The sequence below is a fragment of the Oncorhynchus kisutch genome, linkage group LG29 (assembly GCF_002021735.2).
Source record: "Oncorhynchus kisutch isolate 150728-3 linkage group LG29, Okis_V2, whole genome shotgun sequence".
Lineage (NCBI taxonomy): Eukaryota > Metazoa > Chordata > Actinopteri > Salmoniformes > Salmonidae > Oncorhynchus > Oncorhynchus kisutch.
Window position 1 is genome coordinate 12,872,101 of NC_034202.2, and position 144,179 is coordinate 13,016,279.

General features: G+C 42.4%; 4 protein-coding genes, 3 non-coding genes and 1 pseudogene across 10 annotated transcripts; 6 read left to right on the top strand and 2 right to left on the bottom strand.

The window, feature by feature from the left end:
• The first annotated feature begins 19,103 nt into the window (after window positions 1-19,103).
• LOC109874025 (protein phosphatase 1 regulatory subunit 26) lies at window positions 19,104-32,834 on the top strand. Its single transcript, XM_020465762.2, has 5 exons — window positions 19,104-19,296; window positions 22,143-25,888; window positions 29,992-30,112; window positions 30,346-30,398; window positions 30,647-32,834. The coding sequence occupies exons 2-5, from the start codon at window positions 22,173-22,175 to the stop codon at window positions 30,669-30,671; spliced, it is 3,915 nt and encodes a 1,304-aa protein (XP_020321351.1). The 5' UTR covers window positions 19,104-19,296; window positions 22,143-22,172; the 3' UTR covers window positions 30,672-32,834.
• A 1,790-nt stretch (window positions 32,835-34,624) lies between these two features.
• Window positions 34,625-49,617, top strand: LOC109873814 (28S ribosomal protein S2, mitochondrial-like; annotated as a pseudogene).
• LOC116358347 (small nucleolar RNA SNORA17) lies at window positions 45,454-45,585 on the top strand. Its single transcript, XR_004206246.1, has one exon. It is a non-coding gene; the product is annotated as a small nucleolar RNA SNORA17 (small nucleolar RNA).
• On the top strand, window positions 46,834-46,963 carry LOC116358346 (small nucleolar RNA SNORA17). The gene has a single exon (XR_004206245.1). It is a non-coding gene; the product is annotated as a small nucleolar RNA SNORA17 (small nucleolar RNA).
• LOC116358345 (small nucleolar RNA SNORA17) lies at window positions 48,930-49,059 on the top strand. Its single transcript, XR_004206244.1, has one exon. It is a non-coding gene; the product is annotated as a small nucleolar RNA SNORA17 (small nucleolar RNA).
• Window positions 49,618-50,483: 866 nt separating the features above from the next.
• On the bottom strand, window positions 50,484-80,379 carry LOC109874416 (divergent protein kinase domain 1B). 3 transcript variants are annotated; one of them, XM_031808958.1, is made up of 8 exons: window positions 79,292-79,985; window positions 77,972-78,106; window positions 77,820-77,844; window positions 59,482-59,589; window positions 58,211-58,387; window positions 56,259-56,485; window positions 54,266-54,407; window positions 50,484-51,539 (listed from the first exon to the last, which is right to left on the bottom strand). In XM_031808958.1, the coding sequence occupies exons 2-8, from the start codon at window positions 78,019-78,021 to the stop codon at window positions 51,096-51,098; spliced, it is 1,173 nt and encodes a 390-aa protein (XP_031664818.1). In that variant the 5' UTR covers window positions 78,022-78,106; window positions 79,292-79,985; the 3' UTR covers window positions 50,484-51,095. The 3 variants fall into 3 exon arrangements, with proteins under 3 accessions (XP_031664818.1, XP_031664819.1, XP_020321892.1); XM_031808959.1 differs by lacking the exons at window positions 77,820-77,844; window positions 79,292-79,985 and adding an exon at window positions 80,269-80,379; XM_020466303.2 differs by lacking the exon at window positions 77,820-77,844 and having other exon boundaries at window positions 79,292-80,011.
• A 5,714-nt stretch (window positions 80,380-86,093) lies between these two features.
• On the top strand, window positions 86,094-112,491 carry LOC109874404 (1-acyl-sn-glycerol-3-phosphate acyltransferase alpha). The gene is made up of 6 exons (XM_020466286.2): window positions 86,094-86,548; window positions 96,107-96,240; window positions 103,734-103,909; window positions 105,967-106,062; window positions 106,827-106,899; window positions 107,075-112,491. The coding sequence occupies exons 1-6, from the start codon at window positions 86,373-86,375 to the stop codon at window positions 107,239-107,241; spliced, it is 822 nt and encodes a 273-aa protein (XP_020321875.1). The 5' UTR covers window positions 86,094-86,372; the 3' UTR covers window positions 107,242-112,491.
• Window positions 112,492-113,327: 836 nt separating this feature from the next.
• LOC109873839 (epidermal growth factor-like protein 7) lies at window positions 113,328-143,187 on the bottom strand. Of its 2 annotated transcripts, none has more exons than XM_020465567.2 (9): window positions 142,906-143,187; window positions 130,291-130,561; window positions 129,314-129,439; window positions 119,317-119,429; window positions 119,138-119,233; window positions 118,824-119,045; window positions 115,771-115,829; window positions 115,271-115,433; window positions 113,328-115,003 (listed from the first exon to the last, which is right to left on the bottom strand). In XM_020465567.2, exons 2-9 carry the CDS (start codon window positions 130,368-130,370, stop codon window positions 114,984-114,986), a joined length of 879 nt encoding a protein of 292 aa, XP_020321156.1. In that variant the 5' UTR covers window positions 130,371-130,561; window positions 142,906-143,187; the 3' UTR covers window positions 113,328-114,983. The 2 variants fall into 2 exon arrangements, with proteins under 2 accessions (XP_020321156.1, XP_031664620.1); XM_031808760.1 differs by lacking the exon at window positions 142,906-143,187 and adding an exon at window positions 140,482-140,793.
• Window positions 143,188-144,179: the final 992 nt, after the last annotated feature.

Here is a 144,179-nt window from a genome sequence, read left to right on the forward strand (position 1 = left end):
GTCAAGAAGTATGCCTTCTCTGTCATGGTAGTCTTGAATGTACTGGTCTTTACTTTCTTGATCTGTGACCGATGCAGGATAGCCTGAAGCCATCTGCTTGCATCTCAAGAAGGTTTTGATGTACTCTTTAAAAAGTGTGTCTGATTTCCTGGAAAAGTTCCACACTTCAAAGATTTTGGCCACACGATACCCCTTCTCTAAAGCCTTAGAGAATTCTACAGTGACCCATACACCGGTCAGGGCTCTTTCTTGATCTGTGTGATCACAGGGGTTTTCCTGGTTGTGGTTTTCACAGCATGTGCGACAAAGGGGAAAGAAAAGTTTTCCTTTAGGACCCTTGTAAGGCAACACAGGTATAAACAGCCCCCTAGGAGGGTAGACAGTCGCTTTGATTAAACCAAAATAATTTTGGGGTTCGTCAAAGTCGCTGTGAATAATTTCAGGATGCCCTATAGGATAGAATGAGGAACTCATTACATGAGGATATAGGGATGTAAAATCTACATAGCCTATTGTCTCGTCGGGTTGAGCTACATAACGCAATGTCAAAGCATTGGTCCGGCCTCCAAACAAGGCCTGTCGCGGTTCCAGGGGCTCTGGAGGGTCATAATGGGTAAGGAAGGCCTTAACACTAGGATCTGCCTTTTTGAGGGCTGTCCATTCGTGCTCCCACAAAACCACAACTTTTAACCCGTAAGTAGCCTTTAAAGAATTCAGTTTGTCTTGAAACTCTTGGTACATTTCCCCAAAAGTCTTTTGGGTTAGGACACACAAGGTGTGGGGGACAAAGCATAATTTACAACCGTGGAAGAAACAACCGTTGTACTCATACACTGTCTCAACCCCGTCAATCTGTGTGTATCCATCTACATGGTAAGGCCCAAAAGCCTTCTCCCCCCGATTCAAAGCATGTTGGATAAAAATATCTTTATCCTGGGCCAAGTACTCCAACCATTGAATGGAACCACTAGAGTAGGCCTTGAATTGGCGTCGGTAGTTGTCTGGCGATGGGATAGCTATAGATTCAGGAGTTAGATAGTGTGTACGATAGGTTTTCATGCACGCTGATGCAATAGTTGTACAGCTCCAGGGGTCAATGCCCGCATCTTTGATTACCTCTTCTCTGAATCTGAGGCATCCTTCACGAAGTATAACAACGTCATTGTCACAGTATGATTCCATCTCTTTATGGAAATCAAAAGTGCCATGTCTTACGGTCTCGTACCATGTCATGAATCTCTCACGCTCTTTGGGAGACATTTGATCACACCCGTACATTTCGGGGGCTGGATAAGATCCTATATAATGTAGATTCTCCTCAGATGTGAAGAAATGAGGGAAATAGCCTTTGACAGAGTTTTCAAAACCCAAGGCCTCTGGCATTTGAGCCAATCTCATGGGTAAGAAGCTTAAGCTGTCAATGTATCTCTGTTTGAAGGCGGGGTCAACAAAGCATAATATTTTACTCCCTTGAGCTATGACACTGGGTGCCACGCCTTGCTGTATCAAAGGGTTCAGAAGCAGATAGGCGTCATAGGCCCTAGCATTGTGAGCTATAAACGTGAAGTTTCTGTACTGGGCTTTTCTAAAATGTTTTAGAAAGAGTCGGGCACAATCGGGTCCCTCGGCCGACCATTTTTCACCCTTGAAAGTCATGGTTGACACAAAAATAGGCAAATGAACCCCTGATTGCTGAGTTGTCTCAAAATCATAAAACACATATTTCTCTGTATGTTCATCTTCAGCCAAGGGCTGAATGTAACACTCATGTGTTACTTCTTGAACTGCTTCCGCGTCTCTGCTTTTCAAAGGACCTTTACAGATTGGGCAGTGTATAATTCCACAAACATGAGGTTTAGGGCTATCTATTTTAAGGTTGTAATTGCAATGACATTTTGGACATTTCTTGTTAATGTCACAACTGCTTACAGATTTACATGCCTTGGGATGCCATGTTTCAGTTTTGTGTTTTTCGTAACAGTAGGCCGAACGACATGTGCGGTGACAATCCGCACAGGGGGTCAAGTTTAGCGGCTGCATAGGGCAATGTTTATCCAGACATACTGAACAGTTGTAACGGCACGAGTGCCCCCCCATGCGTGTGTAGCCGGTATGACAGGCTGGACAGACATATGGCGCGCCTAAAAAGGCTGTGATGTTAGTTACGGCATAGTAATGCTCATTTTGCACATAAAAGTACATAGTCTTAGGATGTGGTTCGGGTATATTTTGGAACTTGAGGAGAGCGTCATTAGCCCTACTGTGGTACAAAACCACAATCTTGATGTTCAGAAAGTTTTCAAATTTGACTATGTCTGAGAAAGCCACAGCATCCTGTATACCGAGACCCACCGCAGTTTGTAGCTCGAGAGCTTTATGTAACGCGGCTTGATCCGTACATCCGGGGCTGAGTAAGTGGGCCAAACCTATGGCAAAACATAGCTTATTACCTGGATTGTGAACGTTTATGAGATAGGCCCTTTTATTGCTTATGATTTCGGACTGCATTAAACTCTCGAGCTTTCGTCTCTGACCCCCGCCCCCTTGTGGTTGTCGTACTAATTGTACTACAAGTTCGAGGGTCCTATCTGCTAGCACGTTTAAATTTGACTGTACAAGGCGTTCTAGCAGTTTAACAAATTGTTCAAGCTCTGCTTCACCATTCTGTAAAATAAGCGATACCTTGCTCTGTAGACTGTCTCCACAAATTTCCAACTGTAAGAGATCCCTAGGTTCGCTATAATCTCTGATCCTAGCTAACAGTTCATTCAAAGTGTCCATAAGCATTACGTAAAACACAGCATATTCCCGAATCTGACCCCCCCATGCGAAATTGAAAAACTGGCGAACCTCAATATTGTTGAATTTATTTCGACGCAAAACATGTACACTTCGATCAAGACCTCCCCCCTCCAGATTTACTAGGCAATTGTCCAACTGTTCAAAAACATCGTATTGGGTTTCAGACTCTTCGGACATTGGTGTTAAAGGCTGATTTATAGGTGTCTGGGGTGCCGAATTAAACCTAGCGCTCTCGTTCTGTACACTGATCTCAAGACCGCCCCCCTCCAGATTTGCTAGACATTTGTCCAACTGTTCAAAAACATCATATTGACTTTCAGACTCTTCGGACAATGTTGTTAAAGGCTGTCTTAGAGGTGTCTGTGGGGCCGAATTAAACCTAGGGCTCGCGTTAAGCTGGGTAATTAGAGATATGATGGTTTCGGGAATCTGTGTTAACATGTTTTCCTCGGAAGGCCCTGACTCATTCATACGTGTAATAATGTCTATGAGTTCGGAGGGAATCTGGGATAATAGATTTTCATCTATTGTCATTATGTCAATTATCCCCGAATCATTCATATGGTTAACTATATCTTGGAGCTCTGTAGGGATCCTGGCTAAGAGTGTTTCAATTGTCTCACTTTGGTCTATAGGGGGCGCCATCTGTCTAATTAAGGATGTGTGTGTGTGTGTGTGTGTTTACATGTGTGTTTTTTAACGGCGGTATTTGCTTGTTTTAGCCCTAATGTTTTTTAACATACGGGGTAGCTCGCTACGCCAGAATGACACATCCTGATTGTATTGATGCTCGAGTAGAATACACATGCGCCTCTGGAGTAGAGCCTTTCGTGATTTTAAACCCAGGGTAAACGCTTTGAAAAAACGTTCTTGGTCTATTTCAGAATCTGCTGTTTCCCCCACAGAATTGGCCGATTCAAGAAGGTTGGCAGCTTCACAGAACATCAAATCGTCTACCTCAGAAATGTCATTTAAATCTTTGACATCATCAGGTTTCGCTGGTGTCTTTGGAGCCTCCTCGGGGATGCTTGTCTGGGCATCCTCCGATGTTTGTGCGTTGTGTTCATAAGCCGGTGAGGAGTCTGAAATAAAAATAATACATACACAAATAGGTTATTAACCCTAAAATATGTTAAAAATGCCAAATACATTTCAGATATAAGCCTATATATTAACAATACATTAATTAAATACCTCGGCTTTTTTGACGAGGGCTGTTCTGAAGAAGCTCTGAAACCAGGGGCTGTTGTGTTTGTTCAACCTGTATTACAACATCTGCAGGTCCGGTAGATGGGGAGCCTGAAAAAACAAACAAAAAAACAGCATTAGGCCTTGTTTTAACATATTCCGGCATAAAAAAAAATATATAAATATTAAAATAATAATATATATAAATAATAATATATAATTGATTCATACCTAGTCCTTGGAACGACGTCTCGTGAATATCGGCCAAGTAGAATTGTTCGGGTGAAGCGGAACTGTGGATCTGAGCACTAATTATCCTTTGGTGTTTAGAAATATGGGGGACAACGTTGTCCTGGCCAAGGGGAGTTGACCTGCCGTTTAAAGTCTCTGTTCGCTGCTTTTGGGTAAATACATCCTGGGAGTAGGGCAGAATTGTCTCGTAGTCATATGCTTCGCAGAAACCGTTCAGGCTCCATAGGGCATCGTTTAACCTTCTAGGCTTTAGGTCCTCTGTAAACATATAAAATAACTTTTAATATAAGATGCCCACACTTTTTGTTTTTAAGGTATAAATATTTTTATGTATGGAATTCTTGGAGCTTACTTACGTTGACAATTCAGGGCAGGCGTTTGTTTCGGAGCCCCATGGGATGATTCGAGCTCAGTTATACCTCGGAGTATCTGCGTGAATGCTTCAGAATCTATAAAACATTCGACAATATTAAAGCTATAATCACTTTAGCTAATATTGCCTTGTTATACGGTAAGCATACTGATCCTAATGATTGTTTAATATTTCTATAACATCCCACGCTTTTCAAACAATTCCCCACAACAATCAAATCTAATAAAGATTTATTTCAAGAACTCACCTTGCGATAGATCCATTAGACTGTTTTCCCCGATTATCTTTTTTAACGCTTCAGTCCGATAACGATTCTTGGAGTTTCTGGAGGTGCTGTTTGCATCGGAACTAAAACGCTGCTAACATTGCCCATGGTTTCTAGCGCTTTTGTACCCTACGACCTAGAGAAAAACCCCTGAATGATTTTTTTACATAGCATTTGGGGTTTGTCGTTTTTTTTTGGGCTATACCCCCGCCCATGGTATATTTGACACATTTCAAACACATGGTATTGGGTGTGTCTAAACATTAGGATCCTTTTGGAGCTTCTAAAATCTCCGGGGTGCTAGCACCTAGATGCATGGGGGTGTGTTGTTCTCGACATCGCTGGGATGAATGACTTTTTAGCCCACCTAAAAAAAATAGTTTTATGAAAGGCCTTTAAGATTAGGAGTCGTAAGACACAATATTATTGTTGGGGGGTAGGCATCTGTTTTGCAGGCTAGTGTAAACCTTGGTTTCAAACGACCCACCAGGCATGCATGGGTATTTTTTTAACAAACAACCCGCCCCCCTTTTTCTGTTTTTGAAACACACACACACACACACACACACACAGCCACTACAGAAAACTCCCTCACGCACATGCGCGCGCACATGGCTTTTTCCGCAAGATTTTTCTCAGGGACAGACTGCGCTAAGAGTGAACAAACGCGAGAGTTCATAACGTGGTGAGATTCTGATTTTAAAACCATTTATTTCATTCAAAATATTTAGTACATACATTTTATATCGTTACATTCTTAAGGTATTTTACGATGCCTTTCTTACAGATCCTGGGAGCTTATGCAACCAACCGCAATTGTCCGTGTCGAGTTCACCCTCAAAAGGCAAGGCTCTCTTGCTATGTCCATCAACACATGGTAAGTTTTCACTCCAGGGGTAGATCCGCCGTCGGGCCTTTTGGTCTTGACTCTGTCTCAAGGAAAGCCTCGCCCAGCGCTTTAACTGTTCCCCATTTTGGAAGAGAATGTCCAGCTTATTCATAAGTGTTATGAAAATTGGATAATCCACCCATTTAAAACTAAACACAGGAATAAAAAAGTTTACATGTTTGCGGGCTCTGGAAGCTACCGGAGAATTGACAGACTTTGTAGCATTAGCCTTATCATAAAGGTCACAGGCTAAAATTGTCACTTTGTTGTCAGGGCTATAGTCCATTGAAGCAATTCTTAGAGCCTTGAGATCACTGCGGCCGCAGACCTGTTCTTCCAACGCATATCCTGGCACATTTGTAACACTTAGGACCTGTTCAATTTTACAAAGAGCCAGCCTGATGTTTAGCCATTCTCTCATCCCCAGAGCCGGGGGAAAACTCCCAGGTTTTGCAGGATAAAGGGGTTTGGGTCCACGGTCTGTGAATATCTTTACCGTAGAATCCTCCGGGTGGAATATGTAAGACATGTGGCCCTCACTCGTACCCAAAAATCCTTTAAAACATTCTGGAGCTTCACACAGAACTTCTTCAAGGCTTTGGTCACTGGGTTCATGACAAGCCGAGCATAACATCCCTAAAATTGGCATAGGTGTCATTTTTGTTTAATATTCAGGGGGGTTATCATGTACAGTCTTAAACAGGTATTGTTCAGCGGCTTTATAAGGGGCCTTAACCAACCCAAACCGTGAGAAACAGTAACAGGTTGACCTGACACATGGTCACTTACTCAACCCAGGGCATGCACCCTTCTACATGACATAGGGTCATAAATCATTACATAGGGTCATAAATCAGGCTTGGGTCATCAATCATTAACGGCCTGTCAAAGGGACCCTTACTCACCCCATAGCCCCCACCTAACCAGGCTTGTCTATCAGGCTTGGGTCATCAATCATTAACGGCCTGTCAAATGGACCCTTACTCACCCCATAGCCCCCACCTAACCAGGCTTGCCTGACCAGAAGACATGCACACGTCATCACTACATAGGGTTCACATAGAGTTCACATAGGGTCATCAATCAAAATTTTGACCCGTGACATCTACTCTATTCTCTCTGACCAGGATTATATGCACTATATAGGGAATAGGGTGCCATTTAAGACACAGTTTATTTGATGTTCTCTAAGTCCACCTCCTCCCTCCTTTGGACCTGCTTCGAGCCCGAAACACTCTGCTCGAAACTTTAAACCAAATAACCAGTGATAGGCGGTGGTACACGTCACAGTATCATTCTCTGACGTTCCTACAAGACACTGCTAAATACTCTAACTAGTTACCTCCTAGGCTACTCTAGACTACACTAGTAGTCACAAATGCATGTTTTCTAGCCAGTGTTCATCAAAAGAAAAATTATGCAAGTAAGAGGTTCTAAACATAGCTCATTGATTTAGTAGTCTGTTTTCAATACCAAGTAGCCTATATATAGTACACCAAACAAAAACTGTCATTTCAAACTTATATTCACTTTTGAAGACAATCAGTGCTCTAAAACACTGTAATGCAATGCATGGTTCGTTTACTGTCTGTATGGTACCACTTTGTCAAATAGTGAGAACCACAGACGGTGGTTCAAGCCAAGTCAGATGAGGATCTCTTTGTTTTCCTGTAAGAACCTTCCTGTCAGTGCTGTGTGTGGTTCTGCTAACAGACTAGAGTGTGTTATCTTTTAGGTCCAGTGGCCAATTGTGGATGACATAAGCAGTTAGCTCTCAGGCTTTGGCTAAGTGCACCTCTGAAAGCCCTTTTAAATCAGTTTCATAGCATAACTCGTTATGGAAGTCTTCTTGCCCCTCATACACACACACACACAAAGAGAAACACATGCCAGCATGCAAACACACACTCAGAAACACATGCACACACGCAAACACGCACACGCAAACACACACACACTTTACTTCAGGCCCTCCCTCCCGTAGCATGCATATTTTATAGACAACCTTTCACTCTGATCCCAGCTCTGAACCCCATGGGGTTATTCTGGGTAAAAGTCACATCGAATACGCAAACATTTTCTTCTCGACTGCCGAGAACTCAGCAGGATGTGCCATAAACTCCCATCAATGTTAATCCTGCCATTTATACAGCAACCGTCATAAAGGATCGAACAGTTGCTGTGTGTGAAATGCCACACCAACAGAGGGTTGATATTCTCACTGACTTCTGAAATTAAATATTGACTTCGAGATGTCAATCAAGATGGGAATATGAGGAGAGATTGAAAAAAAATTGGTATGATGAGGCTATGAAACTAGTTGGAAAATAACTGATCGATTTCATTTTCAAGGTAGTTTTAGAACTGGAGGCAGGGGAGTTTCGTCATTTAGAAACTTTTCGATTACCCCTGGACTTCCCAAAGCTCATCCAGACATTGGATGCTTTTCTCCCTTGAACAATAAGAGAGGGAGGGATGGGACAAATATAAATGTATTAAAGGAGACAAATGCGATGTGAGGACGTTCAAAACATTACTTTAACTTCCACGTAAAAGTTTACTGTTATGACGTTGTTGACCTATTCTCCAAGTTCTTCATCTTATTGGAGTTCTGAAGTTCAGTCAACAAGAACAAGGCAGTTACAGTGCCTTGCGAAAGTATTCGTTCCCCTTGAACTTTGCGACCTTTTGCCACATTTCAGGCTTCAAACATAACGATATAAAACTGTATTTTTTTGTGAAGAATCATTAACAAGTGGGACACAATCATGAAGTGGAACGACATTTATTGGATATTTCAAACTTTTTTAACAAATCAAAAACTGAAAAATTGGGCGTGCAAAATTATTCAGCCCCCTTAAGTTAATACTTTGTAGCGCCACCTTTTGCTGCGATTACAGCTGTAAGTCGCTTGGGGTATGTCTCTATCAGTTTTGCACATCGAGAGACTGACATTTTTTCCCATTCCTCCTTGCAAAACAGCTCGAGCTCAGTGAGGTTGGATGGAGAGCATTTGTGAACAGCAGTTTTCAGTTCTTTCCACAGATTCTCGATGGTATTCAGGTCTGGACTTTGACTTGGCCATTCTAACACCTGGATATGTTTATTTTTTAACCATTCCATTGTAAATTTTGCTTTATGTTTTGGATCATTGTCTTGTTGGAAGACAAATCTCCATCCCAGTCTCAGGTCTTTTGCAGACTCGATCAGGTTTTCTTCCAGAATGGTCCTGTAATTTGGCTCCATCCATCTTCCCATCAATTTTAACCATCTTCCCTGTCCCTGCTGAAGAAAAGCAGGCCCAAACCATGATGCTGCCATCACCATGTTTGACAGTGGGGATGGTGTGTTCAGGGTGATGAGCTGTGTTGCTTTTACGCCAAACATAACGTTTTGCATTGTTGCCAAAAAGTTCCATTTTGGTTTCATCTGACCAGAGCACCTTCTTCCAAATGTTTGGTGTGTCTCCCAGGTGGCTTGTGGCAAACTTTAAATGACACTTTTATGGATATCTTTAAGAAATGGCTTTCTTCTTGCCACTCTTCCATAAAGGCCAGATTTGTGCAATATACGACTGATTGTTGTCCTATGGACAGAGTCTCCCACCTCAGCTGTAGATCTCTGCAGTTCATCCAGAGTGATCATGGGCCTCTTGGCTGCATCTCTGATCAGTCTTCTCCTTGTATGAGCTGAAAGTTTAGAGAGACGACCAGGTCTTGGTAGATTTGCAGTGTGCTGATACTCCTTCCATTTCAATATTATCGCTTGCACAGTGCTCCTTGGGATGTTTAAAGCTTGGGAAATCTTTTTGTATCCAAATCCGGCTTTAAACTTCTTCACAACAGTATCTCGGACCTGCCTGGTGTGTTCCTTGTTCTTCATGATGCTCTCTGCGCTTTTAACGGACCTCTGAGACTATCACAGTGCAGGTGCATTTATACGGAGACTTGATTACACACAGGTGGATTGTATTTATCATCATTATTCATTTAGGTCAACATTGGATCATTCAGAGATCCTCACTGAACTTCTGGAGAGAGTTTGCTGCACTGAACGTAAAGGGGCTGAATAATTTTGCACGCCCAAATTTTCAGTTTTTGATTTGTTAAAAAAAATTGAAATATCCAATAAATGTCGTTCCACTTCATGATTGTGTCCCACTTGTTGTTGATTCTTCACAAAAAAATACAGTTTTATATCTTTATGTTTGAAGCCTGAAATGTGGCAAAAGGTCGCAAAGTTCAAGGGGGCCGAATACTTTCGCAAGGCACTGTATAATGAAGTCCAACTAGCTTCCCTATTCAAGAACACACACACACACACACAGACAAGGGCTGTCAGAGGCTGAGAGGAGCTACAGACTAGCCTACAGTGGAGATGACTGAAATAGATTGGCTTGTGCTTTGTGTGGAGTGTGAATGAGGTGGATGTGAGCTGCTAGTGCTTCACAAGCTGCAACACACTCACACTGGTGACCCAAAAATAGCCTTACATTATTTTCCAACACCACTCTAGCTTGTTGATATCTCCTCCCCATTTTTTACTTCCTCTTGTTCCTCTTGTCAACTTTCCTTTTCTGCTTTGTTCTTGCCTCTCAATTGCTCTTCATCCCTGTTTCCTCACATTCCCTTCTACTTTCTACTTTCAAGGCCAAGACTTGGATATCCCTAATCCAGATATTTAAAATGAGTCTCAGGTGAAGAGTGAGACAGGGAAGATCACTGTCATGGGTCGTCCAATGTCTTTCTCCTTCCCAGGAACTCTCACCAGGAACCTGGGGAGATGGGGTGAGAGGATTCCTGGTGTTGAAAATACACCAGTGTTTCCCTGTTGTTGTGGAACCGAGGCCTGAGGCTGCCATTGTGAATGTACACTCTTAGAAAAAAAGGTGCTAAGTGAAACCATGCATGGTTCCTAGGTTTGTCCCCATAGAGGATCCCTTTTTGGTGCTGGGTAGATCCCTTTGCAGAGGGTTCCCTCTGGAACCCTCTATGTATGGTTCTTCAAGCTGTGCTTATGGTCGTTGTCCAGTTCGAACGGTGAACCTTCGCCCTAGTTTGTTGTCCTGAGCACTCTGGTGCAGGTTTTCATCAAGGATCGCTCTGCACTTTTTCCATTAATGTTTTCCTCGATCCTGACCAGTCTCCCAGTCCCTGCTCCTGAAAAACATCCCCACAGCATGATGTTGCCACTACAATGCTTCACCATAGGGATCATGCCAGGTCTCCACTAGACGTGATGCTTGGCATTCAGGCCAAAGAGTTCAATCTTGGTTTAATCAGACCAGAGACCGGTGTCCCCAGTGTGACCTTAGTTCCTTTGTTTTGTCTTTTGTTTTAGTATGGTCAGGGCGTGAGTTGGGTGGGTTGTCTATGTTAGTTTTTCTATTTCTGTGTTTGGCCTGATATGGTTCTCAATCAGAGGCAGCTGTCAATCATTGTCCCTGATTGAAAACAATATATAGGTAGCCTGTTTTTCTTTGTGTTTTGTGGGTGGTTATTTTCAGTCTTTGTGTGTCTGCACCAGATATAACTGTTTTGGTTGTCACTTTGTTGTTTTGTATTTTTGAAGTGTTCAGTTGTTTATTAAAAAGATGAACACTAACCACGCCACGCTTTGGTCCTCTCCTTCTTCCACCTCTGAATGCCGTTACATACAGGTAAGACATTTCTGTTTGAAAAGCTAGCCTTAGCTTTCCTAACTGACTGACTATATTGGTTCCTGACTTCCCTGAAAAGTGGCATATTGTGGGGGCTATTCGGTGCTAATGCAGAACGCCACAAGATGTTTTTGTGCTGGTCAAGGGCAGTCAAGTCTGGGGTGAACCAAGGGCTATATCTGTTCTTAGTTCTACATTTTTTAAATGGGGCATGCTTATTTAAAATGGTGAGGAAAGCACATTTGAAGAGCAACCAGGCATCCTCTACTGATGGGATGAGGTCAAAATCCTTCCAGGACACCCGGGCGTTTGACAGTGATGAGGGGTGGTCGTTTGACCGCGGATCCTTTACGCACGCAGGCAATAAGGCAATGATCACCGAGTTGAATGATCCTGGTTGAAGACAGCAGAGGTGTATTTAGAGGGCAAGTTGGTCAGGATGATATCAAAGAGGGTGCCGATGCTTACGGATTTAGGGTTGTACTTGGTAAAATCCTTGATAATTTGTGTGAGATTGAGGGCATCTATCTTAGATTGTAGGACGGCCGGGGTGTTAAGCATGTCCCAGTTTAGGTCACCTAACAGTACGAAGTCTGAAGATGGGGCACAGCTGGGGGCTGAAGGGGGTCTATAACAAATGACAACGGTGAGACTTGTTTCTGGAAAGGTGGATTTTTAACATTAGAAGCTTGAATTGTTTGGGCACAGACCTGGATAGTATGACAGAACTCTGCAGGCTATTGCTGCAGTAGATTGCAACTCCGCCCCTTTGGCAGTTCTATCTTGTCAGAAAATGTTATAGTTAGGGATGGAAATTTCAGGATTTTTGGTGTCCTTCCTAAGCCAGGATTCAGACATGGCTAGGACATTCGGGTTGGCGGAGTGTGCTAAAGCAGTGAATTAAACAAACTTAGGGAGGAGGCTTCTGATGTTAACATGCATGAAACCAAAGCTTTTACGGTTACAGAAGTCAACAAATGAGAGCGCCTGGAGAATGGGAGTGATGCTGGGGGCTGCAGGGCCTGGGCTAACCTCTACATCACCAGAGGAACAGAGGAGAAATAGGATAAGAGTACGGTAAAGGCTTAAAGAACTGGTCGTCTAGTGCGTTCGGAACAAAGAATAAAAGGAGCAGATTTCTGGGCGCGGAAGAATAGATTCAAGGCATAATGTACATACAAGGGTATGGTAGGATGTGAGTACAGTGGAGGTAAGCCTTGGCATTGAGTGACGATGAGAGAGGTTTTGTCTCTAGAGACATATTTAAGCCAGGTGAGGTCACCGCATGTGTGGGGCGTGGAACAAATGGGCTAGCTAAGTCATATTGAGCAGGGCTGGAGGCTCTACAGTGAAATAAGAGAAAAATCACTTTCACACCAAAAAAAATCACACCAAAACAGCAATAGACAAGGCATATTGACATTAGGGAGAGGCATGTGTAGCTGAGTGATCATAGGGTTCAGTGAGTAGCTAGGCGAGCTGGAGGCACGGCGATTCAGACATTTAGCAGGCCGGGGCTAGCAGGCTAGCAGATCGGCCTCAGGGGGACGTCACAACTGAAGAGTCTGTTGAAACCCCCTCGCACGGTTATGTCAGCAGACCAGACGTGATGGATCGGCGGGGCTCCGTGTCGGCAGCAAAGGGTCCAGGCCAATTGGCAAAAGAGGTACTGAAGCCCAGGAAATGTCTGATGGATCTCTTCGGCTAGCCAGTAGATGGGCCTAGGCTAACTGATGCTTGCTTCGGGCCAGAGACGTTAGCCAGGAGTAGCCACTCAGATAGCAGCTAGCTAGCTGCGATGATCTGGAGTAAAGGTTCAGAGCTTGCGGTAGGAATCCGGAGATGTTATAGAGAAAAAGCTATCTGATATGCTCTGGGTTGATATCGCGTTGTGCAGACTGGTAGGAATTGACGGGCTGAGGCTGGCTGGTGTCCGAGTTAACGGTGACGACTGCTAGCTAGTAGCGTGTTAGCTGGCTAGCTTCTGAAAGGGTTTCCGGTTACAAAGTATAAAAAATAGCAGATCCATACCACATTGGGTGAGGCGAGTTGCAGGAGAGTATGTTCAGTCGGTAGATGGAAATTGAGATTAAAAATATATACGAAATATATACGAAGAAAAACAATATATACACGGGACGGGAAAAGACAAACAAAACAGACATCCGACTGCTACGCTATCTTGGAAGATGACAACGTCTTGGATACACTACAAAGTGCATCATGACTTTTTTGGACAAAAACCCATCAACTCAATATTTCCACTGGAGAGTAACATGTTTAGGGGGCATATCTCCCTCTCTTGCTCTCTCTCTCTCTCTCCCTTTTTTTCACTCTCTCCTACTCTCTCCTTCCTTCCCTCCCTCCCTGCCTATCTCTTCCTCCCTCTCCCTCTCTCTGTGTAATATTCTATTAAAATAAGTCAAATGGGGGCCTCAAGGACAGTTGGCCACAACAGACAACCTGCTGTGAGAGAAATTAATTGTATTTTCTCCAACGATCAATATCACACTGTGGGGCAGGGAGAGGAGCCATAAGGAGAGGGCCGTGGGGTGAAACACATACACAGTGGGATGAAGAGACACTTTGTCTCTTATCTGACGTGAAACTGTCCTCACAGCCAGCCAAGGGTCACTTTTGTGTGTGTGTGTGTTTGACCATTTTTTTGCAAACTTTGGGCAAATAAATGGAACTTTGCTAAATCAGCCCTTCTCACATCTGTCTCTGAGTGACCTACAACAAAGTCATCTGTCCACGAGAGAGGAAAATAAATGTATGTTTTCTCGCTCGATGTGCAAACTCATTAATTCACTAATGGCCATCAAGGATTTTCAAGGGCGTCCTTGTCAACAAACAATGACAAGTCCGCAGGAGCAAACATTTTATAACTAATCATTATGTAATTTATACATTTAATGAATAATTAGCTAATTAATGCTGGTGGCATGCTATCCTCAAATATTATTTATGTGGTGTCACACTAACAAGTAATGGAAATTGCAACGATGTGTGTGTTGCATTCTTATAAACACAGCAACTTAACTCCTTAACTAGAGCCCATTCAGAGCAGAGAAAAATGCAAATTTGACTAAATCATCACCATGCTACTCCAGGTGTGTGTAACGGCTGTTGTAAGGAGTGGAGGACCAAGGTGTAGCGTGGTACGTGTTCATCTTTATTATTTGAACTGACCACTGATTACTGACCACAAAAATAACAAAGCGAATGAACAAAAACTGAAACAGGTCTGTCTGGTGCAGAAAGACACAAAACAACTACCCACAAAAACCCTGTGGGGAAAAGCTACCTAAGTATGGTTCTCAATCAGAGACAACGATAGACAGCTGTCCCTGATTGAGAACCATACCCGGCCAAAACAAAGAAATACAAACACATAGAAAAAGAACATAGAATTCCTACCCAAATCACACCCTGAGCAACTCAAAATTAAAGACATAAAAAGCTACGGTCAGGGCGTGAAAGTGTGATTGGAAAACATTGAAATGTGTAGCTTTTTAAAGCATGGTTTAGCACCTTGATTGAAGTGTGTGCTATTGGTATGTAAGCTTATGTGTATTGTCTGAAGTTTATATTATTATTTCTATTTTCATTCAATGATGTTCTTGCTAATTTATGCCTAATGGAATATCCCATGGTGAAATGCATTATGGGCCAAATGCATTACTGAGGCCTGGATTAAGTCCGTGCTATGACTTGTTGCTCTTCATCCTGTTTATAATTTTGTAAATATTGTAAGTAGTAGCCTAGTAGGATGTTTGGTGCCTATTTATTTTTCCACTTTTGTTAATAACCGCCTCGACTAGAGCAAGTTTTTTGTAAAATATGTCTGCCTCTTCACTGCTACATCCAATGTGACGGCCTACCAAACATTGTATTGATGCAGCCTTAAATAACAAATGGGTATTCTAATACTAAGGCTCATCCTCCTGAACATTCATGAGCCTTAGTATTAGAATACCCATTTGTTATTTAAGACTGCATCAATACAATGTTTGGTGGATCTCACAAACACAGTTCGGGAAAATATACAGAAGGGGTAAAGGTTTTTGGGGCGGTAGGAGACTTTGAGAAGTTTTAAATGGAGATACTAACAGTGGAACTCAAGAAACTGCTCGACCTGAATATGAAACATTCCTCATACTGGGCCTAAAGATAGAAAACTGCTCCCAACTCCCTAATCAGGCCCTCTTTTTCCCAAATGTCACCATATTCCCTATGGGCCCTGATCAAAAGTAGTGCGCTATATAAGGAATAGGTTACCATTTGGGACACATACTCACTACTGAGTTCCTGGGAACCAATTGGAATTTGTCGGCATTAAAGCTACAATCTGGGATTCATATTTCAGCCAAATTGCAGCGCCGGCACTTATTTTGGTATTCATCTGAGAGAAGGGGTTTAGGTGGGAAATGTAACCCTTCTCAAATTCAAAGACATCACTCTAGATCCAAGGACTGTGCTAATCGCATGAGTCATGAGGCATATATTTTGTTATAGTATTCAAGAATCAATGGGTTTTGGCTAAGAATTGTAAAGATTCCCAGATCCCAGACTGTAGCTTTAAGATATTTTAAGCTGGTGTGTGAGATAGTGTCTGCCTCACAAATGTCACCCTATTCCTTACAAAGTGCACTACTTGACGAGAGGGCTAAGTAGTGCACTTTGTAGGGAATAGGGTGCCATTTAGGAGACAGAAGTGATTAATTACAGAGAAGAGAGAAAGTGACCGACTCCACTGAGAATCACTGTGATAGAATAATGTTAAGGTTACTACAAGCTCCACTCTGTTGATCTACGTGAATGCTTGCACGTGGGAGGAGTGGGATTTTTGGAGTAGCGAACACCTTTTGGTAACATGATATCCTCGCCGGTCCCATTCCCATTCACAAAGGGGTGATAGCAATGTTTTTTATTTTTGTATTTTCATTCTGTAAACAACAAGGAAGCGTTGCCTTCCTTTGCTAGTAGTATCCAGCCAGTGAGTCATTAATAAAGAGGGAGGAAGGAAGGAGGGAGGAAGGGGATAGAAGGAGAGAGGGGTTGTTCCCATAATCTCTATTTTCTCCTGAAGTATGCACTTGTTCGCTTACCTTCATGGATTTTAAAGTAAATGACTGGTATGACTGGAGATCTTTGTGGGCTATACTCGGCCTTGTCTCAGGATAGTAAGTTGGTGGTTGAAGATATCCCTCTAGTGGTGTGGGGGCTGTGCTTTGGCAAAGTGTGTGGGGTTATATCCTTCCTGTTTGGCCCTGTCTGGGGGTATCATTTGATGGGGCCACAGTGTCTCCTGACCACTCCTGTCTCAGCCTCCAGTATTTATGCTGCAGTAGTTTATGTGTCGGGGGCTAGGGTCAGTTTGTCATATCTGGAGTACTTCTCCTGTCTTATCCGGTGTCCTGTGTGAATTTAAGTATGCTCTCTCTAATTCTCTCTTTCTCTCTTTTTTTCTCTCTGTCGGAGGACCTGAGCCCTAGGACCATGCCTCAGGACTACCTGGCATGATGACTCCTTGCTGTCCCCAGTCCACCTGGCCGTGCTGCTGCTCCAGTTTCAACTGTTCTGCCTGCGGCTATGGAATCCTGACCTGTTCACCGGACGTGCTACCTGTCCCAGACCTATTATTTGACCATGCTGGTCATTTATGAACATTTGAACATCTTGGCCATGTTATGTTATAATCTCCATCCGGCACAGCCAGAAGAGGCCACCCCTCATAGCCTGGTTCCTCTCTAGGTTTCATCCTAGGTTTTGGCCTTTCTAGGGAGTTTTTCCTAGCCAACATGCTTCAACACCTGCATTGCTTGCTGTTTGGGGTTTTAGGCTGGGTTTCTGTACAGCACTTTGAGATATCAGCTGATGTACGAAGGGCTATATAAATACATTTGATTTGATTCTTATGGGAAGTCCCCCAAGTCTAGACCATGCCTACAGCAATCAAATACTTCTAAATGTGTGCAGAGTAGTGAACAAGTGTTCACTTCACAAAGAAGGAGAGATTATTGGGATGCACCCAGAGAGAAAGACAAGCAGACAGACATTAAGAAATAGCGGAAAGAAGCTAAAGGAGACTCAGTAGAAGAATCAGTATTTTGAACATGAGGTGAAACTGCACCTGAGGAAGTGAGCGTGGTGAGAAAATGGAGTAAGAAAAACAGAGGAGATATGAGGAAAGGTGGGAAGAGAGGGAACTGAGAAGAGCTGGAGGAAAGAGAGAGGGGTGAGAAGAGGTTGAGAAAAGAGAGGAAGGGGAGAGGTGAGGAGAGGGGAGGAGAGGGGAGCGGATGAGAAGAAAATAAGATGTTTTATGTTTGCATATAGCACCATCTTGTGGCATTTAAAACAACTGCAGATACAAAATATGTATAGTATAAAAATCTAATCAAATCAAATGTATTTGTCACATACACATGGTTATCAGATGTTAAACGTGAGTCTAGCGAAATGCTTGTGCTTCTAGTTCCGACCATGCAGTAATATCTAACAAGTAATATAACCTAACAATTTCACAACAACTACCTTATACACACAAGTGTAAAGGAATGAATACGAATATGTACATAAAAATATATGAATGAGTAATGCCCGAACGGCATAGGCAAGATGCAGTAGATGGTATAGAGTACAGTGTATACATATGAGATGAGTAATGTAGGGTATGAAAACATTATATAAAGTGGCATTGTTTAAAGTGGCTAGTGATACATTACATCAAGATGGCAAGATGCAGTAGATGGTATAGAGTACAGTATATACATATGAGATGAGTAAGGTAGTATTCATCTACCTACTGTACCTTCAACAACCTAGAGTAAATGCATGGAACATAATAGACATTACATATTTCCATTTTTTTAATGAATTATAAACATTAAGGATTGACCATTACTTTCTATTAGGCTACTATTACTACTTTGAATTGCACTGAATGTATAATTGTATAATGTTTGACCCTGCAGCTTTGTTGGAATAAAAGTGGAATCAATTTATCATACTATTATGATTATTTACTTTTTATCTTGAGGTGTTGTGATGTGCTTTTTACATTGAAGAAGGTGTAATTATTACAAAATATAATTAGCCACAATATTTCTTAAAATGTAAGTACATAGTGCACTCATCCATGGGGCAGAAGGCAGCAGGTAGCAACAATTACAAAAATCTGCAATGTGGGGAATCGTAGGTGGCTCGTTTCAGACCGTTTTATCTTGTTATTGATATCTACCATGTCTTGTTTTGAGGTGTTTTGACTGATGTCAAGTCTATGCTAATATGGCAAAACATTTTTTAGCTAGATAACCAACCACTTTAACGATGTATTTGAGAGTCAACAAGTGCTCATCGTGCCAATTTATTTATGTTTTCAATAAACATTGGGAGACAAAATATAGCATACACGTTGTCAACAACCCAAGCCAACGCCATAAATTTTACACCATAAGTTGTGCATGTTAAACAGCCAACCCCTCTGTGGATATAATTTGTAAAATCATACTATAATTAAATTAGGCCTCCCTGTTTAATGTCTCATATATCTGTCCATATCAATTAAATCTGAATAAAAAATGGTTTGTAGTGTAATATCAGGAGGAGCTGTTACATAAGCTAACATAGTCCTTACGGTCATTGGTCAACTTTGAGAGTTAGGCTATGTTCTTTTACTGTTCCTTTAAAATAAAAAGCTGACCGAGGTGGAGAGGAAGGGGTGCTAGAGACCGTGCACTGTTTGCTTGTGTCAGTTCTGTGTGTGAATACTGCTGAAATCTATAGAATTAGCTAATAGCTACTAGGAAAACCAGCGAAACTGGTGGACATTTAACGCGTACGAGCGATTCAACCATAACCAGGTAAGTTGATGTCCTGATATATCTTGTGCCGACAACGACAGTTCCGTGTGACTACAGAGGTTGTTGAGGAGCACAATACAAAGGTTTTCTTCGCAGAAAAATGCCGGTTGTTTAGAAGAGGCCCGCAAGTATCTTATTTCTCAAGACAACGAATAGGTTCAATGAGGTTTCCCAATCCCGCCTGTTTTATACATTTTTAAATGAATATCGTTGTTAGTGAGAACATATTGTCGAGTAACCCGTGTCCGTTGAGAAGATGACAACGTAAAGTGAAGGTTTGGAAGATCAGTGGCCGGGTAGCGAAGGAACATTGGTTGGTCTGCGGTGTCTCCTAGTGATACACACCGGCCATAAGTGCAGCCTGGGCCGCTAGAGGGATACGGGGACTGCCGGGGGTGGCGTTGCGACAACCGATGTATTGAGGTACGGAGAGAATGCCCTCGACGTACGTGAATGATTTTGTTGGAAAGAAAACCGTCCTATTTATCAGGTATAGCCTTATGCAGACTAAGTTAATGTTGTCACAGGTAAAGTTAAATTTTAACAAATAATTTTTGGATCCAGTGTGAAGTCGTGTTAAATTATGTATGATGATGATGGCCATCACAATTATTGTGATATTTTGACTTTCTACCGTCATACACTGGCTGTACATTGACTCATATATCCCAGTTCTATTCGTGTATCCCATGATATTGGCGTTTTTGTGAAGTGTTATTTAATTAAACAGTAGCCTAGGCTTGGTCTTCTCCGAGCTTGCGGCCCTTCCTCGGCGGTTTACTGCAGCCTTGGAAGTCGGCAACGTTGTTTATCATTCATTGGTAGGCTTCAGACAGTGGGAGATACAGTATCGCGCTACACATTACCGCCCCTCCACCTGCTGCTAGTTTAATACAGTGTATTTGTGCATGCCATAGTCTCTGTAGAATAACCCTAATTGGTTGAGTTAAATTATAAGCAATTCATATTCTGGCAGATTGGGGTGTTTTTTTTTGCCAATTTAGGCCTATGCCCTTACTGCATTGCTGTAGCTCTAAAAATCATTGTAATAATCATGATATTCAATAAAGGAGCATTTCAGCATTAATGTGATGTAGTCCTTTTTATAGGTCCATAGTCAAAATACAATGATAGCCTATAGCTTAAGGTGACTATCTGAACAATATACAGTTGAAGTCGGAAGGTTACACACACGTAGGTTAGAGTCATTAAAACTCGTTTTTCAACCACTCCACAAATGTCTTGTTAACAAACTATAGTTTGGTCGGTTAGGACATCTACTTTGTGCATGACACAAGTCATTTTTCCAACAATTGTTTACAGACAGATTATTCCACTTATTATTCACTATCACAATTCCAGTGGGTCAGAAGTTTACATACACTAAGTTGACTGTGACTTTAAACCGTTTGGAAAATTCCAGAAAATTATGTCATGGCTTTAGAAGCTTCTGATAGGCTAATTCACATAATTTGAGTCAATTGGAGGTGTACCTGTGGTTGTATTTCAAGGTCTACCTTCAAACTCAGTGCCTCTTTGCTTGACATCATGGGCATATCAAAAGAAATCAGCCAATACCTCAGGAAAAAAATTGTAGACCTCCACAAGTCTGGTTCATCCTTGGGAGCAATTTCCAAACGCCTGAAGGTACCACGTTCATCTGCACAAACAATAGTACGCAAGTATAAACACAATGGGACCACGCAGCCGTCATACCGCTCAGGAAGGAGACGCGTTCTGTCTCCTTGAGATGAATGTACTTTGGTGCGACAAGTGCAAATCAATCCCAGAAGAACAGCAAAGGACCTTGTGACGATGCTGGAGGAAACGGGTAGAAAATATCTATATCCACAGTAAAACGAGTCCTATATCGACATAACCTGAAAGGCCTCTCAGCAAGGAAGAAGCCACTGCTCCAAAACTGCCATAAAAAAGCCAGACTACGGTTTGCAACTGCACATCGGGACGAAGTTCATACTTTTTGGAGAAATGTCCTCTGGTCTGATGAAACAAAAATATAACTGTTTGGAGGAAAAATGGGGAGGATTGCAAGTCGGAGAACACCATCCCAACTGTGAAGCAAGGGGTTGGCAGCTTAATGTTGTGGTGGTGCTTTGCTACAGGAGGGACTGGTGCACTTCACAAAATAGATGGCGTCAGGAAAATTATGTGGATATATTGAAGCAACATCTCAAGATATCAGTCAGGAAGTTAAAGCTTGGTCGCAAATGGGTCTTCCAAATGGACAATAACCCCAAGCATACTTCCAAAGTTGTGGCAAAATGGCTTAAGGAAAACAAAGTCAAGATATTGGAGTGGCCTTCACAAAGTCCTGACCTCAATCCCTTAGAACATTTGTGGGCAGATCTGAAAAAGCATGTGTGAGCAAGGAGGCCTACAATCCTGACTCAGTTACACCAGCTCTGTCAGGAGGAATGGGCCAAAATTCACCCACTTCCCACTTATTGTGGGAAGCTTGTGGAAGGCTACCCAAAACGTTTGACCCAAGTTAAACAATGTAAAGGCAATGCTACCAAATACTAATTGAGTGTATGTAAACTTCTGACCAACTGGGACTGTGATGAAAGAAATAAAAGCTGAAATAAATCATTCTCTCTACTATTATTCTGACATTTCACATGCTTAAAATAAAGTGGTGATCCTAACTGACCTAAAGACAGGACATTCTTACTAGGATTAAATGTAAGGAATTGTGAAACTGTGTTTTAAATGTATTTGGCTAAGGTGTATGTAAACTTCTGACCTCAACTGTATATAAAGAATGTTGTATGATATGCATACAAAAGCTGTATTTTGAGCCCCTCTCATTTCTTTCTTTGTTTCAGATGTAAAAATGTGAGTATTGTCAGAGGCAGATGTGCTCCCACCCACCCCAGCACCACACTAGAATGTACTTGATGAATGTGCCTCCAGTTGCGGCTATTCACACAGAATGGAAGTCATCGTGCGGCGGTCCACCCGGAGGCTTTAGCGGTCTGCCCATCTGCTTCAATGACTCTGACAGCGACTTGTCCACCACTGGAACACCCATCCCAGAGAAGGTCCAGATGATCATAGAGAGCCTAAGGAGCACCCATTCTTCACTCGACATGGGCAATGACACGGAGGGGAACCAGGTGCTGTCAGGACAACCAGGACAGGATGTCGGAGCCCGCGGCTCCCAGGGCCAGGGCTTCAAGGCCCGGAGGGGGCTTCCTGTGGTGGTGGGACCCAAATTCAGAGGACCTCTTCCTGCCACTCACATTAATAACTTGCTGGCAGTGCCAGAAGTTTCCTCAAATGTTGATTCGGGGAGCCAGAGTTCTGACAGCGATGACTCTGTGGATAGAGGGATCGAGGAGGCCATACAGGAGTACCTGAAGGAAAAGGACGACCACAAACGCAAGGCCGAGCCAGAGCCATCCACTAATATTCTACTGCCACCCAAGATGCCGCGGAGGGAGCCTCCTCCAACCGTTCCAGAACCTCCCAAACCACAATCTGACAGCAATAAGGTTTTAACTGCCAGCAACCAGGTCCCGAAAAGTGTCAAAACAGAAACGCAGGACACCACACCCCCAGCCATGAAAAAACGTGTAAAAAGTAAGACACCCACCTGCAAAGAGAATCCCTTTAAGAAATTGGGCACAACAAGCAAAGCAGCGGTGGTCCAAAAACTGTCCTCTTTCGAACGGAAGAGAGGCCCCTCTATTTCGAACCCTCTTTCTGGCAAACTGAAGTGTCCCTTGGTGAAAGCAGTGGAGGAACACTTGTCTGACAGTGACAGCAGTAGTGATGACGGTATAGAGGAGGCTATTCAACGCTACCAGCAGGAGAGGAAAAGAGAGAGACATGAAGGAGGAGGCAGACAGTCCTCCAAGCCCCTTCTTCTCCTCAAAGAGGAGTCCGACTCCAGCAGCAGCGATGACGGAATTGAGGAGGCTATCCGCCACTACCAGCTGGAGAAGCAGAAAGAGAAAAAGAGTGTCCCCAAACTCTCTCTATCTCTACCCCCTAAACATAAGCAAGTCAGTAAAGCAGCCACTTCCCTGTACTGTCCAGAGAGCATCAGCTCTCCAGCAGGGGCCATGAAAAAACACAAACTGTCTAAAAATAAAAAAAATAAACCTGAGACTAGGGATGTAAAATCCTATCTACCCTCCCAAACTCCAGGTTCCTCACTCTCTCTTATCAAGACGAGATTAGCAGCTAGCTGTCCCCAGGGGAACGGCCTCCTCCTGTTGACTCATGTGGAGCCCTTGCGAGAGAGGGAGCAGGAGCAGCACACCACCCCAGGCCCAGCCACCCTGAAGGTGAACACCATCACTACCACCACAGCTGAGCTGATGTGTGCTGAAGCCATTCTGGACATCTCTAAAGCTGTCATTAAAATTCCAGAGGCCTTTAACCCTAACGCAGCGGACCTTATCAATATCAACAGCAGTTCCACAGAATCCACCACTTCCCTCCTCATCTCCACAAACTGTCCTGATGATGATAATAATAAAAGTGATGATGAGAGCTCCGTTGACAGTGAGGAGGGGATCGAACAGGAAATCCGGAAGTTTCTCGAGCAGAAGGCCCAAATGCACAAACTGTTGCCTGGTTCAGCTGTTGGTACTACAAGTCAGGGTGGAACTAACACTACGACTGAACCAGAGAAAAACACCAAACTGAGTCTGGCCCAGAAGAAAACACTGAGGCTGTCTTTGACACAGAGAAGAAAGCGCAAAGAGGAAGGCGGCAGCAGGAACGGTTCCAAGGAGGAACGAGAGACTGATCTCGGAATGAAAGAAGAGGCCGTCACGAAACCCTTGACTGAGCATGACAGAGGGTCAGGCTCATCCTTGTTGTCCCTGAAGAAAGCCCCACTGAAATCAGTGAAGGGCTCAGAGAGGAGGAGGGAACAGAGTGGAGAGAAGAGTAGCTCACTGGACAGTGACGAAGACCTGGACACTGCAATAAAAGATTTGCTCAAGACCAAGAAGAAGTTGAAAAAGAAGACTAGAGATATGAAGTTGAAGTCAAGGAAGGGCCTCAAGGATGATGAGTATTTGTCTAGAAAAACAGCATCACCGCTAAAGAAGCTCAGAACGGAGTCTGAGCCCAAGACCAGCAGTCTTTTGAAAACGACCCTTAAAGTCACTACTACTACTACAGCCCAAAGTGGCAATGACAACAGAGAGAAGTGCAAAGTGAGTAAGAATGTGTCAAAGCATCCACAGAGCAATAAGAAGAAAGAGCCCCTTAACCAGGCATATGAGACAGACCGGTCTGAAGGGACAAAATGTGTAGAATGCTTGTCGGGAGTTAATGACCCAGGGGTGTTTCAGATAAAGGAAGATAGTAGTTCAGTGGACAGCGATGACAGCATTGAACAGGAGATCAGAAAGTTCCTGGCGGAAAAGGCTAAAGTTTCTACTACCGCAGGGAACACGGGAGATGGAAAGGAGATTGGGAACGGCAAGGGCAAAACTACAATCCCTCTCACAGAGAAAAGCACCAAGATGGAAAATCAGCTGGCTGATATTCCAAGAATGGATGTTACCCAATTCCCTGACCCGTCTCGTCAGAGCAGTTCTGAGCAGAGAGGAGTTCTGGACAGAGGAGTCTTTCCCAACACACCCCCAGGAAACCCCACCTCCATCCTAGGAACAGCCAGGGGACCGTGCCTCCTTTCAGCCCTCACCCCCAGCTCCTATCCTACAGCCCTGGAGCCTGCTGATGGCGCTGGGGCTGCCAGAGCTGACAAGAGGAGTTCGGGTTCAGGAAGCGGTAATGCCCACCAGTATGCCAGCTCAGAGATGGCAAGGGGTCACAGCCACAGGTCATTTCCAAGCCCCAGCACCCACTTGCCCAGGACTGACTCAGAGCAGTGGCTTAAGAGCCAAGCGTTCCCCCCCACTGAGACAAAAGAGAAGATCCATAACCGGAACCCATTCCAGTACAGCTCACCTAGTTTTGGTGAGAAGACAGCCACCACGCATGCGTATCAGTGTGGCGTACCAGCCAGTATCTATCAACATAGAAGGAGAGCTGAGCCTGCACCTGCATTGGACACACCTGTCTCCACCTGTCCTGATGTTGTACGGATTGGGAGGATCATCAAATCACCACTGGTTCCTTTCCACTGCCCCTCATCCTCAGAGACCGCCGTCGTCTTCAGCTCTCCGTTCCCAAGCCTAACCAGGAGACCTGTGGAGACTGGGCCGTCTGGGAGGTACTTCCTCCAGGGTCATGGGTCAGGGCCGGGCAGCCGCTGGGGTCAACCTCCAACCCTGACCCCAGGGCCATCGGAGAGCAGCGTGGTACACGTGGCCAAGAACCAGACCACGTTTGTCGAACTGTCTGAGAACAAGACCAATCATGTACAAGTCAGGAGCAGGGAGTTGACAGTGATTGAGGGAAAGAAGGAAAGGAGAAGTGACTTGCCAGCAGGAGAGAAGGAAAAAGAAAGGGAGGGCAGAAAGCCAGAGGAGAAAGGAGGAGAGCAGATAGAAAGACAAGGAGAGGAGGAGTGTGTAGATGAGACCGATGTCAGCGAGTCAGACGAGAGGACGAGCCCAGAGAAGAAGCAGGGCTTTCCTACTTTGTAAGTTCAGGCTTTTTCCTTGTAACTTCACATAGTAGCATCACATAGCCTTTTTTTGTTTTTTTGTTTACCTATTGCGTGTGCCCTCCTTCCTAGTGGAAATCATGTGCATTTGTTCATTTGACGGTTCCAAGGGATAGTTTGTTTGTTGATACACAAAATGAGCATAGTGCAAAGCTTATTTTTATATGTTTGTACATTTTATACATCTATTTAAAATACTATAACACAATGTCATCAAGGATTTAAGACAAACCTACCTTTTCTTTTTTTTTTTTCATTTGTTCTGTGAGATTCCATTTTCTGTTACGTTCTTATCATTCAAGCTCTTAAAAGCAATATCAATCACCACCCTGAAACAACGAGCCCCGTGCATGAAGGCTCAAACCACCAATGCACAGCTGTGTGTGTCTGGTCACTTAATACAGGAACTGGTTATTTTTGTGTCCCTTGACATTTAAAAAAAACTTTCAAACCCTATCAAATATATAAACCTAACCACTAAAATACTACACTAGTACTATAAAATGTTAGGTCAAGTACAGAATTATAAAGACAATTTTAACAGGGAGCAGTGAGGTAGAAGTGTTTTGTAGCTCCATGGATGAATGGCTTAAGGGACTCCTTTTTATAATGCAAATACTTCATACTCTGCATTCAACTAGCCTAATATTCCCGTGTGTGTCTGTGTTCCCTTTCCCTCTTTGTAATGTTTTAATAGACTAAAACCTTCCCTGTGCATTCTAACAGTCTTCCCCATTTTAATGACACAAATGCACGGAAACAAAAAGTATCATTCTCATAACAAGCCCTTACCATAAGCTACGTTTCTGTTCTGAAGGATCCTGTCAGCAGCGGTTAAATTAGCAAAAGCGACTAACACCCGTTCAGATGCGGTTTTTACACCTGCCTTTTGTATGTTTGCTCTGTTTTGTGTCTGAAAATATATTGTGGCCTATCATGAAGAGATTGTCCTCTTTACAATCATAGGCACATTGCCCATATCAATGGTTCATCTCCCGCTCACAAGCTGTCAACAGCACACACAAACTCATCGGGCTCTTCGGATTTCTCCACTTGCCATTTGGTGTGCTTTCTTTCTTTTCTTTCTTTTCTTTCTTTGTTTGCTTGTTTTATGTTCCAGTAGTTTTCTTGAATTTTCATATGTGAAAAGAATGTTATTTATTTTTGTTTATGGGGAAAAAAGGAGGAAAAAATACTTACTGAACATGCTGTGCATTGCCAGTTTTCATAAATATTTTGCAAAAATGGAACTTTCACCGGTTTTCCCTGTCAGAGGAAGGATACTTTGACTGTATCTTTAAAGTGCAACTGTATAATAAAGAGTGAATTTCAACAACAGTGGTGCCTCTATCTGATTTAACAATTCAAGATTGATATGGTCAATATGAGTGTGTGCGTGCGCATGTAATTGTGAACCAATGAGAAAATGTCAAAAGACAATCATGTTTTTTTAAATATAGTTTAAAATTAAAATGTAGCCTCAACAATATAAGAATCATAACTTGATTATTGCTCAACCGAGATGGACCATGCATACATCACAGAAGAGCTCTTCAAGATGTACCTACCAGCTGTTACTCCTCAGGACACTTGCCCCTCAAGGAATGTGGATTGCTGTTAAACAGCCATATCTACAGTGCCTGCAGAAATTATTCATACCCTGTGACTTATTCCACATGTTGTGTTACAGCCTGAATTCAAACACAAAATACCCCATAATGGTTTTAGACATTTTTGCAAATTTATTGAAATATCACTTAAGTATTCACACCCCTGAGTCAATACTTTGTCGAAGCACCTTTGGCAGCGATTACAGCTGTGAGTCTTCCTGGGTAAAGGCATCCGCATGCTTCCCAGCCAAAACAGTTCGAAAGAGTTCATGCATATATTATGATGACATTTTGTGACTTTTTTTTGTTTTGGTGAGTTTTTTTGGGGGGGCTGTTCAAGCCCACCATTTTTTGGGTGGAGGCAAGACAAAGTTTGGAGCTGAAGTCTACGGTCCTGCACCAAACATTTTAGATGTACAATTGCGCAACTAAAATCTCCTGGGCAAAAACGTTGAAAGTAATGACAGATTTCTTGAGTTATCTTAGATTAATACATACTATTTTGAGGAAGTGTGTACTGTTTACCGCTTCTCAAAATCGACAAACAGTACTATTGCCACTTTTTTCTCATTATACAAGCAAAGGTCTTTAAAGGGAGTATGCGAGCAGACTCGTTCCGTTCGGCTAGGCACCACCCGAACTGAAGCATGCTGACGTCTAAGAGCTTTCCACACCAGGATTGTGCAATATTTGCCCATTATTCTTTTCAAAATTCTTCAACCTCAGTCAAATTGGTGGTTGATCATTACTAGACAACCATTTGCAGGTCTTGCCATAGATTGTCAAGCAGATTAAAGTCAAAACTTCTTGGTAAGCAACTTGAGTGTAGATTTGGCCTTGTGTTTTAGGTTATTGTCCTGCTGAAAGGGGAATTCATCTCCCAGTGTCTGGTGGAAAGCAGACTCAAGCAGGTTTTCCTCTGGGATTTTGCCTGTTCTTAGCTCCATTCTGTTTTGTTTTTTTGTATCCTGAAAAACTCCACAGTCCTTAACAATTGCAAGCATACCCATAACATGATACAGCCACTAGTATGTTTGAAAATATGGAGTGGTAATCAGTAATGTGTTGTATTGGATTTGCCCCAAACAACATTTTATATTCAGGACAAAAAGTTAATTGCTTTGCCCCATTTGTTTCTGTATTAATTTAGTGCCTTGTTGCAAACAGGATGCATGTTTTGGAATATTTTTAATCGGTACAGGCTTCCTTCTTTTCAATCTATCAATTAGGTTAGTATTGTGGAGTAACTACAATGTTGTTGATCCGTCCTCAGTTTTTCCAATCACAGCCATTAAACGCCATAACTTTTTTAAAGTCACCATTGACCTCATGGTGAAATCCTTGAGTAGTTTCCTTCCACTCCGGCAACTGAGTTAGGAAGGACACTTGTAATGACTGGGTGTTTTGATATACCATTCAAAGTGTAATTAATAACTTCACCATGCTCGAAGGGATATATTCAATGTCTGCTTTATTTACCCAGCTACCAATAGGTGCCCTTCTTTGCGAGGCATAGGAAAAGCTTGCTGGTGTTTGTGATTGAATCTGTGTTTGAAATTCACTGCTTGACTGAGGGACCTTACAGATCATTTTATGTGTGGGGTACAGAGATGAGGTAGTAACTCAAAAATCATGTTAAACACTATTATTGCACACAGAGTGAGTCCATGCATCTTATTATGTGACTTGTTAAGCACATTTTTACTCCTGAACTTATTTAGGCTTGCGATATCAAAGGGGTTGAATACCTATTGACCCAAGACATTTCACCTTTTTAATTTTAGTTACTGTGTAGACATTAAAACATAATTCCACTTTGACATTATGGGGCATTGTGTGTAGGCCAGTGACAGACAATATCAATGTAAACCATTTTAAATAAGGGCTGTAACACAACCAAATTTGGAAAAAGTCAAGGGGTTGCGTATACTTTCTGAAGGCACTGTATGTAACCCTTGCTATATTGTCCATGTACATGACTCATTTAGCTAATGTTAAAGGCCTCAGTCTCCTCCTACTTCTCCTTTCATTATCGTATCAAATCAAAGTTACTCAGCGGTGATTAGTACAGCAGTACCTTGGGCCCAGAAACATTTTTATCAGACAGACCGATTGGAAGACATGATTGAGAAACTCCAAGGTCTCTGCTTGATCTCTTATCATTTCCCTCTGGCAAACCGCATGCAATTCTGTTCTGCGGCCTGACTATTTCGATTTCTCTAATGTTGAGATTGAGAATATGATCATACTTTTCTTAACGTGTAGTGCATAAGCAGTCACTGTTTTAAGGAGTATGGAAATTAGGCTGTGTTCGATTATTCTTGAGCAGATTGTCTGATCTCCAAATTATAATGAGTAGTCATTGAAAATGTAGTAGGGTGATGTGTAGGTCAGTCAGTCTGCTGTTGCCGGCTGCAATGTAGCCAGTCTTAAACATGCACTGATGCTACTTCCCCTACCTTGCCCCAGGTCTCTATCCAGCGCCATTGACCCTGGTGTCAACCTCAGCCCTTACATAGCACTGAACACAGAGGAGAGGAGCAAGAGGAGAGGATTGACGTATAAAGCAGTCGCTGTAAAGCAGCCAAAGGTACAGTGACATACAGGAACAGTTAAGCCTGTTGCACACTGCCCATACAATGCCAAACAAACACCAACAGAAACTGAGTTGGCTAGGTGTGTCTATGTGTTGGGTATTGCATGGGCATTGTGCAAGGGGCTTTAGTGTGTGTTCTGATTTATCTGGAATAGGTTTGTGATGCATTGGGGTTTGTTGGCTTGGTTTGTTGACAATGGAATCTTTCGGTTGCTTTTTTTCATTAGACCAAGATTAAAAAACCCGTCAAGAGAGTGCTCCAATTTCTACCACTATCCAGGTACATTTTGTCAGTCTCATCTTATCATATTTACCATAGTTGATAACACAATAGTACAATAAGGAGATAAATAAAGGAGTAGGAAATTACATGATTAGAATCTAAGGGGTTCCTTGAGTCCAATCTAATTTTATTTGTCACCTGCTTCGTTAACAACAGGTAGACTAACAGTGAAATGATTAATTATGGGCATTTCCCAACAATGCAGAGATAAAATTAGTGTAATGATAAAGGATTCTGCTTTGCAGGAAAAATGAATCAACTTGGAAGTGAAGCACATCTTCAAGAATTATTATCAAATATTGAAATGTTGAACTGTTATTGTTGGTTGAATTGTTTGATTGGGAAGTATGTTAGTTGTGTTGAAATTGCACTTCAGCTCTTTGTTTGTTTGTTCAACAATATTTGTATTATTCATATTTGTTTCGTATTTGCATAGTAGGCTATTTTGATTAGGCCATTGATCTTCAATATTTGAGAGTTGTTGAATGTTTTAAATGTCAATAAATGTTCTTCTACATCATGTTCATATTAATGTTGACATATAATTTCTTGACACTTTTGGTAAAAACAAGGTTATGAAATCAACAGATCCAGAAAATCTGGCTAGAATTTGACAAGAAAGAGGAATGTACAGGTAACTGTCAAAGTAAAGGAAACACTTGAGTAAATGAGAGCCACCAAGTATATTGAATGCAGGTGCTTTGACACAGGGGTGGTTCCTGAGTTAATTAAGCATATTAATATACATCATGCCTAGGGTCATGTATAAAAATGCATGGCTAGAACAAGAGATCTCAATGACTTTGAACAAGGGGTCTCAAAGGAGCATAGGGGGTTTAAAGTACGTGTATTTTACTATACTGCTGAGTACCAGAAGTCCCCACAATTGTACACCAAGGAAGATCCCGACAAGTGAGGACATTTTGCAGGGCCTCACAAGCAAAACAGCTACTTTAGGCTTAGGGTTTGGGGTTAAGGTTAGGGGAAATCATTTTTAATGGGAATCAATTGTTGGTCCTCAAAGTATAGTAAAACAAATGTATGTCAGTCACCAGATCTCAACCCAATTGGACACTTACGGGAGGTTCTGGAGCAGCACCTGAGACAGCATTTTCCACCACCATCAACAAAATATCAAGTGGATGGGATTTCTTGTGGATGAATGGTGTCGCATCCCCAGTGGTGTATATTCATGGATGTCAAGGAAAGCCAGGCTTCCCCAAATATTAGACTAATTAACAAAATATATACAGTACCAGTCAAAAGTTTGGGCACAACTCTTTATTTGTAATATTTTCTACATTGTAGAATAATAGTGTAGAGCAAAGGAAACTGCGCCCCTCTGTCTCTGTGTGTGTAGCCCATTTATCTGATGCTGTCTGGACTAAAAAAGTATGACATGTTGCCGCCGTAGCATTTCATTGATTGAACAAGCGTTTGGCCTCCGATTGATAAAATAGTTTATATAAAATAATTAGCCAATCAGCTTTCAGCTGAGCTCAACTGTGGGTTGTCCTGCTGCAGCATCCCCCCTCCCCCCAAGGGAGGCCAGTATGGATTTGGCTTCACAACAATCAAATCTCATCTGTCAAAAACGTGTCTGTTTCTGGTCTGCTTGTGTTGATGTCCTGCAGTAGCTAGCTTGCTAAATCAACCCTTTTCTAAGCCATCGATGGAGATGTGGATTTGGACTTGTGGTTTTGAGGTTTTGACTTAATTATCTGTACAGGAAAATAATTATGATGGCGATTCTGATCTAACCATGGATTAATATTGGCTTGAGACGATTGAAGTTCAATATGTAGCATAGATGTAGACTCACATAACTAGCTAGTTAACATAGCTGATTAATTATTGCCCATGCGAAGAAGTTAGGCTAGCAAGCATTTTAGCTTCGTAGCCTATGACAACAAAAACTAAAAGTGTACTGTATGACAGAGACCGTTTTGCCAACATGAAAGAGGAGGATGGCATTGGCGTTCAACTAGTCTAGAAGTAGAGTGAGTCGGCTTCCTATTTCGCAACAAAGCATCCCTCACTCATGCTGCCAAACATACCCTCGTAAAACTGACCATCCTACCGATCCTTGACTTCGGCGATTGTCATCTATAAAATAGCCTCCAACACTCTACTCAACAAATTGGATGCAGACTATCACAGTGCCATCCGTTTTGTCACCAAAGCCCCATATATCACCCATCACTGCGACCTGTACGCTATCGTTGGCTGGCCATCGCTTCATACTCGTCACCAAACCCAATGGCTCCAGGTCATCTACAAGTCTGTATGTTTGTTTATTCCATGTGTAACTCTGTGTTGTTGTATGTGTCGAACTGCTGTGCTTTATCTTGGCCAGGTCGCAGTTGTAAATGAGAACTTTTTCTCAACTAGCCTACCTGGTTAAATAAAGGTGAAATAAAAAATAAAATAAAAGTCAACTTGTTTTTGTTTTTTATTACTTGAGCACGAAACAAATCATTACCGTGGACAGCCACATGATATTTAGCAACAATAATTGGACTAAATCGTTTTTGGTATCTTTAAGTTTGTTTTCACGTTATTAAACTAATGATATATAGCCTAGTTGATTTGATGATGATGAAATGATGCTGGAATAGCGTTGGCAGTGCTCCTGTTGTCTTTGTGCTGACTTGCTGGTAACTCGGTGATTCTATACTGAACAAAAATCTAAATGCAACATGCAACAATTTCAATGATTTTATACATTTAAATATATTATTATTTACAGTTCAAAAATATATTTACAGTTCATATTGACTGACTTTGTTGTCAGTCAATTGAAATAAATAAATTAGGCCCTAATCTATGGATTTCTCATGACTGGGCAGGGGCACACCCATGGGTGGGCCTGGAAGGGCATAGGCCCCCACCCACTGGGGAAGCCAGGCCCAGCCAATCAGAATGAGTTTTTCTTAAAAAAAGGGCTTTATTACAGACAGAAATACTCATCAGTTTCATCAGCTGTCCGAGTGGCTGGTCTCAGACATCCAGCAGGTGAAGAAGCTGGATGTGGAGGTCATGGGCTGGCGTGGTTACACGTGGTCTGCGGATGTAAAGTCCGGTTGAAAGTATTACTACATTTTTGTAAACCATGTTGGAGGCGGCTTATGGTAGAGAAATTAACATTCAATTTTCTGGCAACAGCTCTGGTGGACATTTGTGCAGTCATCATGCCAATAGCAAAACTTGAGACATATGTGCTATTGTGTTGTGTGGCAAAACTGCACATTTTCAAGTGGCCTTTTATTGTCCCCAGCACAAGGTGCACCTGTGTAATGATCATGCTGTTAAACAGCTTCTTGATATCCCACACCTGTCAGGTGGATGGATTATCTTGGCAAATGGGAAATGCTCACTAACAGGGATGTAAACATATTTGTGCACAAAATTTGAGAGAAATAAGCTTTTTGTGTGAAAGGTACATTTCTGGGATCTTTTATTTCAGCTCATGAAACCAACACTTTACATGTTGCGTTTATGTTTTTGTTCAGTATGGTTGTTTAGGAAACGGTTAAAAACATTAACTTGTTTGACCATGCTGTAGGTCTAACTGTTTTTACATGCAATATTTGTTTTGTGGACTTCACCTGACAGATTGCTCTCCGGTTATGTGATTAAACAAAGGTATGTGTCATTCAATTTATTCCGCCACTGTGTGACAGTTGTCTTTTTGTTGTCTCACGGTGGCTTATGAAGGAATGCAAACAACACAATTATCACAAACTAACTTGTAATATGGCTTTTTTACTAGCTTGACTTCCCCAGTGATTTTACACAGGCACCGCTACTGCACATTTCACAAATGGAGTTCAAAACACTTGTAGAATATACACCTATGCGCATTGATGCTGTTCTGGCGGCTCATGGTGGCCCTTCTCGCAATTTAAGATACTTTATGTAGGTGTGTCCATTATTTTTGGAAGTGGTGGCGGCAAGGTAGCCTAGTGGTTAGAGCGTTGGAAGTTCAAATCCCTGAGCTGACAAGGTACAAATCTGTAATCTGCCCCTGAACAGGCAGTTAATCCACTGTTCCTAGGCCGTCATTGAAAATAAGAATTTGTTCTTAACTGACCTGCCTAGTTAAGTAAAGGTAAAATAAAAATATATTTAAAAAATGTTGAAGTTACCTGTACATTGATTTTGTAACACATTTCAATAAAGTTTTTGAATAAACATTCAAATGAATGAGTGTTCGTGGGAGTTGTGGTCCAATAGAAATTATTGACGCTTGATCTAGCGCGCACGAAACATCCAATGGACTACATCTACTCAGTCACATTTTTATTTGACCTTCATGCATGGCAGACGGAGTTTTTACCAAAGGTACAGTTTATTTACATTATACAATACATTTATGTACGTTGGTTATGCTTCTAAAGAAAATAGGCGTGGGCCTGATTTCTTTGTCTCGCTTCCGCCCGCACCCTCTGGCTTTCTGTCCGACTCCCACCCACTACCGCAAGGATTGTCCAAAACCCGACCCAGTCCCAGCAATTTTACACCCTATAGGCAGTAACAAATGCGCGAAAATAATTTTACAAATTTGTTAAATTACCCGAGATTCTCAGGTGGCCCATTATTTTAGGCTATCTGTATTACTGGGCTACAGTATACTAGTATTTGACATGCACAAGTACGGTGAAATGACTTCATTGCAATCTCAAAACCCAACAATCCAATAATCAATAGCAATGTATTACTAGAAAAAAAGACGAGGAATAGAAAATATGAAATAAACAAAGCAAGTAAGTGAGCAAGCATACAATATACAGGAAATATTTTAAAAGTCAGTTCCAATACCATATTTACATGTGCAGGGATACTGGAGTGATGGAGATACACATGTATAGGGGTAAGGGGACTAGGCAACAGGATATAAGAACAGTAGCAGCAGCTTGTATGTGAGTGGGTGTGTAGAGTCAGTATAAATGTATGTGCATATTATATGTGAGTGATTAAATTATGTGTGTAGGGCCCTGTGAGTGTGCATAGAGACGCCCAATTTCAGTTTTTGATTTGTTAAAAAAGTTTGAAATATCCAATAAATGTCGTTCCACTTCATGATTGTGTCCCACTTGTTGTTGATTCTTCACAAAAAAATACAGTTTTATATCTTTATGTTTGAAGCCTGAAATGTGGCAAAAGGTCGCAAAGTTCAAGGGGGCCGAATACTTTCGCAAGGCACTGTAAAAGGCCAATAAAGATACAAGGTAAAGAGTCCGTGCAGCTCTTTTTTTATAGCTATTTATCAGTTGTATTGCTTAGGGATAGAAGCTATTCAGTAGCATTTTGGTGTCAGACTTGATGCACCGGTACCTCTTGCCATGCTGCAGTAGAGAAAATGGTCTATGGCTTGGGGTCTTTGACAGTTTTCCAGGCGTACTTTTCACACCGCCTGATGTAGAGGTCCTGGATGGCAGGGAGCTCTGTCTGCGCATAAACGCAACAAAAAAATAAACGTCCCTTTTTCAGGACCCTTTCTTTCAAAGATAACTCGTAAAAATCCAGATAACTCCTTCATTGTAAAGTGTTTAAACACTGTTTCCCATGCTTGTTTAATGAACCATAAACAATTAATGAGCATGCACCTGTGGAACTGTCGTTAAGACACTAAGAGCTTACAGACGATAGGCAATTAAGGTCACAGTTATGAAAACCTAGGACACTAAAGAGGCCTTTCTACTGACTCTGAAAACACCAAAAGAAAGATTCCCAGGGTCCCTGCTCATCTGCATGAACGTGCCTTAGGCATGCTGCAAGGAGGCATGAGGACTGAAGATGTGGCCAGGGCAATAAATTGCAATGTCCGTACTGTGAGACACCTAAGACAGAGCTACAGGGAGACAGGATTGATCGTCCTCGCAGTGGCAGACCACGTGTAACAACACCTGCACAGGATCAGTACATCCGAACATCACACCTGCGGGACAGGTACAGGATGGCAACAACAACTGCCCGAGTTACACCAGGCATGCACAATCCCTCCATCAGTGCTCAGACTGTCCACAATAGGCTGAGAGAGGCTGGACTGTGGGCTTGTAAGCCTGTTGTAAGGCAGGTCCTCACCAGACATCACCGGCAACAACGTCGCCTATGGGCACAAACCCACCGTCGCTGGACCAGACAGGACTGGCAAAAAGTGCTCTTCACTAACGAGTCACGGTTAGGGTGATGGTCAGATTCACGTTTATCGTCGAAGGAATGAGCGTTACACAGAGGCCTGTACTCTGGAGCAGGATCGATTTGGAGGTGGAGGGTCCGTCATGGTCTGGGATGGCGTGTCACAGCATCATCGGACTGAGCTTGTTGTCATTGCAGGCAATCTCAACGCTGTGCGTTACAGGGAAGACATCCTCCTCCCTCATCTGGTACCCTTCCTGCAGGCTCATCCTGACATGACCCTCCAGCATGACAATACCATCAGCCATTCTGCTCGTTCTGTGCGTGATTTCCTGCAAGACCGGAATGTCAGTGTTCTGCCATGGCCAGCGAAGAACCCAGATCTCAAGAACTTGACAATCTTGAGGAGGAGATGCACTGCAGTACTTAATGCAGCTGGTGGCCACACCAGACTGTTACCTTTGTTCAGGGACACATTCCATTTCTGTTAGTCCCATGTCTGTGGAACTTGTTCAGTTTATGTCTCAGTTGTTGAATCTTGTTATGTTCATACAAATATTTACACATGTTAAGTTTGCTGAAAATAAACGCAGTTTACAGTGAGAGAACATTTCTTTTTTTGCTGAGTTTATATCAGCCAATATGCAAGATGTAGTTTGAAGAGCGCAGAGTTGGGAAGATTTTCAGACGGAGTAAACTATAGCCTAATCGTATTTAGGAAGTACATTTCCTTGGAAAGATGACTGCCCCGTGCTTCTCCGCCCATGCATAGGCTATATCTTTCTCTATTTAATTGAGACCACACACGCACCTAAACTCTCACGTATGGCTACTGAACTTAAAGCAACAAGAATGATGACAGCAACACTTGCTACGTTTTGCATATAGGATATAATTTAAATGTGGGGAAAATATTCAGACTCCTTCCCCTTTTCCACATTTTGTTACATTACAGCCTTATTGTACAATTGATTACATTCTCTTTTTTTCTCCTCAATCTATACACAATTTACCCCAAAATTACAGATACATTATTTACATAGGTACATTTGCAATAAGACTCGAAATTCAGCTCCGGTACATCCTGTTTCCATTGATCATCCTTGATGTTTCTACAACTTGATTGGAGTCACCTGTGGTAAATTAAATTGATTGGACATGATTTGGAAATGCACACACCTGTCTATATAAGGTCCCACAGTTGACAGTGAATGCCAGAGCAAAAACCAAGCCATGAGGTCGAAGGAATTGTCCGTAGAGTGCCGAGACAGGATTGTGTCGATGCACAGATCTGCGGAAGGGTACCAAAATATTTCTGCAGCATTGAAGGTCCCCTAGAACACAGTGGCCTCTGTCATTCTTAAATGGAAGAAGTTTAGAACCCCCCCAAGACGCTTCCTAGAGCTGGCCGCCCCGCTAAACTGACCATTCTGGGGAGAAGGGCCTTCCAGAATGACAACCATCACTGCAGCACTCCACCAATCAGGCCTTTATGGTAGAGCGGCCAGATGGCAGCTACTCCACAGTAGGACTGGGTGATATGGCCCAAATATATTATATCACGGTATTTAATTTTTTTTAAATTATATTTGTTTTTGAATAATAAAAGTTCTACATTTGCTTTGAGTAGTGAGTGATCCTAGAGTGGCAACACGTACAACCTAAGTGATTTCAGTGAGTCTTTCTTCTTTCTGATTGTTTTACACTGTTCAATTCAACCAAAACAAATTTCAGCACTCTGCATTTACTGCACTCAATTGCAGTGGTGGAAAAAGTACCCAATTGTCATACTTGAGCAAAAGTAAATATATGTTAATAGACAATTACTCAAGTGAAAGTCACCCAGTACAATACTACATGAGTAAAAGTATTTGGTTTTAAGTATACTTAAGTGTAATTTATTAAATGTACTTAAGTATAAATCATTTCAAATTCCTTATATTAAGCAAATCAGATGGCACCATTTTCTTTTTTTTTTTTTTACGGCTAGCCAGGGGGACACTCCAACACTGACTTAATTTATAAATAAAGCATTTTTGTTTAGTGAGTCCTCCGGAGCAGAGGCAGTAGATGACCATGGATGTTCTCTTGACAAGTGTGTGACTTGGACCATTTTCCTGTCCTGCTGAGCATTCAAAATGTAACAAGTACTTTTAGGTGTCAGGGAAAATGTGTGGAGTAAAAAGTACACTATTTTCTTTAGGAATGTAGTTTAGTAAAAGTTGTCAAATAGTAAAGTACAGATACAAAAACCAGACTTAAGTAGTACTTGAAAGTATTTCTACTCAATTGGGAGAATTTCCACACTGCCACGTAGCGCTCCACGATATGGGCAAATAATGAAGGACTTCTTTTTAACCGACTGTTGCAATTGTGATTTGACTTGAGAATTAGAGCAAAACTGTTGGAATCATGGAAATAGAATGACTATTCTACTGTTATAATAGTGAACACTTTAAATGCAGTGTTTGAGATGACAATTAAAATGCCAGGGAGAAGTTATTTTGACATGGTAGGAACTAAAGTGTTGATAAATGTTTCCTATGGGACCCTATAAGCGTTGGCTACATTGCATGTTTTCTCTTAGCTACTTAATGTAGCTAACATATTCTTGCTTTGCATATTCCTCTTTGATTTAGAAGATACTGTTGCACAAACAACATGCAGATTTAGGTCTACACCATCACTGGTATTATCAGGCTGTATTAGCTAGCTAAGTTTGCTCTTACTCAGTACATTTATTTGCTAGCTATTAGCTTTAGCGGCTAACAATTAGCATCCCACAAGATTTAGGGCAACTTGCTAAGAACCTGTTTTTGCTTTGTCATTATGGGGCATTGTGTGTAGATTGAGGGGAGAAAACAATTTAATCCATTTTAGAATAAGGCTGTAACAAAATGTGGAAAAAGTCAAGGGTTCTGAATACTTTCTGAATGCACTGTAGCCTACCTTTTAGGAGGCCGAGTGGCAGGCAGAGACAAATAAATGGGTAATTAATACTTATTGAAAATGAAAACACTTGCTCACCATTGTAGCCTAATCAATGCGCGAGGTCTGCCTTACATTTTTTTACTCCACCTTGACTGACGTTGGTTGAGCTCCCTACACTTTCCGTTATCAAAATGTATTTACAGGCACTGTAGTAAACAACAGTCTAATCATATGTAGTTAATTTCATATTTAACTGCCACTTGATTCTCCGCCCATGTAGGCAGCCTACTCTATTCCAATGAGACCAGACATACTAGGCACACTTGAACTTACATACCCAACTATAGAGGAGAGGTAGGCTACTGAAGTTGAACCAGTGAATTCTGAGTGTGAATAATGCAACAACAAAAGTGTTTTTAATACAATCGGTAGGCTTAAAATAATGCATTTAAAGCAGCAAGACAAACATTTTCAAATAATCTGCGGGACAATACATATTTTAATGCCAAAGTCGTCTGACTGCCCGCTCCTGGCGCACCGCAATGATCTCTGTCGGCTCCATCGGGAATGCAGCCCTCTACATCACACATTCAAATCAAGTGGGATGGTCAGCGTTACAATGTAATCGCTTATATGTTGTAGTTTAGCTACTGTCGTAATTTTATGACTGCTAACTTTATGCCGGTGTGTTCCTTAGGTTTGTGCGGGCTCCACCACCCCTGGCTTGTTGCAGCCGGATATTCCTGTAGTGGACCGCTCTGTGCGACTGCTGCGGCCGTCAAAACAATCCCCTTGCAAACTGACAGCACAGGTAGGCAGTTGTCAGTGACATGTACAATTTAGCTGTCTTACAGTAGTTATAGGTATGGATATTAAGTTTCACTCATTCACAAAAATTCTCTACTTCACCATCACAAGGAGATAATCTCTTCTCTTTTTTTTTGTAGATGTCACTGACAAGATCCTGAACCTTCCCCTTGAAATGCCAGATTTCTTCCGCTTGTCAGAACTGTTCTCCTTGAAAGATCTATTCGATGCCAGAGTTCACCTCGGCCACAAGAAAGGCTGCAGACACAGGTGTGTTGAATATGATTTCCATATTTCATCTAACAGTTGCACTATGATTTTTTTTTTTTGTCAACTTGTCATTGTGCTTCACATTAGACTTATGACTGATCTACCGTCTTGGATCAGACAAGTAGAACAAAGAATCTCCATTGGACAAAATGTTTGTCAGCTTTCAGATATTAGAGACAGCATGTAAGTATAAACAGACTGACGTTCTCACACAAACAATCTCTGGTTTCTCTCTCTCCTTTGCTCCCGCTCTTTCTCCCTCCCTCTCTTGTAGGCTGATGGAGCCCTACCTGTTCGGCAGTCGTCTGGACCAAGACATCATCGACCTAGACCAGACAGTGGAGCACCTCCAGAGCGCCCTAAACTTTACCGCCCACATCGCCTACCGTGGCGGTGTCATCCTCTTCGTCTCACGCCGCCGCCCGTTTGGTCACCTGGTGGAGAGCACGGCGCAAGACTGCGGAGAATATGCCCACACACGCTACTGGCAGGGCGGCCTGCTCACCAATGCACCCATCCAGTATGGCCCGGGGGTTCGGCTGCCTGACCTCATCGTCTTCTTCTCAACGCTCAACAACGTCTTCCAGCAGCACGTGGGCGTCCTTTACGCGGCCAAGATGAATATACCCACAGGACTCTAACTGCAACCCCAGCCTGGTGACTTACCCGGTGCCTGGGAATGACGACACACCAGCCGCTATGGAGTTGTACTGCCGCCTGTTCAAGATGACCATCAATCTTTATCTTTCAATCGTTACAAATCTTTACCTTTTGGCTAAGAGAGTAGTATCTGGAGGCAAGTGTTCCACTTCTTCTTAGTTTGCCCCAACATATGGATATCAGATTATGGATGTATGACAAAGAAGAGAAGAGAGAGGATTCATTTTCAGTATTTGAACATGGACAAGGACATTACTGCTAAAATACTCTGAATACTCTATGAAGCATCATGTTTCAGCAACAGATTTGGTGATTTTGTACAGAATTGTTGCTCTTTTTCTAGATGTATCTGGAGAAACTGGTGTACAAAATGTGTAATTCCAATGTTTGTTCCATCATCAACTGATCCAGGTTTGATCAGCATGTTTCCATATTATTGCTAAATCTCAGCTTGTTTTTCATTGTCTGGTCAAATTCAATGAAAAAATAGCATTTCTGTATAAATGACATGATTGCACTACACTCATTCTATTTATCAAGTAAACTTTATTTTTACTAAATTTGTTTGGTCTCTTTTGTATGCATTTTTCTACACGCACACTTAGTGGATTTTAATACTGGGCTAAAATCTTAGTGTACAAGTCATGTCCAACTAGTGCAAAAAAAAAACTTACTTTGGCAATGACTAAATTCATCTAATTGTTGTGCCAAAATGTATAGCTATGGCATGTTTATTATTACATATGAAACTTACACCAAGCAGAGTGATCATGGTGACTCAAGTGGAAGGGTTATTGCACCCACTGTATAGCAATCAACATATCAGATGTCTTCATCGTAGCTTCTAGTTTTGATCAACTTAAACCATGTTTCCATCCACAGTTTTTATGTGAGTAAAGTCCTGTCGTTTTAAAAAATCAGGACAGCTGTTTTGGAAACAGGAAATGTAAGTTGCATTTTATGAGGACAGATCATTTGTTTGTTCAACATGGTGGGATCTTTTTGCGTCTAAAGTTAATTGTGTGAAACGGCAGTGGAAACACCTCTATGCGCAAATATTTATATAATAACCATCCTATCGTAGTAAATTTGGAGTGGTGATAATATGGTGTGTTTCTCCCACTACGCCTCACGAGACCATGAAGTTTATTAGGCTACAGATTAAATATAGTAAATAATGATGAACTTTACAGGATGGTGAAAGTGCACTGTGATCTTGATGCTCCTTTCCAATAAATATTGTGGGTCTTATTCTGGTGACATGATGATTGATGCTTGACTGCCGTTTGACAAACACAACTATTCTCACTCTTATCCATAATCTCATGTAGATCAGGAATGGGAAACTTTAGTGGGGGTGGGGGCCACAAAAAAACTGAACTCACCATGGGGGCTGCAGTGGTTCTGCGTACCCCACCCCTGCCCTCCCCCCCCCTGTGAGCAAAACATTTTATAGCCCCCCTCGTGCCAGCGAAGAGAAAATAATTCCTACAATTTTGCCATGGGAGGTAGAGAAAATGTTGCCATTTTAAAGCAAGTTTGCTGCAATTCTACTCATTTCGCCATGGAGAGGACAGAAATAATTGCAGTTTTACCGTTAATTTCCTACAATTAAAAACTGTTTGCGATCAATGGGCCACACCCTGGTCGGTAATTCGACCATGCTTACTACAAGTTTAGATAGCTGGCCTCTAGACTAATTTACCAATCTAAATACATTTAGCGGCTGCTGATGCGCAACCAAATTTCGAAATTGCACCCTGTGTATTCTATTATGCTGACTCTCAACAGTAGGTTGAGACCCAGACAGTTCCTAAAAAATAAATACATTGGGGCCACGGTGTCAACAGCCTACCAGCACTGTGAGCTGTTGGTTGGAGCAGGGTTTCCCAAAGTCGGTCCTGGGGCTCCCCTCCCCTGTGTGCACGTTTTGTTTTTTGCCCAAGCACTGCAAAGCGGATTCAAACAATCAAAGATTGATGCGTTGGTAAATTGAATCAGCTGTGTAGTGCTAGGGAAAAGCACCAAACATTCACCTGGGGGCCCAGGACCGACTATGGGAAACGTTGGGCTAGAGTGCACATGCCAAGGCCAGAGTAGGCATATTTGCTATTTAATTAATGCAACCGTTTTAGTGAAAAAACTATCGGTAGAGTTGAAAATGCGATGGAAACATATTGAACTTTAAGCTTTTTTTTAGCTCACTGATTTTGTTCCGCAAAAAGTACATTTGGTTGAAACCCCACTGGTGTGGAAAAGGCGCATATTTACTTTTCGCTTATTCTGCAGTATTCACTTAAATCTGCCGCCAATTGGACGGAAACCTAGCTAGTCGACCTGTATGCGATTGAATGTAGTAGGTAGCCTAGTGGTTAGAGCGTTGGACTAGTAACCGCAAGGTTGTAAATTCAAACCCCCGAGCTGACAAGTTACAAATCTGCCGTTCTGCCCCTGAACAGGCAGTTAACCCACTGTTCCTAGGCCGTCATTGAAAATAAGAATTTTTTCTTAACTGACTTGCCTGGGTAAAAAAAAAAAAATGCATATTTGCTTGCCTTAAATTGTCCTTCAAAGATTCCGTAGGTGATCCTTATAAATAGACACCACCCCGTTTTTCGTTCTCTTGTTCTCACTCAGAAGTCTGAGCATGGTGAGTAGCACATTTTGGTTTACGTGTTTAGTTTCAAACATGAGTATTTGAGTACTTGTTGTCTAGTGCAGCAGCGTGTGTGTATGTATGTCTATATGTATACGTGTTTTATTTCCACTCTAAAATTGAGTTATAACCATATGCACGTGGTTCAGTACTACTGTACAGACCGTTTCTGATACGGTTGGCAACGATGTTTCGGGAACGTCCTGAGAAATATTCGAAGTAACATGTTGCTGATTCAATTAACGCATGTAACTTAGTCTGACATTGGCTGTTGGCAATTGCGGCTAGCAAAAGTAGCTCACTGACTGCCAATCACTCACGTCCTATACGCTTATTTTTTTTTCTTTAAAATGTCCTCTTTATAATTAGAGGCGTTGCACGCTCGTTTTGTGGCGTTTCCGTTTATGCGATGGCCACGTGGGCGCGCACATATTTTGTGGCTCTACATTTTATGTAGGTGTACATGTAAACTACTAAAAGGGGCAACTCCTCCACATTTCAACCTCATTCATTATCTCCAGCCCCAAACCAGTGTCTACATATGCGAAATCGTTACGTTTCTGTGGTTAAAAGATAAAGGTCCTAAAGGCTTCTAACATCACGGTAGGCTTAGTTGTAAGAAACTGTTTATTATATATGTGAGTAGCTTTTAACCAGAGGGAGTCTATTTTCTTCCTCCCCATAATGACCTGCGAAGATCAGTGTTTGAAAATCAGTCTTTAGACTTTTGTCATCTGCTAAAACCTAACTGCCGTTTTCACATATGTCGACTGTTTTTGTGGCGGAGTTGCTCTTTTTAAGTGTTAAGAATCATTAATGTCCTGTGTTCTCTTTTATAGTCTCCAAGGTGAAGAGTACAATGAGGAACATTAGATGCCACCATGACCTATTGGTGTCACTGTCCAAGCAAATGGCACATGAACGTAGCAGTAAGCCTGCCTTTTCTCCCTGAAAGAATATAGTGGTAAGCTACACCAGGTTGCATTTGGAACTCTGTCCAGTCTTAAAAAAGTAATGTGTAATTGGTCTGTGATGAGAAATCATGCACCACGCTGAACTTGTGATGGATAACCCCTACCACATTATCTGAGACCTACACAGACATGGTTACAAATAAATGCTGGTTCATAAGGCTGGGTTGTGAATGCTTGGTTCTGGTTTCCCCAACATGGATTAAGCCTACTTCTGGGCTAAAGCTATTTCTATGGCGAATCCATATAGGCTCCTACTAACAGTTTAATGGGCTTGTTTCTCAGAAGACCAGTTTTACCAATGGTGGTTCTTGCCCTTTGTGATGTAACTGTCTACAATGCCACTGTTACAATGAGCGGGCAGACAAACTAACCAATGATGGCACGGCTGCCCTGTTCAGTGGGCATAGAACCGGCCTGATATGCCCATGTTGGCTTTTTTTTCCCCCTTGCTCGGTTTCCTTAACTGTTACCATCCTGTTATTTTCAGATGTCTGGTGGTGCAGCACTGCTTGCTGACTTACTGGTTAGTGGGTCATGATGTGACGCCACAAGCAATTGTAAGTCCTTGCCTCAATTGGTTATGCACTGGCTAAATCTATTGTTCTCCTAGCAATCTGCCCCTTGAGGTGTTGCCGTCCGACTGTACGTGTTGAGCCTGTGTCATGAGGGGCGGAGAGTGACAGGGCTATGTCTACGCCAAGGACCCAGAACAGTGGGTACTTGGAGTGATCATAGCGGCAACAGTGTATGAAATGTAATGCTAGTAAATGACGGGTTCATATCATACATTTAACGTTCCGTTTTCTCTGGTTGTCCTTAGGATGTGAAGTTGCCAATGCGAAATTGGTATACCGCTGGTTGGTGTCCTAGCGGCTGTGACCTGGAAGTAGCAGAATTATTGCCGCCTTTCCTCCCTGAAAGAATGCTGTGCAGTGTGCACATAACAGCGGTAGGCAGCATCCATGGCAGTTAAACTTTAGGTCTTAAAATAAATGTGTAATAGGTCTGTGATGAGAAATCATGCACCACGCTGAACTTGTGATGGATAACCTCTACCACATAATCTGAGACCTGCAGAGACATGGTTACAAATAAATGCTGGTTCATAAGGCTGGGTTGTGAATGCTTGGTTCTGGTTTCCCAGACATGGATTAAGCCTACTTCTGGGCTAAAGCAATTTCATTGAAGAATCCATATTCCATACCCCTAACCGTTTAATTGGCTTGTTTTTCAGAAGACCAGTTACTAATGGTACTTCTTGGTGGTTCTTGCCCTCTGCAATGCCACTGTGACAATGAGCGGGCAGACTGAAACTAACCAATGATGGCATGGCTGTCCTGTTCAGTGGGCATGGAACTGGGCCTAATTGGCCCAGGTATCCATCCCCCTCACCGGGAGGAAAGGATGTGTCTATGACCTATTAATCAAGCACATTTGCGCTTGATATGGCTGATGCTTTAGAACAGGGGCATTCAACCCTTGTCCTACGACAGGGTTTCCCAAAATGTCCTCTTGACCCCGAGGGGTGCACGTTTTTGCTTTTGTCGAAGCACTGCACAGCTGATTTAAATGGACTAATCAAGCTTTGATCACTTTAATCAGTTGTAAGTGCAAAATCCAAAACGCTACCCTTCGAGGCCTGGAGCCTGCTGGGGTTCTGTCCTACCTGATAATTGCACCCACCTTGGGTCCCAGTTATAAATCAGTCCCCGGTTTAGAGTAAAACTCAGTGGAACTGGCTTTGAGGTCCAGACTGAGGGCTGTTGCACTAGCAGCAATCTACTTGGACTAACTTAATAGATCTACACTTTGACTATTTGTTGGTTTTGTTTCGTAACTGTTACCATCTTGTTATTTTCAGATAAAGGATGGTCTGGAGGTGAAGCAGTGCTGACCTACTGGTTATAGTGGGTCTTGATGAGGCGCCACAAGCCACGGTAAGTCCTTGCTGAGTTTGGTTACGCACTGGCTAAATGTCTTGTTCTCCTAGCAATCTGCCCCTTGAGGTGTTGCAGTCCGACTACGTGTTGAGCCTGTGTCATGAGGGGCGGAGAGTGACAGGGCTATGTCTACGCCAAGGACCCAGAACAGTGGGTACTTGGAGTGATCATAGCGCCAACATTGGCAGCAGTATATGAAATGTAATGCGGGTAAATGACCGGGGTTCATATCATACATGTAACGTTCAGTTTTCTCTGGTTGTCCTTCGGATGTGAAGCTGCCAATGAGAAGTTGGTATTTTGGTGTCCTAGCAGATGTAACCTGGAAGTAGCAGAATGATTGCCGCCTTTCCTCCCTGAAAGAATGCTGTGCACAGAACAATAAGCAACATCCATGGCATTTTAACTTTAAGTCTTAAAATAAAATGTTTAATGAGAAATCATGCACCACGCTGAACTTGTGATGGATAACCTCTACCACATTATCTGAGACCTGCAGAGACAGTTACAAATTCACACAAGGCTTATTAATGCTACACTGAGCAAATGAACGGGTTGGTTTCATGAGCTGAAATAAAAGCTCGCAGAAATCTTCCATGCGCACAAGAACCTTATTTCTCAAATGTTTTGCACAAACTTGTTTATACCTGTTAGTGAGCACTTTCCTTTGCCAAGATGATCCATCCACTTGATATGTGACATAAGCTTCTTTATTAAACAGCATGACCATTACACAGGTACACCTTGTGCTGTGAAAAAAAATATGCCGTTTTGTCAACACAATGTCATAGATCTCTCATGTTGAGGGAGCGCAATTAGCATGCCCGACTGCAGGAATGTCAACCAGAGCTGTTGCCAGATTTGGATTTTAATTTCTCTACCATAAGCAGCCTCCCAACATTTTAGAATTTGTCAGGACTTCCATATTTTCACCTATAGGATCTGAGACCGCTACCCGGACAGCTGAAACTGGGTTTGCTCAACATTCAGTTCTGCATGGACTGTCAAACAGTCTCAGGACACTTGGGTGTCTTGACCTGACTATGCTCACCTTTGCTGGAGGAGTTGGAGTGTGCCCTTCACAGGTGTATCCCAGTTTCAACTGTACTGGGTAGGTGGTAGGCAGCATCCAGTGTTGTGTGGGTGCGCAGTTTGCTGATGTCAAAGTTGCGAAGAGTGCCCTATGGTGGCAGTGGTGTTACGATATGGGCAGGCATAAGCTATGGACAACTACATACAAATTGCCGTCGATAATATGTAATTGTGTTTGAGGTTCCGTGATGAGATCCTGAGGCCCGTTGTGCCGCCATCTGTCTCAACTCGTGTTTCAGTGCTAATCCGTGGCCCTATGTTGTAATGATCTGTACACAATTCCTGTGAGCTGAAATGTCCTGTTTCTTCCATGGCTTACATACAGAGCATGTTTATGATGCTTTGTATGATTGTGTGTTCCTGCAATATCCATCTACTTCAAACAGGCCACACTCACCTCATCTGCTCAACTCTATGCGAAGGAGATGTTGTGATGCCTGAGGTAAATGGTTGTTGCACGAGCCTTTATCTGTGACAAATCTATTCCCTGTCATGTGAAATCTATAGATTAGGGCCTACTGGATTTAGTACCATAGCCTGATTTTCCTTGTGACTTACTTAACTTTGAAAATTTGAAATTAGTTCGGTATAGATTAAACCTACTAATGGACTAAAGCTCTTTCAATGGAGAATCCATGTAGGCACCAATGTTTAATAGGTTTGTTTTTCAGCACATGTATTCATGGTGTTTCCTACCTCTTGATGTACTTGTGGCTCCAATTGCATGACAAACTGACCCACAATGACTTAACTGCCCGCTTTAGTGGGAAGCAGGTACGGCACAGTCTCAGGTACCCAGACCCTCGCCAGGAGGGCAGAGTGTCCTAACCTATTAATCACGCACGTTTGGTGCAATACTCAAGAACTAGCATCAATGTATTTGGACCCACTACTTAATGTGTATGCTGTTGCCTTGATATGTTGCTCTTCAAACTTACCTGTTACATCTTTATTTTCAGAGTCTGGCAGTGTGGGGTTGACATGGAGCCACAGGTCATTGTAAGTCTGCCTCATTTGGTTACACACTGGCTAAATGTGTATATTGGTCTCATCGAAATCTGCCCCTTGAGGTGTTGCAGTCCGACTATGTGTTGAGCCTGTGTCATGAGGGGCGGAGAGTAACCGGGCTATGTCTACGCCAAGGACCCAGGACAGTGGGTACTTTGCATGACTATGGCGCCGATATTGGGACCCATTTTAGACCAGCAGACAAATGTCATCTTATAGTGCTTGAACAGGTGGCTGAGTGCTTGATTTAAGCTCCCTCAGTAGTTTAGCCTGTTTTGCCAAAACCACTTATTACTGACTGGTAATTGCCATTGGGCCAATACTTAGTTGATTCAACTAACCTGAGGTTTTATGACTTGGTCACTTTTTTTTTAAAAGGGTTGCCAGGTGTTTTTCATTCTCACCAATTTCCTGATTTGATAGATGGGACAGGTGCTGAAGAACGACTGAAGATTGGCCTGTTGAAGATGAAAGGTGGCAGTACCTTAGAAGAAAGCAGATTGTTCAGTTGCCGGTCCTAGACTAGGGTGCCATCAGATTGTGTATGCAGCTGCCACTATTATAGCCATTAGATGCCGTTAATCACAGCGAGCTCAGTTTAGGTTTCTGGTTATCATGCGAAAACCCTGGGTGACCTAGGTGAAATTGGCTCAACAAATATTAAACATACCTGCCCTGTTCGATTTGAATAAATGCATTGCTTTCAAGATCATTCAAATAAACTCAAGCTGATCTCAGTGGCTGTTTATTATTATTTTAAGCATTTCTTCAGATGCCCTTCACTGACAACTACAGATAGCTGAATGTTGATGTGTGAAGTCACAGGTCTGCTGGAATGGATGGACAAACTACAATGGTAACAGGATTAATCGGAATGGCAGCTTTCATAACAAATCGGTATTTTTGGACACTGATCATGGCCGATGCGATTGCAGCAAGGAGCTGGCATTAAACGTGTCTGTTTTATAAATCTTAACATTGTCACTAGTTACCTACACATGGTTATTTCCAGCTTGTCCTGCGTTGCCTGTTAAGTCATTGAAATTTAGCCTACTTTGCCAAATGGGTGATTTTATAAGCGTATTTGTGAAAGCACTTGTGTACCTAACCATAAACACCTTAATCAATACAAGTATGTATAAAGTGCCTATAAGAACATCCAATCAATGGTATAGAGAGTCCTATAACCTCAACCTAAAACTTCTTACCTGGGAATATTGAAGACTCATGTTAAAAGGAACCACCAGCTTTCATGTTCTGAGCAAGGAACTTAAACGTTAGCTTTTTTTTAACATGGGACTTATTGCATTATTTAAACATGTTTCATTAGAGGCTAAAAGGATTCATGTAACTATTCATTCAGTATTGGTGTAATTGTCATAACTTTATTTTTTAAATTGGCTGATCTAAACAGGATGCTTTCAAAGTTCCCCATAAGTGGCTGTATATTGGCCATTGTTTGGAGTGCAGTCTACTTGTTCCAGATATGTTCATGAGATTGGTTATGGGATCTTCCCATGAGAAATCCTTTTTTATGCCTCTAGCTTTCTGAGTGGATCATATTCCAGACAGGAAATGTATAATAACTCACTATACAATTACATCAGATTTTTTCATGGCACTAGTTTATTCAGTACGACTTCTCTTAAAAGTAGAGTAGTTTCAAATTACCATCGCAAGGCCCAGAGCATACATCAACCTTCCAATTTAAGTTTTCAGCATGGCTCTAAGAAAAGTACAAGTACCTCTAGAGTAAATGACGGTAGAGTTTGGACATGCTTCCCTTATCGGCAGGTCCTGTAGTTTTGCCCTGGTTGAAGTTCTATTGGGGGAACTTCAGGGTTGTATTCATCAGAGCACGCCATCAACATTAAGAATTTGACTTATGTACAATGACAGCCGACACGGGCCAATTGTGCACTGCCCTATGGGACTTCAACCAGGTTGCGCCACTCAGGAGCGCAGCGTTCCTGACTAGATGTAACAGTAAACAAATCCAGGACACGCCAGGCAAAAACAAGGTGGCTGGGTGTGCGTATAATGCTTATGTCCAACTACTTAGCATAACTGCCACATTAGCTAACATTGGACTCAAATTGAAATTTGTAACATGAAATAGATGGACATCCACAAATTAATGTTAGGTCTACCCGAGTCAAGTTCTCTAATGAATATGACCCAGGTCTGAGCCAGGATCCTAGTATCTCTGTGGTCCTCAGGAGTACTGTGTGTTGGAGATGGTCTTCCACAGCAGGGTCTTGAGGTTGTTGAGGACCAGTGAGTGGTGCACCTCCATCTGGCTAGCCAGGCTGCTGAGCGTCACACAGGTGCTGAGCTGCTTCTCCAGGTCTGTACGGAGGTCCTGGGGCGCCCCGAACAGCAGGTAGTCTTGTAGCAGCACACACACCTTGGCCAGGTTGGGCTGGACCACTTCCGTGTTACACTGCTTCACCAACCGATCGCAGGTGGCCGTGCAGTCACTCCCGAAGGTGCAGTCAGCGTTGGTCTCGCAGTGACGCCCCCGCAGGAACTCCCGGACTGCCGTCTCAGACGCCACACTGCGCAGGTCGGCCATCTTGCAGTCGTACTTGAAGTTGTAGCCCACATGGCGCGGGCTGGCATCACACATCAGGAAGCTGCCATATGCCCCGTGGAACACCTGTTGATAATGTGGTATATAATTAGATAACTGTCTGCGAAAATAGAAAGCTTTTCATAGTATGTGAATTTTTGAAAATGGAGTATGGTTTAAATGCCCGGATGTATACTAATTTCGGCTCTTCGTCTGGTAAAATAAACTCAGCAAAACAAGACACGTCTCATTCAGGACCCGGTCTTTCAAAGATAATTTGTAAAAATCCAAATAACTTCACAGATGTTCATTGGAAAGGGTTTAAACACTTCCCGTGCTTGTTCAATGAACCATAAACAATTAATGAACATGCACCTGTGGAAAAGTCGTTAAGACATTAACAGTTTACGGAAGGTAGGCAATCAAGGTCACAGTTATGACAACTTAGGACACTAAAGAGGCCTTTCTACTGACTGTCTGGGGTGGTGTGTCACAGCATCATCGGACTGAGCTTGTTGTCATTGCATGCAATCTCAACGCTGTGCGTTACAGGGAAGACATCCTCCTCCCTCATGTGGTACCCTTCCTGCAGGCTCATCCTGACATGACCCTCCAGCATGACAATGCCACCAGCCATACTGCTCGTTCTGTGCGTGATTCCCTGCAAGACCGGAATGTCAGTGTCTGCCATGGCCAGCGATGAGCCCAGATCTCAATCCCATTGAGCATGTCTGGGACCTGTCGGATCGGAGGGTGAGGGCTAGGGCCATTCCCCCCAGAAATGTCCGGAAACTTGCAGGTGCCTTGGTGGAAGAGTGGAGAAACATCTCACAGCAAGAACTGGCAAATCTGGTGCAGTCCATGAGAAGGAGATGCACTGCAGTACTTAGTATCTGGTGTGGCCACCAGTTGCATTGACTGTTACTTTTGATTTTGACCCCCCCTTGTTCAGGGACACATTATTCAATTTCTGTTAGTCACATGTCTGTGGAACTTGTTCAGTTTGTCTCATTTGTTGAATCTTATGTTCCTACAAATATTTACACATGTTAAGTTTGCTGAAAATAAATGCAGTTGACAGTGAGAGAACGTCACTTTTTTTTGCTGAGTTTATGATGCATAATGCATTGGAAGAGGTGGACTGTGAATTATAGGCGCTGGTTCTCTTCAAGTAGCCAAACAACAAAACTAGGCTACTTAATTGGGAAGCTTCTACGGTGGTGTTCAAATGTAAGTGAAGTCGTTGTTGTTCTGCTTTAAAAAATGATCATGAGTATTGCATCCTAGGCAACATCTTTGAAAAGTCTTTAAAAATGTTTCATCCATAGTAGATTCTGTTCTCTTATTTAAGTGTTTCTTGGCCTTTGTCATAGCTTTTAAACTAAACACTAAACCATCTTTTGATTTCTGAATGTGTTGGCACTGGGCACTCAGGATGTGGCTTCCTTATGTTAATCAGGCCTTTTGATTTGAAAATATGGATTGTTTTTGCTTTGTAGGCTACTTATACTGAACCAAAAAATATAAAAAGGCCCTAATCTATGGATTTCACATGACTGGGATTACAGATATGTGACCCGTTTCAGGAAAGTAGAGGGTCACTTGTATGCCATCTGTAAATAAGATTGTCAAATTAAGCCACAGAAAAAGTGAGCAACCTTCCCGCTAGCCATGATTGGCTGAGATAATGAGTGGGCTGGACATGCTGAGAGAGGAGTTTGGATTGGTCTGCCATTGTAGCACACTTCTATTTGAGCTGGTCAGTATGTGTAGGTAATCATGTCTTAAAGAGGCTTTTTATGAAATGAGTTTGGATGGGGGCTAAAGCTTAATATGATTATGGCATTGCACACGGTCAGTGTGAACCAGAGTGACTTGACACAACGGGCCATTGATCACAGATACCTTAAAAACAAAAAAAGTAGGGGCGCGGATCAGAAAACCAGTCAGTATCTGGTGTGACCGCCATTTGCCTCATGCAGCGCGACATCTCCTTAGCATTGAATTCATCAGGCCGTTGTTTGTGGCCTGTGGAATGTTGTCCCACTCCACTCCAATGGCTGTGCGAAGTTGCTGGATATTGTCAGGAACTGGAACACGCTGTCGTACACGTCGATACAGAGCATCCCAAACGTGCTCAATGAGTGACATGTCTGGTGAGTATACAGGCCATGGAAGAACTGCCATTTTCTATGCGACATGGGGCCATGATTTTATCAGGCTGAAACATGATGGCAGCGGATGAATGGCACGACAATGGGCCTCATGACCTTGTCAGTTTCTCTGTACATTCAAATTGCCATTGATAACATGCAATTGTGTTCGATGTCCGTAACTTATGCCTGCCCATACTGTAACCCCACCGTCACCAAGGGTCACTCTGTTCATAATGTTCACATCAGCAAATCGCTCGCCCACACGACACCATACACGTTGTCTGCGGTTGTGAGGCCGGTTGGACGTACTGCCAAATTCTCTAAAACGACGGAGGGGGATTATGGTAGAGAAATGAACAATCAATTCTCTAGCAACAGCTCTGGTGGCATGCTGACTGCAGGAATGTCCAAGTGCACACTCCTTCAAAACTTGAGACATTTATGCCATTGTGTTGTGACACAACTTCACATTTTAGAGTGGCCTTTTAATTGTCCCTGGCACAAGGTGCACCTGTGTAATGATCATGCTCTTTATTCAGCCGTGGCATACTGCATACCTTTTACTAAATGGTACGTGCTAAATAGTATGCAACATTGAGTACATGGTATGTAATACGGTATATGGGCATTCAGACACGGTCAGTATCTTATCTTTACCTCTTCTATGAACTCCAGCAGGCCGATGGTGATGCGGGCCCTCCGGGGCCACGCCGGGGCCAGCCACTGGTTCATGCTGGAGCTTAGGGCCTCCGGGACTAACGCTTGCAGGTAGCTGGGGACCTCCAGCCTGTAGAGGGAGCTGTGAATTGAATGTTATTTGGGGTAAAAAAAAAAAATGGACACACAAACACACACACACACACACACTACCAGTCAAAAGTTTGGACACACCTACTCATTCAAGGGTTTTTCTTTATTTTGACCATTTTCATCATTGTAGAATACTGAAGACATCAAAACTATGAAATAACACATATGGAATGATGTAGTAACCCCCCCAAAAAAAGTGTTAAATCAAAATATATTTTATATTTGAGAAACTTCAAAGTAGCCACCCTTGGACTCGATGACGGCCTTGCACACTTTTCGAATTATCTCAAACAGTTTCATTAGGTAGTCACCTGAAATGCACTTGAATTAACATAACATATTTACAATGACAGCCTAGGAACTAGTTAACAGCCTAGTTAACTGCCTTGTTCAGGGGCACAACGGATTTTTACCTTGTCAGCTCGGGATTCGATCCACCAACCTTTCGGTTGCTGGCCCAACGCTCGAACTACTAGGCTACCTATCGGGTGGTATACAGAAGATAGCCCTATTTGGTAAAATACCAAGTCCATATTATGGCAAGAACAGCTCAAATAAGCAAAGAGAAACAACATTCCATCATTACTTTAAAGAGATGAAGGTCAGTCAATCCAGAAGATTTCAAGAACTTTGAAGGTTTCCTCAAGTGCAGTTGCAAAAACCATCAAGCGCTATGATGAAAGTGGCTCTCATGAAGACCCAGTTACCTCTGCTGCAGAGGATAAGTTCATTAGAGTTACCAGCCTCAGAAATCAGCAATTAACTGCACCTCAGATTGCAGCCCAAATTCTTCATAGAGTTCAAGTAAAAGACACATCAACATCAACTGTTCAGGGGAGACTGTGTGAAATCAGGCCATCATGGTCGAATTTCTGCAAAGAAACCACTACTAAAGGACACCAATAATAAGAAGAGACTTGCTTGGGCCAAGAAACACAAGCAATGGACATTAGACAGGTGGAAATCTGTCCTTTGGTCTGATGAGTCCAAATTTTGGTTCCAACCGCCGTGTCTTTGTGAGACGCAGAGTTGGTGAACGGATGATCTCTGCTACACTCGCAATAACATCTGCTAACCATGTGTATGTGAACAATAACATTTTATTTTATTTGTGTGGTTCCCACCGTGAAGCATTGGGGAGAAGGTGTGATGTTGTGGGGGTGCTTTGCTGGTGACACTTATCTAGAATTCAAAGCACACTTAACCAGCATGGCTACCACAGCATTCTGCAGCGATGCAGCATCCCATCTGGTTTGCACTTAGTGGGACTATCATTTGTTTTTTGTTTACAAGCAAATGTCAAGTTGGAGTGATGCATGCACATCCTTACACCAAAGCTCTAGCACGGTAGCTAACTGATGTCAGGACCTTGATAAACTTAGCAGTGAGTTAGTGATGACCATGAGAACACGCAAGTCTGATGGCTATGTTCAACAGGTATATTATTCTTCAGGCTTTATCGAGCTCTATTTGTGATATTGCACCTTGCTAATTTGCTCGGTAATCCATCCTCCGATGACATCGGTGATGTATGTAGACAACAACCATCAGATAACCATCTGACTACGTGTTTGTTAACTTGCGCGAGCTGCATTTGAAGTCAGAGGATTCTGTATCCACTCCCATGAATGTAAACTAAACCCTTTCTGATTCGAAACGGCGAGTGCAATTTTTTGATGATGCGGCCAGGAAATGGGTCTAAATAAACAAGACATGCACTTGATCCCAGAGGATATTAAAACATAAATTGGACTGACTTGTTGGTCACAAAGCCAAGAGAAAACCAGAACAATATTTGTTGCATTGTAATAAATCACTCTGATTCCAAAGTGGTCCTCACCTGTGGCTCACGCGCTCAGTAACGTACAGGTCCCCGCAGAAGCCCAAGAGTTTAGGGGTATGCTCCTTCTCCTGCAGAGCCACCATCAGCAAGAACTCGTTAATCTGGAGGAGAGCCCACACAGACTTGGCCTCGGCCAGGGACACCTTGCCGTCCTTGTTGACGTCAGCCAGGGTGATGACACGCCCTACCAAGGTGGTGAGAGAGGGCTGCTCCCCTAGGTTAGACTGCAGGGAGGATGGAGAGAAGAAAATATGAAGTGAGTAAATGTTTACAGGTGACAGTAAAATTTCAAACCTTGCATAGCTTATGTTATACTTTCCGTCAACTACACAAGGGGGGTAAGTATCAGCCAGTTAAGACTAGAAAACAAGTTTAAATATACACTGCATGTACAAAAATTACAAACACCTTCCTAATATTGAGTTGCACCCCGTTTTGCCCTCAGAACAGCCTCAATTCATCGGGGCATGGACTCTACAAGGTGTCGAAAGCGTTCCACAAGGATGCTGGCCCATGTAGACTGCAATGCTTCCCACAGTTGTGTCAAGTTGGCTGGATATCTTTTGGGTGGTGAACCATTCTTGATACACACGGGAGACTTTTGAGTGTGAAAAACCCAGCAGCATTGCAGTTCTTGACACAAAACGGTGCGCCTGGCACCTACTACCATACCCCGTTCAAAGGCACTTAAATATTTTGTCTTTCCCATTCACTCTCTGAATGACACATGTACAATCCTTGTCTCAACACATATACAATCCTTGTCTCAACTGTCTCAAAGCTTAAAAATCATTGAACCGGTCTCCTCCCCTTCATCTACACTGACTGAAGTGGATTAAACAAGTGACATCAATAAAGGGTTCAGAGCTTTCACCTGGCCAGTCTGTCATAGAAAGAGCAGGTGTTCCTAATGTTTTATACACTCATTGTATATAATGCTATGTAAAGAGAGAAACTAAACATGTCACTTTTGAGTTCATATAGTCATACACACTATAATAAAAACAAGACTGTGGCATGATTGAAATGTGCTGGATTTCTTACATGTGACTTCCATTAGATAATTGGCAGGGGGTGACACTAATATGATTCGATCTCACTACAGTTGAGTGGAGCCATTGTGCTGAAAATGACTGCTATTTCAGCACCTTGTCTTGCGCTATATTTGACACAGGGCTTTAACCCCTAGCTTCTTGCTCTCTCTCACTTCCCCCTACCGCCTCCTTCCATCACGCACACTCCATGGGAGAATATCAATTGCATACTCGTGTCCTCTTTCCTCGCCTCCTTCTCAAAACCCATTGGACGAGAAAGCCAGAGGTCCCTACCCTCTGACATTCTCCTCCAATGGGGTTTGAGAATGAGGTGAGAAGAGAGGACATGAGTATGCAATTGAGATTCTCCCCCTACGTCTACTGCCTCCTTCCATCGCACACTAACCCCTCCTCCCTCTTTTCTCTTTCTTTTCCAATCTCTCTCTCTGGGGAGCCAGCAGCATTCTGACAGCACACACACTAGTAACAAGGTCACTCTGCCCTGCCTTTGTTCATTTCCAGCACCAGCTACATGAAGCCTGTCTACAGAGGAACCGTCCCTCAGAGAGACTCAGCGTCACAGTGATTATCAGTTACCATGTTATGTTAGCTTCCGACTCAATATACTGTATCAACATGCCCTAATTTCCCTCCGCCACAAGGTCAAACTAATTTCCAATTATGGTCCTCACCTCACTTTTCTATTATAGCAATGCGTAAATACAGTAAAAAAAAATAATCTGTAAAATTCCTCATAATACTACAAGTAGCATTATTTTGTGTGATAGTACTGTATTGAAATGTGCCTGTCTAATACTTCCTGTACTGCCTGACCAAAAAACACCAGTTCTGTTGTGGAAAGTTATATCTAATCAAATTGTGAGGACTGAGATGAAGGGAAATGAGCAACCAGACCTTCAGAAAGCTGTGCAGCATCTCTCTGAACTCGTCCATGGAGGTCCCACGGGTGGGCTTGTCATACAGGGTCATTTCCTGTCTCAGTACAGAGTCAGGAGCACCGTCTCCCTTCAGAGGCTCCTCCAGACCACACTTAATGACCACAGGCCTCTCCTTCCACACACCACTGTACACCTACAAACACAGATTTTTTTTCTTCATTTTTAAATGTAATCTTTATTTAACCAGGCAAGTCAGTTACACATCCGAGGGGTGTCCTCGGATGGGGCCACAGTGTCTCCTGACCCCCTCCTGTCTCAGCCTCCAGTATTTATGCTGCAGTAGTTTATGTGTCGGGGGGCTGGGGTCAGTTTGTTATATCTGGAGTACTTCTCCTGTCCTATTCGGTGTCCTGTGTGAATCTAAGTGTGCGTTCTCTAATTCTCTCCTTCTCTCTTTCTTTCTCTCTCTCGGAGGACCTGAGCCCTAGGACCATGCCCCAGGACTACCTGACATGATGACTCCTTGCTGTCCCCAGTCCACCTGGCCATGCTGCTGCTCCAGTTTCAACTTCCACCTGACTGTGCTGCTGCTCTAGTTTCAACTGTTCTGCCTTATTATTATTCGACCATGCTGGTCATTTATGAACATTTGAACATCTTGGCCATGTTCTGTTATAATCTCCACCCGGCACAGCCAGAAGAGGACTGGCCACCCCACATAGCCTGGTTCCTCTCTAGGTTTCTTCCTAGGTATTGGCCTTTCTAGGGAGTTTTTCCTAGCCACCGTGCTTCTACACCTGCATTGCTTGCTGTTTGGGGTTTTAGGCTGGGTTTCTGTACAGCACTTTGAGATATCAGCTGATGTACGAAGGGCTATATAAATAAATTTGATTTGATTTGAGTTAATGAATAAATTCTTATTTTCAATTACGGCCTAGGGGTTAACTGCCTTGTTCAGGGGCAGAACGAGATTTTTACCCTGTCAGCTTGGGGAATCAATCTGGCAACCTTTCGGTTACAAGTCCAACGCGTTAACCACTAGGCTACCTGCCGCCCCAGATAGACAGTCATTAGGTAGAGTAGGTAGTGTGTGTGGTTTTGTCAAGTGGTATGCGTGCATGTGTATGTTTACTGAAATATACTCCAGCTACCTTTACATCAGCTGTCAAGTCTGGCGAGCAAGATTAGCCGGTGTAAGGTGGTTGTACCTTGTGAGATGTGGTTGGCAGCTGGTAGGGCTGTGTGTGCATATTACCTGGTGTGTGTGTGTGTGTGTGTGTTACCTACCTGATGTGTGGAGGAGGTGGACATGCATCGCTGCAGGGTCAGAGTCCTTTCCTCACATAAGGCCTTGCAGGACGACCCTGAGACAATGCCGCTTCTGTAGTGGTCACACTGGCACAGACAGACATGAAACCAGAAATACATTAATCAACAGGAAGAGGACCCAAGGATCCTACAATCTTGTGCTCATATGTACTATGGCCCAAATCCCAACCGCATGCAAATCATGTATACTGTAGATGTCAAATAGGAATTTCAAGATTCCCACATGGATGTAAAGTCAGGATTTTTTTATTTTCACCCCGTGAGATTCTCTGTTCTAGTGAGTTATGGATGGGTTAGCTGTGCTTCCATGGGGCAGAAGCCAGCGTGCTTTTGTGATTCTGAATGGCCTGATTGCTAATGACAATTGGGGGAATTGTAAGTGGCTCGTTTCAGCTCATTTCTTCTTGTTCTTGATACCATATCTATTTACTATTTACCAAGGCTGTTTATCTGTATTTTTTGCAGCTGTCCATTTACCACCACAAACTGATGCAGGCACTAAGACCACACTCAATGAGCTGTATAGGGCCATAAGCAAACAAGAAAATGCTCATCCAGAGGCGGCGCGCCCAGCGCCCGGCGATTTTAATGAAGGGAAACTGAAATCTATTTTACCAACATGTCACCTGTGCAACTAAAAAGGGATAAAAACTCTAGATCACCTTTACTCCACAGACAGAGACGCATACAGAGGGCCATAACTCTATCCTCCTGATTCCAGCTTACAAGCAAAAACTCAAAACAGGAAGTACCAGTGACGCGCTCAATACGGAAGTGGTCCAATGAAGTGGACGCTGAGCTACAGGACTGGGATATGTTCAGGGATTAATCCGATGGCATTGAGGAGTTCACATCAGTTACCGGCTTCATTAATAAGTGCATCGACGATGTTGTGACCATACGTACAGTGGCTTGCGAAAGTATCCACCACCTCTGGCATTTTTCCTATTTTGTTGCCTTACACCCTGGAATTAAAATTGATTTACCCAACATGCAACATATTTTTTACAAGAAATAAGACAAGAAAAAACTCAACTTCAAGTTGGTTGGGTTCCGCTGGTGTACAGCAATCTTTAAGTCATACCACAGATGCTCAATTGGATTGAGGTCTGACCTTTGACTAGGCCATTCCAAGACTTTTAAAATGTTTCCCCTTAAAGCACTCAAGGGTTGCTTCATCAGTATGCTGGGTCATTGTCCTGCTAGAAGGTGAACCTCCGTCCCAGTCTCAAATCTCTGAAAGACTGAAACATATTTCCCTCAAGAATTTCCCTGTATTTAGCTTCATCCATCATTCCTTCAATTATGACCCGTTTCCATGTCCTTGCCGATGAAAAACATCCCCACAGCTGTGGGGATGATCGTCTCAGGGTGATGAGAAGTGTTGGGTTTGCACCAGACATAGCGTTTTCCTTGATGGCCAAAAAGCTCAATTCGAGTCCCATCTGACCAGAGTACATTCTTCCATATGTTTGAGGAGTCTCCCACAGGCGAACACCAAACATGTTTGCTTCTTTTTTTCTGGCCACTCTTCTGTAAAGCCCAGCTCTGTGGAGTGTACGGCTTAAAGTGGACAGATACTCCAATCTCCACTGTGGAGCTTTGCAGATCCTTCAGGGTTATCTTTGGTCTCTTTGTTGACTCTCTGAGTAATGCCCTCCTTGACTGGTCCGTGAGTTTTGGTGGGCAGCCCTCTTGGCAGGTTTGTTGTGGTGCCATATATTTTTTTATAACCCAGCCCTGATCTGTACTTCTCCACAACTTTGTCCCTGACCTGTTTGGAGAGCTCCTTGGTCTTCATAGTGCCATTTGCTTGGTGGTGCCTCTTGCTTAGTGGTGTTGCAGACTCTGTTGCCTTTCAGAACAAGTGTATATAGACACAGATCATGTGACAGATCATGTGACACTTAAAGTCCACTTGTGTGCAATCTAATTAATTGTGACTTCTAAAGATAATTGGTTGCACCAGATCTTATTTAGGGGCTTCATAGCAAAGGGGGTGAATACATATGCACGCACCACTTTTCCATTAAAGTTGTCATTTTTTAAACATTTTTAAACAAGTCATGTTTTTCCCACTTACTTGGGGTCCAACATGTACACTGCGGCATACATGGGCTTCAGGCAGAAGTCTTCATGCTTTTTGATGCATTTCAGAACTGCAGTTTCCTCTGCTTGGAGCAACAGTGAAGTGGGCAGGGCAGTACCGATTTCTTCTCTTTCATCTGTAAGCAGAGTCTGAACATCAGACCTATATCCATCCTGCCCTGCCTATCTAAGGTCTTTGAAAGCCAAGTCAACAAACAGGTCACTGACCATCTCGAATCCCACCGTACCTTCTCCGCTGTGCAATCTGGTTTCCGAGCCGGTCATGGGTGCACCTCAGCCACACTCAAGGTACTCAACGATATCATAACCGCCATCGATAAAAGACAGTACTGTGCAGCCGTCTTCATCGACCTTGCCAAGGCTTTCGACTCTGTCAATCACCATATTCTTATCGGCAGACTCAGGAGCCTCGGTTTTTCGGATGACTGCCTTGCCTGGTTCACCAATTACTTTGCAGACAGAGTTCAGTGCGTCAAATCGGAGGGCATGCTGTCTGGTCCTCTGGCAGTCTCTATGGGGGTGCCACAGGGTTCAATTCTCGGGCCGACTCTTTTCTCTGTGTATATCAATGATGTTGCTCTTGCTGCGGGCAATTCCCTGATCCACCTCTACGCAGACGACACCATTCTATATACTTTCGGCCCGTCTTTGGACACTGTGCTATCTAACCTCCAAACAAGCTTCAATGCCATACAACACCCCTTCCGTGGCCTCCAACTGCTCTTAAACGCTAGTAAAACCAAATGCATGCTTTTCAACCGGTCGCTGCCTGCACCCGCATGCCCGACTAGCATCACCACCCTGGATGGTTCCGACCTAGAATATGTGGACGTCTATAAGTACCTAGGTGTCTGGCTAGACTGCAAACTCTCCTTCCAGACTCATATCAAACATCTCCAATCGAAAATCAAATCAAGAGTCGGCTTTCTATTCCGCAACAAAGCCTCCTTCACTCACGCCGCCAAGCTTACCCTAGTAAAACTGACTATCCTACCGATCCTCGACTTCGGCGATGTCATCTACAAAATGGCTTCCAACACCCTACTCAGCAAACTGGATGCAGTTTATCACAGTGCCATCCGTTTTGTCACTAAAGCACCTTATACCACCCACCACTGCGACTTGTATGCTCTAGTCGGCTGGCCCTCGCTACATATTCGTCGCCAGACCCACTGGCTCCAGGTCATCTACAAGTCCATGCTAGGTAAAGCTCCGACTTATCTCAGCTCACTGGTCACGATGGCAACACCCATCCGTAGCACGCGCTCCAGCAGGTGTATCTCACTGATCATCCCTAAAGCCAACACCTCATTTGGCCGCCTTTCGTTCCAGTACTCTGCTGCCTGTGACTGGAACGAATTGCAAAAAAAAAAATCGCTGAAGTTGGAGACTTATCTCCCTCACCAACTTCAAACATCAGCTATCTGAGCAGCTAACCGATCGCTGCAGCTGTACATAGTCTATTGGTAAATAGCCCACCCTTTTTCACCTACCTCATCCCCATACTGTTTTTATTTATTTACTTTTCTGCTCTTTTGCACACCAATATCTCTACCTGTACATGACCATCTGATCATTCATCACTCCAGTGTTAATCTGCAAAATTGTAATTATTTGCCTACCTCCTCATGCCTTTTGCACACATTGTATATAGACTCCCCCTTTGTTTTCTACTGTGTTATTGACTTGTTAATTGTTTACTCCATGTGTAACTCTTTGTTGTCTGCTCACACTGCTATGCTTTATCTTGGCCAGGTCGCAGTTGCAAATGAGAACTTGTTCTCAGCTAGCCTACCTGGTTAAATAAAGGTGAAATAAAATTAAAAAATAAAAAGACAGGATGGCATTGTCTCCATCAATCCATGCAATGGCTACAGGTTTCAGGAGTTTCAGGCTGCTTACCACTCTCTCCCAAAATGCATCAGGAGGATCCTCTTGATGGGGCTGTCCATATTGGCAGACTGTGATCTAGCCATATCTTGGAGAGACTCCTTCCCTCCAGGATACTGTCAAACATGATGACAACACCACCCCAATGGGTGTTGCTGGGCAGCTTCAATGTGGTGCTCTTATTCTTCTCACTTTGCTTGGTGAGGTAGATTGCTGCTATAACTTGACGACGCTTCACATACCCAACCATATCCTTGGCTCTCTTGTAGAGTGTATCTATTGTTTTCAGTACCATGATGTCCCTGAGCAGCAGATTCAATGCATGTGATGTGAGGGTAGGACTCCTCCACTTTAGACCAAGCAGCCTTTATGTTCACAGCATTGTCTGTCACCAGTGCAAATACCTTCTGTGGTTCAAGGTCATTGACGACTGCCTTCAGCTCATCTGCAATGTAGACCAGTGTGTCTGTCCGTTGTGTCTGTGCTCTTGTAGAATACTGGTTGAGGGTGGAGATGGAGTTAATTATTCCTTGCCAACGAACATTTTGACCACCCATCAGAGATTATTGCAATAGTCTGCTTTCTCGATGATTTGCTTGACCTTCACTTGAATTCTGTTGAACTCTGCATCCAGCAAATTAGTAGATAAATGTCATGTCTGGTTGGAGGGGTGTATGCTGGGTGAAGAACATTCAGAAATCTCTTCCAATATACATTGCCTGTGAGCATCAGAGGTGAACCAGTTGCATACACAGCTCGAGCAAGACATTTATCAGCATTTCTGACTACGGTCCTCCATTGAGTCAAATAAACTTCTAATTCCAGGAGAACCATGAGCTGTTGCTATCGATAAGGTGTCTGATTAATCATTTTCACCTCATAATAGAGGTAGAAGGACTTTTGTCAGACTGCTTGTTGTGAGCTCTGAGGGAATTTATGCACTTGGCCAGATGATTCTGCACCTTTGTTGCATTCTTCACATATGATTTGGCACAGTATTTGCAAATGTACACAGCTTTTCCTTCTACATTAGCTGCAGTAAAAAATCTCCACACATCAGATAGTTCCTGTGACATTTTCCTGTAAAGATTAGAAGAAGAAAAAAGAAATACAATTCCATGTACAGATAAATAGTTAGATTAAAAACTCATTTGTAAGAAATGTTTTAAAATGAAACATGTATGGAAACAGGTGAACTAACACTCAGTTAGCAGGCTCAAGCAAGTTAAATCCCACATGGTAGCAAAAACTAACTTGCAGAAATTGTTAACATGTTAGAAATGATTTAAAACACACTTTGCTGTAGGCTACTATTTACTAGTTAACAAAAAACAAACAGTGCAGTAGTGTGGGTTCAATAGCATCTCATTAGTGTGCAAGATCTTGAGAATCAGCTGTACATATGATGGAAGAGTGCAGTGCACATGTGATGGAAGAATGCACTGTGCATGCAGAGGGTTGCAATTCCATTGAATTGGGGATAGTTTAACCAAAATATGCCACAAGACCTAGAATTGCCTTGTGTGTCTCACAAAAAAAGGTTCACAGTTATACGCTAACTATTTTGATGATTCAAGACCAATTCCCCAAATTCCCAGGCTTAAAACTTCCCATGGAAAATGTCCAGATATTTACCGGAACCTTTCTGACCCTTTCCAACCCTAACCACAGCATAACATAGCTGTGGGGTGTGAGATAATCTTGTTTGGGAAACATCCAGGCACCCTGCCAGCCTGGAGCTAACTCCACTGTTCTAAGAGCTAGCTCCAGTAAAAGGAGATCCACCCAAACAGCATGAATCATACCAAACAAAAAGAAAGACTAAAGACCATAGGCTGTGACCTCCTCCACTGTATGGTGGTTGCTATGGTAATATGACTTCATTTTGCACACTTTGGACTGCGAGCAAACCAATGAAAGGACTTTTTAAAAGTATTTGTTTATCTTCCTTTTTTGGAGGGGGGGGGGTAATGTGCAGTATTTCTGCAGACCCAGCTACTGTAGTTGTCCTTAATGTCGCAGTAATGTGCAGATTACCCTGGGAGTACGCAAAAGATTGCCAACACTCTTACACACACACTGAATCCCAAATTACCCCCTTATCCTCGGCCCTCGCCTCCGCCATATGCACAAGTGTCCACAAAGCTAAGGGAGTGAAAATTAGGGAGGGTGTAGGGGATACTTAGACCCTCCAATAACAACTCAGACCGAGCCAGCAAATCTGCCGGCTCCAGAACAAAATGGAATCCCAGCACTGTGTTATTTTTGAGTTTGCGCAATTTCACACAAAATAAATGGGAGAAGCGTGCCTAATTACGTGCACTTGTTTGTCAGATTGAGACTTCACATATGTAAAACATGAAACACCTCCCAAATTAAAATGTTACTGTGGTTTATATCTTGTAAAATGACAAGGGGATTTGTTCATTAGAATGTCATGTTATATTTTTTGAAAGTGGAATATGAATTGCATCATTCAAGTCAAGTAGCCCAACCGGCCGAACAATGGCGCCATTATTCCTTCTATGTTGTTTGTCATCTGCATCTAACCGGAATGTATGCAGCCAGCTATACACGTGTGCCTTGCTGACAGGCTCGTACATAAAACATCTTGCATTCAGGCTGCAAGGGCGTCAATTTCCTCCTTGACTAGCTTTATTGGCAAGCCACCGAACAAAAAAAACATGTGTACTGTCTTAATGAAAATAGAAATCCACCACCATGCTAAAGTGGCTAATGCTACTTCCCGATGTTGCACACGGGGTTGAGCCAGGGGTAAACAATAAGACTGCTGCAACCGGATTGGTTGAACATCAGGAAGTACCATTAGCCACTCTAGCATTTTGGTGGAAAATTGTGCTTTTATGAAGACCGTATGCTTATTTTTCCTTATTTCAAAAAATGCCCGCTTGCCATATTCGCGGAGGATGTTTTATGTACAAGACGGTATTTGATAGCTGGCAAATTAAGCTTATTCATCACACCCAAACTGGCCCTTTTAATTTATAGGATTCACATAATATTCAACAAATATAGTACCCAGGTGAGAAAGGAACTTAACCCTAATTGCTCCAGTAAGTCGCTCTGCAGAAGAGCATCTGCTTAATGATTAAAATGTAAATGTACTTACAACTGCTGTAGCCTAATGGTTTGCTTGTTCACCAGGGATGGTCTAACTAATCCAGATATTTTTTAAGGGAATAAACCACACAGAGTGGCCGATTCCTTGACACAGATTAAACCTAAGAGAAGGACAAACTGATTTGCTTTCACAGAGGACTGGCTTGAATGAGGATGACCCCAACTTATTTTCATCATGAGAACAATTCTATTGGTTTTCTGCTCAATGTTGGGTAGAGGTATCCATTTAATAAAACACAAGAGACCAGCAAAGTGGAAAAGGACGTGGCAATAGCAGAAACAGCGGCATATAGTGAGCAAAACCTAGTACTTCCACACTAATATAATGGTAAATAATGCATGTGACTTCAATGGCTAATTTCTCTGAACAGCGAAAAAACAACATATTCACAGGGAATACATTAAAGGATGAAGGAGAAATACTCCTTGCCACTGCACCACACTACTTTGTGTAACGTTCCCTTGTGTAAACTTCGATCTAATATCATTTGGGGTGGGATTAGAGTGGGGTATGGAGGGTCCGTGGTTGGCTTTTGAGCATTTTATTCGATTCCGCATGTCTTAATCATTGATAGGAAGAATTATGTTCCAAATCGGATGTCAGGTACTATATTTATTGAAGATTATATGAACCTTATAAATTAAAATGGCCAATTTGAGTGCAATTAGATTTATTTAGCACAGATCAAATTACATTGCAACAAAATACTGTTAGAATACCGTCAGAATACTAATGTCAATATTTCTAACTACAGAAACAAACTCAGCACAATCTGAGATGGTGGGGGTCGAAAACTTTTTTGTGCTTTGAGGCAGAACAATCCTCCTTCCCTTCCTCTCATCTCTCCTTGTTTCTTCTCTCAGACACTGTTTTCAATGTCTTGTATGTCCCGAGAGAGCCGGCCTTCCTCTCGCAGCACAAAGAAGAGTTGGGCACAACCAGTGCTGCCGTATTCATCAAAATACAAAGATCGAGAAACCAAAACAGGACCACCTCAGGCTGTCCATTAATCTTCACACTTAGTCTCTTTTTCTCTCATGATCCTTTACTACTTCAATGTGTGCGCTGACAGCTGAGCAACAAACACAAGCACTCCCATCCACTTCTGAGAGCCTTCAGAAAGAATTCACACTCCTTGACTTTCCATAATTCGTTGTATTACAGAGTGATTTTTTGGGGGTCACTGGCCGACACAATACCCCATATAACAAAGTGGAATTATGTTTACCAAAGATTTTTTTTATATGAAAAATGAAATGCTAAAATGTCTTGAGTCAATAAGTATTCAACCCCTTTGTTATGGCCTAAATAAGTCATTATTTGCTTAAAAATGACATGTTGCATGGAATCACTGTGTGCAATAAGTGTTTAACATGATTTTTGAACAACTCTCATCTCTGTACCCCACACATACTGTACAAATACACACATCTGTAATTATCTGATTCAACCACAAAGACCAGGGAGGTTTTCCAATGCCTCATACAAAAGGGCACCTATTGGTAGATAGGTAAAATAAAATTTAAAAAAGCAGACATTGAATATCCATTTGAGCATAGTGAAGTAATTAATGGATGGTGTATCAATACACCCAGTCACTACCACAATACAGGCGTCCTTCCAAACTCAGTTGTCGGAGTGGAAGGAAACCACTTAGGGATTTCACGATGAGGCCCATGGTGACTTTAAAACAGTTTGAGTTTAATTAATGGCTGTGATAGGAGAAAACTGAGAATGGATCAACAACCTTTTTGGTACTCCACAATACTAACCTAATTGGCAGAATGAAAAGGAAGCATGTACAGAATAAAAATATTCCAAAACATGGATCATGTTTGCAACAAGGCACTAAAGTAATACAACAAAAAAATGTGGCAAAGCATTTAACTTTTTGTCCTGAATACAAAGTGTTATGTTTGGGGTAAATCCAATACATTACTGAGTACCACTCTTGATATTTTCAAGCATAGTGGTGGCTGCATCATGCTACGAGTATACTTGTAATCGTTAAAGACTGGGGAGTTTTTCAGGATAAAAAAATAAAACGGAATGGAGCTAAGCACAGGCAAAATCCTAGAGGCAAACCTGGTTCAGTCTGCTTTCCACCAGACACTGGGAGATGAATTCCCCTTTCAGCAGGACAATCACCTAAAGCACAAGGCCAAAAATACACTGGAGTTGCTTACCAAGAAGACAGTGAAGTGGCCTAGTTACAGTTTTGACTTCAATTTGCTTGAAAAATCTATGGCGACCTGAAAATGGTTGTCTAGAAATGATCAACAAACAATTTGACAGAGCTTGAAGAATTTTGAAAAGAATAAAATGGGCAAATGTTGCACAATCCAGGTGTGAAAAGCTCTTACCCAGAAAGACTCACAGCTGTAATCACTGTCAAAAGGTGCTTCTAAAAACACGTTTTTACTTTGTCATTGTGGGGTATTGTGTGTAGATGTGTGATTTTTTTTGTTGTTGATTTAATCCAATTTGAATTCAGGCTGTAAAAACAAAATGTGGAATAAATCAAGGGGTATGAATACTTTCTGAAGGCACTGTAATATTTGGTTATTTCTCATCACTGATTATCACAGGGAACAATGAAGCTAGAGGAGAGTCACTTCTCTTGTGGCCGGGCTATCAGACAAGCCAGAGATACCAGCTACCTCTGAAATGGCATCCTAATCCCTATTTAGTGCACAACATTTGACCAGAGGGAATAGGATGCCATTTCAGACACAGTCACTCTGTTACATCACTGATTTCTCATCCAGTGTTAATTACTCTTGTCAGGCATTCTGTTAATTACTTTTAACTGGTCCCCATTTGCTACAATATTATAAAAGGAACGATCTTTCCCTCAGCAGCTACTGACACATACAATACAGATTCCCTTTTCCTCTTTAATGCTTTCCATCTGACAGTTTCCGTCGCCATATAAAGGGTGGATGCACCTGTGAATAATCAAAGGTGTGTGTGTGTGTGGACAGTGTTGGGGAGTAACGGATTACAAGAAAACGAATCAGTTACCAGCTAAAATATTGTAATCAGATTACATATACTTAAAAAATGTGATGATTACTTTAAATTCAGAAAGGATGTTTGAGCAAAAATTAATTTGACATCTTTAGGTTTTGTCAATGACATGAAAAAAGGCACAAATTTAAGTTTGTTCTTCCTGAGCGAGTCTGACCACAAAGAGACCACTATGATGACACACCAAATGCGATTCATGGATTGCGGGAAAATAACAGGAATATGCTTTTGTAGGCTACAGGTCCAAGCTACGTCTTCCAATGTTGCGACTGCTGTCAGTATCCAAAGTGAATAACTGCTTGGAAGTAAGGACAACAGCAATGGTACGTAGCCTACGGGCAATACTGATGTAAATGATTATTGATATCTAGGCTACATAGTGCCTTATGGACTGTGGTTGTTGTGGATGGCTGTTGACAAATGTATGTGTACTTTACAAATGACGATTGAATTGAAGAAGTTCAAGCTGCCTATCAATCATTGTTTTGGCAACCAGGGGTGTATTAATTACAGAAACCGTTTATCGTTTAAGTGTTCCCTTTATTTTTTTGAGCAGTGTATATACAGAAAAAAAACGAGGAAAACAATATTTACAAGGGAAAGGACGGCTAGACAAAACACAAGTACGACTGCTACGCCATCTTGGAACTCTGCACTATGTACAATCACTGTGGGGATGAAGTCATCGATGCACTTATTGATGAAGCCAGTGACTGATGTGGTGTACTCCTCAATGCCATCGGAAGAATCCCAGAACATATTTTAGTTTGTGCTAGCGAAACAGTCCTGTAACTTAGCATCACCGTCATCTGACCACTTTATTGACTAAGTCACTGGTGCTTCCTGCTTCCTTTTTTGCTTGTAAGCAGGAATCAGGAGGATAGAATTATGATCAGATTTGCCAAATGATTGGCGATGGAGCGCTTTGTACGTGTATCTGTGTGGGGAGTAAAGGTAGATGCACATTTAACATGCTGGTAGAAATGAGGTAAAACGGATTTAAGATTCCCTGCATTAAAGTCCCCGGCCACTAGGAGCACAGCCTTTGGATGAGCGTTTTCCTGTTTGCTTATGGACGTTTACAGCTCATTGAGTGCGGTGTTCGTGCCAGCATCGGTTTGTGGTGGTAAATAGATAGCTGCGAAAAAAATAAATGAACTACAAAAATATAAATGAACTATCTTGGTAACTGGTGTGGTCTACAGGTTATCATGAGATTGTCTACCTCAGGTGAGCAAAACCACGAGACTTCCTTACAATTAGATTTCGTGCAACAGCTGTTTCTAAATACACACAGTCCACCACCCCTTGTCTTCCCGGAGAATGCTGTTCTGTCTTTCCGATGCAGCATAAACCCCGCCAGCTGTATGTTATTCATGTCGTCGTTCAGCCACGACTTGGTGAAACATAAGATATTACAGTTTAATGTCCCGTTGGTAGGATATTCGTGATCGTAGTTCGTCTATTTTGTTATCCAATGATTGTATGTTGGCTAATAGGACTGATGGTAGAGGCAGATTACACACTCGCTGTCGGGTCCTTACAAGGAAATTGCTCAATTGCACTGTCTCTTAAGGACAAGACTTGTCAACCTGCTTAAGATGCATTAGAAGTAGAGGTCGACCGGTTATGATTTTTCAACGCCGATACATTGGAGGACCATAAAAGCTGATACGGATTAAATCGGCCGATTTTTATTTATTTGTAATAATGACAATTACAACAATACTGAATGAACACTTATTTTAATATAATACATCAATAAAATCTATTTAGCCTCAAGTAAATAATGAAACATGTTCAATTTTGTTTAAATAATGCAAAAACAAAGTGTTGGAGAAGAAAGTAAAAGTGCAATATGTTCCATGTAAAATATGTGCCATGTAAGAAAGCTAACGTTTCAGTTCCTTGCTCAGAACATGAGAACATATGAAAGCTGGTGGTTCCTTTTAACATGAGTCTTCAATATTCCCAGGTAAGACGTTTTAGGTTGTAGTTATAGGAATTATAAGACTTTCCCTCTATACCATTTGTATTTCATTAACCTTTGACTATTGGATGTTCTTATAGGCACTTTAGTATTGCCAGTAACATTAGAGCTTCCGTCCCTCTCCTCGCTCCTCCCTGGACTCGAACCAGCAACACAACGACAATTAGCGCGCGTTAACTAGCTAGCCATTTCACTTCGGTTACACGAGCCTCATCTCGGGAGTTGATAGGCTTGAAGTCATAAACAGCGCAATGCTTGATACACAACGAGCTGCTGGAAAAACGCACGAAAATGCTGTTTGAATGAATGTTTACGTGCCTGCTTCTGCCTACCACCGCTCAGTCAGATTATATGCAACGCAGGACACGCTAGATAATATCTAGTAATAACTACACATGGTTGATGATAACTAGTGATTATGATAAGTTTAATGCTAGCTAGCAACTTACCTTGGCTTACTGCATTTGCGTAACAGGCAGTCTCCGAGCTGACAAGGTGAAAATCTGTCCTTCTGCCCCTGAACAAGGCAGTTAACCCACTGTTCCTAGTCCGTCATTGAAAATAACAATGTGTTCTTAACTGACTTGCCTAGTTAAATAAAGATTAAATAAAAGGTGTAAAAATGTAATAATAAATAGGCAAATCGGCACCCAAAAATACAGATTTCTGATTGTTATGAAATCGGTCCTAATTAAAATCGGCCATTCCGATTAAAAATCGGTCGACCTCTAATTAGCAGAAGACTAAAATTGGTATTACCAATTTAATGACATCTATTGCAGGATACATCAATGTTAGAGGTTACATAACTGGCCATAAATGGATGTTTACCAGGTTCCCACTGAGCACCTGTGACAGACGTGACAGAGTCTGGAGATGCCGTGGAGAACGTTTTGCTGCCTGCAACATCCTCCAGCATGACCGGTTTGGCGGTGGGTCAGTCATGGTGTGGGGTGGCATTTCTTTGGGGGGCCGCACAGCCCTCCATGTGCTCGCCAGAGGTAGCCGGACTGCCATTAGGTACAGAGATGAGATCCCCAGACCCCTTGGGAGACCATATGCTGGTGCGGTTGGCCTTGGGTTCCTCCTAATGCAAGACAATGCTAGACCTCATGTGGCTGGAGTGCGTCAGCAGTTCCTGCAAGAGGAATGCATTGATGCTATGGACTGGCCCGCCCATTCCCCAGACCTGAATCCAATTGAGCACATCTGGGACATCATGTCTCGCTCCATCCACCAACGCCACGTTGCACCACAGACTGTCCAGGACTTGGCGGATGCTTTAGTCCAGGTCTGGGAGGAGATCCCTCAGGAGACCATCCGCCACCTCATCAGGAGCATGCCCAGGCGTTGTAGGGAGGTCATACAGGCACGTGGAGGCCACACACACTACTGAGCCTCATTTTGACTTGTTTTAAGGACATTACATCAAAGTTGGATCAGCCTGTAGTGTAGTTTTCGACATGAATTTTGAGTGTGACTCCAAATCCAGACCTCCATGGGTTGATCAATTTGATTTCCATTGATAATTTGTGTGATTTTGTTGTCAGCACATTCAACTATGTAAAGAAAAACATATTTAATGACAATATTTCATTCACTCAGATCTAGGATGTGTTATTTTAGTGTTCCCTTTATTTTTTTGAGCAGTGTATTTTAATCTCACTTTCCATCTACGGACTGAACATACTCTCCTGCAACCCACCTCACACAATGTGGTACAGATCTGCTATTTTTATACTTTAGAACTGGAACCCCCATCAGAAGCTAGCCAGCTAACTAGCTAGTAGTCAGCTAGCCACTGCTAGCGGTCTTCAACGTGAACTCGGACACCAGCCAGCCTCAGCCCAGTCAATACCTCCCAGTCTGCACAGCGAGATATCAACCCAGAGCATATTGGACTCCTTTTTTTCTACCACATCTCCGGACTCCTATCGCAAGCTCTGAACCTACACCGGACCATCGCAGCTAGCTGCAATCCGAGTGGCTACTCCTCGCTAACATCTTTGTCCTGAAGCAAGCACCAATTAGCCTTGAGCTAGCCTCGAGCTAGGCCCATCTCCAGCTTGCTGAAGAGGTCCACAAGCTAATTATTTTGCTTAATTGGCCTGGACCCTTCACTGCCGAAACGGAGCCACACCGATCCATCGGACGTAATCGTCCGAGGAGGTTTCAACAGGCTCTTACGTTGCGACGTCACCAAAGGCCGATCAGCTATTCCCGGCCCGCTAGCTGTCTGAATCGCTGTGTCTCCAGCGCGCCTAGCGTAGTAGCGACTACTGAATCGGCTCTCTGACTCACCCATTGCTACTCACTAGACCCTATGATCACTCGGCTACACACGCCTCTTCCTAATGTCAATATGCCTTGTCTATTGCTGTTTTGGTTAGTGATTGTCTTATTTGCTGAGATAAACCTTTTGTCCCACGCCCCACACATGCAGTGAACTCACCTGGCTTAACTGGTGCCTCAAGAGACAAAACCTCTCATCGTCACTCAATGCCAAGGTTAACCTCCACTGTAGTCACATCCTACCATACCCTTGTCTGTACTTTAGGCCTTGAATCTATTCTTCCACGCCTAGAAATAGTCTCCTTTTACTCTCTGTTCCGAACGCACAAGACGACCAGTTCTTATAGCCTTTAGCCGTACCCTTATCCTACTCCTCCTCAAGTGATGTAGAGGTTAACCCAGGCCCTGCAGCCCCCAGCACCAGTCCCATTTCCCAGGCGCTCTAATTTTTTTACTTCTATAACCGTAAAAGCCTTGGATTCATGCATGTTAACATCAGAAGCTGCTTTAGCACACTCCGCCTACCCTGATGTCCTTGTCGTGTCTGAATCCTGGCTTAGGAAGGCCACAAAAAATCCTGAAATTTCCATCCAACTACAACATTTTCTGACAAGATAGAACTGCTAAAGGGGGCGGAGTTGCAATCTACTGCAGAGATAGCCTGCAGAGTTCTGTCATACTAACCCGGTCTGTGCCCAAACATTTCGAGCTTCTACTGTTAAAAATCCACCTTTCCAGAAACAAGTCTCTCACCGTTGCCGCTTGTTATAGACCCCGCTCAGCCCCCGGCTGTGCCCTGGACAGCATATGTGAATTGATCACCCACCATCAATCTTCAGAGTTCGTACTGTTAGGTGACCTAAACTGGGACATGCTTAACACCCCAGCTGTCCTACAATCTAAGCTAGATGCCCCCAATCTCACAAATTATCAAGGAACCTACCAGGTACAACCCTAAATCCGTAACCATGGGCACGCTCTTAGATATAATCCTGACCAACTTGCCCTCTAAATACACCTCTGCTGTCTTCAACCAGGATCTCAGCGATCACTGCCTGCGTCCGTAATGGGTCCATGGTCAAACGACCACCCCCATCACTGTCAAACGCTCCCGAAAACACTTCAGCGAGCAGGCATTTCTAATCGACCTGGCCCGGGTATCCTGGAAAGATATTGACCTCACCCCGTCAGTAGAGGATGCCGTGTTGATGTTTAAAAGTGCTTTCCTCACCATCTTAAATAAGCATGCCCAATTCAAAAAAATGTAGAACTAAGAACAGATATAGCCTTGGTTCACCCCAGACGTGACTGCCCTTGACCAGCACAAAAAGATCCTTTGGCGTTCTGCATTAGCATCGAATAGCCACCACGATATGCAAGTTTTCAGGGAAGTCAGGAACCAATATACAAAGTCAGTTCGGAAAGCTAAGTCTAGCTTTCAAACAGAAATTTGCATCCTGTAGCACTAATTCCAAAAGGTTTTGGGACACTAAAGTCCATGGAGAATAAGAGCACCTCCTCCCAGCTGCCCACTGCACTGAGGCTAGGAAACACAGTCACCACCGATAAATCTACGATAATCAATCATTTCAATAAGCATTTTTCTGCGGCTGCTCATGTTTTCCACCTGGCTACCCCTACCCGGCCAACAGCTCAACACCCCCTGCAGCAACTTGCCCAAGCCCCCCTCCCCACCACCCAAATCCAGACAGCTGATGTTAAGACAGCGCTGCAAAATCTGGATCCCTACAAATCAGCTGGGCTAGACAATCTGGACCCTTTCTAAAATTATCCTCCGAAATTGTTGCCATCCCTATTACTAGCCTGTTCAACCTCTTCCATATCGTCCGAGATACCCAAAGATTGGAAAGCTGCTGCGGTCATCCCTCTCTTCAAAGGGGGAGACACTCTAGACCTAAACTGTTATAGACCTATAACCATCCTGCCCTGCCTTTCTAAAATCTTTGAAAGCCAAGTTAACAAACAGATCACCAACCATTTTGAATCCCACCGTACCTTCTCCGCTATTCAATCTGGTTTCCGAGCGGGTCATGGGTGCACCTCAGCAACGCTCAAGGTCCTAAACAATATCATAACTGCCATCGATAAAAGACAGTACTGTGCAGCAGTCTTCATCGACGTGTCCAAGGCTTTCGACTCTGTCAATCACTGCATTCTTATCGGCAGAGGTCAGTGTGTCAAATTGGAGGGTCTGTTGTCCAGACCTCTGGCAGTCTCTATGGGGGTGCCACAGGGTTCAATTCTTGGGCTGACTCTTTTCTCTATATATCAATGATGTCGCTCCTGCTGCTGGTGATTGTCTGATCCACCTCGATGCAGATGACACCATTCTGTATACTTCTGGCCCTTCTTTGGACACTGTTAACTCCAAATGAGCTTAAATGCCACACAACACTCCTTTCGTGGCCTCCAACTGCTTTTAAATTCTAGTAAATCTAAAATGCATGCTCTTCAACCAATTGCTGCCCGCAACCACCCGCCCAGCGACACGACTCTGGATGGTTCCAACTTAGAATATGTGGACAACTACAAATACCTAGGTGTCTGATTAGACTGTAAACTCTCCTTTCAGACTCACATTAAGCATCTCCAATCCTCGTAAAACTGAGTATTCTATCGATCCTTAACTTTGGCGATGTCATTTACAAAATAGCCTCCAACACTCTCGTTGGCTGGCCCTTGCTACATATTTGTCGCTAAACCCACTGGCTCCAGGTCATCTATAAGTCGTTGCTAGGTAAAGCCCCGCATTATCTCAGCTCACTGGTCACCATAGCAACACCGAACCGTAGCACGCACTCCAGCAGGTATATTTCACTGGTCATCCCCAAAGCCAACACTTCCTTTGGCCAACCTTTCATTCCAGTTCTCTGCTGCCAATGAAGCTGGAGTCTTACATCTCCCTCTCTAACTGTAAGCATCAGCTGTCAGAGCAGCTTACCGATCACTGTACCTGTACACAGCCAATCTGTAAATAGCACACCCAACTACCTCATCCCCAGATTGTTAGTCATCTTCTTGCTCCTTTGCCACACTATATCTCTTCTTGCACATTATCATCTGCATATCTTTCACCACAGTGTTAATGCTAAATTGTAATTATTTTGCCTCTATGGCACATTTATTGCCTTACCTACCTAATGTTCTACATTTGCACACACTGTACATAGATTTTTTTATTGTGTTATTGACTGTACATTTGTTTATGTGTAACTCTGTGTTGTTTGTGTCACGCTTTATCTTGGCCAGGTTGCAGTTGTAAATGAGAACTTGTTCTCAACTGGCCTACCTGGTTAAATAAAATAAAAATAATAATAAATAAATAAAAACATACCACAAACAGGGGCCATGGATTACAGGCAACATTTGCACTAAAGAGTAGTGCTGCCGCTTTCAAGGAGCGGGACTCTAACCCAGACGCCTATAATAAATTCCGCTATGCCCTCTGATGAACCATCAAACAGGAAAAGCATCAATACAGGACTATGATTGAATCGTACTACACCGGCTCCGACGCTCTTCGGGTGTGGCAGGGCTTGCTAAATATTATAGACTACAAAGGGAAGCATAGCCATGAGCTGCCCAGTTACACGAGCCTACCAGACGAGCTAAATTATTTTAGCTCGAGGCAAGCAACACACGCATGCATGAGAGCATCAGCTGTTCCAGACGACTTTGTGATCACGTTCTCCGTAGCCGATGGGAGTAAGACTACTTATATTGTAAAAATGTAAGGTTATGTTAGGCATTAGGGTTAGCAGCGTGGTTAGGGTTAGGTTTAAAATCAGATTTTATAACTTTGTTGCTCTGTCAGATACTAACCTGCGCCTCTTTCGGGGAAAGTAGTCTAAAAGTAACAGAAGGTAATCCAAAAGTTACATTACTGATTCCAATTTTGGCCAGGTAACTATTAACTGTAATGGATTACATTTAGAAAGTAAGCTATCCATTCTTGTGAGCACACTCATACTTACAATGACCATGTGGCAGACATGTCCTCGGCAGAGCTCGGAGTAGGAGGCATACTGCATGTAGAGGACCCAGCTGGCCACCAGGATACCCAACCAGGCCAGCAGCAGGTACTTCACCTTTAACACCGGGAGACGACTCTACATGGGAGAGAGGAAGAGACCATGGTCATTCAGCAGATGCTTTTATCCAAGGCAATTTACAGAAGTGTCAGCATTGTATGTGGCCCACGCGGGAATCAACTTATTGCCAGCAGCATGCTCTAACTTACAGAGCCATTGGCACCTGTATTTACTGTTATCTGTTGTGCCGTGCCAGAGTGGGATATTAACAAAGTACACATTAAGTTTAACAGATTCCCTGTTGTTGAACCATCTCATGTGCAAAGAAATCTGCAGCCACCCAAGCCATAGACTGTTCTCCCTGCTTCCGCAAGGCAAGCGGTGTATCAAGTCTGACACCGACAGGCTCCTTAACATTTTCTACCCCAAGCCATAAGACTGTTAAATAACTAACAAAATGGCTACACAGACTGAGTTTACCCTATTTTTTTTGCACTGTTTTTATGCACACTGACAAAGCCCTACACACTCACTCCAACATAATATGCACATACATTAATAATGGCTCTACACACACGCACTCACATAGAATCATCCTGCTACTCTGTTTATCATGTATCCTGATGGCTCGTCACCTTACACACACACAGTAAATAGGTTACTGAAACTGACTGCCCCTGTATATACTATGCTTACTTACATTCTCATGTTCCTTATTTGATATTTTTATTTCTCGTGTTTTTGTTCTACCTTGTTATTTTTAGTATTACAGTGTTAAAGTTTAGAGCTTTCAAGAAAGGCATTTCACTGCATGTGACATTAAAAACGTGAAACTAGCCTTGCCATTCCTGGCACCATTCTTTTACTCCTCAAACAGCTTGATTGTCATATGAATATGACATATGAACAATAACTTTTGATACATAATTGAAGTAGGCCTATGTGCAGCCATATGCTCTGGGGGTAGTAACTTGTCTCGATTTTCATGCAACTTGCCAAGCCATTATTCAGTTTCTGCGCCATTGACCGCAGCCAAAAACGGAGGCTATATCACTCAAATCTTTCCACATTGATATTCAATATCACCTCATTGTCCACAAGCCAAATAACCTGTTTTCACCTTTGTTCAGCCAAAATAAAATTCACACACTGGTTTATGATGTTATTGGGCCTACCTAATTATACAGAGAGAGCTCTTAAATTGGTGATTATCTGTTGGCCTAAGGCACAAAAATACAGCCAACTCATAGGTACTGGTCCCACCTGCAGCCCCTTCGACAGAGGGCAAAACAGCACCAGGTGCACGAGTCTCCGTAAACCTCTGTGCATCATGAGCGATTAGGAGACGCGCTCGGGCTGGAATGGAAAATCGCTGAACCGTATTCCCGTCGAGTCACATCCTTGAGACCAGCATTTCCCGTCTGAGCACAATAAACTGACATCACTCTTTCAACCCCATAGCATTCAGTATTGTGCGCATTTGTCGTGCGATATTTGCATGAAGGGCAAATATCTTTTGAGAAAATTAAAAACTAAATCGTAAACAGTCCAGAGCGACGGCGAGGAGTCAGGTCAGCGAGACAGAGGACATCCTTTCATAATCCTATTTAACAAGAACGCCATTATTTTTGCAGAAAATAAAAACCGATCCAAAGCGTTCACCCGTCCTTGGGGAAAAATACGAAGTGCAGCGATATTTCGTTCAGATCATGCAGAATGACATTCTGGCCACACGTTCAGCTGCCGAGGCGCCATCGATTAGGACAGCAGAAAAATCCTGTCCCGATCCTCTAATTCAACAAATAATGTATAACGTTAGATAACCTGTTTTCCAAATATAGTAGCTTTCTTATATGCTACACCTTCCGACTCCACCGACCAAACCTCGTCCGTTACAGCGCTGTTGTAGCGATTCATGTGAGCGCTATTTTAAAAGGGGAAGTTACAAATCTCATCTGGCTTCGCAGTTTTTAGACCGCCGGTATAAATAGACGCACCCCCCCCCCCCCCCCCTTTTATATGAGGAGAAGAGAAAAATCATTTAAAATCACAACTGAATTCAATATGCCCAAAACTGATAGATGCATAAGCAACGGAAATATCTGGGCTCTTGTCCAAAACCATACAATTATATTGTATTTAACTAGGCAAGTCAGTTAAGAACAAATTCCTATTTACAATGCCGGCCTAGGAACAGTTGGTTAAGTGCCTTGTTCAGGGGCAGAACGACAGATTTTTACCTTGTCAGCTCAGGGATTTGATTTGGCAACCTTTCGGTTACTGGCACAATGCTCTAACCACTAGGCTACCTGCAGCCACACTAGTATGCCTAAATATAAATCAGCCATTTACTTCCTGTGAGGTTTCTTCCAATCATATCACTGCAACTATTTACATCAGATTACTGCACCTAATGATTTTATAAAAACTATACAATGTTGACTGTAAATAATGACAGTGAAAGACAATCATAATGAATCAATGCTGTGTTTCAATGCTGTTGAAACTGCTGTTTTTTATTTTATTTTTCTAGTTTTTTAACTAGGCAAGTCAGTTAAGAACAAAATCTTATTTACAATGACGGCCAAACCCGGACGACGCCGGGCCAATTGTGCACCGCCCTATGGAACTCCCAATCACGGCCGGTTGTGATACAGCCTGGATTCAAACCAGGGTGTCTGTAGTGACACCTCAAGCACTGAGATGCAGTGCCTTAGACCGCAGCGCCACTCAATCTAAACCTTCAGTCAAAAGCTACAGGTTTTGATTGAGTAGAACAGTAGTAGTGGTACAACACTGCAGTCACTCAGGGATTAATTATCTGGCATCGGTCCAAAGCTTCTAGTTAACAAACAGCAGATACACCGGTCTGAGACCTGAGGCGCCGGGCAGGGCTGGATTACACTCCTAGATTATCACATCTAATCCCGTTATATCTGTAGTCTAAATCTGGCATATTGACTCCCGAACAACTTGATTTATAAGAGGGATAAACGTGACATGTCTCTTCACGGTCAGAAATGATGACATCTGGTTAAGCTTAAACCACAGTTGACAAGGATTTTATTGTACAAGCGAAACAAACAATACACATTTTTGTTGCTTACCTCTTTGCACTGAAGACGTCAAACCATCAGGTCCATTTCGCTGAATGTATTGAGTGCTGGTAGGGAGTCCATCAACATGCATTTCAGAGGGTCCTCAGCACAGTCCAAAATGTGTGAGTCAAACGTGATCGAAATCAAAGTAGATGTTTCTGTATGAGAGGAAATGCACAACATTGTATGAATGTCTAATGCATTGTTTACTTCAGATATTGTATTTGGAAAGTATTCAGACCCCTTGACTCTTTCCACATTTTGTTAAATTACAGTCTTACTCAAAAATGGATTATTAGTATTGTTTTCCTTCATCAATCTACACACAATACCCCATAATGACAAAGCAAAAAACAGATTTTTAGAAATGTTGGCAAATTTATAAAAATTGTAATATCACATAAGTATTCAGACCCTTTACTCAGTAGTTTGTTGAAGCACCTTTGGCAGCGATTACAGCCTTGAGTCTTCTACAAGCTTGGCACACCTGTATTTGGGGAGCTTCTCCCATTCTTCTCTACAGATCCTCTCAAGCTCTGTCAGGTTGGATGGGGAGCATCGCTGCACAGTGATTTTCAGGTCTCTCCAGAGATGTTCGATCGGGTTCAAGTCCGGGCTCTGGCTTGGGCCAGTCAAGGACATTCAGAGACTTGTCCCAAAGCCAATCCTGAGTTGTCTTGGCTGTGTGCTTAGAGTCGTTGTCCTATTGGAATGTGATCCTTCACCCCAGTCGGAGTTCCTGAGCGCTCTGGAGCAGGTTTTCATCAAGGAACTCTGTACTTTGTTCAGTTCATCTTTCCCTCGATCCTGACTAGTCTCCCAGTCCCTGCTGCTGAAAGAAATTCCCCACAGCATGATGCTGCCACCACTATGCTTCACCGTAGGGATGGTGCCAGGTTTCCTCCAGATGTGATTCTTGGCATTCAGGCCAAAGAGTTCAATCTTGGTTTCATTAAGACCAGAGATTCTTGTTTCTCATGGTCTGAGAGTCCTTTAGGTGCCTTTTGGCAAACTCCAAGTTTGCTGTAATGTGCCTTTTACTGAGGAGTGGCTTCCATCTGGCCACTTTACCATAAAGGCCTGATTGTTGGAGTGCTGCATAGATAGTTGTCCTTCTGGAAGGTTCTCCCATCTCCACAGAGGAACTCTGGAGCTCTGTCAGAGTGACCATCGGGTTCTTGGTCACCTCCCTGGCCAAGGCCCTACTCCCCCGATTGCTCAAATTGGACAGGAGGCCAGCTCTAGGAGGAGTCTTGGTGATTCCAAACTTCTTCCATTTAAGCATGATGGAGGCCACGGTGTTCCTGGGAACCTTCAATGCTGCATAAATGTTTTGGAGCTCTATGGACAATTCCTTTTACCTCATTGCTTGGTTTTTGCTCTGACATGCACTGTCAACTATGGGGCCTTATATAGACAGGTGTGTGCCTTTCCAAATCATGTCCAATCAATTGAATTTACCACAGGTGGACTCCATTCAAGTTGAAGAAACATCTCAAGGATGATCAATGGAAACAGGATGCACCTGAGCTCAATTTCGAGTCTCATAGCAAAGGGTCTGAAAACTTATTTTCTGTTTTTACTTGTAATAAATTAGCAAAAATGTATAAAAACCTGTTTTCGCTTTGACATTATGGGGTATTAAGTGTGTAGATTGATGAGGGGAAAAAAGTATTTATCAATTTTAGAATAAGGCTGTAATGTAATAACATGTTGAAAGAATCAAGGGGTCTGAATACTTTCCGAATGCACTGTATATATCTCCTGGACAACAGAAGACAGCAGAGAGAGCACGCCCCCATCCATATCGACAGGGACTCGGTGGAGAGGGTCAAAACGTTCACGTTCCTCGGCTTGCACAACACCGACAACCTAAAATGGTCACTTCACACAGACAGCGTGGTGAAGAAGGTACAATAGTGCCTCTTCAACCTCAGGAGGCTGAAGAAATTTGGCTTTGTGAAGTTCTTGCCTAAAACTCTCATGAACTTCTACAGATGCGCCATTGAGAGCATCCTGCTAGGCTGTATCACCGCCTGGTACGGCAATTGTACCGTCCACAACCACAGGGCTCTTCAGGGGGGGGTGCAGTCAGCCCAACCCATCACCAGGGGCACACTGCCTAACCTCCAGGACATCTACAGCACTGGTGTCACAGGAAGGCCAAGAAGATCATCAAGGACCTCAGCCACCCGAGCCACAGCCTGTTCACCCCGCTACCAACTAGGTGCATCAAAGCAGGGACCGAGAGACTGAGAAACAGCTTCTATCTCCAGGCCTTCAGCCTGGAGATAAACAGTCACCACTAGCCACGAGAGAGAGAACAGGAAAGGGAGAGAGAATAATATGCTGCACAGCCCAACAAATATCTCATGAAGATGTTAAGAGGATCACAAATAACTAGAGTTTGAACCTTAGTTTGGCCCCAGGCATCAACAGCAATATTGCATTTTTCAATGTGCCGCTATGTTTTGCTTTGGAAATATATTTGTAATCAAATCAGAAAATGTGGTAGCTGCTTTGTTTTGGAAACACATGCCTAATAAACACAAAATTAACCAAATCTTTATTCACCAAATTTTTAGAGACTGAAATCAGCAGCCTAAGTCATTAGCTAAATGCAATGACTGCAGGCTACCTCGAACCTGTAATGTTATTTTACATTTAATGAAATTACATTGAAAACCTTTTTTTTTACCAGAAAAGATTAGTCACGGTACAAATCTTCCTTTTCTATCTTCCCAGCGCCAGCTGTGCCACTAGAGATCCTGGTCCGAGTCCAGGCTCTGTCGCGACTGGGAGACCCATGGGGCGGCACTCAATTGACCCATTGTCGTCCAGGTTAGGGGAGGGTTTGGCTGGCAGCAATGATCTTGTCCCATTGCATTCTAGCGACTCCTGTGGCGGGCTGGGCGTTATGCACGCTGACACGGGTACCAGGTGTACGGTGTTTCCTCTGACACATTGGTGTGGCTGGCTTACGTATAAAGTGGGCATTGTGTCAAGAAGCAGTTGGCTGTGTTGTGTTTAGGAGGACACATGGCTCTCGACCTTCACCTATCCCGAGTCCGTACGGGTGTTTGCCGCAATGAGACAAGACTGGATACCATGAAATTGGGGAGAAAAAGGGGTAAACGTAATAAGAATTAATGGTCAAAGTATAAATCGTTTCAAATTCCTAATATTAAGCAAAACAGATGACACAATTTTCTTCTTTTCTTTTATCTCCGAATAGCCAGGAGCACACTCAAACACTCAGACATAATTTACCAACAAAGCATTTGTGTTTAGTGAGTCCTCCAGATGAGAGGCAGTAGGGACGACTAGGGATTTTCTCTTGATAAGTGTGTCAATTGGAGTACGTTTGGGTATCAGGGAAATGTATGGAGTAAAAAGTACATTATTTTCTTTAGGAATGTAGTGAAATGAAAGTAGGCAAAAATATAAATAGCAAAGTAAATTACCGAGCCCCCCAAAAACAACTTAAGTAGTACTTTAAAGTATTTTTGCTTAAGTACTTTACACCACTGCCAAAATGGGAGGGGAGGGATTCATTATAATAATACTGCTTTGAAATTGTTCTTTTTCACATTTCCATTTGAGTAATTTAGCAGACGTTTTTGTCCAGAGAGACAAACAATTAATGTATTCATCTTAAAGTAGCTAGGTGAGACAACAACATAACAATCGTACATTCAGTACATATTAAGTACATTCAACAAAGTATTGATCAACATTTTTACACATACTTTTATATTTCATTATTTTAGGGGATGCTCTTATCTCACCGATCCATAGTGCTATCAGACTTCTGATACCAATGCCGTTTGAAAGGTGGACCACAAAATGGGAACTGCTATAAAACATTTTTATAGTAAAGTATTTTGTATTTTGAAAATACATTGGAGTATAATTCAGCCCAGTGTAACTTGAATGACAAAATAAACAGAAGTAATTCAAATATGTATTTCAAATTCATGTAACAGGAATAGAGTACCACAGTATGAATCATAATACCCATAAAACATAGCTGTCAAACAAGGAAATGGTTCCAATCGTTTTTCCCATATGGGATATTAGAAAGACTTTAAATAAGGGCTGTGTTTCGTGTTGACTATCCCAGGCATGACGTTTTGATAACCGTGTAAATCTCTCTAGGACAAGGTGAGTTTTATCAATACATTATACATTATGTATATTCACCTGTATTTACCCCCCCACCCCCAAATGAAAATTAGCTGCTAATCATTAGCTGCTAATTGTAATGAACTACTAATGGTAGTGGTATTCCATTATATCTGGACGAGACTGCCTAATCAAGGTAAAGGTAAGAATCTCTGCATTAACTATCCAACGTTAGCTAAATTTTGTCATGATAAATTGTTTTTTATTTTACCTTTATTTAACTAGGCAAGTCAGTTAAGAACAAATTCTTATTTTCAATGACTGCCTAGGAACAGTGGGTTAACTGCCTGTTCAGGGGCAGAACGACAGATTTGTACCTTCTTAGCTCGGGGATTTGAACTTGCAACCTTTCGGTTACTAGTCTAACACTCTAACCACTAGGCTACCCTGTCGCCCCAGTTTAAAACATGAATTGACAATTCTGTGAACTGTCTTGTGCAAGTTTTAAATTGACACAATACATGTTATCAAAAGTATCAGCTAGAGATGTGCAGGAGCTTGCAGGGATTTGTAGTCTTGCATGATGTCTACTTTGATGCTAAGCATTTTTGAATCTGAGAGTAAATAGAGCTGAATAGATTGATAAAAGTCACATGGTCTGAGAGAGACTTACATGGTTATCAAAATGTCACGCCAGGATAAGTCTACACGAAACACAGCCCTTTTTTTAAGTGTTTCTAAAATTCCCAATGGGAGAAATGAATGGTAGAAAAACGATTGGACCATTTCCCTAATTGCCCGCTAGGTTTTATGGGTAATATTACAACTCCACTGTGGCGCTTTATATTGCCCATCTCTGCAGAGGAACTTAAATGCTTGTGCCACCGGAAACCATTTCATTTCATATCGGAACCACTACATGAGGCTGCCTGCACCATCGTCGACTGAAAAGTGTTGTCATATTTTGTCGTTCACGGTCGCGTTATTTTAACCCAGAGAACGAGTTGTGCACCACCGGTGTTGGCCTTGGAAGTTGAAATGTCAGCCACAGTGCCGCTCACGCTTTCTCACTAGACACGGTAACGTCAGCTTTTGCTGCCAATATCCTCGCAGGAATCAGTATGGATGCGCTCTGGGTATTCTTAATGCTGCTGGTCCCACTTCTGCTATGGACTAGCAGCACCTTTGTTTTTTATTTCAAAAAGTGTTTCTACGTGGTTTATATGATGGTTTTGGGTGCGATTGCGATTCCGCTTAGTATTCTGAAATGCGGAGGCAGGGACGTTGAAAACATGAGGTAAGTTCCACAACCGTGCGAGCGATGCTTTGCTAGCGAACGTTTCGTTTGCTCATTAGAATGGAAGATGGCTAGCTTGCCAAATCTTGAAATGTTACAAACACAACATCAATCTGTGGCTTTACCCTAATTTCTCATAAGCCATTTTGCTGATATTTTCCACCGGTTGGTTGCAACATTTGTATAACGAAATGCGAGGTAGTTATCCAGCAGTAGAAATAAAGCACATTTACACTAGCAAGCTTCAATGCATTGCCAGATGTTTGGGACTTTCTGAACCAGGCGGCTAATACTAGCTAGCTTGCTAACGTTAGCTTCACCTCGCATCCGGACATGGCCTCTGGGTCCGACATTTTCGTCGCTGTAAACCAGTTCGGAACAACATATCCAACAGGCGTGTGTTTTGCACAGATGTAAACCATCAATAGATTGCAGAAAATGCCACTTTAATCTATGCATTTTTTGTTGCATAGATTGTGTCAATGTTTCAAGTCTTAACAGGGCCAAGAAAAGAGGATGTTTGGTTTCATCAGTTGGTTTAATATCAACTGAATTCCTTTTAGTTTAGAGTCATGACCCATACTAGCCATAAGAATCCGACTTTCGTTAGTTTCTTCTCGCTATTCGGAACATTGCCTAGTCTAAAGACTTTTGTATTTGATACCAATTATTGGTATACAATCAAAGAAACCACTGCACTTTTGTGGACATTTTCCTTACAAGCCAGCATGTTTGAATGTAATTTTATTAAATGTACTCTACCAGATGTCATTCAGCTGCTCGAAATTTGAGACCAAATATTTTGTCTCAAAAGCTGACATTGGCAGAGTAAGTCAATGTAATTTTATTCAACGTTCATGACAGACGAGGGACGTTTAGGTTTTTCCTATGTAAATATACACGGTGTTGCATACACAATTGAAGACATCGACATGTTTCGGAATTTGTAGGAATGTTTCTATGCCAGAATGTGGACAGCGGAGCCCGGCGCGGTATATGGCTTGGAAAATGTACCTCAAACAGGAATGGAATATGTCGCTGTACTCATTATTCCTGAGCAATGAATCGAGAAGATTGGAATACTAATCAGTTTTTTTAAATAATCTGTGTTTGTCAACATGCTAGGCTAGCTGATGCTATAGCAGCCCATATTTGGATTCCATTAAAATGTGATACCTAGCGTTTGGGTGGTTAACTACTGGAAGTCTAGTCGATTCCAAGGGGTTTCTTTAGCTAGTCTAGTATACTGTTAAAAAGGCAGTTTAGATTTTTTTTAAATTAAATCTTCTCGATGTATCATATGGGATAAGTAAGAGTAAAGCGCTATCTCCCATCCCTGGATTGAGGTACGTTTTCTGAGCCATATCTCACACTGGCTCTGCTGTGTCCTGATCATGGCAGCCTGTCATTCTAACCTTACAGGGAAGATGTAGCCTACTTACAGTTGCCGTAAGGTTCGATTCTTTAGGCTAGCCCCACATATGTCTATGAAATTGCCATTCGGGTAATTTATGTGGAAGGCTAATTAATGCAAGCAAATCAAAATGTCAATGATTTTAGTCTAAATGAAACCAATACCACTTCCATGTTGGAATTGACAATTAAATCATTTTACAGTGTTTATGGTTGCCAAGTTCCAACTGCCTATTTAATTTAGGAAAATCCCACCTGGCATTCTCTACACAAGAAACGTACATTGTACACCTCTTCTTACAGGGTCAACTTCTGCCTAATACTCACCTTGGTGGAGTTAAACTACACCTGTGTCAATGTGCAACTCAGTCCACTTGTCAATAGGCCAGAGTGATTGGGTATTGTACTGTGGACAGAGACTCAGCCTATTGGACACAAGTGACTATATTATCGGATAATTACTCAGAGAGGAGTAGGGGTCAGATAGAACTGAATTTCCCTCCTGGTTGGGGTCATGTTACTGACTGGTTATGTCTTCCGAAAGGTCCCCTAGAAATCAATTGTCCTTGTTAGTTTAGTGCCTTGCCCTGTGTTATCAGACTGACCTGGCTCAGACTCAATGCTCTTGGAATAACTGAACTGTTTCACAGCCAGGCGTGCAGATCAGTGGTGTCATGTTGCGCCAGGCAGCATTCTCTCTCACCCTAAAGGGTGTCCGGTGCGGGACCCTATTCACTGTCGTTAATGTGTGTGTTGTGTGAGACAGACAGACTGAGTGAGTGTGCAAGATGAAGAGAAAGCAATAGGGACCCAGACACAGTGACACAGAGGGGGACAGGCCATATTAGAAAGAGTTCACCGATTTTTAACATTATTATAAAAATTGACACCAGGAAATCTTCACCGGGAATTTAGTTTGGGTAATCTGTATGGGGTCAATTTTACACCATATGTATTGAATACAATATAAATTGTGAATATGAAAAATAAAGTTGAGAAGGACGGGTGAAATAATGGATGTTGAAATAAATAAATAAAAACAATTGAACGCAAAATGTATAAAATTGTAACAAAAATAAGACTTTTAAAGCAAAACCCCAGAACTTGTAAGCAAATCATTTTAAAGTGAGAGCAAAACTCTATGACAAATGATATATATATATATATATATACACATACTGCTCAAAAAAATAAAGGGAACACTTAAACAACACAATGTAACTCCAAGTCAATCACACTTCTGTGAAATCAAACTGTCCACTTAGGAAGCAACACTGATTGACAATAAATGTCACATGCTGTTGTGCAAATGGAATAGACAACAGGTGGAAATTATAGGCATTTAGCAAGACACCCCTAATAAAGGAGTGGTTCTGCAGGTTGTGACCACAGACCATTTCTCAGTTCCTATGCTTCCTGGCTGATGTTTTGGTCACTTTTGAATGCTGGCGCTGCTTTCACTCTAGTGGTAGCATGAGATGGAATCTACAACCCACACAAGTGGCTCAGGTAGTGCAGCTCATCCAGGATGGGACATCAATGCGAGCTGTGGCCAGAAGGTTTGCTGTGTCTGTCAGCGTAGTGCCCAGAGCATGGAGGCGCTACCAGGAGACAGGCCAGGACATCAGGAGACGTGGAGGAGGCCGCAGGAGGGGAACAACCCAGCAGCAGGACCGCTACCTCCTCCTTTGTGCAAGGAGGAGCAGGAGGAGCACTGCCAGAGCCCTGCAAAATAACCTCCAGCAGGCCACAAATGTGCATGTGTCTGCTCAAACGGTCAGAAACAGACTCCATGTGGGTGGTATGAGGGCCCGACGTCCACAAGTGGGGGTTGTGCTTACAGCCCAACACCGTGCAGGACGTTTGGCATTTGCCATTGGTGCCCTGTGCTCTTCACAGATGAAAGCAGGTTCACACTGAGCACTGAGACAGACGTGACGGAGTCTGGACACGCCGTGGAGAACGTTCTGCTGCCTGCAACATCCTCCAGCATGACCGGTTTGTCGGTGGGTCAGTCATGGTGTGGGGTGGCATTTCTTTGGGGGGCCGCACAGCCCTCCATGTGCTTGCCAGAGGTAACCTGACTGCCATTAGGTACCGAGATAAGATCCCCAGACCCCTTGTTAGACCATATGCTGGTGCGGTTGGTCCTGGGTTCCTCCTAATGCAAGACCATGCTAGACCTCATGTGGCTGGAGTGTGTCAGCAGTTCCTGCAAGAGGAAGGCATTGATGCTATGGACTGGCGCGCCCGTTCCCCATACCTGAATCCAATTGAGCACATCTGGGACATCATGTCTCGCTCCTTTAGTCCAGGTCTGGGTGGACGTCCCTCCGGAGACCATCCGCTACCTCATCAGGAGCATGCCCAGGCGTTGTAGGGAGGACATACAGGCACGTGGAGGCCACACACACTACTGAGCCTCATTTTGACTGGTTTTAAGGACATTACATCAAAGTTGGATCAGCCTGTAGTGTGGTTTTCCACATGATATTTGAGTGTGACTCCAAATCCAGACCTCCATGGGTTGATAAATTTGATTTCCATTGATAATTAGTGTGATTTTTGTTGTCAGCACATTCAACTATGTAAAGAAAAAAGTATTTAATAAGAATATTTATTTCATTCACATCTAGGATGTATTTTAGTGTTCCCTTAATTTTTTTTGAGCAGTGTATGTATATATTTGAAAAAAGAATGCAAAAATCATTTTCGGTTCAACTTTCCCAGCAACCAATCCTATTGAATACATTTTGCCTACGATCTTTCCTGCATGTATGACCTTTTGGTTACGCTACTCGTATCTTTGCTTTCACTGCCAGTCTTTTTTAGGGTGAGTTTTGGCATTCTTTTTTTCTGTGAAGGGTGGGGTTTAGAGCGAATTGTAGACCATGAGTCTCTATTGGTTTGCTAGTTTTGGAGTGGCGGTCCTGAAATGTTTACATTCTCAACTTATTCATGCTTTAATTTTCAATTCAATACATATGGTGTGAAATAGACCCCATAAATCTGTTCTCAAGTATTTCCATGCATAATTGAGAGATGATCATATATCAATGTAAACAAGGTTTGAAATTGTTTTAGTCAAATATTATATCTGTTTGGGTTTCATGCAGTCTACCAATTATTTGTAATTATGTTCCAGCCCCTGGAGAAACTGGAGAACCCGCTCAAGAAAAAAAATCGACCCACGGCTGAATCTAGTTGATGGCAGGCGTTCCAAACAAATGGAATCGTAATGCTGCTGTCAACAGTCGCCAAGATTCCATCATGAATTTTCACACTGAGTTTTGGGATGAAAACAAACAGGAGATTTAGACCCTAACTAACCGGTCTCCTAGCTGCTCAACGGGAGTGGCTTATGATGCGAAGTGCCAACAGTATTACAGACCTGTCGGTGTGTTCGTGAACCATGACGTGCTGCTGTGTGGTGTGTTCTTGTCAACCCTTCTCACTGGGTTATGTTAACTCTCTCCTGAATAGACTCAAATCCCCCTCTCCTGTCAGCCTGCTCCTGCTTCCATGCCTGCTACAGCCTTGTCCAAACAAACCCCTGATTGTTCAGTTAGATTTGGAACCTTTACACCTTTTGTCTGTAACTCAAACAATGCTAAAAAAAACAACTGGTTTGATCCGAGTGAGGGAAGTGGCAGAAAAACACATTTTTGTTAAACTGGAGCCATGGAGAAAGGGGAAGAGGCACAGGGCGATCAGCTGAAGGTTATTAGGGAGCGGAGGCCGTGCGGTGCATGTGAGTAAGACATGGAAAGCTCAAAGCACCAGCGCAGGCACGGCGGGAGAGACCGCAACCACTGTTCTTGCTAGACTTAATTCTTGATAGGTACTATGTAACCGGATGGGATGATAAATAACTATCTTGACTGCATCAAACTGAGAGACGCTAGCTAATTGAGGCTAGCAATAACGCTACTGCGCTTCTCACCGTCCTAGTTAGCCTACACAACTCCATTCAGGTTATAATGTAAATAGCAGCCAACCTTCTGGCTCTTCATTCTCATTTTATTTTTAATTCCACCTTCCATTGACAAGCAGAGCAGCGGTGCAATTGTCTTTCTCTCCATGGCAAGCACAAAGATCAGGGCGCATGCCTTTTATTGAAACTTTTCCCAAATCCTCAATCTAGTCGCACCATACAGCCCCTTAGGCCTATAAACTTCATAGAAATCAAAACATATCACAACGAAATAAATAATGGATTTTTATTGATGTGTAGGCTATATGAAATGGGTTTATTCTACTTTTTAAAATGTAGATGTTCCTAGGGCGCATGGAAGCCCGGCGATGGTAAACATGTTCATTAATTAACGGTCAATTACCGTGAGACTGGCAGTCTCTGCATTATAATTACTGGTGGACAGAATTTCATGACACCACGACCCTATATACGCCCACATCATTCCAACAGAAAGCTTAACTCCTAGGTATAACATTGGCTGGTCAAGTCATATCGACAAGAGTTGTTGTGTAGATGGGGAAGGGTATATCTGTTATAAAAAAAACTGTAGTAGTTCAGGCTCTGGTCTTGATTTACTGTCTGTTAATATGGTCAACTGCAGTGAAGAAAGAGGTAGCAAACTGCAGCTAGCTCAAAACAGAGCAGCATGGCTTGCCCTTAACTGCACGTACAGAACTATCATCAACATGCATGCCAGGCTTTCCTGGTTGAGGGTTGAAAAGAGATTAACTGCTTCTTTCATAATTTTTTGTGTTTGAATATTACTGTGACAAATTCAATTGCATGATCAAATAACATTTATTTCAGATGCCCATACATGCCACCACGGGTTTTTACAGTCTCGAAGTTCAAAACAAATTCACTGCATTGCCGTTTTCTACAAAGCCACGATCGCATGGAACTCCCATCTCCAATTTACTCAACTAAACAGCAAAAGTACCTTTTAAAATTATTTTTTAAAAACAACTCATGGAATGCTGGGACTGTGAGGGAACACGTGCACTAGAGGTCGACCGATTATGATTTTTCAGTGCCGATACCGATTAATCGGACAATTTTTATTAAAAAAAATATATATATATAAAAAAAAAAAATATATATTTTGTAATAATGACAATTACAACAATACTGAATGAACACTTATTTTAACTTAATATAATACATCAATAAAATCAATTTAGCCTCATGTAGATAATGAAACATGTTCAATTGGGTTTAAATATTGCAAAAACAAAGTGTTGGAGGAGAACGTAAAAGTGCAATATGTGCTATGTAAGAAAGCTAACGTTTCAGTTCCTTGCTCAGAACATGAGAACATATGAAAGCTGGTGGTTCCTTTTAACAGGAGTCTTCAATATTCCCAGGTAAGAAGTTTTAGGTTGTAGTTATTATAGGACTATTTCCCTCTATACCATTTGTATTTCATACCTTTGACTATTGGATGTTCTTCTAGGCACTTTAGTAATGCCAGTGTAACAGTATAGCCTCCATCCCTTTCCTTGCTCCTCCCTGGGCTTGAACCAGCAACACAATGACAACAGCCACCACATGCAGAGCAAGGGAAACAACCACCCCAAGGCTCCGAGCGAGTGAAGTTGAAACGCTATTAGCGCGCGCTAACTAGCCAGACATTTCACTTCGGTCACACCAGCCTCATCTCGGGAGTTGAAAGGTTTGAAGTCATGAACAGCGCAATGCTTGACGCACAACAAAGAGCTGCTGGCAAAATGCACAAAAGTGCTGTTTGAATGAATGTTTACTCGCCTGCTTCTGCCTACCACTGCTCAGTCAGATAATTAGATACTTGTATGCTCAGTCGGATTATATGCAACACAGGACACGCTAGATAATATCTAGTAATATCAACCATGTGTAGTTAACTAGTGATTATTATTGATTGTTTTTTATAAGATCAGTTTAATGCTAGCTAGCAACTTACCTTGGCTTACCGCATTTGTGTAACAGGCAGTCTCCCCGGTCGTTATTGCATTGGATTAGTTAACTGTAAGGTTGCAAGATTGGATCCCCTGAGCTGACAAGGTGAAAATCTGTCTTTCTGCCCCTGAACGAGGCAGTTAACCCACCGTTCCTAGGCCGTCATTGAAAATAATGTGTTCTTAACCGACTTAATTCCTAATTAAATAAAGGTGTAAAAAAAGAAATGCGTAAAAAAATTGGCGCCCAAAAATACTGATTTCCGATTGTTATGAAAACTTGAAATCGGGCCTACTTAATCGGTCGACCTCTAACGTGCGCACACTATCACTATAATTTTGTATTTTAATGTGGCTGTCCTTGTCTACCAGTGTTTTGTTACTTGTCATGTTTTGTGTACCCCAGGACGAATAGCTGCTGCTTCTGTAAAAGTTAATGGCGTACAAATAAATAAACACAGAAAAGCTGCATTTTGACACTCCCTTACCTTTTTTTTTACCATTAATTTTAGGTCATATTTAATAAGAATCTTAACACTGGACACTTATTTTTTAAAGCCAATTTCCTGCAATTCTACACATTTTGCCATGACGTACGCCATGTTCTTATTCTATCGGAATGACTCAAACGTTAAAACAAAATCAATGAGGGCCCCATGTCATGACGTCTTTGGAAATGTATATTCTGTCTAGTTTTTATTTGGGTGGTTCTCCAAAGATGAGCTCATTTAAACATGTGTATATAGCTCCAGTATATTTTCTACATACTTTATATCTGGTATTAGTCATTTAAGTTTACACAAACGTTTTATCTTCCCTAAATAAAAATGACTGTTGCGATTGGCGGCCATGATTTTATTGCTTTCCTGACAGGGCACAGAGAGCGCCTAACCCAAAGAGAGCCATTTCCTTCCCCTTTATTGTGGTTGGGTAAGAACCGCAGACAATGTTCTACATCTAGCCTAAACATGTTTTGAATGTCATGCCAACAGCAGACAACATTCTAGTCATGTTATTGAATGTAATGGTACATGTGATGCCACCAGCAGACAATGTTCTAGCTACGTTATTGTAGAGATGAGCATGAGTAATAGGTTTGTCACCCGTTTTGAGTACTCAATCTTTGAACCAGAGATAAAAAATTAAATATTTAGACAGGTTCCACACTGAAAATATGCTAAAACAGTAGTTTGATAAAGACAGGTTTTTTTTCATCAGAATCATTCGGTTTAGTCCTAGAACTTATCCAACAGATGCTGTGGCTGTAATTAATCACTGTGCCGTGCTCAATGTGGAATTGTTAAACCACTTAAATTCCACAGAACAGACAGAATAAACTACATCTGTTGTCATATATCAAATGTTTTGTAGCCCTGAAAAAAATGGTGTTAACGCTCTTATTTCCTGAGCCCTTATGTCTGCTAAATTAACAATACAAGGCAATGCCATTGCACATTCATAGGCTTCTACAAGCAGGCGCCACTGCTGGATGGACTTTTGAAGATGTAATTGTTACGTTTCAATAAATGAATAAATTTTTAGAAAATGAAATGAATGAAATGGCTTTTTTTTTTTGACTGAATATAGTTTCATTAGGAACACCACCCTGTTCACAAATGGTGTTGGCTCCTACAGACAGTGAGTCGCTGTGGCTTGAAATATAAAGCAGGTAGACGGGCATTGAGGCATTCAGTTACTGTTCATTGAACATTAGAATGGGCAAATTTATTGACTTAAATAACTTTGTGCGTAATATGATCGTCAGTGTCAAACATTCCCCACTCCATTACACCCCCCCCCCCCCCCCCCCCCCCCCCCCCCCAAAGTATGCAAGTACTTGAACAGTCAAAACATTTAAAATATATGTTGGGTTACTTATGGAGTTCAAAGAAAAGAGATCTGCACACTGCTCCTGCTCGTGTCACTTGTTTAATTACAGCTAACGTGTCGGCCTCTTTAACCTAAAACCTTAGATGAAGGTTGCACATTTTGAGTCCAACGTACAAGATTTGTCTGTACGTAGCGGTATTCTCTCTCCGCCTTCATTAGAGACGATCGCAGTGTTTGAGAGCATTCATTCTGCTCTGTTGCTGATCGCTGACAGAGCAGATTTGAAGTTCTGAAACACTGTCATGGATGCATTGGTGTTTTGTTTATACATTTATATCGTTTTAACATGCATGGTTTTCAGATCAAGATTGAATTGAACATTGCGGTGTTCTTTCCTGTCTCCAGGGTGGTCCGTGCTCTGGTTCGTCATGTTAAGTACTTCCTGGGTCTGCGGTTCGATGTGAGTGGCTTGGAACACCTGCAGACAGAGGGACCCTACGTCATCATCTCCAACCACCAGAGCTCCTTGGACGTTCTGGGTATGGGAGGCACACACACACACGGTCGGTCGGCTACACAAACAGACAGCAAGGACGGACACGCGCACACACACACCACATACATACGCACACGGACGGACCTGCTGACAGACACACAGAGATGGATATGCCTGCACACACAGATGCACATATGCGCTGATGCACACATTTACATTTCACATTTTAGTCATTGAGCAGACACTCTTATCCCCAGAAGATAAGATATGCATATTATTAGTAGATTTGCATAGAAAACACTCTGAAGTTTCTAAAACTGTTTGAATCATGTCTGTGAGTATAACAGAACTTATTTAGCAGGCGAAACCCAGAGGACAAACCATTCAGGTCACTCTCTTTTCAATGGGTTTTCATTAGGAATCCAGATTTCTAAGGGACCTTCTTGCAGTTCCTATCGCTTCCACTGGATGTCAAAAGTCTTTAGAAATTGGTTGAGGTTATTCCTTTGTGTAATGATTAAGTACGGCCATTTTGAACGAGGGTCACTTGAAGTGTACTGTTAGAGGCGCGTGACCAGAAAGCATGCTACAGTTTGTTTTCTTCCTGTATTGAATACAGATCATCCCGTCTTCAATTTTATCTATTTACATAAAAAAATACTTAAAGTAGTTTGAAATGTTTTGGCAAAGTTTACAGGTAACTTTTGAGATATTTTGTAGTCACGTTGCGCAAGTTGGAACCGGTGTTTTTCTGGGTCGATATATATCCATGGAATTAATCGAACAAAAGGACCATTTGTGATGTTTATGGGACATATTGGAGTGCCAACAAAAGAAGCTCGTCAAAGGTAAGGCATGAATTACATTTTTATTTCTGTGTTTTGTGTCGCGCCTGCAGTGTTGAAATATGGTTTCTCTCTTTGTTTACAGAGGTGCTATCCTCAGATAATAGCATTGTTTGCTTTTGTTGAAAAGCCTTTTTGAAATCTGACATGTTGGCTGGATTCACAAGTGTAGCTTTAATTTGCTATCTTGAATGTGTGATTTAATGAAGGTTTGATTTTTATAGTAATTTATTTGAAGTTTGTGCTCTGCATTATCGCTAGCTAGTGTCCCACATATCCCAGAGAGGTTTTAAGATAGCTGTGAGGTTTTCACAGAAGTGCAAGTGCTGGTTGTCTCCCTTCCCACTAACTTCACTTTACCCTCCATAGCTCACGTCCTAAGGGAATCCTCTAGTAATGGTTTGAGTGCAGTCACAGGGCACTCTATTCTGAGAGAACAGTATAATGGGGCTACACTCATGGTTTCAGTGGGTACAGACTGACAACTGTCAGTTGGTATAGCTGCACACAAGATGTGATCACTGACATGGCTGTCTAAGGAAGTTAGTCTCCATTGGATTTGGACTGTAGCCTAACTCTAGGACAGACTGGTGCATGTAATCAATCAACAGCACTATTTTAAGACTGTATTATTTTGTAGATAAGGTTACAGGTGTATTTGACTAGCGAAAAGCCAGGATCAGTATGAAATGCATTATGCTTTTTAATGTTTAATTTTACCTTTATTTAACCAGGTAGGCCAGTTGAGAACAAGTTCTCATTTACAACTGCGACCTGGCCAAGATAAAGCACAGCAGTGCGACACAAACAACACAGTTACACATGGGATAAACAAACGTACAGTCAATAACACTATCGAATAATCTATGTACAGTGTGAAAATGTAGTAAGATTAGGAAGGTAAGGCAATAAATAGGCCACAGTGGCGAAATAACTTAAATTTAGCAATTAAACACTGGAGTGATAGATGTGCAGACGATGACTGTGCAAGTAGAGATACTGGGGTGCAAAGGAGCAAAAAAACATGGGGATGAGGTAGTTGGGTGGACTATTTACAGATGCGCTGTGTACAGGTGCAATGATCGGGAAGCTGCTCTAACAGCTGATGCTTAAAGTTAGAGAGGGAGATATGTTTCCAGCTTCAGACATGATTATTATTTATTTTTTTATGTATTTTTTTACAATTCATTCCAGTCATTGACAGCAGAGAACTTGAAGGAAATGCAGCCAAAGGAAGTGTTAGCTTTGGCGATGACCAGTGAAATATACCTGCTGGAGAGCGTGCTGCTATGGTGACCAGTGAGCTGAGACAAGGCGGGGCTTTACCTAGCAGAGACTTATAGATCTGGAGCCAGTGGGTTTGGCGACGGATATGTAGTGAGGGCCAGCCAACGAGAGCATACAGGTCGCAGTGGTGGGTATTATATGCGGCGTTGGTGACAACTAATGGCACTGTGATTAACTACATCCAATTTGCTGAGTAGTGTTGGAGGCTATTTTGTAAATGACATCGAGGAAGTCAGGAATTGATAGGATAGTCAGTTTTACAAGGGTATGTTTGGCAGCATGAATGAAGGATGCTTTGTTGTGAAATAGGAAGCTGATTCTAGATGGAATTTTGGATTGGAGATTCTTAATGTAAGTCTGGAAGGAGAGTTTACAGTCTAACCAGACACCTAGGTATTTGTAGTTGTTCACAAGTCAGAACAGTCCAGAGTAGTGATGCTAGGGAGGGTGCAGGCAGCGATCGGTTGAAGAGCATGCATTTAGTTTTACTTGCATTTAAGAGCAGTTGGAGGCCACGGAAGGAGTGCTGTATGGCATTGAAGCTCGCCTGGAGGTTTGTTAACACAGTGTCCAAAGAAGGGCCAGAAGTATACAGAATGCTGTTGTCTGCGTAGAGGTGGATCAGAGAATCACCAGCAGCAAGAGCGACATCATTGATGTTTTCAGAGAAAAGAGAATTGAACCTTGTGGCACTCCCATAGACTGCCAGAGGTCCGGACAACAGGCCCTCCGAATTGACACTGAAATTTATCAGAGAAGTAGTTGGTGAACCAGGCGAGGCAGTCATTTGAGAAACCAAGGCTGTTGAGTCTGCCGATAAGAATGCGGTGATTGACACAGTCGAAAAGCCTTGGCCAGGTTGATGAAGACTGCTGCACAGTATTGTCATTTATCGATGGCGGTTATATCATTTAGGACCTTGAGCGTGACTGAGGTGCGCCCAGTCAAACAAAGGCTCTTCTTTGAGGGAAGGGTGCAGAGAATGAAGCTATGGCAGAAGGCCGGGGCTGTTCATTACAGGATTGGGAACCGCAGATGGAGCAGTAGTTCATATCTATGATGGGAGGTTGGTAGGGATGTGCGTTCCCTTTCAAGACGATTTGATAACCATCTAGATGCATATGTTGCTGATGGAGCTTGTGTCCCCTTTTGCCCTCAACAGCCTCAATTCATCAGGGTGTAACCGCCGGATGGTAGGGCTGCCATCTTATCGGCTCTTAACCAACCATGCTATTTTGTTTGTTTTTTCGCATTGTTCGTAACTTGATTTGTACATAATGATGCTGCTACTGTCTCTTATGACCGAAAAGAGCTTCTGGACGTCAGAACTGAGATTACTCACCTCAAATTGAAAGAGGAGTTCTTCAATGAGTCGAACGCGAGGGATATACTACGGACACCCGACCAGGCCCAGATCCCCGTGATTGGCTGGAAAAGGAAACGTAGGTTTCGTGGAAAGAGATCAGGATGCCTTGTGAGGATCAGGAGACGAGTGGCTAATCTGCTCTTGCCTTCCGTTCTGCTAGCTAATGTTCAATCGCTGGAAAATAAATGGGACGAACTGAAAGCATGTATGACCTACCAACAGAACATTAACTGTAATATCTCATGTTTCACCGAGTCGTGGCTGAACGACGACATTAAGAACATACAGCTGGTGGGTTAAACACTGTATCGGCAGGATAGAACAGCAGCCTCTGGTAAGACACGGGGCAGGGGCCTATTCATACTTGTAAACAGCAGGTGCACGATATCTAAAGAGGTCTCTGGATTTTTCTCACCTGAGGATGGAAAATGATGTGGATATATTGAAGCAGCATCTCAGGACATCAGTCCGGAAGTTAAAGCTTGGTCGCAGATGGGTCTTCCAAATGGACAATGACCCCAAGCATACTTCCAAAGTTGTGGCAAAATGGCTTAAGGACAACAAAGTCAAAGTATTAGAGTGGCCATCACAAAGTCCTAACCTCAATTCTATAGAAAATGTGTGGGCAGAACTGAAAAAGCGTGTGCGAGCATGGAGGCCTAGGAACCTGACTCCGTTACACCAGGAGGCATGGGCCAAAATTCACCCAACTTATTGTGGAAGGCTACCCAAAATGTTTGACCTAAGTTAAACAATTTAAAGGTAATGCTACCAAATACTAAGTGAGTGTATGTAAACTTCTGACCCACTGGGACTGTGATGAAAAATAAAAGCTGAAATAAATAATTCTCTCTACTATTATTGACATTTCACATTCTTAAAATAAAGTGGTCATCCTAAAACAGTGAATTTTTACTAGGCTTAAATGTCAGGAATTGTCAAAAGCTGAATTTAAACGTATTTGGCTAAGGTGTATGTACCCTTCTGACTTCAACTCTACATACAACTCACTACAAGGCATGGCTTCCTGACCCAGGACCAAATATCATTACGGATTGCGTCAGCCACCACACAAATACATGACATATTTCACTCGCTTTACCTTCACAAGGCCAGTGTGAGAGAAGATAGTAACAGGCCAAAGCTCATCCCAGATACGGTAATGATGCAATTGTCTTGAGTAGATCAGGGGGCCCCATTTTTTTATAAATGTTGCGTAATATACCCCAAAATATGCGTGTGCCAGTTTTCCCGCTAAAGTTGAATGTCTTTACCTCCATGCAAAATGTAGACCATGTGTAAGCACGTTTATAATACACAGTAGAACGAACAGGTGAAATGACGGTTGCTCTTTAACATTGAAGTATGCGACTGTAAGTAACAGTATGGTTTCCGTCCCTCTCCTCGCCCCTACCTGGGCTTGAACCAGGGACCCTCTGCACACATCGACAGCAGCCACCCTCGAAGCATCGTTACCCTTCGCTCCATTTAAAGCCGGGGGAACAACTACTTTAAGGTCTCAGAGCGAGTGACGTCACCGATTGAAACGCTATTAGCGGTCACCCCGTTAACTAGCTAGACATTTTACATCGGTTAAACTGCCACTAGGTACGCCTACTGTAATATTTTTGTTGAGTAGCCTACATTATTTCAGAATTCCGGGCAGTCCAGCATTTAGGTTGGGGGCAAAAGTCAATGCAAAACATTGTTGAATTAAAACGTTCAGCTGACAGGTCCACAACCATTTGCCTTTTTCTCGGTCAGTCCTTTGCCAAACCCAGCATCATTTTTACTTTCTGCCCAACGCCTTCAAAAACATTTTTGATAAAATCTGTCATTGTTCTTTTCTTTTAGTTTGTCCATGGCCTAATTCCAATAGTTCCAAATTCGAAATAAAGGGCGTTATCACCTTTTTAAAAGGTGTATGATGGGTGTTTTTTCTGGCCGAGTTATAATATGCGCGCACAGTTTTAGGAGGGCATGCTTTTAAAACGAGTGCTCCAAGCGTTCTCACGTCAGATGGCGGAACACTCATCCCTCAACCGATCTCTTGTAGGATGAGCAACTCCTCTCTAAAAATAAAGATTTTGCTCATCCGCCTTACACAAGTTCCTAATTCTGAAAATCACTCCGCTCTCTGACGCACTGGCTACTATGGCAAACAATGCGCCGGCTAGCAACCTCGTGCAAGCTTGTTTTGATTGGCCATACTGTAGCTAGTTTGCCAGCTTGTTGATGATGTTCTGACAAGTTATGGGGCTGTTCTCATAAATCAGCATATTTCTGACAGCTGGCACTGTGCCTCATTTCTTTGTAACACCACAGTGCAATTAGCCGCGCTGTAGAACTAATCACGGCAGAACAGATATCGTAACTCAAAACTTCACTACACTTAGCTTAAGGGAGTGTTCAGCATTGAGTGAGTGAACTGGCATTGTTGGCATGCCTGCCTTTTCATATGGATTGATTTGATACGGGTTCAGCCAGCAAGCCGACACTACATTTTTTTGGTGCAAATGTCCAATTTCATAAGTTCTGATTCTACCACCACAACACCTTAGCTAGATGTAGAATTAGGTGGAAAAAAACTTGAATATTAGCTACAGGTTATTTTTGATGAAGAAAGAATTGAGTGGACAATGTCATCATCTTAGTAGCCATGCCCCAGGACTACCTGACATGATGACTCCTTGCTGTCCCCAGTCCACCTGGCCGTGCTGCTGCTCCAGTTTCAACTGTTCTGCCTTATTATTATTCGACCATGCTCGTCATTTATGAACATTTGAACATCTTGGCCATGTTCTGTTATAATCTCCACCCGGCACAGCCAGAAGAGGACTGGCCACCCCACATGGCCTGGTTCCTCTCTAGGTTTCTTCCTAGGTTTTGGCCTTTCTAGGGAGTTTTTCCTAGCCACCGTGCTTCTACACCTGCATTGCTTGCTGTTTGGGGTTTTAGGCTGGGTTTCTGTACAGCACTTTGAGATATCAGCTGATGTACGAAGGGCTATATAAATACATTTGATTTGATCTTGGTAACTGTTGAAGGAATTTAATTCCTCTGTTTTAATTCCCAATCAAAATTAAACACTCTGTCAATGCATAAGGGTTTGTAAGACCCTTATTTTATAAGAATAGACAGAGCCCTGGTCTTAAAAGTCAAGTAACAGCCTTTAATTCAAGAGAGTACTGAGTTCATACACATTTTACCACAGGTTATAAACTGAAAATGACGTCAGCGTTTTCTAAATGTTCCATCTCTTCTTGACACTGGTAGAAAGGCTCTATAGATCTCAAGCCTTCCCTCCTCGCCTAGAGCCAAGGTCAGTCAGTGTAGATAAGCATTCTAGACAGTCTGGAGATTTTTGTACCAAGGAACAGGCCGTCATTGTTCCAAACTCTTGACTACATTATATTCAATACTGGGAGCAAGAGAGAATTCATACATGTACAGTAACATAATAGTATTCGGATTAGTCAGTCCTGATTGAAATGTATACATAATTAGTCATTGATAAAAATTCCCTTAACAGTAACATTTTCAAATGTTAGGACAGCATATTGTGGCCAAACTTCTCTTTAGCTAGCCCATGAGTGTTTGCAAGTTAACACGACGACGGCCATCTGCACTGATATCTGACAGGACAAATGTGCGCCAGGTTAAGAAATTTAAATGTTTTTTTTTCAGAGTGCGCACAGATATTTAGTGTGGAATTTACACAATGTTTACAAATGAGGCCCCAGGAGAGAGACTCTGCACCATTCAAGGTCATAAAAATGTCCTAAAGTCTCATTCCAAATCATTCAGTGGTGTCAATGGAATCGGTGTGCAAAAAATTCAGTTAGATTCAACCCCACATGACTGGGTTCATACAGAACATAAAATATCAGAGTTATCAGTTCTAATAGATCCTCTAAAGGATCTAATGGGCTTGATATCCACTAACAGATCCCCTTGGATCCTTTTCAGCCCCCCCGGTTTAATGGAGATCCTACCAGATCCTGTAACGGATCCTAACAGATCTTTTCCAATCCTCAGGTCTAATGGAGGTTCTCCCAGATCGTTGCACCATGATTGCCAAGAAGGAGCTGGTGTACGCGGGCACGGTGGGCATTGTGTCCTGGCTGGGCGGCATCGTCTTCATCAACCGCAACAAGACCAGCGATGCCAAGAGCGTCATGGCCGACGCTGCCAAGACCATGCTGGACGACCAGGTAATTCTACAGGACTAATCTATGGGACCGCATGATTATACATGTAGCCCTCTGCTGTACTCTGGGCTTTGCCAAAGTCATGATTAACTCCAACCTGATTGGCAATTATGCCAGATAGTGAGATGGAGCATAACACTGAGGCGACTGATTTTGAACATTCCCAAGCCAATATATACTGAAACTTAACCCATTCAAGTTTGAATACTTGATATTTTGTTTTTCTATTTTAATTTCTTGCTGAGTATCTAGTAGAGGTCGACCGATTTTAATTAGGGCCGATTTTCAAGTTTTCATAACAATCGGAAATCAGTATTTTTGGACACCGATTTGGATGATTTTTTTGTTCGTTTATTTATTTATCCAACTAGGCAAGTCCGTTAAGAACATATTCTTATTTTCAATGATGGCCTAGGACCGGTGGGTTAACTGCCTTGTTCAGGGGCAGAATGACAGATTTTATTTTTACCTTGTCAGCTCAGGGATTCAATCTTGCAACCTTACAGTTAACTTGTCCAACTCTCTAACCACCTGATAACATTGCACTCCACGAGGAGACTGACTGTTACGCAAATGCAGTAAGAAGCCACGGTAAGTTGCTAGCTAGCATTAAACTTATCTTATAAAAAAACAACCAATCGTAATCACTAGTTAACTACACATGGTTGATGATATTGCTAGTTTATCTAGCGTGTCCTGCGTTGCATATAATCGATGCGGTGTGTATTCGCGAAAAAGGACTGTCTTGCTCCAACGTGTACCTAACCATAAATCTCAATGCCTTTCTTTAAATCAATACACAGAAGTATATATTTTTAAACCTGCATATTTTGCTTAAAGAAATCCAGATTAGCAGGCAATATTAACCAGGTGAAATTGTCACTTCTCTTGCGTTCATTTTGCGCAGTCTGTGTATATGCAACAGTTTGGGCTGACCTAATTTGCCAGAATTTTACGTAATTATGACATAACATTTGACGGTTGTGCAATGTAACAGGAATATTTAGACCACCCGTTAGATAAAATACGGAACATTTCCGTATTTCACAAAGAATAAACGTCTTGTTTTCGAGATGATAGTTTCCGGATTCAACCATATTAATGACCTAAGGCTCGTATTTCTGTGTGTTATGTTATATTAAGTCAATGATTTGATAGAGCAGTCTGACTGAGCGATGGTAGGCACCAGCAGGCTCGTAAGCATTAATTCAAACTGCACTTTCGTGCGTTTTGCCAGCAGCTTGTCGCTGTGCTTCAAGCATTGAGCTGTTTTATGACTTCAAGCCTATCAACTCCCGAGATTAGGCTGGTATAACCGATGTGAACACTGTTACACGGGCAATACTAAAGTGCCTATAAGAACATCCAATAGTCAAAGGTATATGAAATACAAAATTGTATAGAGATTGTCCTATAATTCCTATAATAACTACAGCCTAAAACTTCTTACCTGGGAATATTGAAGACTCCTGTTAAAAGGAAGCCACCAGCTTTCATATGTTCTGAACAAGGAACTTAAACGTTAACTTTTTTACATGGCACATATTTCACTTTTACTTTCTTCTCCAACACTTTGTTTTTGCATTATTTAAATCAAATTGAACATGTTTCATTATTTATTTGAGGCTAAATTGATTTTATTGATGTATTATATTAAGTTAAAATAATTGTTCAATCAGTATTGTAATTGTCATTATTACATATAAATAATGACAATTAATTGTAATTGTCATTATTTAATTGTCATTATTATATATATATATTATATATAATAATGACAATTACAATACTGATTGAACAATTATTTTAACTTAATATAATACATCAATAAAATCAATTTAGCCTCAAATACATAATGAAACGTTATTTTAGATTTTTTTTATTGGACGATTAACCGGTACTGGCTTTTTTTTGGTCCTCCAATAATCGGTATTGGTGTTGAAAAATCATAATCGGTCGACCTCTAGTATCTAGGTCCATCTCCACCACTGATATTGACATACTGTGTCCATGCTTCCTCATGGGCCTCACCTTTGACCCCTGACCTTTGCCCCCGGTAGATCCGGCTGTGGGTGTTCCCTGAGGGCACACGGAACCAGAGGGGCGACCTGCTGCCTTTCAAGAAGGGAGCCTTCCACCTGGCTGTGCAGGCACAGGTGAGCCACATGGCTGTGTCTATGTCCATGCCTCTATTTCAGTGGTCACTCTATTTGGAGGCAGTTGGTGTGTGTGGTGATCTGGATTTAGATTTGGGTGTTTACTGAGTATTGGGACTCTGGTAGTATGGTGTTGTGGTTGTGGGTATTATACCTATTTAGGACACAAGGGGGAGCTAACAACCTAACGTGGTTACTGATGAACATGATCTGATTTTCATATGATATTTTCACTACCTTTGTCAGGGAGAGAAAGAAATAGCCAGAGAGATAGGGATGGAGGGAGATGGAAAGAGGATGAGTGTTGGTGTGAGAAAGACACAGGTAGGTTTTCTGAGGTGAGAAGAGTGGGGGATACACAAAGGATTAGTCTTTAGTGTTGCTACTTCAGGGCCAAGCTTTCAATCTCTCAGTTCAAAAGCTGCTGTCGGTATTGAAGGTCGGATATATCTCTCTACACTATTGTTCATGCTCTTGTCTCTCAGCGCCAGTCAGTGAGGGAAGGACGGCGGGGTGGACAGAGGGGAGGTAGATGTGTGTACAGACAGTCTGTGCAGCTGGGTCAGCCATGCATGTTATTGTCTGTATCTGATTGTTCATGTTTGTATTTGTCTTGCCCGAGGAAAGGAAAAATCATTGAAAAGATTAAACTTATCTTGGAAAAAATAATGGTATTTAGGTACCCAGGGCTTGAATCGAATGTCATGGTAACTCTCGCCCTCTCCCCCAATTCCCTTTTCCCACTCTCTTCCTCTCGCTCCTAGGCTCCTATTATCCCCATTGTGTTCTCATCCTACAGTAACTTCTACCTACGTAAAGAAAAGCTGTTCAACTCGGGTACAGATCAGTTTTAATTCATAGTGAAATTGCTCATACACAGCTACTCTTGAAATGAACTGCTCATGACATGCATAGAAAGATGTCTTTTGGTTGCATGCAAACACGTTGATGATGAATGAGGGATGTGCTGATAATGATGGTTGGACTGATGATGATGCTATGCTCAAACCAGGGACCATCAAGTTGATGATCCTTCCGAAGATCGAGACGAAGGGCATGACATCAGACGACGTGGCCGGCCTCTCCGACAAGTCCTACGACCTCATGCGCTCAGTCTTCCTGAGCATCTCTGGCTTCGCCCCCATAACCCAGAACAACGGGCCCCCCTCACACCACTGAACATTTCCCATGTCCGAGACACCAAAACCTACCCCACCTATTTTAAAATGTTTTTCTCCTCCATCGTCCCAGCTCCCTACCTACGTACCTACTGTTTAGGTCAGATATATTGGCACCCTTAAGGTGCAGAATGTTCCATTTTCTCTTTTCAAAACTGTTTGTATGGACCTGCAACTTACCACCGGTGTGAGATAAATTACACAATGAGATATTGCCTCTTAAGAGTCCAGAACATTTTTCTTTGAAATGTGCAGTTGTAAACACAGTTTTCAATTTCAACTTGTTTTTGAAGAAATTGTGCAAGGGTGCCAATATATTTGACCACATCTGTACCAGGATACAATGCACACACCAGGCCTCTGTCATGAACTCATCTGTTGTTTTGGCCTGGTATAGTTTGGTTCTGGTTGGCTCCTGCTCTGACCCAGCCCCTATACAGTGCAGTCCTGACTCCTCACGACAGAAGACCTGTTGGCTCTGCAGGTTATGAGTAGAGTGACAGACCGACGGCAAGCAAAACAGAATACATTATTAATGTGCGTTCATCATGCATGCTTGGGGATACCTTTTTTTTTTTCTACCTCCACCTTTTTAAGAGGCTTTATTGTTATTGTCTTTATTTTTATTTAAAAAAAAAAAGTTTACCGTTCAGTGGTGGTACTTTCGCTTTTTTCCCTTCTCAACTTTTTTGTTTTTTCATATGTTGATGGTGGATATTTTTATTTTCCTCTGGTGCTGCCTTAACTTTTTTTCTTAATGTGCTATAAAAGACACACACAACCACCCTCCTTTAACACACGCAAACCACTCCCACCGCTAACACACACACACACACAACACACCACGGTACCCCCTCCCCCAACACCCCACCCAACCCCAGTATATCATCCCCTGTTCTGTTGTGCATACCAGCCTCTTGCATCTTTTGAAGGAGTAGGGAACCAGGGTCTGGACCATGGGTCTTGAGGGGAGATGGAGGGCAACAGAGCGAAAGGAGAGGTCAGTAGTTGACCAGGGACTTGTTCTTCATCTGTGTCTCAACTATATCGTTACATGCAGTGCATTCGGAGAGTATTCAGACCCTTTTCCACATTTTGTTACGTTACAGCCTTATTCTAAAATGGATTTAAATAGTTTTTTCCCTTCAATCGACACACAATGCCACGTAATGACAAAGCAAAAATAGTTTGGTTTTTTTAGACATTTTTGCAAATTTTATAAAAATAAAAAAAAGCTCTGCACAAATGTTTTGGTACACTTGCCTAGATCTGTGCGTCGACACAGTCCTGTCTCACAGCTCTATGGACAATTGCTTCGACCTCATGGAATGATTATTGCTCTGACATACACTGTCAACTGTGGGACCTTTTAATATTGACATGTGTGTGTGCTTTTCCAAATCATGTCCAATCAATTGAATTTACCACAGGTGGACTCCAAGTTGTAGAAACATCAAGGATGATCCATGTTAACCTGAGCTCAATTTCAAGTCTCATATCAAAGGGTCTGAATACTTATGTAAATAAGCCATTTCTGTTTATTTTTGATGAAGTTGCAAAAATGTCAACTTGTTTTTCACTTTGTCACAATTAGGGAATTGTGTGTAGATGAGGATTATTCTTTTTTTAAACTGTTTTTAGAATAGGCTGTAACGTAACAGTGAAAAAAGTCAAGGGGTCTGAATACTTTCTGAATGCACTGTACATACCACACTTGCTTCTCAATCCATGTGATCAAAATAGCTCAATGACATACTGTGACGACGCCAAACAACAAGCTATACAAAGTACGACGGCGAGAACAATCATCAGTGAATTCATGGACTCTAGTGGACTCAACGATTTACAAACACTGTGCATTGTTGGTGTACTAGGCTGGCAGGTAGCCTAGTGGTTAGAGCATTGTGCCAGTAACCAGATGGTCACTAGTTTGAATTCCAGAGCCAACAAGGTGAAAAATCTGTCTGTGCCCTTGGGCAAGGCACTTAAACCTAATTTCGCCAGGGCCGCCGTTGATAATGGCAGACCCTGGCCGTGACCTCTCTCTGAGGGTGTCTCGGGAGTTGGGATATGCAAAAATACACATTTCCACACATGTATTAATACACATTGTACATGTGTGAAATAGGACATAAATAAGCACCCACCAAATTATTATTAATTATTTTCCCCCAACAGCTTAGAAATAACATTGTACAAAAAGTGTTTTCTTCAGCTGGGTTATATATTTTGCTTTATATATATTTCTACATATGATCGTTTATTTTGTTTGTAATAAAACAACGGGCTCATTTGGTAGAGGGTGGCGCTTATAACACTAGGGCTGTGGGTTTGATTCCTCACCCATACGTAACATGTATGCAGCCATGATTAAATCGCTGTAGGGTAAAAGTGTCTGCTAAATGGCCTACACTTTTTTTGTCTTCTCAAATATCACTCTATTTAAAGAAGTGTCAGATGATTTCATGAAGTTCAAGATTCCGTTTTGTGCCATGTCAGTGTGCAAGTGTTTTAAACGTTACACAGTGGAGAGAGGTTTTACTGAGGGGGAGTGTTTTTAAATCTACCACTGGGGAGTGATCTAAATGTTACAGTACAATGTGTTTTAAATGTAACAAGTGATCTGTTAGTGATTGATTGTTTTTCATGGTTTCCAATGACAAATCTGTTACTCATCCTTGCTGCACTGCGGTGATGACGGTAGAGACAGTCACCAGGTTTCACATTTCAAATCGATTGTTTGACACAAAGTTGTTTTTATGGTCCTCTTAACTAGAATTTGTTACTAATGGTGCATTTCCAATGAGGATGTACCGCAGTGATTTACCCAAGGCTCACACTTTTTGGTTTCTATCTACGTGATCCAGCAGCTGTCTCACTGGGCCATGGCTCCGGCAGACCTGCTCTAACTTGGACGCAAGGCCCTGGGAACTTTTCCGCTGGCATTTACATAGCAATGGCTAACTGAAATGTAACGCCTTCCCACGAAACAACTGTCTTGAATGATGCAGATGTTGTTGATTCTGCACGTCCCAAGTCACTCTTGATGTAAACACAATTACACTAGAGCTTCCATTTAACCAACACTGGCAACCCATTGGTGTGGGGGTTAAGTCTTAATGGAAAAGCACCATAAATAACTACTAATAAACTCTGCTTGTTTCAGCCTAGCCCAAAAACTACATATCTGAAGAGGTGAAATAGGAATCAAATGCTCAAACTGCACACCACAAACCTGTATTTTGCTAACCCCTGTGATACCCGTAGTTAAGAAGTAAAATATAGCCTAATAAATTGAGCAATTGTCATTTGCTCTAAAACAATCTTGGCATCGTAACAGCACAGTATCGACTCTTGTACGTATTTTGCTTGGCCAAATGTTCCCTATTGGTACCTGGTAACTAGGAGGACTGCTGTCCGAGTGGTTACCTTAGCTTTATACTTGAGAAACGGGTCCTGTTTATACTATAGATGAATGAGGAATATGGATATGTGTTAAGGGAATGTCTCAACACCTACTGTAGTTTTCTGACCAATTTATGATGCGCAAAACCGAACTAAGAATACATTTATTTTATCGATGGATGGTGTATGATATGTAAAGTCTGACAGCAGTTTAGAAGGCTTGGGCTATTTAAAAAAAATAATAATAATTGGCTGAGATTTGTGACGTTTTAGCCTTCTGTCAAAAGGTGGTACAGTAATCATCAAATTTAGGATTGTGAAGTAATTCAACTTGAGGTTTATATTTTGTAATTAATAGACAGATGATGTCTTACAGTAATTTATTGATACTTTTTTTTTTATGGCAATACAGTTTCTTATCAATTGCGTACAGATCTTAACATTTTTGTATTCGCTGCTTTTAATTTACAGTTTGATCAAATGTCGTTTGCAGCTTTTTGCCTGTCAAAAACGCCAGTGTGAGAATGTATTTCAGCATTCATCATTTATTTGTGTGCTACTCTAAACGCAGCCCACCTCTTATATTATGCCCAATTATTGGCAAAAGCTGATCTGATTTGGTCGAAAGACCAATTAGTAAAAACATATCAGAATTGTGCTACCTGTGTATATGCAGCCTAATTGCAAGTACATTTTAATATCTATTTTTTAAAGTATAACATATTCCAATAGAATGTTATCTTGCATAATGTTGGTTTCTGACACTGCAAAATGTGTCTGATGAAATGTATTTATTTGAAATTAAGTGTTAAATTAGTTAACCTCTAGAACGCATTTTCTTTTATTTCTTGTGCACCTAAACTTCCTGAGGAGCAGGGTTTGTGGTCAATCAATTCAGAAAATAAATAGAATTTACAAATCCAATTATCCTCAATTCTTCTATGAGACAAATATGGAATTAGAATTTGTTTACTTCCTTAAATGGTATTGATAAATTGCTCACGTGTGTAGGAGTGAACATTGTGTTCCGTCTGGCAATAAACCTGTATACTACTACGCCTCTTCATAGTCCAGTGGCTGCAAGCGCTTTAGTGTCACCTGCTGGACTCTTGGCTTACTTGGCTCCTAGGAGTAAATCAACTCGCCCTCGGGCTTTCCTCATCTTTGTTATTGAAGACCAATAACACCATTTAAGTAAAATACATACGCCAGTCGGTCCCGATACATAAAATTAATCTGTGACATCTGTTTTTGTTCACAGGAGAGTATATTTATGAGATTTGTTTTGCTTATCCTCATGTGGGGGTGTTACATTTGTTTAATCCTGCAACAAAGATGTTTTGAATGTTTTTAAAGATGCTACCAATTTGGCACTAACCAAATGTAAACTGTCAATGATTTTAGACAATGGTCAAGAGTTGGCCTATGATTATTTTCATGGGCGTTTTATAGCTCAACTTCCTAGTGTGTCAGCTAAAAGCGTAATCGACTTGATGACCGTGATAACTTGACAGGCTCTGCAACACAACCTTGTTGGTTGATCTGGTGTTTTTTTTATTATTATTTTTTTCACAATTAAATTGGAAAAATATTTAAAATGTTCAAAATTATTAATTAAACTCATGGTGAGTTTGGGTGGTATATAAAAATGATCTTAAAATGTTCTGAGTTTCACCAAAGCTATTAAAGTGTAATCTGTTTGTAGCTTAAGATAACTATGTTCAACTGAGCTGGCCAAAGTGTCTTGTCTTATGACATCCTGGTGAGCCTTCTGTGTGTGATGTTTGATGAATGCCTTGGGAAATGATAAATAAATGTAATTTGTTTCTTTCTAAAAGAGCTGTTACTTTATTGCCGTGTGTGTTATTTCATTTTAAATGATTTTATCCTTGGACACTCAGGCTTTGCAGATGAGATTTAGGATGGATCTGGCAATACAACATTTTTTCTAACTCTCCATTGAATTGATATTGGAACTATATTTTTGTTCAGAAAAAATATAAATGCAACATTTTATTGAGTACGTTCATATAAGGAAATCAGTCAATTGAAATACATTCATGAGGCCCTAATCTATGGATTGGGTGCCAGGCCCACACACTAGGGAGCCAGGCCCACACACTAGGGAGCCAGGCCCACACACTAGGGAGCCAGGCCCACACACTAGAGAGCCAGGCCCAGCCAATCAAAATGAGTTTGATTTCTTCCCCAGAATGTTTTTTATTACAGGCAGAAATACTCCTCAGTTTCATCACCTGTCCGGGTGGCTGGTCTCAGACGATCCAGCAGGTGAAGAATCCAGATGACGGTCCTGAGCTGCCGAGGTTACACATGGTGGACGTACTGCAATATTTTCTAAAATGACATTGGAGGTGGCTTATGGTAGACAAAATAACATTAAATTCCCTTGCAACACCTCTGGTGGACATCAAAGCAGTCAGCATGCAAATTGCATGCTACCTCAACTTGACACATCTGTGGTGTTATGTGATCAAACTGCACATTTTAGAGTGGCCTTTTATTGTTCCCAGCACAAGGTGCACCTGTGTAATGATCCTGTTTAATCAGCTTCTTGAGATGCAAAACTGTCAGGTGGATGGATTATCTTGGCAAAGGAGAACTGCTCATTAACAAATAAACAAATTTGTGCACAAAATGAGAAATAAGCTTTTTGTGCACATGGACATTTCTGGGGCCTTTTATTTCAGCTAATGACACATGGGACCAACACTTCCATGTTATGTTTATATTTTTGTTCAGTATAGGAATGTGTTTGAGTGGTCAAAATGAGATATTGATCTATATAGTTACCTTTCTTCCAATTGGCTACACATTAAAAAAACATCTAAATTCACACACAAATCCTCTACTATACATTTTTAATTGATCCATTTTATTACAAAAAGGTACAAAGCTATGTAAAAAAAAAAGCCAACTGTCTATTGTAGCTCTGAGATAAGCACAAGGAATTATAACTTAAATAGATAAATACAGATGTCCATGCGAGACCCACCATGGGGGCTCTGACAGTGAAACCAGCTGCACTGATGTGAACCTAAGACACGGAAACCAGATACATCATAGTCAAAATGGCTGTTTGACCTTAGACTCTCAGATTGTCCAGTAATGTGATAATGGGAGAACGAGGCCCCAGTAACCCTGCTACAGGTACTGATGTTACGCTATTCTATGTATTTTGGTAGAACAGCAATGTAAGACATGAAATCATGCTGTTGAGAGAGAAAAGAGACTCAGCACATGACAGGTTTGCCCATCATAGAGCTAGTCTTTGGCTAGCTCATTTATTTGAACCTTTATTTAACTAGGCAAGTCAGTTAAGAACAAATTCGTATTTACAATGACGGCCTACCCCGGCCAAACCCTCCCCTAACACAGACGACGCTGTGCCAATTGTGCGCCGCCCTATAGGACTCCTGATCACGGCCAGTTGTGATACAGCCCGGGGTCGAACCCGGATCTGTAGTGATGCAGTGCCTTAGACTGCTGCGCCACTCAATGAACCCTGAAACATACACACAAACTACTTTTAGCGTCTATTCAATGGCGCTATCTTCTGGCCAGGGGAGCTTTGTTAGAGCCCCGTTCTTGTTAAGAGCCTCGTTCTGAATGTTAATGCACATCGCTTGTGGTAAGGTTTTGGAAACATAAGGATCTTTCATATCAGCGAGAAATAATTGTAAAAAAACAAAAGGTTATATTACTACACACCTTTTATATGGTTAGGGTGAGTATTCCCATGCACACAGCCATATCTCCATGTTGCAGCGCTTGTTTGTGGAAGACAGATGGTGGACAGAGACGACCACCTGTGCTAACTAGCTATCTAGAGTGTGTTCGAACACCTGTGTGTAAGTGTAACTGGGGAGGAAGTGTAGTTTGAAGGCTGGAGGCACACAGACGTAAGGATCTGGGCAAACCTGTTTCAGTAAGTATCTTTTTTTATTTTCCCGCTGATATGAAAGATACGTTTTCTATGTTTCAGAAACCGTATCGGAAGCGATGATTATGGACGTTTCTAAATGTTAAAACAGCGTTGGGATAGTAGTTCACATGGTGCTACCGGTAACTAGTGTTTATAGCTGGGAACCCTTGAGATAAGGCAGAATGCCTTGTTAATGCCTTGGGTTCTCGAGAGCAAGTCTTTGGGCTGGTACATGAACATGAATGCACAAACGTTGAGTAGGCCTATGTTCTGCTAACTTTCTTCCTCCTACCATATCCCTGGGCTGGGGCAATCATTCCATTCCTATTGTTATTGTGTTGTGGATTCAGACTGTGGAGATGTCTGGTTGGTTTTCACCCAGTCATGTTCTGTGTCTAATTTTCCTGGCAGGAACCTGTAGTGAGGACAGAAAAGTGGAAAAATCAGTCCCACTGGGCACATATGCCAATTCAATGTCTATTCCACTTTGGTTCAACGTAATTTCATTGAAAAGACGTGGGAACAACATTGATTTAACCAGTGTGTGCCCAGTGGGGTGTTACTATCTATAGTCAAACAAATCATTTCACATCCACTTCAAGCCTCTATATGTCCAATTTGTCCTGTCCAACAAGAGAAGTACAACGAAAATACATTTTTAACTGTGTGTTTATCCACTCACAGGTACCGAGGCGTTCCTCGAGGAAGCCGATTTGTTCGCTGAGCGAGTCGATGCGGTCCAGCTGCTGGAAGGAGTGAGACAGGAAGCTGGTCTTCTCAGACACGCCCTCGTCCAGCGACATGGGGAACAGACTGGTGAAGGGGGCTAGGACCAACTGGAGCTTCTGGAGGGAAGGGGGGGAGAGAGATTCAATTCTACTGTAATCCACGGAGCATTAGCAACATGTATTCTAATGAAAAACTCAAAGGCTTTTAAAAGGTCACTACCAGTCTAGTGTTTCAAAGGATGCTGGGTTTTGTGAGTGTGTGTTCTCTGTCGTTTAACAAAGGTTCATGATTACATTGTGAGTGGTATTTAATATTACTAGGGCTGGGTCAAGGTGAGTGGTGGATGCTAGAGGGGCATTAGCAATGGTTAAAAGGGGGACTTTACACCCGAGTGTACACCAGTTCACGAGAGCGTGTGTGTGTTCATGTGATGGTAGAGGAGTGCAGTTGTACCTGCTCGAGCAGCTCTACTCTGTTCTTCAGGCTCTGTACCTCTTCTGTGACCCTTCCACCTGTAGATAACACACACACATGAAAATAGAATGTGGATCACCACGATCTAAAACACCCTCCAACTGCACACCAAGGTTGCTTATAGAGAGAAAACGTTTTGAGGACGAGGGGTTACTGCCTGGACTTTTCCGATAAGAACACCAATTTTCCTTTTTTGTTGCCAAACGTTTTGATACGATGAAACCTACAGAATATGACCCGGGAGGGTTAGCTTACAGAGAGGTTCAAACAGAGGGGGAAAGAGTATAATGGTTCATCCTTCCTATTCTATCAAACGCTTGGACTTGTGACATGTCTTTGAGATAGATATTGCCTCTAGCATCTTGCTCTGATCCTGCTACAGAGTGATTCATAAGCAGAGAACCGAAGAACCACAAGCTGCCTGGGGAATTCAGTTCTTTGGGTGAAGCCGGTGACAAATCCATAAATTTGTCTGCATAAGGGTCTGAGAATATGGGAAAATGACAGACACACACCATATAACTGACAGAGAGGGCACTATGAACAGACAAACAGTCCATCATGCCTTCTCTAAACATGCGTCGTCCTATCGGTTACAGGACAAGGAGGGGTGAGCTGGGCTGGAGTCCAACCAGTCACCAAGTGTCCCCCTGCTCCCCACGACAGGTCCCCAGAGCTAGGGGTTCAGAGCTGGGGTAGGAACCCGCGTCTTGGAGCTAGGGTCAAACTGAGAACAGTTTTATCTCTCCCAGATGTGGTCTATTATTGAGACAAGAGGACGGGGGGGAGCGATGACCCCCAGCAGACGAGGTTGATGGAGCTGGAATGAGAGCACTAGTCCCAGCCAAGAAGAGGGAGAGAGAAGGAAGAAAAAAGGCTCCAGAAATGGGGGGAGGAGGGGGGGGGGGTCAGACGAGAGCTGCTACGGTCTGAGCAGGGCATTTATTCCCATGTTTATCTCTGTGATCTTCATCAACATCAGACGTCAGCCTGGATATGAACAGTTAAAGGATATAATAGGGCCATTAACCACAACAGTTGCTGCTGCGACTGCCTGCTGGCCTTGCACTCAGTTGGCCAAGGAGAACACTTCTGTACTGAGCCTGCACATATTCCCCCAAAAACTTCCCCTCACCCACGTCACTTTCACCAAGTACAGAGATCTGTCATATGTTTTTTTCCTGCTGTATTTCTCACTTTGTGCTGATTAAGCAAAATATCTCCTTAACCCCTATTCATCCATCCACAAACACACACACACACACACACACACACACCCTCCACCGTACATCCATCCTCAGCCACACTCAGGGGGGTGAACAGCCTGTCTAAGTTTAGCTGAGAAGAGCCATCTTGTGTGAATTTGGTCCTAACCACATTTTCCTTTCCTCTGGACACAAATACAGACGGACTGAAAGTGATTAGGAGAAAGAGGTCATTGGTTTGGCAACGCTGCCACTTCTACTTTATGTACAGTACTACCAGTTTTTATGTCTTTAAGTGTGTTTAACACATGAAAGACAACCTTTCCTGTATATCTCCCCTCTATCTAGACCAGTGTTTCCCAACTTCGGTCCTCGAGAACCCCCAACAGCACACATTTTTATTGTTGTAGCCCCGGACAAAAACATCTGATTCATCTTGTCAAGGGCTTTATGATTAGTTGAATCAGGTGTGCTTGTCGGGGCCACAACAAAAATATGTACTGTTGGTGGGGTCCTCAAGGACCGGAGTTGGGAAACACTGGTCTAGACAGAGGAAAAGGGGGGACATGATTAGTCTTTTGAGAGGTTATGAGTGTACGGTATGTTAACCATACTCCACAGAGGAGAGGAAAGGGAATTTCCTTATGTATTGTCCAGACACTTCTAGACAAGAGGATATTTTAGCTCGTTGCTATGTTACGCCAAACAAAGCACATCTATAGCTAGGTTTCCATCCAATTGGCTACAGATTTTCATGCAAATGTTCTAAATCTGCATAAAGAAAATATGCACATTTTCCCACCAGTGGTGTGTTTCCACCAAACTGATTTGTTGCGGATAGAAATCAGGTCGTGACGATGTAGTGTACACAAAATGCATTTTCCAACAATAGTTTTGTCACAAAAACCGTAGTGTTAAATTGCAAATGTGCAACTCTGGTCTTGGTACATGTGCTCTAGTCAACAGCTCTCAGATACAGTGCTGGTAGGCTACTCTACATGATGAGATTCTTGTGGATAATAGCGAGAATATTTTTTATTTGTCAAGCATCGATCATCATGTCACCAGAATAAGAGCCTCAATATTTATTGGAAAGGAGCAACAAGCTCTTCACCTTGCACATTCACCACCCTGTGAAGTTCATAACTTATTTCATCTGTAGCCTAATAAACTGCATGGACCACACAGCATATCATCACGTTACTCCAAACCTGTTTCCATCACAGTTGTTGTGATTGATTTTTTAGGCTGTATGACTTTACTGTGGAAGGAAACGTAGTTTCCTTTTTGTCCGAGTGATGCAGCAGTTTAGAGAAAAGCTTGAGTGTGTGAAAGTGCGGGAGAGAAGCATGCTTCACTCAATACTAAATGAAAGTTCTGTAAACGTGGGGCGTTTTCCTAAGCAAAAGATAAGGAAGATAAGTCTACATCAATCTGTGTTGAAACAGCAGTTATCAGCATGGTTCATCTGGTCATACCATACTGTACATGAACACACTTGGTTGTTGAGCGCCTGTGGTCCACTTGCAGTTGGTACCAGTCGCAGTGCATTATTACTCACGGTACGAGTTGAGATTGGCATAGCGCGTACCAAAAGTAATAATGGACAGCGAGCCTGGCTATTGTCCTGTCTCCTCTTCACTCCCATTGGAGGCTCTGCCGGAACACACACACACACACACACACACACACACACACACACACACACACACACACACACACACACACACACACACACACACACACACACACACACACACACACACACACATAGCACATGATTGATTACTATGCCTGTGGATGAATAGTGAGAGGAGGTAGGTGTACCTGTATCACTGGAGGGGGGTCTGTAATCATTTGTTGCTGCCTGGCTGGGGTGGGTGGGAGAGGCGGGAGGGGCAGGAGGTGGAGGAGGAGGAGGAGGAAGGCTCTCACAGGAGTGTCTGTCTCTTGCCAGCCTGTAGCCCTCTCTACAAACACACCGGTAGCTGCCTGCCATGTTCACACACTTATGAGAACAGGGCTGCTGCTCACTGCACTCATCCACATCTGATTGAGAGAGGGAGGGAGAGTCACTGATGTTGTTTATTTTAGTGTGCTAGCATTAGTGTGTGAGTGTGTAGGTGTGTGTATGCGTGTACCTGTTTGGCAGTGTCGTCCTATCCAGCCCAGAGGACAGGCACAGTGGTTGGGTCTTAAACACGTTCCTCCGTTCATACAGGACTGGACACACACCGCTGGTTAGGACAGAAATAGCGTAAGAAACAAACACACACACACACGACATATGGGATGCTAGGAGAGCGTCAGCCGGCGTTACCTTGGTTACAGTTGTGTGAGTGGAGTTGTCGCCAGCCCGGGCAGCATTCTGGATAAGAGTGTGAGAGTGGCGGCGCTCTGGTCACCTGACGGTAGGCCACCCTGTACACTGTCCTGAAGAAAACACACAAAAGAGAGTGAGAGGTTGGACAGGGACTGTGCTGCCGACATAGTCAGTTAGGTGTGAATAATGCATTTAGTCAGATTCCCCTATCTGTCAACGTTGTGTGTGAGATGAGCTCCTAGAGTTTTCTCCATGTAAGCAGAGAAGAATGTACACTACATGACCAAGAGTATGTGGACACCTGCTCGTCGAACATCTCATTCAAATATGATATGATATTAATATGGAGTTGGTCCCCCCTTTGCTGCTATAACAGCCTCCACTCTTCTGGGAAGGCTTTCCAGTAGATGTTGGAACATGCTTCCATTCAGCCACAAGAGTAATAGTGAGGTCGGGTACTGATGTTGAGCGATTAGGCCTGGCTTGCAGTCGGCGTTCCAATTCATCCCAAAGGTGTTTGATGGGGTTGAGGTCAGGGCTCTGTGCAGGCCAGTCAAGTTCTTCCACATCGATCTCGTCAAACCATTTCTGTACAGACCTTGCTTTGTGCACAGGGACATTGTCATGTTGAAACAGGAAAGGGCTTTCCCCAAACTGTTGCCACAAAGTTGCAAACACAGAATTGTCTAGAATGTCATTGTACGCTGTAGTGTTAAGATTTCCCTTCACTGGAACTAAGGGGCCTAACCAGAACCATGAAAAACAGCCCCAGATCATTATTCCTTCTCCACCAAACTTTACAATTGGCACTATGCATTTGGGCAGGTAGCGTTCTTATGGCATCTGCCAAACACAGATTTGTCCATCGCACTGCCAGATGGTGAAGCATGATTCATCACTCCAGAGAACACGTTTCCACTGCTCCAGAGTCCAATGGCGGTGAGCTTTACACCACTCCAGCCAATGCTTGGCATTGCGCATGGTGATCTTAGGCTTGTGCTCGGCCATGGAAGCCCATTTCATGAATCTCCCAACGAAGAGTTTGTGTGCTGACGTTGCTTCCAGAGGCAATTTGGAACTCGGTAGTTAGTGTTGAGCTTCAGCTCTCGGCGGTCCCATTCTGTGAGCTAGTGTGGCCTACCACTTCGTGGCTGAGCTGTTGTTGCTCCTAGATGTTTCCACTTCACAATAACAGCGCTTACAGTTGACTGGGGCAGTTCTAGCTGGGCAGAAATTTTACTTGTTCGAAAGGTGGCGTCCCATGACGGTGCCACGTTGAATGTCACTGAGCTCTTGTTTAAGGCCATTCTACTGCCGATGTTTGTCTATGGAGATTGCATGGCTGTGTGCTCGACTTTATACCCCTGAAATAGCCGAATCCACTAAATTGAAGGGGTGTACACATACTTTTGTATATACAGTGGGGCAAAAAAGTATTTAGTCAGCCACCAATTGTGCAAGTTCTCCCACTTAAAAAGATGAGAGAGGCCTGTAATTTTCATCGCACACTTCAACTATGACAGACATTGTAGGATTTTTAATGAATTTATTTGCAAATTATGGTGGAAAATAAGTATTTGGTCAATAACAAACGTTTATCTCAATACTTTGTTATATACCCTTTGTTGGCAATGACAGAGGTCAAACGTTTTCTGTAAGTCTTCACGAGATTTTCACACACTGTTGCTGGTATTTTGGCCCATTCCTCCATGCAGATCTCCTCTAGAGCAGTGATGTTTGGGGGCTGTTGCTGGGCAACACGGACGTTCAACTCCCTCCAAAGATTTTCTATGGGGTTGAGATCTGGAGACTGGCTAGGCCACTCCAGGACCTTGAAATGCTTTCAATGCCACTTCTTCGTTGCCCGGGCAGTGTGTTTGGGATCATTGTCATGCTGAAAGACCCAGCCACGTTTCATCTTCAATGCTCTTGCTGATGGAAGGAGGTTTTCACTCAAAATCTCACGATACATGGCCCCATTTATTCTTTCCTTTACACGGATCAGTCGTCCTGGTCCCTTTGCAGAAAAACAGCCCCAAAGCATGATGTTTCCACCCCCATGCTTTACAGTAGGTATGGTGTTCTTTGGATGCAACTCAGCATTCTTTGTCCTCCAAACACGACGAGTTGAGTTTTTACCAAAAAGTTATATTTTGGTTTCATCTGACCATATGACATTCTCCCACTCTTCTTCTGGATCATCCAAATCCTCTCTAGCAAACTTCAGACGGGCCTGGACATGTACTGGCTTAAGCAGGGGGACACGTCTGGCACTTCAGGATTTGAGTCCCTGGCGGCGTAGTGTGTTACTGATGGTAGGCTTTGTTACTTTGGTCCCAGCTCTCCGCAAGTCATTCACTAGGTCCCCCCGTGTGGTTCTGGGATTTTTGCTCACTGTTCTTGTGATTATTTTGACCCCACGGGGTGAGATCATGCACGGAGCCCCAGATCGAGGGAGATTATCAGTGGTCTTGTATGTCTTCCATTTCCTAATAATTGCTCCCACAGTTGATTTCTTCAAACCAAGCTGCTTACCTATTGCAGATTCAGTCTTCCCAGCCTGGTGCAGGTCTACAATTTTGTTTCTGGTGTCCTTTGACAGCTCTTTGGTCTTGGCCATAGTGGAGTTTGGAGTGTGACTGTTTGAGGTTGTGGACAGGTGTCTTTTATACTGATAACAAGTTCAAACAGGTGCCATTAATACAGGTAACGAGTGGAGGACAGAGGAGCCTCTTAAATGTGAAGTTACAGGTCTGTGAGAGCCAGAAATCTTGCTTGTTTGTAGGTGACAAAATACTTATTTTCCACCATAATTTGCAAATAAATTCATTAAAAATCCTACAATGTGATTTTCTGGATTTTTTTTCTCATTTTGTCTGTCATAGTTGAAGTGTACCTATGATGAAAATTACAGGCCTCTCTCATCTTTTTAAGTGGGAGAACTTGCACAATTGGTGGCTGACTAAATACTTTTTTGCCCCACTGTATATTGTAGATATAATATAATATATATATCTATATTGTAGATATAATTCACTGTAATATTAGGTTAGACCATGGACCACTGGTTACAAAGTGCTTGAGGGTGGGGGGGGGGGGTGGGGGGGGGGGGGGGGAGAAGGGGTAACACCAAGCCAGTTCTGGGTTCAGCTGTTTCACTGAAATGTGCTGAAATGTTTCCTGGCATTGTTCTCAGTGTGCGGGCACAGACATCAGAGAGGGAGAGAGGGGAGGAGGGGGAAAGAGGGAGGAAAGGAGAACAATTGCCTCACAAAAGATGACTCAAACACATTAATTCATAACAGCCTCATGGTGGGAAGGAAAGTTTATAATCATAGTTGTTGGCTATGAGAGGTCTGCTGCATTGCCCACCCACATCATGTGTAGTGCTTACTATAGAATGTTGTAGTATACTGTACAAGACTATACCACAGCAAATATTGCAGTAATTGTCTGCAAAAAAACGTAGAGTAAATTCTACAGTCCGCAAAAACACTATTTTTTTACTTGAGAAAATACTACAGTATTTATTTGCATATACCCTGCCTATTCCCCTCCCCCATAAGTCAGAAACCTATATGCCAAGTATAGACTATATTGTATTTCCTACAGTATATAGAAAAGAGCTGAACCTACCCATCTACCGGTAATGGAATAGTATTTCTCAAGTAGGTTTCTTGAAAGAGAAAGCCTCCACTTCTATGTCAAATATAATAAAACAAAAACGCTACAGTAAATACTACAGTAACGCCTGAATAAACACTTCAGTAAATACTACATTATACTACAGTCTGCAAAAACACTATATTAGTTAATATAGTATATGCTACATTCTGACTTTACTACAGTATTCATACTATATTTAACTGTAAATACTACAGTATAATACTGTATACTACAGTAAATACGACATTATTCACCATAGTGTTTTTGCTGATTTTAGTCCGCAAAAACACTACAGTGAATACTACAGTAAAGTACAACTCTACAGTGAATACTTCATTAAAGTCAGCAAAAACACTACAGTGAATACTTTAGTATTTATATCACAGTATAGTATTTTTTAATGTGGGCACATTAAATCAAATCAAATCAAATCAAATTTATTTATATAGCCCTTCGTACATCAGCTGATATCTCAAAGTCCTGTACATTACTGTGCAGGAAGAGAGAAAGAGAGAACAAGGGAATGGGAGAGTGAGAAAGAGAGAGAGAAATGTAGGAGTGAAAGAAAGAACGAAAGAAAGAAAGAGTGTGTACGTACGGAGGGAGTGGTTGCCCAAGATAAACACAGCAGTGGGCTCTGTGGGATGCTGGTCATTTCACGTAGTTATACAAAGTGCTTGATATTTGGATTCCACCAAAATATGTGAGGTGACCCACTTCTGTGTATGTGTATATATGTGTATACACTTCTGTGTATATGATATAAGAGAGTGATCACACATGAAACAATACTATATTAATATAATAATACTATAGTGTACTATGGTATAAATACTATACTATTCATTGTAGTGTATTTGAGGACTGTCACGTTCTGACCTTAGTTCCTTTGTTTTGTCTTTTGTTTTAGTATGGTCAGGGCGTGAGTTGGGTGGGTTGTCTATGTTAGTTTTTCTATTTCTGTGTTTGGCCTTATATGGTTCTCAATCAGAGGCAGCTGTCAATCGTTGTCCCTGATTGAGAACCATATTTAGGTAGCCTGTTTTTCTTTGTGTTTTGTGGGTGGTTATTTTCAGTCTTTGTATTTCTGCACCAGATAGAACTGTTTTGGTTGTTTCTTTGTTGTTTTTGTTATTCAGTGTTCAGTTTGGATTATTATTAAATAAGATGAACACTAACCACGCTGCACTTTGGTCCTCTCCTTCTTCCACCGACAACAGCCGTTACAAGGACTTTACTGCATTATTCACTGTAGTATTTACAGTTTACTACAATATAAATATTGTAGTTAAAAATACATACAAAAAGTATATACTATAGTAATTATATAATATAGTAATTTTTTTCGGACTGTAGTATTTACTAGTGTTTTTGAGGATATTACTGTAGTATTTACTGCATTGTTTTTGCGGTCTGTAGTAGGGTTGCAAAGGGTCAGAAACTTTCTGGTAAAGTTATGGACATTTTCCAGAAATTTTCCATGGGAAGTTAAGCGCGGGAATTTAGCTTAAATTCATTTTTTTTAAAGTCAGTTTATAACAGTGAACCTTTTTTGTGGGATACACAAGGCAATTCTAGGTCTTGTGGCATATTTTGGTTAAACTATCCCCAATTCAATGGAATTGCAACCCTCTGCATGCACTTTTTACTCATTTTTTCCCTAATCTTTACAGGAAAATGCCACGGCCACTATCTGGTGTGTGGAGACATTTCACTGCAGCTATTGTAGAAGGAAAAGCTGTGTACATTTGCAAATACTGTGCCAAATCATATGTGAAGAATGCAACAAAGATGCAGAATCATCTGGCCAGGTGCATAATATTCCCTCAGAGTTCACCACAAGCAACCTCTGACAAAAGTCCCTCTACTTCTGTTCGAGGTGAAAATGATGAATCAGACACCGTTTCGATAGCAACAGCTCATGGTTCTCCTGGAATCAGAAGTTTATTTGACTCAATGGTGGAACGTAGTCATAGAAATGCTGATGAATGTCTTGAGCTGTGTATGCGTCTGGTTCACCTCTGATGCTCACAGGCAATGTATATATGAAGAGATATCTGAATGTTCTTCGCCCAGCATACACTCCTCCAACCAGACATTACATTTATCTACTAATTTGCTGGATGCAAAGTTCAACAGAGTTCAAGGTAAGGTCAAGCAAATCATAGAGAAAGCAGACTGTACTGCAATCATCTCTGATGGGTGGTCGAAATGTTCGTGGGCAAGGAATAATTAACTTCATCATCTCCACCCCTCAATGATTATTCTACAAGAGCACAGACACAAGGGACAGACACACCTACATTGCAGATGAGCTGAAGGCATTGCAGATGAGCTACATTGCATAAACTCTACATTGCAGATGAGCTGAAGGCATTCATCAATGACCTTGGACCACAAATGGTATTTGCACTGTTGACAGACAATGCTGCGAACATGAAGGCTGCTTGGTCTAAAGTGGAGGAGTCCTAACCTCACATCACACCCATTGGCTGTGCTGCTCATGCATTGAATCTAGTCCTCAAGGACATCATGGCACTGAAAACAATGGACACACTCTACAAGAAAGCCAAGGAAATGGTTAGGTATGTGAAGGGTCATCAAGTTATAGCAGCAATCTACCTCACCAAGCAAAGTGAGAAGAATAAGAGCACCACATTGAAGCTGCCCAGCAACACCCATTGGGGTGGTGTTGTCATCATGTTTGACAGTCTGCTGGAGGGGAAGGAGTCTCTCCAAGAAATGGCCATATCACAGTCTGCCGATATGGACAGCACCATCAAGAGGATCCTCCTGGATGATGTATTTTGGGAGAGAGTGGTAAGCAGCCTGAAACTCCTGAAACCTATAGCAGTTGCCATTGTACGGATTGAGGGAGACAATGCCATCCTGTCTGATGTTCAGATGTAAGAGAAGAAATCCGTACTGCCCTGCCCACTTCACTGTTGCTCCAAGCAGAGGAAACCGCAGTTCTGAAATACATCAAAAAGCGTGAAGACTTCTGCCTGAAGCCCATACATGACCCAGCGTACATGTTGGACCCCAAGTATGCTGGCAAAAGCATCCTGTCTGGTGCAGAGATCAACAAGGCCTATGGTGTCATCACTACCGTGTCCCACCACCTTGGCCTGGATGAGGGCAAGGTTCTTGGCAGTCTGGCGAAGTACACTTCCAAGCGAGGGCTTTGGGATGGAGAGGCAATGTGGCAGTCGTGCCAACATATTTCATCAGCCACCTGGTGGAAAGGACTTTGTGGATATGAGGCTCTTTCCCCTGTTGCCTCCATCATCCTCCATATCCCACCAACATCAGCCGCCTCAGAGCGCAACTGGTCCTTGTTTGGGAACACACACACCAAAGCACGCAACAGGCTGACCAATACAAGGGTTGAAGAATTGGTGATCATCCGGGCAAATTTGAGGCTTTTTGAGCCTGACAACGAGCCATCCTCAACAAGGTTGGAAAGTGACAGTGAAGATGGGGCCTCAGAGTCTGATGTTCAAGAGGTGGACATTGAGGAGATCCAGGGAGAAGACATGGAAGCCTGAGAGGAAGACAACCAAAGCTTTAGTTTCTAGACTATAATTTTACAGATGTATGTTGAAAATGTTTTTGGGAGATGTGATGGATCATTGGGGATCATTCAATATTCCCTTTCTTTTGTTGTTCAGTGAAATCATGCCATGTGAAGAGTCAACTCATTTATAAAGTTAAATTCATAACTAAATAGTTTTTTTAATTTCTATTGGAAGGATATAATAATTTGTAAGTATGTCAACTTATGATAAGGTAAAAGGTTTATGTTTCTGTCTCCATATGATATGGTAAATATATCCAATGCAAAAAACATCTACATTTAAATGTTATTAATATACATTTGCATATATTTCCATTAATTCCCATATATTCCCGTTAATTCTCACAGAAAGTTTCCACCTCTGAATATTCCCCAAAATGTGCAACACTAGTCTGTAGTATACCGTAGTATTTACTATTTACTAGTATTTACTATTTACATTATACTGCACAATTATATAGTAAGTACTACACATGATCGAGGGATAATACAGTGTGTAGTATAGTATTCTACAGTATACTACAGTTAACTGTGGTATTATATAGTAGACTGTAGTATTTGTTCATGTGGGGAGAGAGAGAGAGAGAGAGAACAAGAGAGTGGGGAGAAAGAAAGAGCGTGATAGACAGGGGGGTAGAGAGAAAGAGAGAGAGAATCAGAGAACGAGAAAGGACAGTGCCTTGTCTTCTGCTGGATGGGTAAGGCTCCTCTACTCTGCTCATCAACTCTCAGTCAAAACACATTAGGAGCCCTTTACCGTCTTTAGAGTGTAGCCCAACTAACAAATAAACATTGAATAACATTGTATAAACTGTAGCATCTGTCTCAGAGATGAATGTGTTGCATGAGGTTGGCTGAGGCAAGACTGTATAGACCCAATGCTAAATATGGTACAGCTGGGAGCAGACCAGACGTTGGCCCTTGCTCGTGCAGAGTTAATAGGTTATGTATTGGCATTTTGGTAGTTTGGGCAGAGTTGAATGGGAAAGGATATGGACCTTGTGTGGCATTAGCATGGTATTATGATAAGATTAGGTATTGGTATTTTATTAAGATCCCCATTAGCTGTTACAAAAGCAGCAGCTACTCTTCCTGGGGTCCACACAAAACATGAAACATGACAATACAGAACATTAATAAACAAGAACAACTCAAGGACAGAACTACATGTTTTTTTTTAAAGGCACACGTAGCCTACATATCAATGCATACACACAAACTATCTAGGTCAAATATGGAAGAAAGCGTTGTGTCGTGAGGTGTTGCTTTATCTGTTTTGAAACAAAGTTTGGTGTTTATTTGAGCAATATGAGATGGAACGGAGTTCCATGCAATATCGGCTCTATATAATACTGTACACTTTCTTGAATTTGTTCTGGAATTGGGGACTGTGAAAAAAAACCTGGTGGCATGTCTGGTGTGGTAAGTCTGTGTGTCAGAGCTGTGTGTAAACTGACTATGCAAACAATTTGGGATTTTCAACACATTAATGTTTCTTGTAAAAATAAGTGATGCAGCCAGTCTCTCCTCAACTCTTAGCCAAGAGAGACTGGAATGCATAGTATTTATATCAGCCCTCTGATTACAATGAAGAGCAAGACGTTCCGCTCTGTTCTGGGCCAGCTGCAGCTTAACTAGGTCTTTCCTTGCAGCTTTCAACCACACAGCTGGACAGTAATCAAGAGAAGACTAGAGACTGCAGGTCTTTCTTCGTGGAGTGTGGTGTCAAAAAAGCAGAGCATCTCTTCATTACGGACAGACCTCTCCCCATCTTTACTACCATTGGTATCTATATGTTTTGACCATGACAGTTTACAATCTAAGGAAACACCAAGTAACTCCTCAACTTATTCAACAGCCACACCATTCATTACCAGATTCAGCTGAGGTCTAGAACTTAGGGAAGGCTTTGTACCAAATACAATGCTCTTAGTTTTAGAGATGTTCAGGACCAGTTTATTACTGGCCACCCATTCCAAAACAACTATAACTCTTTGTTAAGGGTTTCAGTGACTTCATTAGCTGTGGTTGGTGATGTGTATATGGTTGAATCATCAGCATACATGGACACACATGCTTTGTTTAATGACAATGGCAGGTCATTGGTAAAAATAGAAAATAGAGTGCGTAGAGAGCTGCCCTGTGGTACACCACACTTTACATGTTTGACATTAGAGAAGCTTCCATTAAAGATAACCCTTTGAGTTCTCTTCTTTATTGCTCTGAATCCACAATATGGCAGAGATTGAAAAGCGACAACGCAAACATTTTTTCAACAACAGGTTATAGTCAATAATACCTGCACTGAAATCTGAAAGTACAGCTCCCACAATCTTATTATTATCAACCAACCATATTGTCAACCAACCACACTTTCAACCAACCATCAGTCATTTGTGTCAGTGCAGTATGTGTTGAGTGCCCTTCTCTATGAGCAAGCTTAAAGTCGGTTGTTAATTTATTTATAGAGAAATAGCATTGTATTTGGTCAAACACCATTTTTTCCAACAGTTTGCTAAGAGCTGGCTACAAGCTTATAGGTCTGCTGTTAGAACCAGTAAAGCCCGCTTTACCACTCCTGGGTAGCGGAATTACTTTGGCTTCCCTGCAGGCCTGAGGACAAAGACTTTCCTCTAGGCTCAGATTAAAGATATGACAGATAGGAGTGGCTATAGAGTCAGCTACCATGTTTGCAGTGACAGTGATAGTAACAGTGATCGTTATCATGACAGTCATGGCTATGTCTCTTACTTGTAGGTGCTGCAGAAGCGGTGCCCCTGACACAGGGTGATGTAGGGCTTGTGAACGGGCTGGACGAACGACTCTGTCATCGTGACTACACTGCTGTGACGGACATCTCTGCCACAAACCCTCCTCCTTAAATCGCACACACACGTAGGAACACATAGGTGAGACCACACACACTGGAGAGGTATTCTTTGGGACATATGACGACTGTCTCTCTTGTTAAATCAGTCTGTCACTGTATCAGTTTAACAGCTAGCTACACACCAAGTCATGAAATTCATCATAATCATAATTATTTGACATCAAATGAACCATTTACATCATGTTGGTAGTTAAATTACTGACAGGAATCTTCATGGTTTAAATGGGAAATTACACCACTTACACTATTACCTCTGAAGCATTCACCTATAGATTGTGCTGCATCAGGGGACAGTTTAATTAAGACTGGGTTTCAACCTTACTATATGGTCTCTTAACCAGTCTGGAAATTAAACAGTCCATCAAGCATTTTAACTCTCAATTGAGGACGTGACCTTGAGGTCTCTATTAGTCAGTGGAGGTTAGCTGACATGTAATTTATGCTGATTGGCCGATGTAATCGCCACTGAAGGTGTCAGAGTTGAGAGTCACCTCTAACCTTTCATCGCCCTTTGACCTCTCGTGAGGGCTCTATTTTGTTTTGGTCTCTATAAAAATCAACTGAGACCTCAAAAATAGAACCTGCATCTCCTCAGAGTTGACCTAAGTCTAATAATCTAAGAACTGTTATCTGGCCAACCAGTACACATTTACTCAGGGTGAGAATGTCAAGAGAAGCAAATAACCTTTTAAAATAAATAGCTCCCAATTAAGTAAGTGGCTAGTCTGTAACTGAAGCTAGCCACCCATGTAGCTGAGCTGTCCCAAGGACCAAGGCTGACCGACCAATGAGTGACAGCCAATAACAAGCACAAGGAGTGGAATGAGGGAGCGGTTACCCGTGATGACCGTGGAACTGTGGAGTGGCCGCGACATGGAGGAGGAAGAGAGAGGAAGAGAGGAGGATTGTTTGGTACATGTCTCCCCTTTTTTCCCACGTTCCCTCACTCTTTTCCTCACTCTCTCTCTCTCTCTCTCTCTCTGTCAGTCTGATGGGAGAAGAAGGGAGGATGAGGGGGAGGAGGAGGGGAGAATGGCTGTGTTAGGGCTTCCTCTCTCTCTGATGTTACGGCTCCTTGTGTTGATCAACAGGAGAATGATGCCAGCTACCTGTAGTGACACAGAGAGAGAGAGACAAACACAGAGGTTAGGTGTTAGAAAGAGAAGATTAACTGCTCACTTTTTTTCATGCATTTCCACTTCATGTTTCCACTCCACTTGTGATGCACAGAAGACTAGTTTGAACCCCAGTTGGTCATAGTAACATTTTGCACATTTGAAAGAAACCATGTTAGAAATACATTCAGAGACACGACCAGCTTACTTCTCCACTCTCATATCTCATGTGGAAGACTTCAGTGTTACCCCCACAGACATACGCAAACACACACTTACGGAAAAACCACATTATTTCACATGTGGGAAAATCACAATATTTCATGTGAAATGAGCACGATTTCACGTGATCACGTTTTGACATGTAGTTCCACGTTACCACGTTTCTTCACACGTCACGTTATCACATTAACTTCACATAAGATCGCGTGATCACATGAAAGCGTGTTTTTGGAACACTCCGCATGTGATCACATGTGAAATTCATGGCAATCCATCTCCTAAAAACACTCCTAATATCAGTTCCCACACCATTCCAAGCAAACATACTGTACCTCTATAGCAGCATATGGGCCACTTGAGATAGACTCACTGTGACCAATGAACGCTGTCATGCTGTTTAGCAGTCTCGTGTCAGCGAGAACACTAAAGCCACCCTCCTCCTCCTCCCCTCTCACTCCTCCAAATCTCAAGAGCTTTACCCCGAGCTACCCTGAGTTAGAAAGCATTAGAGACCATTAGATGAAATGCTGCAGTCAAACATCCGGATAGAGGACATTAAACAGTCTCAAAGTCCAGATTTCAATTCTCCTACACAGCTTAGTCATAAACAATTAGCTTTAAAGGGCAGGTAGGGTTGAGCACGTTGAGAAGTTACAGACTTACTGCTTGACTTTGCACCTCAAATAAAGTTCTGGGGTGACAGTGTAACGTGGACAGAACGGGGACAATTTAAAACTTTACGTTAAAACAGCTGATACACATACTGTTGTAATACTGTGCAAAGTTTAAATCTGCAGTGAAGGGTATGGCTCTGTTACTACATTATAACGTTGTAATGTGCACGCACACGCAGAGAAAGAAAGAGAGAGAGAAAGCGAGAGAGGTAAAGTCAGAGACTCAGAGGAACAGTAAGACTCTCTCCACTGTACTATAAAAAAATGTGGCAGTGATTAACATACCAGCACTGAAATTCATTCCACTTGACTTCAAATGACTCGTTCAACATTCACTACACTCACAACAGGTCATATTTTCACTGTATTCATAACATGTAGCTATGTATGTTCTCTTCTGTTTGTTACGTGACTCTCGTCTCCCTACCGCAGCTATTTGTATGAACGACAGAGCCCCTCATCTTGAAAAGCTTAACGTAATCAACCCAGTTATTGACGTATAACTTTGGTTAAAATAGATTTGAGTGTGCTTCCTTGGTGGTTTATTTTTAAACGTGGCGGTCGTAAAAGTGAAGGAGTTCAGACGATAGGTAGCAGTATGGGGTACAGTAACCAGATTTAGCACTTTGGTTACTATACCTCTTCCACTCAGAATACAGTTCACGACTAACTGTAAAGATACTATGAGCCATGTTTGTGCTTTATGCACTGCGTCTGAGCTAGATTGTTTGTTGGATGCTCAAGGCGGTAGGTTGTGTGTATGTGTGTGTGTGTGTGTGTGTGTGCGCGTGCGTCTTTGTCTGTGTCTGTGTATAAACATTGACCTTTCTCTCTGTTGGGTTAATGTTAACGTTCCCTGCTAACCCCCATTATGTAGACTGGCGCTGGAACCCTACGGTCGCAGAATGATGAGGACCGTTAATTAGAGGACCGTTTATCAGTCACGCCACACCACAGCCAGGGCCACAGGGCCACAGGGAGAGAGGTGGCATCATGGGTAGTGGCATCATGGGTGCCATGGGTGCCATGGGTGCATTAACCCCCCCATTACCCAGTACATTTTTATAGCTCTGTTATATTGTCTATTGACCCACACCCTCACCAAGACAACATGCACACACATACAAACATAAGCACGAACCAACGCACACACACACAAACACATACATCCTGTGTGAGGCAGTGCTGAACTCACACTGAGTCGTCTCTCAGAACATAAAGTGAAGATAGATCTCCCTCCAGCTCTGGCCCATACTCTCTTCCTTGCTCCCTTACTCCGTTAGATGTATGGAGAGCAAAAGCAGGAGTTTGGTTAACCTTCAGAAGAGAAGGGGGTACTCTGACTCTGAAAGTTGATTTAGCCTCTAAGAGAGTAGTACGATGGCACTACAGTTAACCTGGAGTTGATCCTATAGGCAGGGGCCTTGGGTTTTCTTCTAGCCTATAGCATTATACTAATATTACCCTGAACGGTTGCTCTTAGCCTTGGGCTTGGGCTAGCAGCTAGCCTGACAGGTAACAATGAGGTAGCCTGCGTCCCAAATATTCTCTATACAGTGCACCATGCACCACTTTTTACTACAAACCTATGAGCCATGGGCAAAAGTAGTGCACTATATAGGAAACAGGGAGCCATTTGGGATGTAGAGTAAGGCTGGAAGTGCCGCTAAGCCCTGGCTGACAGTGTGCATGTCTCTCTGATCCTCTACTGGCTCCACGCCCAGAGAGCCAACAGGCAAACATTACTCAGCCTGTGTTCATTCACAAATCGCCACAGCTATGGCAGAGTATCAAATCAAATCATATTGGTCACATACACATGATTAGCAGATGTTATTGCGGTTGTAGCGAAATGCTTGTGTTTGTAGCTCCAACAGTGCAGTAATGTCTAACAATTCACAACAAAACACACAATAAACACAACCCTAAAAGTAAAAGAATGGAATTAAGAAATACATAAATTAGGATGAGCAATGTCGGATACGGTGACTGTTGTCTCAGGGCTTAGCGGTACTTCCAGCCTTACATCCCAAATGGCTCCCTGTTTCCTATATAGTGCACTACTTTTGCTCAATGTCGGAGACATTGCTCATCCTAATATTTATGTATTCTTTAATTCCATTCTTTTACTTTTAGGGTTGTGTTTATTGTGTGTTTTGTTGTAAATTGTTAGATGCAGTATAATAGAATACAGTATATACATATGAGATGAGTAAAGCAAAAATATGTAAACATTATTAAAGTGACTAGTGTCCCATTATTAAAGTGGCCATTGATTTAAAGTTTACAGTTGAAGTCAGAAGTTTACATACACCTTAGCCAAATACATTTAAACTCAGTTTTTCACAATTCCTGATATTTAATCGTAGTAAAAATACTCTGTCTTAGATCACTTAGGATCACCACTTTATTTTAAGAATGTGAAATGTCAGAATAATAGTAGAGAGAATGATTTATTTCAGCTTTTATTTCTTTCATCACATTCCCAGTGGGTCAGACGTTTACATACACTCAATTAGTATTTGGTAGCATTGCCTTTAAATGGTTTAACTTGGGTCAAACGTTTCGGGTAGCCTTCCACAAGCTTCCCACAATAAGTTATGTGAATTTTGGCCCATTCCTCCTGACAGAGCTGGTGTAACAGAGTCAGGTTCCTAGGCCTCCTTGCTCGCACACGCTTTTTCAGTTCTGCCCACAAATTTTCTATAGGACTGAGGTCAGGGATTTGTGATGGCCACTCCAATACCTTGACTTTGTTGTCCTTAAGCCATTTTGCCACAACTTTGGAAGTATGCTTGGGGTCATTGTCCATTTGGAAGACCCATCTGCGACCAAGCTTTAACTTCCTGACTGATGTTTTGAGATGTTGCTTCAATATATCCACATCATTTTCCATCCTCATGATGCCATCTATTTTGTGAAGCGCACAGTCCCTCCTGCAGCAAAGCAACATGATGCTGCCACCCCCGTGCTTCACGGTTGGGATGGTGTTCTTCGGCTTGCAAGCCTCCCCCTTTTTCCTCCACACATAATGATGGTCATTATGGCCAAACGGTTCTAATTTTGTTTCATCAGACCAGAGGACATTTCTCCAAAAAGTAGAATCTTTGTCCCCATGTGCAGTTGCAAACTGTAATCTGGCTTTTTTATGGTGGTTTTGGAGCAGTGGCTTCTTCCTTGCTGAGCGGCCTTGTTGATATAGGACGATATAGGACTCTTTTTACTGTCGATATATGTCGATATAGGACTCGTTTTACTGTGGATATAGATACTTTTGTACGTGTTTCCACCAGCATCTTCACAAGGTCCTTTGCTCTTGTTCTGGGATTCAATTGCACTTTTCGCACCAAAGTACGTTCATCTCTAGGAGACAGAACGCCTCTCCTTCCTGAGCGGTATGATGGCTGCGTGGTCCCATGGTATTTATACTTGCGTACTATTGTTTGTACAGATGAACATGGTACCTTCAGGCATTTGGAAATTGCTCCCAAGGATGAACATGACTTGTGGAGGTCTACAATTATTTTCCTGAGGTCTTGGCTGATTTATTTTGATTTTCCCATGATGTCAAGCAAAGAGGCACTGAGTTTGAAGGTAGGCCTTGAAATACATCCACAGGTACACCTCCAATTGACTGAAATGATGTCAATTAGCCTATCAGAAGCTTCTAAAGCCATGACATCATTTACTATAATTTTCCTAGCTGTTTCTAGGCAGAGTCAACTTAGTGTATGTAATCTTCTGACCCACTGGAATTGTGATACAGTGAATTATAAGTGAAATAATCTGTCTGTAAACAATTGTTGGAAAAATTACTTGTGTCATGCACAAAGTAGTTATCTAAACCGACTTGCCAAAACTATAGTTTGTTAATAAGACATTTGTGGAGTGGTTGAAAAATTTGTTTTAATGACTCCAACCTAAGTGTAAGTAAACTTCCGACTTCAACTGTATGTATATAGGGCAGCTTACTTTACAGTGCAGGGTTACGTAACCGGGTGGAAGCCTCCTAGTGATGGCTATTTAACAGTCTGATGGCCTTGAGATAGAAGCTGTCAGTCTCTCGGCCCCAGCTTTGATGCACCTGTACTGACCTTGCCTTCTAGATGATAGTGGGGTGAACATGCAGTGGCTCGGGCGGTTGTTGTCCTTGATGATAATTTTGGCTTTCCTGTGACATCGGGTGCTGTAGATGTCCTGGAGGAGGTCGTTTTCCCCTGGTGATGCGTGGGCAGACCCCCCACCCTCTGGAGAGCCCTGCGGTTGCGGGCGGTGCCAGGCAGAGATACAGATCGACATGATGCTGTCAGTTGTGCTTCTGTAAAGGTTTGTGAGGGTTTTAGGTGCCAAGCCAAATTTCTTCAGCCTCCTGAAGTTGAAGAGGCGCTGTAGCGCCTTCTTCACCACACTGTCCTGTCCGTGTGGGTGAACTACTTCAGATCGTTAGTGACGTGTACGCTGAGGAACTTGAAACTTTCCACCTGCTCCACTGTGGTCCCATCGTTATGGATAGGGGCGATCAGCTCCTTTGTTTTGTCGACATTGAGTGAGAGGTTATTTTCCTGGCACCACACCCCTTCACCTCCTCCCTGTAGGCTGTCTTGTCATTGTTGGTAATCAGGCCTACTACTGTTGTGTCGTCTGCAAACTTGATGATTGAGTTGGAGGCGTGCGTGACCACGCAGTCATGGGTGAACAGGGAGTACAGGAGGGGGCTGAGCACGCAGCGTTGTGGGGCCCCTGTGTTGAGGATCAGCGAAGTGGATGTGTTGTTTCCTACCTTCACCACCTGGGGGCGGCACGTCAGGAAGTACAGAACACAGTTGCATAGGGCGGGGTTCAGACTCAGGGCCCCGAGTTTAATGATAGGCTTGGAGGGTACTATGGTGTTGAAGGCTGAGCTATAGTAAATGAACTGCATTCTTACATAGGTATTTCTCTTGTCCAAATGGGATAGGAAAGTGTGCAGTGCAATGGCGATTGCATCGTCTATGGATCTAGTGGGGCGGTAAGCAAATTGAAGTGGGTCTAGGTTGTCAGGTAAGGTAGAGGTGATATGTTCCTTAACTAGCCTCTCAGAGCACTTCATGATGACAGAAGTCAGTGATACGGGGTGATAGTCATTTAATTCAGTTACCTTTGCTTTCTTGGGTACAGGAACAATGGTGAACATCTTGAAGCAAGTGGGGACAGCAGACTGGGACAGGGAGAGATTGAATATGTCCGTAAACACTCCGGCCAGCTGGTCCGAAGCATGCTCTGAGGACGCGGCTAGGGATGCCGTGGGTTAACACGCTTAAATATCTTACTCACGTCGGCCACGGAGCAGGAGAGCCCACAGTCCTTGTCCGCGATGTGGCAGGTATTCACTTTGTAGTCCGTGATTGCCTGTAGACACTGCAACATACGTGTCTGAGCCGTTGAATTGCGACTCCACTCCGTCTCTATACTGACGGTTTGCCTGGTTGATTGCCTTACGGAGGGAATAACTACACTGTTTGTATTCTGCCATATTCCCAGTCACCTTGACATGTTTAAATGCGGTGGTTCACGCTTTCAGTTTTGCGCGAATGCTGACATTTATTCACAGTTTTTGGTTATGGTAGGTTTTAAAAGTCACAGTGGGTACAACATCTCCTATACACTTCCTGATAAACTCAGTCACCATATCCGTGTATTTGTTGATGTTATGCTCAGAGGCTACCCAGATCATATCCCAGTCCGCATGATCAAAACCATCTTCAAGCATGGACTCCAATTGGTCAGACCAGCGTTGAATAGTCCTTAGCACGAGTACTTCCTGTTTGAGTTTCTGCCTATAGGAAGGGAGGAGCAAAATGGAGTCGTGATCAGATTTGCCAAAGAGAGGGCTGGGGAGGGCCTTGTACGCATTTCGAAAAGCTGAGTAGCAGTGGTCTGTTTTCTCAGAGCGAGGGCTACAGCCAATGTGTTGGTAGAACATCGATAGCGTTTTCCTCAAATTTGCTTTGTTAAAATCCCCAGCTACAATATATGTGTTTTCCAGTTTGCATAAAGTCCAGTGATGTTCTTTGAGGGCAAGTCGTGGTATCGGCTTGAGGGGGAATATACACGGCTGTGACTATAACCGAAGATAATTATCTTGGGAGGTAATACGGTTGGAATTTGATTGTGAGGTATTCTAGTACGGGAGAACAAAAGGACTTGAGTTTCTGTTTGTTATCACAATCACACCATGAGTAGTTAACCATGAAACATACACCCCCGCCTTTCTTCTTCCCTGAGAGTTAATTATTCCTGTCCAGCTAGCTGCATGGTCAAAGACAGCCATGTATCCGTGAAACAGAGTATGTTACAATCCCTGTATAGCCAATAACTCCAGTCTGCTCTGCAGGGGGGCACTTTAGGAGACAGGGGCTTGCTTGTGTGTGTGTGTGTGTGTGTGTGTGTGTGTGTGTGTGTGTGTGTGTGTGTGTGTGTGTGTGTGTGTGTGTGTGTCTTATCTTTAGAGTAGATCAATGAAATTCTGAAGTATCAAAGAAGACCTTAGGGTGTGCAGCTATCACAGCTTTGCCTTGTTGCTGGCAGGCCGTAACGTTGATGATTAGATTGTAGGTCATGTAAGGCTTTGAGACTGGTTACTGCTTCCAATAGTCTGAGTCACACTCCCTAAAGGGAATACAGTACAGGACATATACAGTAACAACCTCTTTGGGCGACATACAGTACCAGTCAAAAGTTTGGACACACCGACTCATTCAATGGTTTTTCATTATTTTTACTATTTTCTACATTGAAGAATAATAGTGAAGACATCAAAACTATAACATAACACATATGGAATAATGTAGTAACCAAAAAAGAGTTAACCAAATCAAAATATATTTGAGATTCTTAAAAATAGCCACCCTTTGCCTTGATGACAGCTTTGCACACTCTTGGCATTCTCTCAAGCAGCTTCATGAGGTAGTCATGCATTTCAATTAACAGGTGTGCCTTGTTAAAAGGTAATTTGTGAAATTTCTTTCCTTCTTAATGCGTTTGAGCCAATCAGTTGTCTTGTGACAAGGTAGGGTTGGTATAAGAAGATAGTTAAGTTGTGGAAGAGAGAATGCCAAGAGTGTACAAAGCTGTCATCAAGGCAAAGGGTGGCTATTTTTAAGAATCTCAAATATCAAATATATTTTTTGATATTCTTTGGTTACTACATGATTCCATATGGGTTATTTCATAGTTTTGATGTTTTCACTATTATTCTACAATGTAGAACATTTAAAAAAATAAAGACAAATGAGTAGGTGTGAGTAGGTGTGTCCAAAGTTGACTGGTACTGTATATCTGCGTATATCTTTGCTGACTTTAAATTGGTAGAATGGATTTCACACTGGTTGAAGAAATAGTTGTTTGCTTGGAAGCCCAAAGAGTGATTTTGGGGATTAATTAATTGAATCCACAACTCTGGCACTTCCATACAATATTTTTTACAAACATAATCCCCTCTAGAAATACACTGAGCCAAGCAGCTAATGCCTGGGTTCACTCTACCTGTACAACAGACTCAACATGACACTCCACTCCACAGGTGATAAAGAACTAAATGGGAAAGTCATCCAGGCAATGAATACCCATTAAAAAACATTTTCCCTTCCCCCATATATAGCCCAATATCTCAGTGCCCCCTTCCACCTCTCTCGTCCTGGTTGTGTCCCAGCCCCAGGTGACCCCACCCAGCTAGAGAGGGTGCAATGAGGTCTATGCTGACAGACAGACAGATGATGATAGTGTTTGAGAGTGGAGTGCAGAGGAGACCTGAAGGCTGTGTCTGTCTGTCTATCTGTCTAAGTGTGTGTCTGAAAAGGGGCGAGGCTCTATGGAGCCCTGTGTAGAGGGGAGGATATCTCTCTAATGGCTACAGACCAGACAGTAGGATCAGCTTACACAATGTGCCTGTCAAGGGGTTACCAAGGTCGGGCCAAAGGAGGGGCTATGGAGGTGGGGTGGGTGGGAAGACAGACTATCACCACTGTGTCTGAGGGTCTCTCCTCAGAAGGGAGAGAGGGGATGGTAATGGAACAGTGGGGAGGACAAGGGCAGCACAAACATTTACTGCCGTTTCCAGGTACAGTGAAAATAAGTGAGTGAGTTGTAGGGTGAAGAGCACACACCTCTACCTTCCTGAATGGATTATTTAAGAGGTTGATGTCACTAACCCTGGGGATGTGTGTGTGAGTGCATGAGGTGGGGATTTGAAACTGGCGGAATCCTACAGCAATTCAAAGCCCTTGACTCTGACTGATAACGTCTGTGTATCTCCCTGAATGGAGCCCTAAAATACACATGTAGGTTGAATCTCAGTTCACACAAAGCACCATCTAACCAAAACTCTCCCTAGCCGAGAACACACTACTCTGAGTTAAATCAGACATGGCCAAGCCAAACAAAACTGAACAGCTACACCTGGACTGATGAATGGGATAATCAAGTGCCCTGAGCTCAGTTAAATATTGATCTAGCTGATAAATAAAAATAGTGTTATTGCTGCAAATGAGACTGGTAGTCAAATTCAAGACCAGCTATGCCAACACAGTAAATGGATAGAGCATGCGCCCTCATTGCCCTGGTCTAGTCAACGCATCATGGTAATAAAGCAGTTGGCACAAGTGACACATTTCGTACAGTGGCCAAAAGACGGCAGTGTTTTACAATACTTTAATCATTAGATCACACACCGCAAACTTGCCTCAGCCAGAGATGCTCTTTCTTTCTTTCTCACTCTTGCATACATGCACGCACGCACTTACGTGGGCACAGACGCACACACAGCGCGAGAGAGAGAATGACATCCTATCCTCCTCTCAATACAACAATAAGCTAAAGTTATCGATATTGATTAATAGTCACAGTGCAACTCAATTATTGCCCCGAAAAATCTGTAGCATGCTGGCTATGTCCATTTCAAAACGAAACGGAGGTGAGTGCATGCATACTGGTTTTGAATGTGCGCAATGGAATGAAAAGAAATAAAAACGTGCAACTCACAAGCAAGTTCTCTGAATACTTATTCCACTGGGCTTTTTTTGTAAAATGTTGTCAAATCCAATCACAAAACCCACAACTGTTCCATGTGCAGCCAAGTAGCCACACACTGTTCTCTTTACCAAAATGTGATATTCCCAGCAAAACAGAAAACCCTTTCTGTATAAAACGAAATCCTCAACAGAAAGTTATATTCCACTCGCTTGAGTAGTAAGCATCCCATATGAGTCGTCCTGTGTTTATAGCCTAGTAGTAATATCTCACTCAGTCAGCTCACATGCAGGTTAGGTCTCTATGAGTAGCCTAACGTCAAAGCGCGCATTTGGGGGTAGGTAGCCTATCCAAAACAGCACCTCCTCTAGCTCGAGTCAGCAGGGTGTCAGGGGGGGGGGGGGATACGTCAGCATACGGAAATCTCAATATCAAATCATTTCTGGGTAACAATTAGGTACCGTAGTGTGATTTCGGTTTTAAAAAATCATAATAAAAAATGCTGCTTAGCAAAGGGCAATTTCTCAAGCAAGGATTGTGGTAGGACTGTCTGGGAGTGGTCTGAGTGGGGAGGATCTGAAAATCGGGTGTTATTGGCAGAGAGGATTGGAACTCCCTTTTTTATTGGTCTATTAACTAATTAACCGCAAAGTTAGGTCACCACGGAAGGCCAAAACTCAATCCCACCAAAACAGGCTGAAATGTCAAACAGCTCTTACACCAAACGGGCATTATCATCATTTTCACCCATTTCACAGTATTATTAGTAGTAGTAGTATCCAACCTCATAGCGTGGAAATATATTTACAACTGATGAAAATCACGTTTCTGACTACAACAGGCATTTAACAAAAGCATGTATGTATTTTTGCAATCAGCTGATAATCAATAACATGACAAATATCATTTTTATGCATGCAAAGAAAGTAGCCTAGTCTAATATGGTTCATGTGAATGGATAGTTTAGAATTCTATCATAGTTGGCTGTGGCTTGATGGATTCCATTGCTATGGGAGTCAGGGCCGGTTCCAGTCATAAGCGGTTTTAGGCATAAAACTCAGTTGGGGGCTCAATTTACTGGTGAGAGTAAGAATAGTAGAATACACCAGGTGCAATTTGGAAATTTGGTTGTGCACCAGCAGTTTTTCACTTGTTATGTCAGTCACTGACCGTCACTCAATTAGCCATGCCAGTTAAACATTTCTAGATTGGTAGTTCAAGTGAAATTTCCCACTGGGAACTAGGAGCTTCCTATAATTTATAGCATGTGAATGCAGCACTATTCTAGCTAGCCAGCTATCTAAACTTGTAGTAATAATGGCTGAATACCAAGGGCCCTGACTTCCAGGGGGCCCACATTGATTGTATTTGTCATTCTCACTCATCAACATCATATCAACATGACATAAGTCATTACAAAATGTGTAGAATGGCAGGAAATTAGCTTAGAAACTGCATCACGTTATCTCCACCCGATGGGAAAATGTGTAGAATTGCAAGAAATTAGCTGTTAAACTGCTAAAATGTTCTCTCTGCCCCATGGCAAAATGAGTAGAATTGCATGAAAGTTGAAGTGAAAGAGAGCACAGGACATTGTAAAATTGCAAAGTTTTCTCTTCGCCCCATGGCAAGATTTGTCGAATTGCAGAAAACTTGAGATAAAGCTGCAATATGTTACTTTTTGGCGACCCTACCAAATTCACATAGAAATGTGAGTTATAGATCTGTCATTCTCATTGAAAGCAAGTCTAAGAAGCAGTAAATATGTTCTATGTGCACTATTTATACATTTCCATTTCTTAAGTTTCGTTTTTGCATCTTTTACTTTCGTTTTTTTACACCAGCTTCAAACAGCTGAAAATACAATATTTTTGGTTGTTGAAAATATATTTCACAGCAGTTTAGATGGTACAATGATTCTCTACACTATACATTGCTTGTTTTGTCACATAAACGGAAAATAGGCAAACTATTAGAATTTTAGCAACCAGGAAATGTCAGAGCAATTTCTGCATATTGCTCCTTTAAAACTGTAACATTTTCTTTCCACCCCATGGCAAAATGTGTAGAATTGCAGAAATTGCTTTCCTCCACCATCATGAGGGGGGCCACTGAAATGTTTTGCAGTGAGGTGTGGGGGCACCCCAACCAACTCTCGCTTAGGGCCCCCAAAGGGCTAGAGCCGTCCCTGATGGGAGATATGTGGCATCTTTGAACCAGGGTAAGGTTAGGTTAGGTTATGTATATCTAATATCAGGCTACATCCAAATAGGCCTGCATGTCATTTTACTGCTGGCAGTAAGGATGGCTCAATTAAACCCTTCAAATCACACTCAAACAAGTTAAAATATGTATATATTTTTTCTTCAAAAGTGAATGAAATTATCATAAAATCTGCTTTTTTTTAGATCAACGAAAAAAATGAACTCTCCTTACCCCCTCAGTATGAGGTCATGTGGTTGTGCGTCTCTGCGCGCGCGATGAATGGAGGCTGCCATAGGAACCAACCCCGACCACTTGGCAGGCAGTTTAGAATAATCTTCCATCGTTACACAATTTATTTTAAACTCGTACCCACGGTTTTTTATTAGAACAAAACTTCGGCTAATTTCTAGATGCTCCCCGTGAACCGACTGACGAAAAATGGAATGCCTTTGGGCGTTTTTCAGTTGCTTTTTATGCAGAGCTTCCTGTGGAACGCAGGAATTGGATGGACAATCCCAAACCGGAATTCCTGTGAGTGTTTCGCGCTGATAAAACCCTTCTACTGCACAAACACTCTCCATCCTGCTCAAACCGCTATGTGAATCACCATTTCAAGCATTTTTTGCCTACGGACAGTTTGAAGGGACAAGAAAAGCGTCCAATGAAGTGATTTGAATTTACAGCTTCAACTTTTGTTTAATAATTAATAAATCATTGAAAATATATTACATCGTTTCAATTACTGAATTTCAGTTTACTTCCTGAATTGACTCCCTTCAATTCGAATTGACCCCAACCCTGGACTGTAGCCATCAGATTTTAACCCACAGAATGTTTTATTACATTACAACAGAGGCAGAATGACAACCAATGAATAGTCCCAATGCAACCATAATCCATCACAATGAGTTTATCGTTGAAATGTACATTTTAGGCCCTCTTATGAGACCTTTTGCTCCAAGTCGAGTCAAAGCAAAAGCATTGAGGGTGTCATTTAGGATTTTTTTTATTGTGCTTTTGTTTGGAGTTGGATCGGTCTTCATAAGTTATGATTGTAGTCGTTCTCAACACCTCCAAATATACTGTACAGTCACTCCCAAAGCCTCCGGAACATATAGTCACATCAGCACAGCGATACATAAAATAGAGGACAGTATAACACAGAAATATGGAAACAACGACACATGAAGAATAAACATTGAATTATAGTGAGTGAAAACAATTGTGTTCATCCCGGGTAAGAGCTGAGTGCTGTATTCACTGACATTCTTATTAGGTGTGTCAGGAGCACATGAGGACTCTCCATTGCTGCTTTCTATTTTGTATTGGCTTAAACGTGTCATAACGTAGTCTATGAATCATATTTTAGATTTCGTGGTGAATTTGCTGATTTTCATCATGTTTGACTTTGACTCCAACTGGGTGGATGAGGACGTGTGAGAGAGTTATGGGATCTGAGAGGTGTTTTTCAGATAAATGTGTGCCTGAGAGGGAGAGGAAACACG

Coding starts and splice junctions, on each gene's coding strand:
- LOC109874025 (XM_020465762.2), top strand. CDS start 22,173: ATGTGCTCCCACCCACCCCAGCACCACACTAGAATGTACTTGATGAAT. Junction 25,889..29,991: donor AAGCAGGGCTTTCCTACTTT/GTAAGTTCAGGC, acceptor ACCTTGCCCCAG/GTCTCTATCCAGCGCCATTG. Junction 30,113..30,345: donor TCGCTGTAAAGCAGCCAAAG/GTACAGTGACAT, acceptor TTTTTTCATTAG/ACCAAGATTAAAAAACCCGT.
- LOC109874416 (XM_020466303.2), bottom strand. CDS start 79,360: ATGATGCACAGAGGTTTACGGAGACTCGTGCACCTGGTGCTGTTTTGC. Junction 56,486..58,210: donor TGCTGCACAGCTTTCTGAAG/GTCTGGTTGCTC, acceptor TCCTCCCTGCAG/TCTAACCTAGGGGAGCAGCC. Junction 54,408..56,258: donor ACTGAGCGCGTGAGCCACAG/GTGAGGACCACT, acceptor TTCAATTCACAG/CTCCCTCTACAGGCTGGAGG.
- LOC109874404 (XM_020466286.2), top strand. CDS start 86,373: ATGGATGCGCTCTGGGTATTCTTAATGCTGCTGGTCCCACTTCTGCTA. Junction 86,549..96,106: donor AGGGACGTTGAAAACATGAG/GTAAGTTCCACA, acceptor TCCTGTCTCCAG/GGTGGTCCGTGCTCTGGTTC. Junction 103,910..105,966: donor AGACCATGCTGGACGACCAG/GTAATTCTACAG, acceptor TGCCCCCGGTAG/ATCCGGCTGTGGGTGTTCCC.
- LOC109873839 (XM_020465567.2), bottom strand. CDS start 130,370: ATGTACCAAACAATCCTCCTCTCTTCCTCTCTCTTCCTCCTCCATGTC. Junction 129,440..130,290: donor CAGTTCCACGGTCATCACGG/GTAACCGCTCCC, acceptor GTGCGATTTAAG/GAGGAGGGTTTGTGGCAGAG. Junction 115,434..115,770: donor GAGTAGAGCTGCTCGAGCAG/GTACAACTGCAC, acceptor CCTTCCCTCCAG/AAGCTCCAGTTGGTCCTAGC.